The 114367-nt window shown below is 48.0% G+C and overlaps 5 protein-coding genes across 8 annotated transcripts in view; 4 read left to right on the top strand and 1 right to left on the bottom strand.

Annotated features, from left to right (window-relative positions):
- The first annotated feature begins 4040 nt into the window (after positions 1-4040).
- On the top strand, positions 4041-9925 carry arf2b (ARF GTPase 2b). Its single transcript, XM_030098054.1, has 5 exons — positions 4041-4135; positions 6988-7142; positions 7536-7646; positions 8550-8674; positions 9019-9925. Exons 2-5 carry the CDS (start codon positions 6995-6997, stop codon positions 9178-9180), a joined length of 546 nt encoding a protein of 181 aa, XP_029953914.1. The 5' UTR covers positions 4041-4135; positions 6988-6994; the 3' UTR covers positions 9181-9925.
- A 1786-nt stretch (positions 9926-11711) lies between these two features.
- grb7 (growth factor receptor bound protein 7) lies at positions 11712-24551 on the top strand. Of its 2 annotated transcripts, XM_030098831.1 has the most exons (15): positions 11712-11911; positions 16179-16454; positions 17317-17443; positions 18677-18833; positions 18908-19029; positions 19809-19883; positions 20423-20560; positions 20656-20766; positions 20874-20972; positions 21495-21578; positions 21691-21807; positions 22176-22233; positions 22355-22442; positions 22688-22781; positions 23568-24551. In XM_030098831.1, the coding sequence occupies exons 2-15, from the start codon at positions 16285-16287 to the stop codon at positions 23712-23714; spliced, it is 1587 nt and encodes a 528-aa protein (XP_029954691.1). In that variant the 5' UTR covers positions 11712-11911; positions 16179-16284; the 3' UTR covers positions 23715-24551. The 2 variants fall into 2 exon arrangements, with proteins under 2 accessions (XP_029954691.1, XP_029954692.1); XM_030098832.1 differs by lacking the exon at positions 11712-11911 and having other exon boundaries at positions 14649-16454.
- A 5045-nt stretch (positions 24552-29596) lies between these two features.
- On the top strand, positions 29597-90850 carry srcin1b (SRC kinase signaling inhibitor 1b). 2 transcript variants are annotated; one of them, XM_030097793.1, is made up of 19 exons: positions 29597-29883; positions 53500-53804; positions 60626-60649; positions 70103-70304; positions 72591-72720; positions 73225-73402; positions 76616-77547; positions 77644-77733; positions 79144-79184; positions 81320-81480; positions 82659-82834; positions 82953-83083; positions 84465-84612; positions 84696-84975; positions 86095-86425; positions 86523-86665; positions 87465-87614; positions 87697-87783; positions 90021-90850. In XM_030097793.1, exons 1-19 carry the CDS (start codon positions 29862-29864, stop codon positions 90171-90173), a joined length of 3684 nt encoding a protein of 1227 aa, XP_029953653.1. In that variant the 5' UTR covers positions 29597-29861; the 3' UTR covers positions 90174-90850. The 2 variants fall into 2 exon arrangements, with proteins under 2 accessions (XP_029953653.1, XP_029953654.1); XM_030097794.1 differs by lacking the exon at positions 87697-87783 and having other exon boundaries at positions 90021-90173.
- Positions 90851-96047: 5197 nt separating this feature from the next.
- Positions 96048-99178, top strand: LOC115393034 (keratin, type II cytoskeletal 1-like). The gene is made up of 3 exons (XM_030097795.1): positions 96048-96078; positions 96826-96893; positions 97510-99178. The coding sequence occupies exon 3, from the start codon at positions 97557-97559 to the stop codon at positions 98472-98474; it is 918 nt and encodes a 305-aa protein (XP_029953655.1). The 5' UTR covers positions 96048-96078; positions 96826-96893; positions 97510-97556; the 3' UTR covers positions 98475-99178.
- Positions 99179-105499: 6321 nt separating this feature from the next.
- The window catches only part of fmnl1b (formin-like 1b), a 17896-nt gene continuing 9028 nt past the window's right edge, over positions 105500-114367 (bottom strand). Inside the window, exons 5-27 of one of the 2 annotated variants that reach the window (XM_030098458.1) lie at positions 114344-114367; positions 114101-114244; positions 113288-113375; positions 113104-113180; positions 112933-113026; positions 111079-111153; positions 110642-110752; positions 110402-110551; positions 110209-110310; positions 109882-110107; positions 109615-109806; positions 109254-109378; positions 108888-109090; positions 108585-108819; positions 108416-108484; positions 108252-108332; positions 108044-108173; positions 107602-107765; positions 107416-107517; positions 107242-107337; positions 107028-107142; positions 106582-106661; positions 105500-106474 (exon numbers count right to left, since the gene is read on the bottom strand). The exon at positions 114344-114367 is cut by the window's right edge and continues 60 nt beyond it. In XM_030098458.1, the coding sequence (XP_029954318.1) occupies positions 106469-106474; positions 106582-106661; positions 107028-107142; positions 107242-107337; positions 107416-107517; positions 107602-107765; positions 108044-108173; positions 108252-108332; positions 108416-108484; positions 108585-108819; positions 108888-109090; positions 109254-109378; positions 109615-109806; positions 109882-110107; positions 110209-110310; positions 110402-110551; positions 110642-110752; positions 111079-111153; positions 112933-113026; positions 113104-113180; positions 113288-113375; positions 114101-114244; positions 114344-114367 (2689 nt within the window). In that variant the 3' untranslated portion in view covers positions 105500-106468. The remainder of the gene's footprint in view (positions 106475-106581; positions 106662-107027; positions 107143-107241; positions 107338-107415; positions 107518-107601; positions 107766-108043; positions 108174-108251; positions 108333-108415; positions 108485-108584; positions 108820-108887; positions 109091-109253; positions 109379-109614; positions 109807-109881; positions 110108-110208; positions 110311-110401; positions 110552-110641; positions 110753-111078; positions 111154-112932; positions 113027-113103; positions 113181-113287; positions 113376-114100; positions 114245-114343) is intronic. The other variant, XM_030098457.1, reaches the window with a different exon arrangement.

Below are 114367 nucleotides of genomic sequence, written 5' to 3'. Positions count from 1 at the left end.
AAGAGCTTTCACACAGTCGGCTCTCCAGTCATCTTCACACCAGTAATTATGCAGTAGATTCCACACTTCTTTGGTGTCTACTGTACGACAGGTGCTAGCAGCTTCACTTTAAAGATAGAAGTTATTATATGTCTGGAAAACTGACAAATCTCAGACCTTTATGATGCTGTTGATTTAGAATTGCTTTCTGTTTAACACATTAATTGTTTTGAAAGAAATTATAAAGTTTAGTGTTTTATTCAAATCCATATCATTTAAAATTTAAACTTCAGTGCCAGGGTCTCAGACTCTAGAAAACGTTACAGATATTAAGAAACTGCATACGTCAGGTGCAGATCTTGACTAAATCTGTATTTGCTGCTTGTTCTTTACTTTTTTTTTTAACCTTCAGGGATGATTGGAGCTCAGCCAGTAAAGCAGCTTGTTTGAATTTGGTTGTTCATGTAACATTATAGTTTTATTCCCATTTTGAATGGCCCCCCAATTTTAAGAAGAGCAGCACAGCTGATTAATTAAAAAAGAAAGTCTCCTCATACTGTAAAAAGTAGGGATGTGCGATACCACTTTTTTTCAGACCGATACCAAGTACGAGTACTTCATCTTCAGTACTCACCGATACCGATACTTGCATACCGATACTTTATATACATAAAATGTAAAATAATGCAATGAGATTATTTTTGAAAATGAATTTTATTTCCAATAAAAAGGCAGCCCAGCCACTACGTTTAAGTCCAAAATAATAGTCTGAAAAATAAAACAAGCAACTCTGAGTTTGCACTTATTTAAATGAAATTAAGTGCAAGATAAAACAATTTCTCTGAGTTTTACACTTTACATAAACTAAGGTTTTTAAATGTACTAATTTTAATGATTTTTTTATGAACTAAAGTCAAAGATAGAAAAACCCCTGAGTTTAAAGAGTTGCTCGTGTTATTTGTGCTGCTCTCGGATCTCTGCTCTTCAGTTTCTCGGTCTTCTGCAGAGTTTGCCGTCGAGTTGCTGCCGGAGTTTTCTTTTTTCCAGCACAACAGCGTCAGACTCTCGTCCACAAGCTTCGCCCTGAGGTGTTTAAACAAATTACTAGTGGTAAATGAACAACATCGCGCACCTCCTTTAGCAATTTTAGCATTGCAGAGTTAGCATTCTGCAAAGCTCGGCTCGTTTTCACTTATATAAAAGAATTTCCACACCGGCGGAGTTTTGGTGAGACGAGCAGCCGTTCTGGATTCATCCTGTCGTCTCTGCTCTGGATGAGACTCATGGAGAAGTCAGCCCGCTGCAGTGTAGCCCTGCGCCTGTCAGCGCTCCAGAGAGGAGCTTCTTCCTCTTTCATGTTTGTCGGCAGCTTGCATCCCATCTGGTTGCACTACCGCCAACTGCTGGTGAGGAGGGCTTACTACGCGTGGGGTTTTCTTGCCGTGAGTATCGGCGGCTGGCATCGGTAGCCTTCACGAGTACCCGATACCTTGAAATAAGGCCAGTATCGGCCCGATACCGATACCTGGTATCGGTACTCGCACATCCCTAGTAAAAAGGCTCATGTTAGTGATTTTTTAACACAGGTGAATTTAAAGTATTGAAGTGAACGTAATGCTACATGAAAATCCGTGAGAATCTGGTCGATAGTTTGGATGCAGGCACTCATTTTGTTCCTTCGAATATATGTTTGTTTGTTTTTTTTATATTTTGCCATTCAATTGGCTCATTTAATTTAAATTGGTAGAAAAATAAATTAAAATGAGTGAGGGTGTCAGGAACTTTTTCCAAGACAAATTCTTCTTTTAATATGTGAAATCAATATCACAGTGTGTTTTTGACCTTATCGGAGATCAGACTGGCTCGTTAAGAGGTTAAAATGAGCTGCACTGTTGATGAAAATGTTAAGAATCCCTTAATTTTAAAAAAGAAACCTGCTCTTAAACAGTCAGTTCTCTGTGTGTGCAAATTCAATATCCAATTATGTCACTGGTTAACTGTTTAATGTTGAGAATGCTTGAATTTATTTTCATTTCACATCTGTGGAATTGTCAAAAAAAGTACGAGTGAGAGCTTTGGCTTCTTTTACCAAAATAAAGTCAACTTCCAACATCTGCCGTTTAGTTAATCTGAGTACTTTTTAAGAATCTCGTGTTGGAAATGTGTGACAGGCTGCTGATTTGCTTTATAATGTCAAAATGTGTCCGGCACCCTGCTGTGTTCCTGTTCGGCACTGTTCATACTTGGTTAAGAGCCGAGCTGAGAGGTTCACCGTCTGACCTCCTCGGTTGCCGTTGGTCAGTCATTGTGTGACTTCCGCACAGCAGCAGGCTGGACTTGCGGCTCGTTGTAAAAATTTACTGCGCGGCTGATAAAGCCGAGCTGCACGTGAAGCCCTGCCGTACATGTGATGGCTGCACTGGTCCTGGACGCACATGGCACACCCCACAGATTCTCCTCCTGTTTGAATCATGTGAAACAAAACAACCTGCATAGAGTGGATCACGGTGTGACCTCTAACCTCACCTGGTTCTTATGACCAAGTGTCCAACAGACTCTGAACCCAGAGTTGTGTGAACATCTTGTATGGAAATAGAGAGACAACAGCTCTGCGGCTCTTCAGTTGGCTTTATTCATGGAAAAAGTTCACTGTAAAACTCAGTAACTTTCTTGATCATCTTCGGCCACACAGCAGTGCACACTACTCATTCTTAACACTGCTCCTTTTATTAGAAAGCAATTTGAAATGTTATCCTCATTATGCTGTGGTGAAAAAAATCTCACAACAATAGATATCGCTCCACCCACGATGTGAAACTGGTAATTTAGCTGCAGGAGTGTCTCCCAAAAATAGATTACACAGGGTGTTGACAGTTATTGAGAAATAAACCCTCAGGGGAGCATTTTAATGAATGGGTGTAACATGAAATATTAAAGGCGTTCACAGGAACAAAAGAAAAACAGATTGAAAATGTTAAATGTCCGAGTGGAGTCCTTTTGTCTTGAGATGGAGACGACAGCTTTTCTAACCTCGCCGCTGACACCCTGCTCGTGGAGCTGTGCCGTGTGAGGAATGTGACGCTCACAACTCCTCCTATTGTCAACACAATAATGCTTGAATAAACACATCAGCTCAGCGGCTCAGAAAACCACCGAGCGACTCCTGAAAACTGCTAATAAGGCCATTTATCATCCATGAACTTTCAGCAGGAAAACAGGATCCCATCCAAGGCAGGATGCACAGTCAGTTCCCTAATCAAATAAAACTTAATAAGACACTTTCAAGAAGCTCGAGCAGAGCTGAAAACTGCTTGCCGCTTCTATTTCTAATGCACCTGCTGTGTTGGAGAACGTGTGTCAGCTTTTGGCTTCTTGGTCAGTTTTTGGCTCTGAATTAAAGATCAGATCTGTCTGGTAATTTGAGGAGGAAACCGGGTTGCTGAGCTGCTGGCTACGTCCCTGTATGTTTATGTTTCACTGAAATGTTCACTGAACTGTGCTGAACAGAGTTATTGTGTCCATGCCATGGACTGGTGACCCCTCCTCAGTCTACTCTGGCCTTCGTTCAATGTAAGCTAGTATAAAACAGGTCGGCTTGAACTGAATGTGAGGTGGTATTTGTCCCTGTCCTTTTGATATTGCTGTCTTTGTATGTGTGTTTTAAGCAGTTTTTGTCCTTTAAATGCACTCTGTGACTTTCTAGGTTCAAACAATGAGGCCATCTTGTCCTTTGGGGCCCCTGAGAGCTGGACAGGCCCCTGAGGAAACGCCCAGGACTTTTGTGGGCAATAAGAAAAGAGATGTGGTAGAAATAGGATCAGAAAAATTGTTCTTATTGATCCTCTGAAGGAGAAACTGGAACAAACTTTTCTCTCTTCGCTTCCTCGACATTTTGTGCCTGGTGCACAGGGACCTGCAGCGGCGGCGCTGATTGGACTACGGGCTTCGAGAGGCGGGCTCTCAGTCACACCATGCGTATTGTGATTGGACGACAGGCACAGGAAGGCGGGCTCTCTGTCACACCATGCGTAATGTGATTGGCCGCGGGGCGGTAGTGGAAGCGTTCCGTACACCGGTGTCTCCCTGGTTGCGCAAGACGCCATTTTGGAGCGGCAGTGAGAGATAACGGAAAGATCGAGAAGCCGTCTTAAAAGAGGTAAAACACGGCGTGAATCCGCCTTGAACCGCCGCTTTGCGCCGGGTAATGTTAGCAGGTTCCCGGGGTCCGTCCCGCGGTGAGAATCTTCCGGTTTATTCGGTGTTTAACGTGACGTCACGGTGCTCTCCCGTTACTGTGACGCGGCATTTAGCTAACGGTTCAGAGCGTCGGCTAGCGGTCCACTCCCGGTTCGGAACGTAGACGAACCGGGCCCAACAGGTCTGAACAGCTCAGCGACAGGTGGCTCGGCCATGCGCCGTCGTGTGTGGTGGAAGACGGGGCCCGCAGGCGAGAAGCGGTCCCGCAGTGTGGGAGAACAGCCCGCTAGCCGGCTAACCAGCTAGCCGCCCTTAGAGCGGCTAATCTGAAGCCTCCAAACTTCACTCTGCACCGGGAACATGGGGCGAAAACTGGGGCTTAGATTCCGGGAACCCGGGGTTAAATCAGGGGTCACACCGACACGGGCCCGGCTCTCACTGCCCGGGATTTGTCCGGGCCCAGGAGGCTTGTGGCGACTCGCCCTGGAGCTTTAACCCTCCGTTGAGCGCAGTCTTCCAGCCGGATCAGGCCTGTCTTATCGGCTGATCGGTTAACTCCTCACTTCATCCGGTTAACCGGGGCCTCCTTCTACACCGTTTATGACCACTCTGTGATTTTCCTCTTAAACGACATGAATTGAACGCGTTTATCGTGTAGGTGAGATCCTGGTTAATACAGACGGTCCAGAGCACCTGGTGCAGGTGTATCCATTACCTGAAGCCTTAATGTTTAACCTGCAGCAAAGTAAACATCCCGCCTGGTTCCTCCTACAGACAAGTGTTTATTCAATCTACATTCATTTAACAGAGATCTGTTTATTCAGCTCTCACTAATTAGATTTCACAATCTTCTCAGCATTTGCATACCTGGAAATACAACATTTCTCAAATGTTTCCTACCTCAGCCATATGTAAATCGCGTTTGGACGATATGGGCGATTTACACTAACCTTAAGCCAATATGTGCACTAATTAATGATCCATTATTTCCACAGCTACGTAGACTACAAGTAAAATAAATAGTCTATTACAAGTGGAGCTAATTGATATTAACCACAGCCACTTGAGTTAATGACAGCAATTTAAAAGGACAGCCTGTCATTTGGCCTGTATTTTTTTTCCTCCTTTATCTTGTTTGTAATCCTGTTTTTTAGTGTTGCTGTGGCACTGGAGTTCACATTTGTGTTGTGGAAAGCTCCCTCTTTGAATTGTTTTTTAAGGGGTCATCTTTGTGCTGCAACAGGAATCGAACCATATTCCTAACGCTCAGGATGAAGTCAGAAGACTGTTTAAGTGAATGCAGCCTGATAAAGTGGAGGAGGCTGGAGGTTTTGTCCCTTTCCCCTGTTTCTTACTGTAGTTTAATCACAGTCTCGAGACATCACTGTCATGTTGGTGAGAGCTGAAGTAATCTCAGGTGATGTTTAGATATGTTTTCTCACTCAGAGGACAGGTGATCTGACCAGGATGTAACCTGCCCTTTGTCCTGTGTCGGCTGGGTTAAACCTCAGATGGCGTGGAGAGGGAGACGTTGGGTTGAACATGCTTGTGCTGCTCTGCTTTAACAGTCCTGTTAACATGTCTCATCTTCGCCTTCATTCCCCAAATGTGGAATTTAAACACTTTGGTGTGTTGTGAGAAAATCACATAAAGTGAACTTTTGTTATCTACATCACAACATCCTTTTTGAATTTAGTCTTTCACTTTACATCGGCACATTTTCTTTAATCTGGCTGTGAACTTTGCACTTTGGTTTCCGTGTTGATTCCTGTAACCTGAGACCTGGCTCTGACATGGACCTGCTGTCCTGGACCTGTTTATGTGGTTTACGGGTTTCCTGTTGGCCTTCTGCACCTGTTCTCTCCTGCAGCCTCTCTTCAGCCTCCATCCACAGTGAACATTTAGTTTCCTGTTAGTTTCTATCATCAGAGACTGCTCAGCCTGATTTTATGTTCTCAACACAAAAGATTGAATTCTTAAACAGTGAAGATATCCTGATGATTTCTGTAAATTCTGTCTCAGCAGGTTGTTTGGAAAAAAGGAAGCATTAATTTTGTTCCCTCAAAAGAACAATAGCGTGTCTGTTTCTCATATGGGACCCTAACAGCTCCATAAACATACAGTAAAATATCTAGATTCTCAATTAAGATGTTTCTAAACTAACTCCTAAAACAAACAGTTTCAAAAAGTTGTCTGGAGTTATACAGATTCATTTTTACAAAGCTGGTTTTAATAGGAACTAAACTCAGTGAAGAATTATTCACATTATCTCTCTGTGAGTCCTTCAGTTGTTTACTCTTTTAAATATCGGAAATGTCAACAGTTCCTCCTAAGAACAAAGCTTCCCATCTAAAAACCAAATAAACAAACGAAGATATTAATAAATGCAAAGTACTGACTGATACAGCTTTTTCTGTTTATTGAGGAAATAGTCCAGCTGTGAGCTTCATCTATGATTGAAATGCTGGAAAAGTCCAGTATGGATCATGTGGATCATTTTCATTTCAAGATGTGTCCTTAATTTAATTAACAACTAAAACCAAACACCGGAGCTCCATTAATAATCAATCACTTTATTGTTCTGATGGGAAAATTCAGTCGTCGTTTGAAAATGTTTGTCTGAAACTTCCCCTTAGTTCTGCTAAACTAAGGTCTGTCCTAAACTAAGAAGTTTTCAGGTTTTATCAGTTACAGTTGTTAATAATCAGATGTCATTTGTTTCTTGTTTTTTTTCCAGTTGCTGCTGCTGCTGTCTCCAGTTCTTCTCCTGCTCTGACGAACTAACCTCCGTCTCCTTCTCTGCTCCCACAGCTTCACCATGGGGAATGTCTTCGCAAACCTATTCAAAGGCCTGTTCGGCAAAAAAGAGATGAGGATTCTCATGGTCGGGCTGGACGCCGCTGGAAAAACAACCATCCTATATAAACTGAAGCTCGGAGAGATAGTCACCACCATTCCCACCATCGGTATGGGTCCACTGCGCACACTCCTCCACTGCAGCGCCTCTTCAGGCTTTAAACACCACAACATCAGCACATCCAGTTTCAAAGAAACAGGATTGAAACTCAGTCAAACCTGAGTGTTTCAGCATGTTGGTTCATTAGAGTGAAACCTGGATTAATTCTGTCTCCTCCAAGATAAAACACAGGAACCAGTTTCCCTTTACTCTGGACTAAGTGTGTTAATCTGGGTTTCTTCTTCATTTAGACATCTGTTGGTAAAAGCAGCGTAATGAGTCTGTTCAGTGTTTCCAGTGAAGAAACAGAACCGTCCCTTTCCTGCTGTCAGTCTTCTGTCAGAACTTGAATTGCACAGCCTTTTTTTTGTCAGTGACTCATCTCTGCTCCTCTTCTGTGCAGGTTTTAACGTTGAAACTGTAGAATACAAGAACATCAGCTTCACAGTGTGGGACGTGGGCGGTCAGGACAAAATCAGGCCGCTGTGGCGCCACTACTTCCAGAACACTCAAGGTGAGACTTTTTATTTTTTATATGTTATCTGTGCCGAGTGTGTGTTCTGAGCTGCAGGCCGTCCTCAGTACAGCTCAACTCACCGCTCTGCCTCTCGGATGGATCTTTAGACGTCCTGGTTAAAACTGGTGCTGCTTTATTCAGGTGTGAAGGTTTATAGCAGCAGCAACTGAAACACATTGCGAAATGGATGCACTTAGTGAAGATGTGAATTCTGTATTATTTATCTGTTTGTCAGATGCCAGAATCACAGCATCCAGTTCACAGTTTGAGATATTTCAGCCACTCTTCCGTCCTTATTTGTGGAACTGAGCACTTTAATTTTGCCAGATATTCTCAGGTGTTTATTTAAATCACATCACAGGAGCCGTCTGCTCGCCTCCTCTCAGTTCTGTTTCCTCCTGAGCGAAGCTCCGCGATCATGTGACCTCCGTGTCCGTAGATACTCTGATATCCTATTGGCTCCTTCAGCGAGCTGCAGGTCACCTGCCCGCAGACTGCCCTCACCTGTCGGTGTGAAGGTTCACTTCGGTTTGCACCAGATGGGAGTTTGGAGCCGTCTCCACGTGCGCTTCCTTTATAATTGATGCTGCTTTAGGTTACAGTGATGTGAGCTGCAGCCACACAGCCATCAGTCACGGATCGCTGTTCAGCCACAGCTCGGCCTTTAGCGCCACACACAGGTCATCTGGCTCGGGGGGCGTCCACATGGACTGTAGGTCAATACTGGAACTGTTCTCAGAATGTATTTGAAGCAGAGTTATTTGTTTATGTTACTTCGATGTTTTTATGTCAGCGAGCTGTGATCAGAGAGACTCTCCTGATTTAAAGGATGAAGCAAGACTCACCGAGTTAATGGCGGGACGCTTGTTCTCACTTGTGTGTTTGTGTGTGTGCGTGCAGGGCTCATCTTCGTGGTGGACAGTAACGACAGAGAGCGAGTGAACGAGGCGAGGGAGGAGCTGGCCAGAATGCTCTCAGAGGACGAGCTCAGAGACGCCGTGCTGCTCGTTTTTGCAAATAAACAGGTGAGAGAAAAACTTCAACTTCAATGGAAACAGAATAAAAATAGAATCTTCTGCAGAGTGAAGAAGAAGAACAAAGAACTTCCAGCTTCTGATGACAGCAGAAGGGAATGGACCGGACTGTCAGAGGACATGTCCAGAAGGTCTTCTGGAAGAAGTTTGACAGAAATATAAAAACATATTTCAGATCTGAAGGAATGAGCTGTGGTCGTGTTTGATGTTCTGTATAAGCACCTCTTACTATGTTATGGATAAGTTTTTTTGGAGAACGTTTTTCGAGTGTTCTCCGCTGATATTCCAGTAGTGACTGCAGACTTGCTGACCGGAGTGTGTGTTGTTGCCGACAGGATCTCCCGAACGCCATGAACGCCGCAGAGATCACAGACAAGCTGGGGCTGCACGCCCTGCGCCAGCGCAGCTGGTACATCCAGGCCACCTGCGCCACCAGCGGGGACGGCTTGTACGAAGGCCTCGACTGGCTCTCCAACCAGCTCAAGAACCAGAAATGATCCATTCCACCACTTTTCTTTATTTTTTTGTTTTGTTTGTTGGTTTGTTTTTGTTTTCTTTTTTTTTTCTTTCTGTTTCAACACAGCAGCAGCAGCACCGGACCCAGCAGGCCCCTGCGCTCCATCTCACCCCTTCCTTCATTCCTCCTGCCCCCCTCCCCCTCCTCAGTACTCTTGGGGGCTCTCGCCTGTGCTGCTTGTGTGTGTGTGTGACTGACTGACTGTGTGTGTGTGTGAGTGTGTGTGGGTGTGAAGGCGTCTGTGTGTGCTGGCTGGGATTGGGAGTGACCCTGGCGTGCCTTTTACACACCTCCTGTGGAATCAGCAGTCTGGTTTTCAAGCCCCAACCTCAGCCCCCCCACTCCCACCCCCACACTCTGTCCTGCACGCCCCCCCCCCCCACCCCCCGCCCCCCTTAACCCTTAACCCCCACCCCACCCCAGAGGAAGCATGGTTTTCATACGGCGAAGAAAGAGCCAGGGTGCCCCCCCACTCCCCCCACCCCTCCTGTAGTACACAGTAACTAGGAACAGACCCCCGACCCCCCCCCCCCCCACCTGCTGTAGAATAGACGCTCGTTTTAACCTCCGTTTTTCATCTCCAAACCTCAAACCCACCAGTAAGAGATTCAGTAAATTGCATCTTAACCTGTATCAGGTCGAAGCAACGCAAAAAAAAAAAAAGATAGAAGAAGAAAAGAACAAAAAGAGAAACCAGGAGAAATAAAATCCCCAGAAGAAAATTCGCCCATCCTCGGTCATTCTGGTGTCATCTGAAAATCATGCTGTTTGTTTTATTATTATTATTATTATTGGAATATAACAGATTCTTCTTAGCGATGGTGAACACTACCTTATTCCTCCTCCTCCTCCTCCTCCTCCTCTTCCTCTTCCTCCACCAAGCCAGACCGTGAAGCACAACAATCTGAGAACCAATCAAATTCCTCCTCCGGTCAGAGTGTGTGCAGCTCTGCTCCTCCCACAGCTTTCTGTAAATTGGACAGTGGAGGCGACCCTCTCTCGCAGTGTGTCCCCCCCCTCCCTCGGTGTCCCCCCCACCCCCCCGAGCTTCACGTGTTCATTCCTTCAGACGCTCCCACTTTGTTTTCTGTAACTAGTTTTTAGCATTTCTCTTTGTACTGTGACTGCTGAACCAAATGCATCCGAGCAGTAAGACAAATCCTCGACTGAACATAGTTTTTTTTTTTTTTTTTTTTGTTGTTTTGTTTTATTTTCTCCTCACCAACGGTTGACAGTCTGACTCGTGAAAGCATCCGCCTGTCTCATTCTTTCTGGTTGCAATGAAGGATTGGCACCAAAAAAAAGAAGAAAACTGAGAGGAAAGAGAGAGAACCCTGAAGGCTCTTGGACTGTGAGCGGTCCAGAAAAACAACCAACCTCTGGCTGTTCGCAGCTCCTTCCTCTCACTGGTAGACCTGTTGGAGGGCAGTGGGCGGTCACATTATTCAGCAGGCGTCCTCGGTGGGCGACCACGGGGCTTCAAGCTGGCACTTCTGTCAAGGATGATTGTAAATCTGTACGTTCCCCTGTAAACTGTTTCTGTGGGGAGTTCCTCAACACATTAATAAACATGATTTGATCCAACGGCGGCTCGTCTGTGGCTTCAGCGCGTCACTTCTCTTCACGGGTTTGAAACCACACTTCCTTTACAACTCATCGCCTCACTTTGTCTCAGTGGGAGAATTTCTTAGGGTTTGTGTCGAACGTTACAATTTCAGCAAACAAAGTTTCAGTTAACAGAACAAGAGTTATGGTTAATTTTTTGAAGTTTTCATATCAAATTGATCAGTTCAGCATCAACAAACCTTTTTTTTTTTCATTTTAATCAAAAGTATGTTAGAAGAGGAGCTTTACACAAAAAAAATTATTCATCACAAAGTTTAGCTAAAGTTAGTTGGAGAAGTGAAGAGTTTAAAGGTTCACAGAAAGCGTTAATCTGGACTTGGTAGAGCAACGGGAAGCAGGTTTAACTGACCTGTGAAGAATAGTTAGACAAGTCTGTTTGTTTCGGCTGCTTTCGTGAGGTTCCTGCTTCAGTGATTCAGACTGTAAATATGTAACCGAGCTGATGATCGCATTACACGCACACACACACACACACGCGAGAAAGCAAGCGTTTGTCTTGTCATAAGTTTTCACCGCCAGATGGAGACAAATCAAATCCTCCAGAACTCCGTGTTTACTGCGTTTAGCTGCTTCATTTGTTTCAGTCTCAGAAAAACAAAGGTATAACTTTGAATGTGCAGAAACCAAAAATGTTTGTGTATTTTAATCTGGATAAATTTTCAAATCAAAACAAAACAAACGAAAAAAGCCCTTCGGTGTTTTGAAGTACAAACAGGAAGTTCCTTAAAAGGATCGAACAAGGTCACGTGAACATGAAGATGACGTAGTTGTACTCGAATCCAGAAGAGGAGCTTGACTGATGTTGTTCCAGAGGAGGGGCGTGGCCTTGTTTCCGGGAGGCGGGGCCACAGAGCGCACCTGTCGCTCAGACTCCGCCCGGCCCGCCCTCCTCCCTCTCCCCGCTATCCCTCTTCCCTCTCCCCGCTGGCACTCTTCCCTGGCTCGGCTCAGGTTTGGTTTGATACGCAGCGGAGAGGTAAAGAGGGAGAGAGACAGAGCGGTCCCCCGGAGAAAAGCCATCATCATTCAGGAAGCCTCCGTGATGCCAGAGAGCTGAAACCCGCCGGGACGACTCCAGCTCGCAGGTCGGTTCACATGCTAACAGGCTAACAGCGAACAGGTGCAGCTTGCGTTCAGTAGACAAGTAAAGTTGAAAATACAGACAGAAAGTCAGCCGGACTTAGCCGAATATATGTCTATGCCATTTTATATCCACTCCAAGTTTTCTGGTATATCAGATGGTTATTAAACAAAGAAAATAGATATTTTTGAAATTTTGGTATGAAGTTCTGCGCGGTAACTTGAACTCACCTTTTTTGAATCTGGATTGAGCATTTTTTTTGGGATTATGAAGAGAAGAAGTCAACCGAAATTAGCCGATAACAATGTCTTAGTTTAGTCATTAGAGTGTTTTTTTTGTGTGTGTGAATTATGACGACTGTTATAGCTACAGCGCTGATTTTAGACATTTTTAATACGGAGTTCTGCAAGGTAAACTGATTTGTTGTGCTTCTCTCTTCTATCCGTTCACGAATCAACGTTAGTATAAAGGAAAGAAATAGCCAAATATATGAACGACCCGATTTAAGTTCACTAAGCTCTTTTTGTGTATTTTAAAAATGCGGAAGTCTTATTTTTTATTTGCTATATTTTCATGATGAAGTTCTGCATGTTGTCGTAAAGTCACGCGTTTCAGCTCTGATTCAGGCTTTATTGAGTCTATAAAGAAAAATGAGTAAATCTGTTTGCGGGAAAAATGACTTCAGTTTACATTTGAAGCATTCATTGGGTACAAAAGTTAAATTGTAATACTTTACACATCTTTTTAAAACTCTATAAGCAAAGTCAGTATAAAGAGATGAAACCATTTGAAGTTAGCTGACCAGAAGATGACTGTTACTGTTTATTTCACGTTTAAAATTCTATTCGCATTATTATTTTTCTTTTTTTTTTTTTTTTTTTTTTTTTTTTTTTTTTTTTTTTTTACATGAGGCGAGTCTTTGTGCATCAGTTTCGCTTTGAATATATGCAGCGGACTTTACGCTTCATGGTCATAAAAGTAATGTTGTTGTGACCTGAACTTCCAAACCAGCATAGATGAGTTGATGACTATGTGTTTTGTTTTATTTTTCTTTCTTTCTTTCTTTCTTTCTTTCTTTCTTTCTTTCCCCAACACCATGAACACAACCTTGGGGGCGGAGTTAATTATAATTATAAAACAACATAATTCTGTAATCATCATCAGACAGAAGCAACCAACAGGTTACAGTGAACCACTGAATCCCAAGTCTCCCAGAATTCCACTTCCAATTGAAGTGTAAAAGTCAGAATCCCCATTCCTGGGAAAGATCCATCATGTTTTTAAGCAGTTTCATGGTGGGTGTTTCCTGCTGCAGCCAACTTTTGGTTATTGTCTTCTTTACTTGCAATGATTTACATGAAAGAAACTCCAGAACAGTAGGCCAGGTTTCTGATGGTTATTCTTCCTCATCCTTCCAGAATTTCTTAATTCATATAAATGTTAAATTTCCAAATGATATTAGAATTATGCTTTAATTTTCATTAAGGAATCTGGAAGGTAGAACCTTTTTATTCCTGTAAGTTATTCCCTTGTACAGACGTTTGTGCTCATTATATTGATCTGATGACGGATATTAAACTTTGCTTCTTTGTGAGAGTGTTTAGTTTGGAGTTGAACATGAGGCAGATGGGAGATCTGAAATGTGCGTAATAAATAAACAGAAAAAAATGATTAAAACTTGACGTCGAAGGGTTAAACCGTTAAACTTCTATCTTGTTTTTAGTAAAATTATACCTTTAATTATCTTTAATTGAACATAACAGCAGGTTTATTGACATGTTTTTTTCTTCTTCTTGCTTGCAGATATCGAAGGTAAAGTTAGTTGAAGAACATTTTGTTTTTTTGATCTCCTTTCTAGCTCTTATTTATGTGTCCTTGTGACATTAGGTTAAACCAAACAACTGCAAATTTACAAGTAAAAGTTGTAAAAAAAAAATCCTAAAATGAGTTTGAAGTGGTTCAACTCGTTTTCTTCAGGTTGAGGATGAAGATCTTTGTTACTAGTAAATCTATTTATTAAATATTAAACCTAATCTCAACTTTTTTTGACATTTCTAAAATTGTATAAACTTAAACTTCAACCTTATTATATGAAATGTTCTCATGGAAAGATGAAGCCAACTAAAATTAACCAGATTTAGCAGTAAATCAGTGTCTCTCTGAGCTTTAACCCAGTTTTTTTTTAAATTACAGGCTGAAGAAGATTAGCGGAGATGATCTGAGGATCAGATGAGTCTTTTTTTTCTTGACTTTTTGTCTTGTCTTTTGACTTTAAGTCTTCACCTTTAAAAATGTGATGGAAGAATAAAGTTATTAATGTGCATGTTTAGTCCTAAAGCTCTCTCGTACTTCCTTTCCTTGGTCGCTTGTTTTCAGCCTTTTAAAAGTCAGTTTCTGGTATTTGTTTCTCTTCTATTCTCTCCATATTAATTAAACCTCATATGGAGTGGATCAGAAAACTGAAGGCTCAGCCCAAACCATGAGTTCTTTTCTTCATTTCACTGTGATTTTTGAGTAACTCCTCGGAGAACCGGAGCCTGGCAGCTGTTCTCTGATTCCTGCTGTCAGACTTCACTGACTCAGGAAAGAAAAATGCGTCAGAAAGCCAAATTTTCCTTCTCGATGCTGCGTTTCTTCTGGTTTCCTGAAAGTTGTTGAGTCATATTTTATTAAAATCTGATCCGTTTTTTTTTTTGTTTTGTTTTGTTTTTTTTTTTTTTTGTCTTTTAAAAGCAGCCTGGTGGAAATAGAGAGGCTGGGACTGAATCCCTGTGATTTACTGTGACCGTCTGGCGGTCTTTGGTCCCCGAAGCCGAGCCTGCAGGAGGATCCGTGTCCTCTGGATTCTGCTGGATGTGACAGCAGCTCTGGTCGAGCAGGTTTCCTTCTGTCCTGAAGCCAAACTGAACCCTGGTGAACCTGCCGATGTGCCGCCGCCGTTCAGACTCCAGTGGGACTGAAAGCTCACCGGCTTGACGCGCCTGATGATTATAGAGACGCTTCAGTTCTCCGTGAACTCCTGCAGACGAAACCAGACTCTTTCAGTCCAGGTCCAGCTCTTCTGGTCCAGGTCTGGTGGTCCTGTGCGACCTGTAGCCTGAGTCTCCTGCCTTGACTCCCAGTTTGGTCTCCATTAGCTGCTCCCAGATGTGGGCGTTCCAGAGGGAAGGCTTTCCAGGCGACAAGACAGGAATGCAAATACGAATCAAGTCCGTCCTGCATCTGTCTTCTTGGGTGTTGGACTCGAGGCTTTGGGGGTCCAGAGGTCGGTCCACGACCTGCTGGATTAAACCTCTCCTGAAGTATCGGGTCCAGAACAGCAGGGATCGGGGATTTCTGAGGTTCTTTGAGTTTTCTACCAGTTTATGAAGGAAGTAGCTCCTCAGTTTGACTAAAATATCCAGAAATTTATCTCAGTTCTATTGTTTTTCTTTTTAATCTGCTGTGAGAAACTGAACAATTTTAACAGTTGTGATACTTTTAAAATATTCATATGGCGTTGAACGTCTGGGGTCCTGGATAGAAGATGTGGGTTAGGGTTTGTTTTCTTCCATTCTCACACGCTCAATGGAGTTTTTAATGACCGGAGTTTAATTTGAGGTTGTTTGGATCGTACCTGTGCTCCCAGACTTTCACCTTTTAGATCGAACAGTTTGGTATATTTAATTTCTTAATTTTCTCGGCTAGTTAACTTTAGCTTCCAGGATGAATTTGGCTGAATAAGCGTTTCATTAATCTTTCTGGCGACACTGGAAACTGTCACAAACCAACCAATGGTGGTTTGATGGGACGCTGGTTTCCAGAAACACGCCGGTCTTCAGACGTGATTTAATTGTTTCCTCCGGCGGGCCGGTGCCAGGTGACACAACCGCCGGCGGCACGTCACAGTGCTCGTAACGCGCCGTGCACGCCTCGCGCTCGCCGCTCATTGTTTTTAAAAATGTCGTGTGACGGGTGAAGCTCTTCTGCCCGGATGACGCTCGGCAGGCGTCGCCTGGAAATTCAGGTTCAGGTTAAACTCTGGCCGTCTGCCACCGCCGCTCTATTTTCAGGAACCACGGTGTGTTGTTGTTGTTGTTGTCGTAGGGTTGTGCGTGAGTGCCGAGTGTCATGTGCTTCCTTTGTTTTCACAGAAAACAGGCGTGTGTTAGTGAAGCCGGGATGTTTTTGAGGTTTTGTTTTCTCGGCTGCTCACCCCGCTGATGCTTGACTCCTCCACATGTGGAACAAACAGGCTTCATTTATGGACTTTTTCATTTTCTTTTTTCCAGATTGTTGGTTTTCTCAGTTCCTCGGGTGGAGTCGCTCTAGCAGTCGGCTGTGATAGAGGTGGAGTCCTGACCCCCCCCCCTCGCTGCTCCGCCGCCCTCGGGTATCATGATGGAGGTGGCCGGTCCGTGGACCGAAGTGTTCGAGACGTCGGAGAGGCCGGAGTCGCCCGGGGCGGACGAGGCGCTGCTGGGCAGCTCCACCCTGACCCTGGCTCCTCTGGTCAGCAAGTCTCCGTCAGTCCGACGCTCCCAGCCCATCCTCATCACCCCCAACAGGTACGACCAGCACACACACACACACACACACACACACACACAAACCGAAACACCTTCCTCATGGCGCTGATTCATGGCTGGAGCAGCACAAACACAGCGGGCTGAGTCACGAGGAGGTGACGGAGGTGACGGAGGCGTGGGGCGGATGTTGACTCAGTGAGTGAGTCAGACTCGTCCTCCAGTCAGCCGATGTTTGAGGAGCTGGCGGCTTCCTGTTGGCGGCCGTGGTGATTGCAGAGCGGGCCGGGAGCCGCCGCCCGGCAGATTAGCGGTCTGGATGGACCGCCCTCTTCCATGTCACCCATTTGTTCTGCGAATTGATGGATGAAACTCCTTCCCCTCTCGGTCTCGTGACAAAAACAAAGCGCTTTGTTCCGTTTGATCAATGGGTTTGAAGGTTAACAGTTGTGATTTTCCTCTTCTGCTCGAACACACCGTACAAAGACTCATTCCACATGTTTAAGAAATAATATGATTGTAAACTCTTCTTGTTAAAATCACAACACGATAGAGCTCATCGAGAGTCCACAGATTTATATTCACCTGATTACATTTTGAAGGCAACAGGAATATTTGTTTTTTTTAGTTTTCACAGCTTTTCCAGAGATATCTGGACCATAATAGACCGAGGAACTACAATAAATTGGCTCTTGTGCGAATTGAAGCACAGAGTCAATGAGTAGCTTCAGTATCAGAATCAGCACTGAAAGCTAGCATTAGCAGCTAGCATTAGCCTGTGTGCAGGAGAATTGTTGATCAGGACTTTGACCTCGGAGCAGGAAACCAGCAGAATCGGTTTCGCAGCGTTTCAGAGCACTTCCTGGAGGAGATCTTAGAGGAGATTGAGTTTGTTTGTTTTCAGGGTGAAGGACTCGTCCTCGTCGTCGTCCTCCGTCCCGTCCATCCCGAACCCGTTCCCCGAGCTGTGCAGCCCCTCCAAGTCTCCCGTGCTGAACAGCTCCTACCCTCCACAGCTGGGAGACAAACATGTGAGTCCTGTTCCTGTTTCCTCATCCTGTCCTGGAGATCTGAGACCACCACACCTCCGGGTTGCACCAAATACTGATAATTAGAAACAATCACTGTCAACACACTCCTTCAGTTTCCCGTTTAACATCTTTACGTCACAGAGGCCAATTATAGACTGTTTTTTTATTTCCTGCTTTAACTTTGGTTTGCTTCATTTTTTTTTTTCTCCTTTTTTTAAATAAAAAATGAAGTTTGCGGCGCGTCACATGACAGCAGCTGTAAACCCGAGTGGTTCAGGATCTGACAGGCGACACCAGCCTGCGGATCCTTCTTTCAGGGCGTGTTTGATGGAGGCTGTGAGTGACTGACAGCCAGAGTAAACATGTGTGTGATTATTTCGGTGTCGTGCCACGCTCGCCCCGGGACCAGTTGTGTAAAAACAAGGCCGTTGTGTTGTTGTTGTGCACACCCACGTCAGCTGAACTCAGGCCTTCGGCTGTTAACCTGCAGCGCTGCCATCATTTACCCAGAGAATCTGTAATCCCGTCCCGTCGTTAAACACGTCCCTCCTTCATATAAAACCTCCGTTATCTGGAAGCATAACGATTATCTCCACAGCAGAGTCATGAGGTTCAAAACATCCTCTCAGATTTTTGGCTCTGCATCAACACTGTCGCGAGATGAAGCCAAGAATCTGTCAATGATTCACCGACGCCGACTCCCGGACAGGAAGCGCCGCGCGGCGTGAATCATGTTTACCTCCTCAGTCCCGCCTGAGCGTGAACTTTGTGTGTTTACGGCTCAAAGAAACCCACAGGTTGGACTTTAACCGTCCGTCTCCCCACGTGCCGTCACCGCGCATGTGCACTGCTGCACCGCGCCGACCCCTGACCCCGACCCGGCCGCAGGTCGCTCTGCGGTCAAGACGCCTCCCGGCCGGCTGAGGTCTCACGCGGCGTCCGACTCCTGCGGCCCCAAACCAGGACGAGCGAAGCGAACCTGCCCGACCGGAAAGCCGCGGCCGTCGGCGTCGGCGCCTGCGACTGGTTGGACGAGTGTCTGCCTCAGTCGGGATGAAGAAAGGCTCCGGTTGGAGGAGTCCTTCAGACTCGGCACCTCACATCGTGACGTGTTCTGTCGGGTCCAGCAGTGAGCGGCCGGGATCTCTCAGACCGCCGCGTGTCGAGCAGCTTCGTGGAGTTTTCACAGGACGAGCGTCTCCTCATCACCCGCTCCCTGTGTTTTGTGTGCAGCTGATCAAGGTGTACGGGGAGGACAACCACAGCCGCTCGCTGTGGGTCTCTTCTGGAGCGTCGGCCCGGGAGGTGTGCCACATGCTGGTCCAGACGGCCCACTGCAGCGACCAGGAGAACTGGGCCCTGCTGGAGCTCTACCCGTCGCTGGGCCTGGGTAAGGCGGAAAGCTGCCACCGCAGCCAGGTGAGAAGGTTCCCGACCCGCCTAACCAGCCCTGGGTCTCCTCAGAGCGCTGCCTGGAGGACCACGAGGTGGTGCTGGAGGTCAAGGGGACCTGGTCTGTGAAGGGCGACACCAGGTTCATGTTCTGCAAGAACTACGCCAAGTACGAGTTCTTCAGGAAGCCCACGGTACGAAGTCTGCACGGCACTGAAGACGCCGTCTCTCTGATTGACTCCAGAGTCCAGCGGCTCTGTGTGGTCCCGACTCCACAGAGTCCAGCGGCTCTGTGTGGTCCCGACTCCACAGAGTCCAGCGGCTCTGTGTGGTCCCGACTCCACAGAGTCCAGCGGCTCTGTGTGGTCCCGACTCCACAGAGTCCAGCGGCTCTGTGTGGTCCTGACAGGTCTCTGTTCCTCTACACTCCAGCTGCTCTTTCTACCTGATCCAGGTTTTCTTTTCACACGTTTAACGTCGTTATGTAATGAGTGTTGAATGCTTGAGCGGCAGAAACGTCATAAATGTGACAAACGTCCTCGCTTTCACCTTTCGAACCTTCCAGTTGACGATTATGTGTGACGCAGATGGTAGTTTGAAACCATCTGAAACATCTGGCGCTCGGCGGGAGATCAGTCAGTCATGTTTTCCCTCAAAGCTTCTTCTGAACGACGCCTTCAGTTCATTTGAAATACTTTACCTCTATGGAAATAGCTTCAGTCCTTTATATGAAGGTGAAACTGCAGGAAACAAAGGCATGCTGGGTAAGGGCACCCCCTCCTGGTTAGCTGATGAATTGCAATCATAACCAAGCTGAATGACAAACATTGTTTCCTGGTTGAGTTGCTTCTTTTACCTCCTCCACCTTTTCATGTTGTGAACTTCTGTTTTTCTCACCGAGTTGTTGTGCATCAGGAGCAGCTCTGAGTCTAATAAGGCCCCTCCCCCTCCTCCTCCTCCTGTCCAATCACAGCTCTTCTTCCCGGAGTCCATGATCTCCGACAGCGCCGACGTCAGTAAGGGGCTGATGTCCTCCGAGCTCATCCAGGTAATCCCAGCAGACCAACAGCTTCAGCTACAAAACCTTTTTAACAAACCGTGTGAACTGGAAAATGTCTCCGTTGCTGAAGAAGTGACACTGATATGATGCTTCACTGACTGAGACTGACGATAGCTGTTAAAATGAGAGTTAATCCTTCATACAAGAGAATTTTAAGACAGTTTGGTCTCCGGTCATTTGGAAAAACTGGCTCTTAAAGCCAGAAATAAAGAAGAAACTGGAACTGGAGTGACACTCTGCCTGTCTTTTATCTTAGTATATAATTTTTTTTAAAGAACTTGGTTTTCCTGATAAATTCCTTCTTCATGGTGCAAATAAACTGGTTCCTTATAAGTTTAATGAATAATGTAAGTTGGATTTATTGAGGAAATTGTAAAATAAAAATGTAGTGATGAGAGGAATCTTCCATTTGTTTACCGAGTATGATCGTCTCTTTTAAACTTCATGCTGTATTTTCTAGTTTGATCTTTCAGTTATTTTTATCTGACAATTAGTTCCTGTTGTTAAATCATGAACCCGGTTTCCAGAACCTGCTGAAGTCCGGAACGTGTCCGGAGATCCAAGGCTTCCTCCACATCAAGGAGTCCAGCCGGAAGGCCTGGAAGAAGGTTTACTTCTTCCTGCGACGCTCCGGGCTCTACAGCTCCACCAAGGGCTCGTCCAAGGTCAGGCGGGGGCTCCGGGGGGTCCAGGGAACCATCAGAGGAACGGAGCACCGGCCCTCACTAACCGGTGTCTGCGTCATGTGTTCTTCCACCAGGAGCCTCGTCATCTGCAGTACGTGGCCGACCTGGACGATCTGAACGTCTACTCGGTGGTGAACAGTCGGAAACTGTACGGAGCGCCGACGGACTTCACCTTCTGCATCAAGGTCAGGCTCAGATCCTCCGGAGTTCCTCCAGCTGTGCTCAGCGCTGATGAGAGAAAACCCCTCCTTGCTTTCCTGCATCGAGTGTGTGTGATTGTGTGTGATTGCAGCCTTCCAAAAACCCCATCCGGGTCCAGGACCTGAAGATCCTCTGTGCTGAGAACGAGCAGACCCGGACCTGCTGGACGTCGGCCTTCAGACTCTTTAAGGTGACCTGAACTCATCGGCTTCTCTTAGTGTCAAATATCACGCACTGTACCGTCAACTGTTCCATCTGAGCCCCGATTTCTCCAGTTATCTGACACAACTCCCAAAGTCTCCAACCAGCTAGTCTCCAATCCAACCAGCTAGCCACCATTACAATCCAACCAGCTAGCCTCCAATCCAACCAGCTAGCCACCATTACAATCCAACCAGCTAGCCACCATTACAATCCAACCAGCTAGCCTCCAATCCAACCAGCTAGCCGCCAAGCACGCCAGCTAGCCACTACCCGAAGTCACGTAATGCCACTTTTTACCACCAAGTGGTGCAGTGAGTCAGTATATCTCAGTTCAAGAAGCAGCAGCTGAAGAGCGGTGACTCACTGCTGCCACCCTGTGCACAGAAGTGGCATTACAAGAAACTAACTGTGTGATTGTGTGATTGTGTGTCTGTGTGTCTGTGTGTCTGTGTGTCTGTGTGTGCGTGTGTGTGTGTGTGTGTGTGTGTGCGTGTGCATGTGTGTTCAGTATGGGAAGCAGCTCCAGTGTAACTATCAGCTGTCCAAGTCGGCTCCTCGGAGTCTGGAAGGAAGTAACCTCACCGATGGAAAAGTGAGTCGGTCACACATGAAGACACTGAGGATGCTTATCAGCTGATGTTCACTCTGTTGAACTTGTGTGTTTGTGTGTGTGTGTGTGTGTGTGTGTGTATGTGTGTTTACAGTCAAAGTCTGAGGCCAGCCTGGTGGCCATGGACTTCTCAGGGAAGGCTGGAGGACGGGTCATCCAGAATCCAATGGAGGCCGAGAGCGCAGGGAGGGAGGAGGGCCAGGCCTGGAGGGTGAGGAGGGAGGGAGGGTGAGGAGGGGCCGGGAGGAGGGTGGCCTTCACATCGAGAAGCAGGGCAGCAGTTTTCTGACTGAAAGTGTTGCAGTTTTTTTTTTCATGTCAGGGTTTTGATGAGATTTAATGAGAAAGTCAAATCCAGTCAAACTAAAACTTGGTTTAGTTCCAGCCTTCACTTCAGGAAGTTAAATGAAGGCAGAAAAGATATAAACATGACGGAGGAAGTAAAGAATATTTCTTCTGTAACATCGAGTCTGAAGACCGTCAGGTTTTTATGAAGCTTCTCTCCGTGGGTTTATTATTGCGCCAGTTTGCTGTGCTGAAGATGACGTTGACCTTTGACCTTTTCCTGTTTCTCCTCAGAGACGAGAAGCTCTGCGCTGCAGCCTGCCCAACCTCACCTCTGCTGCCAGGCCGTCCTGTGAGTCCTGCTGAGGAGACGCTCCTGGAGGAACCGCCTCCTCCCTCATGCTCCATCCTCCTCCTCCTTCTCCTCTTCCTCCTCCTCCTCCTCCTCCTGACGCTCCTCCTTTTCTCTGCAGCCATCCACAAGACTCAGCCGTGGTTCCATGGAGGAGTTTCCAGAAAAGAAGCTCAGAGGCTGATTGAGAAGCAGGGCCTTGTGGACGGGTGAGTGCTGGACCTGGAGTTCCTGCTCCACCTAGATGTTTTTTCATCTTTAAAACCTCAAGATGAGTGTTTTGGTTTCACTAAAGTTAATCAATAGAAGCAGGTTCACTTTATTTATTTTTATAAGTCCTCTAATGTCAAATGAAATTGGCTCCTTTTGTCTGATTCCAGTGGTTGTTTCCTCTGTGTGTGGTGTGTGTGGCACGTGTTTTGTGTGGTGTGTGTGTGCTGTGTGTGGCGTGCAGCATGTTCCTGATCCGGGAGAGCCAGCAGCACGCCCAGTGCTTCGTCCTGTCGCTGTGTTACAAGCTGAAGACCAAACACTACCTGGTGATCCCGGTCCGTTCACTTCATCCTGCTGTGTGAAGTAATCTGATTACAGTCCGATCCACTTCCAAACCAGCCGTGCAAACACCTGAGATCAGAGGAGATTCAGGATCTGATCAGAGGTTAACAAACTGATCCTATAAACCTGCAGATCAATCCGATTACTTCATTCAGTCTGCATGTAAACAGGGAATCTGATTTCTCAGGCATAATTTACATGAATAGAAAAATGAGGAATTTATCTAGAACCTGGTATAAATTTAAAAATCTAACAAAAAAAGTTTATGTGCTTTTAGTTTTTAATATCACATTGTCTGTTTTGTTGACCCACGTCCTTGAAATCAGGAAAGAAAATCATTTAAATTACTGGAAAAAATGAGTCAAACTAGTTTAGCTGTTGGAAAGCATCAGTCGGGTTAAAAGCCAGAAAACATGAATCATTCCCAACAAGAAACCAATTATTAAAGCAGTCAGAGAGACTCTGTGACTTCAGAGAAGAGATTAAAGATTAAAAACGAAGAATTAAAAGATAAAAAGATCCCAAACAGATCGAGGTTGTCATCATTTACAATTTTATTCTTCACATGTAAACGATATAGATATGGTGTACGTCTTACAGCTCATATTTACTCAGTGGCCTCTAGAAACCGATGGTTAGAGTATTTAAACAAGTAATTGAGATTTAAAAGAATATCTATGAATTAATATTATTTCACAATAAATCAGCAGTTGGACTAACGGGTCTGACTGTCCTCTGGCTGAGATGGAGATTACAACCCGTGTGTCTGTGGTCCGCAGTGTGAAGACGGCGGCAGGAAGTACTTCACCATGGACGACGGGCTGACGCTCTTCATCGACCTGCTGCAGCTGGTGGAGTTTCACCAGATCAATAAAGGCATCCTGCCGGTCTGCCTCAAGCACCCGTGCGTGTGCGTGGCGCTCTGAGGACGTCCGGGCAGACCGCCGACCCCCGCCCCTCGGGATTTTAACCACTCCCACAACACGTGCGGCTCCAGACGGGTTGTTCTTTTAATGTGTTCTTAAAGAGCCGCGTCAGAAAAACACTCCTGCACTTTCATGGGAATCGAACCTGCTGCCACGACAGGAGGAGACCACCAGAGGGTGCTCTGAGGCCACGCTCAGACGAGAAGGGGACGGATGATGGATTTCTGATACTGTTGTCGTGGAAACGGCCCAGGTTGCAATCATGTAGCAAAAAAAACCCCTTTTTTGTGTGTGTGTCTTTTGAAGAGGAAACGCTTGTTTTGCACAGCGACGGTGACGGAAGATCCACTCCGATGACGGACATCAGACGGAAACGGAGTTCAGGAGAACTGCAACGCCGGTACGTACCAGCAGGTGGTGCAGTTTCCACAGGTCAGACGGCGTTGTAGCCAGCAGGTTAGCTCGCTCACCTCCTTGGATTTACAATGAGTTTGCACGCCTGAATGTGGAGTCGATCAGGACGTCCGACTTCTCCTGCTTTAACTCCTAATTCCACACTGAAAAAAAAAAAAAAAAACTTGTAAATAAACTGGGACTTTCTGCATCTTGAAGGAAAAAAAACAACCCTCTTCAGTTCTTGGTTTGGTGGCTGTGTGAATGTTTGTGACTTTTGCACTTCCGCTTCGTGTTTTTATCATGAAGGTTTGTCGTTGAAATGTCTCCTCAGCTCTCAGTCGTTTTGTTTTGTCCGGCAGTCTTTTGTTAGTTTTATTTGCATCATGTGTCTTCATCAGGCCTGTTTTTTATATATTGTGAATTAATAATTTTCATATTAAAGAATATTTCTTACAGTTAAATAATTTCTGTGTATTATTCTACTGGAGACAGGGGCGTACATGTTGCTGTTAACCAGATGATCTTTAGTTCGGAATCATTGCAGAGCTGTTTTTTTTTTTTTTTTTTGTCCAAACTGACTGAAGACAAGCAGAGCAGTGTGAAGCAACATAAAAGACTGGCTGCAGGTTATTGATCCGAGATCACAGATCCTCAGCTGGAAGGCTGCAGGAGCTGAAGATGCTCATTTCGCCACTGAGAACCAAACCAGCACACATACACCACCCCGACCACCACCTCCTCCATCCATTCCCCACCACCACCTCGCCTCCTCTTCACCACCACGTACGTCTGAGGAGGAGGTTTCTGTAGAAACAGATGTCAGGTAAATCAAAAGGTGAAGGAGATGGAGGAGTGCCGGATCAGAACGTCTTCAAAGAAACTGTGCTGCTTCATTAGAGACATGATTTAATGTTTTTTCTTTTAAACTTGAACTCAGTTTTTTAAAATGTAATTCAAGTTTGCCGGTAGAAAAAGCTCAATACCTCACGCTCAAAGCTTCAGTTAATCAGTTCTTATATTGATACAATTTATTATTTGAAATGTATACATTATCCAAAGCTTGGTAAGAGTGGAAGACTCAAAAGGAAAAGGCAGGAGGGAGGGGGTGGTTTCTTCACGACTGAGATTGCGTCACACGGGGTTGAGGAAAACTTTGTATTTAGTAGGTAAAGTGGATTCGGATCAGTGCGACTTGTGTAATGTTCAAGAACACGTGGAACATGTACTGATGGCATGCAAGAAGTATGAATCTCAGAGAAGAGTTTTAAAGGACAGGCTGTACGAATTAGAAAGGGGATGGAGTTTACAAGGTGTGTTAGCTTGGGGCACTGGGTTTTTAAAAGGAACAGGTCTGTTCCACAAGATATAAGGTTCTGGTATTTATTTGCGAATACAGTGATTAGAATGTAACGGTAAACTTAAGTACATTCACCAAGAGATACAGTAGGTGGCAGTAGGCACCAAAGTTGTTGGTCGAAGAAGAAGAAGAAGAAGAAGAAGAAGAAGAAGAAGAAGAAGAAGAAGAAGAAGAAGAAGAAGAAGAAGAAGAAGAAGAAGAAGAAGAAGAAGAAGAAGAAGAAGAAGAAGAAGAAGAAGAAGAAGAAGAAGAAGAAGAAGAAGAAGAAGAAGAAGAAGAAGAAGAAGAAGAAGAAGAAGAAGAAGAAGAAGAAGAAGAAGAAGAAGAAATTTCCGTACACCTGTTCAAGGAACTGTGAAGAAATCTGAGTTAAAAGTTTTATGTAGACACTTTTCAACCACGAAAAGCGTCGTAGTGCTCTTTCGTGTTTGTATTCGCGCTCAAACCACACGAGCGCGCGAAAAAGCCGGAAACCGGAAGTGTCTCCTCGTTCTAGACTGGCGACATAAATCTGTTAAAACTGGAACACGTGTCGTGAAGACGGTGAAGACTGTCCTCATCTGGTCCAGGGACCGGATGGGACCAGGACGGACCGGGCTGGACTCTCCTGGCTCCAGTGTGCAGATCCGGAGGACAGCAGGAGACTCAAGTCCTGCAGGAGGAGGACCTGGTGAGAAAACATCTTCTCATGTTTAATGTTGTTTATGTTGAATGCAGATAAAAATACCGAGACACTTCTCAAAGTGTGTTTCAGAAATACACATTAATCTTTTCTGACACAATTTATCACGAAATCCAATTTATATTTTTTTAAATTCATTTTTAAAGTTCCACTGAGTTATCTGAGATATTAAAGCATCTTTTTTTCATATGTCAGGAGTCTGAACAGAATTCAAATAAATTATATCCTTTGATATAATTCTATTATGAGAAATTTGCATTTCTTAGTTGTTATGAAATTAAACCACATTTCTGTTGGTTGCAGATAAATATAACAAATAGATAAAGTAATATCTGCATGTTTTAGTATGCTTACTGATGGAGATATTTCTGAAGATTTGATTTAAAATGAAGTTTTTTTTTTCTGTTTCTCAGCAAACACCAGAACTGAAAAACTCATCGAAACACCCTGGTGCTGCCGGTCCGTGGATGCTGCTGTTTTTGTGTTGGTGTTGTGGATTTTTGTCGTTTTTCTTCCACACATTATTTCATGTCACAGTTTCATGCCTGATGAAGGTATTCCAGCAGCCGGTTCGTGGGGACTTTTGGAGACTCGTGTTGGGAGTGTTTCAGCCTCCTGCCTCCTCCTGCTGAGACCTTTCCTCCCTGATCGATAATTGATCTGCTTTGAGCTCCTCTGTGTGTCTTTGTTTTAGGGGACGTCCTGCGGAGCCTCCTCCAGTCCGTCCAGTCGGGCTGAGCGCCGTGTGGAGGGTGTTTACCTGACCCACTTCCTCCCCGGTTAGACCCACGCCAGGCAGATCAAAGCGTCTGTCTGCCGATTGTTGTGAGCTCTATAAATAGATCGGCTCAATTAAAACAAACAGCAGCGTGAAGCCGCTGGTTTGAAGGAAGGTTTCTGTCACTGAAGAGGATGAGGCTTCTCTCTCACGACCTGCAGCAGATCAAGCCTTTCGATTGTGGTGAAACCTATCAGACTGAATTTAACCGGCTTGAAAGCTGCTTTTCTCTTCCTTTAACAGATTCTCGATCAGTCTGCCATCCTTATTTATCTCCGGTGTCGGTTCAACATGAGGCTTCTGGTCTCAAACGACGAGCGAGATTCAAACTCAATCATGCGCTTCAACATATCTTCAACACCGTAGATCCAGTTATAGATCAACCAGATTCATTTTACTTTTGTCTGAAATGAATCCAGTGACACGTGGCGGTCATGAATCCATCTCAGTGTTTCCAGATGAATTCTTTTGTGTCCTCCAGCCTGTCTGAATGTCTGCTCTTATCTTGAAGCAGAAGATGTTTCTCCCTGGTTCTCAGAGGTGGATGAAGCTCTCTGTCCTGTATTCCAGACAGCCACCAGGGGGCGATCTGATTGCGGGTTCTCTTTTCTCTGAGCTGAAGCTGATAATCTGACTCTCTCTCTGCGCCTGTGAGTTTCTGTCAAACAGCTTTAATATTTCAGCTGTGATGTGATTGAAGATTCGTTTTATTGATTTAAACATGCGAGATGGAAAATGCAGCAGATTTGACAGCCTGAGTTCATGTGCTGGCTGTTCCGGGCCGTTCCAGTCCCCCAGGCTGTTCCAGACTGTTCCAGGCTGTTCCAGGCTGTTCCAGACTGTTCCAGGCTGTTCCAGTCCCCCAGGCTGTTCCAGGCTGTTCCAGGCTGTTCCAGTCCTCCAGGCTGCTGGTTGATTCGCTCACGGTGCTGAAAGATGGGAGCAGAGCATCGATTTGACTGACAAAATGAGGTCTGACCCAGCAGGGGGCTTTCCATTGGAATCTCTCTCTCTCTCTGTGTGTGTGTGTGTGTGTGTGTGTGTGTGTGTGTGTGTGTGTGTGTGTGTGTGTGTGTGTGTGTGTGTGTGTGTGTGTGTGTGTGTGTGTGTGTGTGTGTGTGTGTGTGTGTGTGTGTGTGTGTGTGTGTGTGTGATGACACCGTTTCAGAAACAGCTGGAATGGAAAGCTGATCAGTAAAAACATATTAATGCCACTGCAGCTCACAAAGTAAAGTACCAGCCTGAGACTAAAGACAAAACTGCAATGAGTCTGGATGTCAGTGGATTAAGATGCTCTATAATTACTGTTAATTAAAATATTAGGACAGACCCCCAGCCGTGTGAGCAGTGTCGGCCTCCGGCAGCCTCCGCTCTGTTTCTCCAGTCAGGTAAACTGAAGCTCGAACCTGTGAACGTCTCCGCGGGATGGAAGCGATGCAGACAAACGGATTGGAAACGTCCCATCAGGTTCGATTTCCTTCACTCGTCGCGTGAGCCTCGTCTCTGTCTCCACACTGCGCTTTGACCCTGGATGAGCTGTCAGTCACTGTGTTAATTACTCTCCTATAGGAGGACCCGGGCGGGGCGGAGTCCCGGACGTCGCAGACCAGATTAATGGAGAGAGAAACCAGGAAGTGAAAGCTGGGAAGCATCATTCTGAGGTCTCACTCTCTCTCTCTCTCTCTCTCTCTCTCTCCGGGGAGAGCGCCCCCTCCAGACTGTCCAGACGAGCCTCTCAAGGCCCTCTGAGTGCCATCTTTAATTTATGGCCATGTTTTATTTACGCTGCGTCCGTTCTGGCCGCTCGCCTCCACACAGCCTCGCGCCCGCTGACCTCCTCTGTCAGCTTCTGCACCCGTATTTTCCTGATTCTTCTTATTTATGACCCTGGAAGTTCAGAGCTGTCCCCGTGGTGCGTTCATGAACCGCCCGGCCGGTGGGACGCCTCACGGAGACGCAGGTTGGACATCACTGTGGTTGTTAATGCACCTGCAGCTCAGGTGAAACAGCCTCAGGTCCTCTGAAAGCTTTGGAGCGTTTCCTGTGAGGTGCTACTTTCCCCTTTGACCTCAGGCTGCGGAGGTCACGCCTGGTTATTTAGTGTTTGTGTCTCCAGCGCTGCGTCCCGTTGCCCGGCGGCTCCTCGCTCCCCAGATCCTATTATCAGGTGTCATAACGTCCGTGACATACAGCCCTGCTGACCCTGAACGCATCGCGCGCGCGCGCACACACACACACACACACACACACACACACACACACACCGTCTCATTAATTCATGGCCTTCAACTTGGGATTGAATTACAGCCGGAGCCGAGGAACGATTCCCTTTGACAATATCCCTTTGTAGTGATGTGTGTGTGTGTGTGTGTGTGTGTGTGTGTGTGTGTGTGTTTATCATATCAGTCATAATTGATCTTCACCATCGGTTTTCCCACTCCGCCTTTTCTTTTCTCTCTTGTGATCAGTGTGTGAGTGATGCTGGATCTCAGATACACACTCCGGTGTTTTCCTCACTCGATTCAGCCTCGGTGCGACGGACGGCGGCGCCGAGATCAAAGGCAGCGCGCCGGCCCTTTAAGAGGAGCCGGGGCGGGGGGGTGTGGGGGGGTGTGCATCCATAAAAGATGAGTTTACTCAGTCTCCATGCTAGAACATGGTTAGGAGCGGCTGCGCACTCCCCGGCGCGCTCCTCCACCGTCCTGCCGACGCGCCGCTCACATGCTGACACAGCGCCGCCGCCGCCGCTGCCGAGGCATGGACGCTCCGACGGCACGGGCGTGAAAGTGTAGCAGCGGGGGGGGGAGAAACGGCAGAAGAGGAAGAGAAAGAAAAAGAAGTGAATGGAGAAGAAGAGACGGCCGCAGGAAGAGAAGAAGATCAGAAAGTGACGGCGCGCTAGAGGAAGCGGACTCGGGCGCATCGCGGCGGAGAATGGGCAATTCCTCCTTCCCAGGCATGTCCCCTCTCTCTCCGTCCGTTCTGTAGTTGCAGGTATTTCTAACTTGAGTGCCTTTCTCTGACGCGCCGGGAAACTGCTGCTGTTTACCTGCTCGCAGTGTGCGTGCGTGCGTGTGTGTGTGTGTGTGTGTGTGTGTCTGCATGTTTCACACTGATAACATCAGTTAAAGTACGTGCACTTTTTGAAAAAAGCGGCTTGCTCAGCTGCACTGCAGTATTTATGTCTGGCAGGAGGAATCTGAGGCTCTGTTGCTGCAGTTTCTGCTTGTTTCGTCTCACTTCTTGGGGTAATTGCTCTTAAGTGCTGCGATCCATCTGAAATACAGCGCAAGTGTGTTTGGGATGCAGATATCGATGGAGCGTCTGGGGGGACTGGGGGGGGGGGGGCGTCTGCTGGTGTTGGTTTGCGTCTGGCAGCTTGTTTACTGCCTGTGCGGATGGAGACTGTTGATGCTCTGACATCTGGGGCGGCCTGAATGAGAGTATTGATGGATGCACAGAGGACGCTTTGGCTCGGAGGGGAAGAGATGGAAACTGTGATGCAGATTTCAGATCCAAAGCAGTGGATGTGCAGCGCGCACGCCAGCTGCAGAGACAAAAACAGGTCTGCAACGGTAAACATTTCCACGTCCTCGCCGTCTCTGTCGCACCTGCAGCGGAGTCCCGCAGGTGCAGGAAGGTTTGCGAAAAACAAAAGTGAAAGAAAGACTGAACTTATCTCGCCTCTGCAGATTTTGAGATTGGATTTTGCCCAAACGCAGATGCTGTTCAGAAGGCGCGACGGTCCTGTAAACTCTGCGGGGCGCAGGAGCAGCAGGCTTTTCCAGAGGCGGCGTGTAAGACTGCTTAGCATCAGAAAATACACCAGACGCCGTGTGCTAACTGCAGAAAATGGCAGAAAATCCACCCGACACCATGTAGCTTCTGCAGACAACTGCAGGAAATCCACAAGACTCCATGTACCAACTGCAGAAAACTGTAAGAAATCCACACACCATGTATCAACTGTAGAAAATTGCAGGAAATCCACAAGAAACCATATACCGACTGCAGGTCTCAGCTGAGCGAAGCAGAGGTGGACTGGAGGTCCTGGACGACCTGGTTCACTGGATTCAGACATTAGAACCCTGAGGACCAGACTGACCCTTCAGGTGGAGAAGCATTCGCCTCTGCTGCTGAGAGATGGTCAGTCTTCTCAGACAGGATGGAGTCTTGTAGTCGCTGCTGTGTTTGTTGGAATTCTCTTCTCCTTCGTGAATTGGTGAGAATCTTTCTTGTTTGCTGCGTCCGTCTGATTTCAATCAGATTTCAGGAGTTTCCGCTCTGCGATGACCTGAGCCGTTAAACGACTTTCCAAGTGATTCAGAGACGACCCCGATAATCTCCGAGAAGCCCGGCGGCCTCGCTCAGTGATTTAAATTTAATGATAATGCACGGCTGGACGGAGCTGCTGCAGAGTGCAGATGGAGGTCTTCACTATCTCCTAACCGTTATTGATTGACACGATGCCCTCGTCTCCGGGCGTCCGCCGGGCTCTGTCTGTCCCGTGCTGTGGAGACAGTGGGGAGATGTTGATCCACGGCAGAGCGTCGGACTCGTCTCACTTTCGCCTCGGTTGTATTGGAATTGGACTGGAGCTTTAGCAGCTTCATAACCTACAAATATAAAAGACTTTGAATCCATTTACTCTCAGATTTACTGCAATTTTCTTTCGCAAAAGGCGAATTTGTCTGAACTGAAGCGAAACAATGTTTTTAACCACACAGATTTGACACTGTAAGAAATATTTAGACGTTTTTAACACGAGAGCAACGATGTGGAGAACACGTTTTGCAGGGAAAGTCCAAGAAAAAGTCACATTTAGGATTAGAATTGGGGACAAAGATGGATGACATCAGCGAGACTTTTGGACAGTTTCTCAGGAAATGCGACGAGCCTCTAAAATCTTTCTGTTCCCTATAACGACGTCAGGAACCCTGGGTCCCGTGACTGCAAAGCTTCGTTACACCAAGAAACTGTGAAAATAGTTTTATTATGTAAGATGTATTCCAGGTCGTCTTCTTACGTTGTTCTTGTGTGAAATGGGTAGAAAACCTTCAGCTTCGAGGCGGTCGGTGGAATTTTCAGATGAAATCAGTTTCCTGTTTCCATCCCTACGACTTGTTGAGTTTTAGGTTTTTGCTCATTAACTGAACTAAAATCTGTGGTCTGAGGAGCTGGATTCTTCCTGTGCTGAGTTTGCATGTTCTCCCTGCGTGACCCGGTGTGTTGAGAGTCGACTCGGATCGTTCCACTGCACCACAGTCTTACTTTGAATAAGAAAACTGAACTAATGATGTCTTTAGACTTTGGCAAATCCTCAACTGGATGTTTTTTTTTTTGTTTTTTTTTTACACATAAAAATATCAAGAGTTTCAAGGTTTTATTCCAATAAATGAACAAAAACGCAAGGTTCTTTGATGAAGCAGGAAAACAGTTTAAAGGAAGAACACAAGTGGACCTTGGCGTCCGGAGGGTCAGATCTTTGGTTTAGACGGCAGAAGAAAAAGGAAAAAAAAAAAAAAAACGAAAAATGCCGTCGATGAATTTTCATCGACCATTCGCAGTTGCTTCCATTTTTTTCTGCTTTGTACATGAAGTTTGAGGACAGAATATTCGCCTCCTGCCAGACATCTTCTCTCTCTCTCTCTCTCTCTCTCTCTCTCTCTCTCTCTCTCTCTCTCTCTCTCTCTCGCTCGCTGGTGCATCGACACAGAGATTAATCAGTGTTATTCACTCGGCTGATCGCTGCAGACGTCGTTAAAATTCAGCGGTTTGATTCCCGTCACATTCACAAATCGCTGGGAGGATTAAATCTGAAGTCAGCCTTTTTTTTTTTTTGAAAACTTTCCGGTTGCCCTTGAACAGCCGAAACTCGTCTCTTTGTGAGTCTCGTCAGCGAGGTGACACGCCGGCGCTCCCCGGGAGACTCGGAGGTGGGAGCAGATCAAGCGTGCGGGAATGGAAAGCGACTCTGGAGAAGAGGAGCCCTTTTCCCACGCCGGCCCGATCAAACCTGTTGACATGTGGAAGCAGATGAGGCGCGGAGGCAGACTGAGGCCTGGCGTTTCCCCGGAGCCGGCAGGTGACGCTCGGCCCACTGTAGTGTTGACTCAGCGTCTGATCTCTCCGACTCGGCTGCCTCTGCCGCGCTCCTGTTCCCTCCGTTCGCTTCTTTTGAGCATCAAGTCATTTTTTTTTTTTTAAAGATCTGGTTCCAAACACCTCAGAAGGCTGCAGCTTTCTCCTTTCAGTTGAAACGCCTGAAGAAATCTGCTCCAATCTGTTGCAAACACCTGATGCATGAAGGCTTTTGACCTGTTTACAGTGACGCTCCGAAAACTAAAAAGCTTTGAAACTGTTAGTTTGGTTTCTTTTCACTTCCTCAGGTAAATCTGAAGTCTTCACCTGCATCTCTTACCTGTGGAGCTAGCCAGGCGTTAGCTTTCGTCCCCTTCAAGGACGCGGCGGCTCGTCTCTCCGTCTCCCCTCCTGCAGCCGGTTGTCCAAACACTGCTTCAAAGTGACGACGAGACGAGCGGTTTCACTGATGTAGAACGGGCCGTGTGGATGTAATTACTGCTGGACCGGGCCGTCATTGTGGAGGACGTTTAGGGGCACTTTGTGGCTGCCGCCTGGCTCGAGAGCCGTCGGATGAAGAGAAGCACAAACAGAGGCTGACGAGGATTTTCAGGCAGCGAGAGTGTATAATTAAACAACCTTGGCCTTCCCTTTCAGATGAAACTTTTATGACGCATCGCAGCGGAGAGTTATTAACAATAAATCTCCGTTAATTTGGCCCTGCCGGCTCTGTAAAGCTGACCCAGGATAATCTTGGCAGACTGTCTGCGTTTCCTGTGATTTATTCATGGAAGCCTCCAGAACTGAACAAAGCTTTAGAACGCTGATCAAAACCCCATCTGCCAGGTCGGAGGTGTGTGAGCGGAACGTCATACCCGGGGAGCCGCGACACCCGTTGAGCACCGCGCCCGGCCCCGGCCCGGCTCGAGCCTCCACATCTGTTTCCCGGACGCGTCCCGACACTTAAGATTTGACTGGATCTGCTTCGCCCTGCGGCGGCGTCTGCCTCCTGCGTCCTGCGAGCCGCAGTCAAACCTCCAGAGTGTCAAACAGAACCCATCCCATAATACCTGCTGGATGAATATGAAGGATGGTGTGAGTGGATATTTCAGCAGAGGGAGGAAATACGACCAACCTGCAGAAACATCTGCACACAGCAGGGGATAACTTTGAATTAACGTCGCGTTTTCCATCCGACCTGGAGTAACTCACACTGCCTATCATGCTCGCGTCATTTACCGAATTATAAAATCCACTATTAAATCTTTTAACGTTAAATAAAGGCCTCCTCATAGGAGAATCGACAAAGCGCAGAATCGTTAAGCAGAATCGAAAATGGAATCGGAATCATGCTCAGAGTGTCTGCAGCTCCTGCAGATCGGCGATCAATAGCAGATACTGTCGATGTTCAGGCTGTTTTTCCTCGTTGGTGGTGCAGCCGTTTGCGTCCGTCGGAGTCGGTCTCATCAGGATTTTCATCTCCCGAAGCCGTGAAGAAGAAATACGGCGCCTGGTGTTTTCCTCCCTGATATAAATCAGTTTAATTGCAGAGCGCCGCCGCTCCCGCTCCCCCTCTCCGGGTGACGGCTGCTGGACACAAAGTGCTGATAATGACCGCGGCGGCGTGGGCGCCCGTCTCCACCGGCGACGGGTCGGAGGACAGAACACCTGATCTGTCTCCGCATTTAATCAGCATCGTTCACCGAGGTGACCGTCTGAGACGCCGCCGCCGCCGCCGCTGATGACTGGGAGTTTATTCGAGCGTCTGAGTGGAAGTCGTTGATTTCCAGGTGTTCAGAGCGACTCGTCGCCTCACGCCGGGTGTGATTCCTCTCATAGTTCCACCGACGCAGTGACTGAAGCACGTTCAGACTCCCGCTCTCCCTCCGAATGATCTCCGGGAGCAGATTGAGCCGTTATGATTAGATGGTGAACGACTGACCAGCAGGAGGTCAACAAGAAACGGCTCAAATTAAATTAGCGCAGAAATGGGAGTGCGGAGCGCGAAATGCCGCTTGGCTTTCATGTTAAAAGTGACTGCTTCGTTTTCTTTTTTTTCTTTTCCATTTGCCCTTCGTTAGATGTGTTTTAATTCGCCTCCACTGCGATAACCAGCAGAAATGACTGCTGGGAGAGATTTATGCTGATACTAAATGCTCATTCAAGCAAACAAAGGAAAGTGAATGAAACAGAGTTTTATAGTAAAATGATGGGAAATACAAGCAGAGAAACTTCAGGAAAGCGTGTTTCTGCTATTAAAGCTCCAAATTGATTCTGGTAGAATCAACATTAGCAACAAAGCGGCGTGCAGAGAAAAGCAGGAACTGGACGGAAACAGAGTGAAGATAAGGTTTAACGTCGGTCCGTTCAGGAGACGCACAGCTCTCGTCACGCGGCTCGCCACATTACCTCGGCGACACGACACGCTCCACAACCCTCCCCTCGGAGTCGTTACGGCCGTTCTCTCTCCGATTAGCGCACACCGCGACGCGGAAATGGACTTTGGCGTCTCGCAATCAGCCGCTCCGCCTCGTGAACTGCCGGTGGAGGCCGGAGGCGAGCGGCTCGCCGCCGGTCAGTGCAGGTTGAGGACGGCGCGGCGCGGCGCCTGCTCGCCCCGGCCCGCCGTTCCCGCTGGTTTCTCTCTGTAATGGAGCCGTTAATGTTATTAGTTACACTGCTGCTCTCTGCTGCTTCATAAGGTCAAAATGTCTGCTGTGAAGAGAGGCTGTTAACGTCCACAACGCCGCAGGAACAGAGGACGGAATATTAACAACGCAAACCTCAAACGCTAAGAATATTCAGTTTGTTCTAAAAGGATGAGGAATCTAAGATTATGAACAATAAAATGAAGAAAATCCAAATATTAACAACATAAAAATAACATGGATTTTAATTTGGATATGAAAGATAGGACCAGAAATAGTACTGCAAATATATGAAAAATATGATTAGGATATTCCAGATAAAGAGAGAAGTAGATATGAGCACCATGCACACAAACAATGCAAAAATACAAAACCGTGGATTTAAATAGAAATACTACACAAATAGAGCAGGGATAATGAGCGAACTACTGTACAGAACAGAAATATAAATACTATTAAAAACACAGAATATGGTCTGATGAATATGAATGAGGGTAAATTAATGTAAATACTGCAAAACAACAAACGTTCTATGGAAAAAATAGATGAATATGAATACTTTGGATATAAGAAAAGAAACAAATTCAGTCCAACACAGCATTCTGTGGAGAGTAAGATATTAAGAATTTGAAGAACATTGATACTATGGACCTTAAAAATACTATCCACCATCCAGAATATTGAATTCTAACAACAAAACTATCGTTAGAATAGAATATCTCGAAATTTTCCGATAAAATGTAAAAATCCATGAATCAGAATGAAGTGGGCCGATACTAAAGCAGCGACGGTCTGACTCGAACAGCCTGTTTTAACTGGTTCACATACAAACTGTCACAGTTAAAAAGCTCCTCTGAAGCCGGTTCGTAGTTTGATTCCCTGCAGCTTGCCCTCCTTCATTTATGCCTCGAGTCCTGCGTCACTCCGTCACCTTGTTGTTTTAAAAAGAGCCTCTGGGTGTTTGTGGGGCTTCATGAGAGCTCTTGGAGCTCCTGCGTTACGGCGTTCACACTCGTCATGGCGCGCGCGTGTGTGTGTGTGTGTGTGTGAGGAGGTTACTTCAAGGTCTTCCTGCTCCCGTCACGTATCCCGAACCCGTTTTGTCACAGAGGAAGAAAAAATAAAAACCAGAGCACAATCTGACAAGCGTCCCTGAACGACTGAATCTCGGATTCTCATCTCCAGTTTCTCCTCTTCTTTTCTTCCAGCTGTAACACTCTGTCCTTGATAAGGGATTGTTATTTCTGTGACATGTCTGGTAGAGAGGAGCCTATCAGATGGCATTACTGTCACACACCAGGGCGCGACCGGCAGAGAGCAGCCTGCCTTCTGCAGACACACAGGTAAACGTCACGAGGAACGTCCTGCTCTCTGCAGTCAATCATTGAATCGATTTGTAGTGATTACATCTTAAATAATTTATCATCCATCATTTTTCTGCTGCAGATATTTTGCAGGTCTTTCACCGTCTTTTTAAAGTTTTGCAAGTTGTACACTTCTGTAAACAGATTGATCCACTTAGTGGGAAACTTGTTAAGAAAAACACCGTGAGTGACACTGAGCACAAACAGGAGCATTCAGATGAGGGCTTTCTTTTTTTTTTTTTCTTAGTTTTATTTAGAGCATAAATACAAATCAACAATGAGTACAATGAGAGCTTAACATGCTTGAAAAGGAGTAGGAGGAAGCTTAAGCTGATTAAATCCTCCTCTTCTCCACTCTGTTTTCATCCTGTCAGGGGTTTTTTTTTTTTCCTATCGCATCCTCACAAGCAACAGACAAGTAAATGAGCAGTTCGATAAACAGAATGGGAAGCGCCTGTTAGCCCCTGTTCGTCTCTTCATCTGGAGAAAACCACGTTTGTACCTGGAGAAGTCCATCCATAGAACGTAGAGAACATTTGCAGCCTTTGCGTCTCCCTCCGGTCTTCGGTTCTCTCTCCTCAGAGAATATAGAGAAAGTGTGTTTCCAGTCTTTATCCACGTATTTTACAACACTGAATGAAATAATTAGCGGTTGAACTGTTGGTTTCAGGCGGTCCTGGTTCACTTGTCTCTCTGAGGACTCCATCCAGGTCACTCCAGGTGTTTCGTGTCTCTCTGGGACTCGTCTCTGCTCGGCTTGCCTTCGTCCTCTGCCTCTCTGTCCCCGCTGTGTTTCTCTGGACCCTGTTTGGTGGATTTCCTGCTGCTGCAGTAGAAAGCGGGGCTCTGTGCGGCACACTGGAGGGTTTTGGACTCGGCGCCGGGCTCCGAGGAGCATGAAGAAGAGCATTTGGCAGATGCTCTTCAGCGGCAATGAATCGGCCTCCATCTTGCAGCTCCGCTCGCTTCCTCCCATGTCACGGACCGCTCCCATTTTAACTTTAATCTAAATATATTCCCCCCGTCGCGCGGGCCTGTGATGCAGCATATATTTCAGAGCGCCGCGCTGCTTGTTGGGGAATCTGCTGGCGTTTTGTGATGTCCAGTAAACCAACAGATCGAAGCTTCTGCAAACAGCAAGCGAGAGAGGAGATCTGCCTGCGAGCCGCCGCCGCCGCCGCCGTCCAATCAGCGCGGGGAATCAAACCAGCCCGAAAAAATACAGGAGAGAAACCAGGAAGAGACATTTTCCGTACGACTCCGCTGATTTATCCCCGAGGGGCAGATAGGTGGGCAAGAGCGGCACGTTAAAGAAGAGGAAGAGGACAGGTGGGTGGGCAGAAGCAGCAGATTATGTACAGATTATATGCAGAATGTATGGAGTGTCGGGCCTGCTGCCAGCAGCAGGATGAGTGGCTGAGGGGGTAGTAAAGACCGCCCGTATGAAACAGCAGGTATATTAATGCAGCAGTTGGTGTGGAGTGGCGATGCTGCAGACTGGAAAGTGAAGGGAGAAGTAGGCGTCAAAACTGCTCTCATTAATGTCAGTATTACACCTTTTCAAGGGAAAACAGGAAACTTCTGTTTCAGTAAAATAGGAAAATTCAACTCTCGGCTTCTTCAGAGAGAGGATTTTATGTTTCTTCGTCGTCACATGAAGTAAAACCCCTTTTCTGCACTTTTTTTTTTTTTTTTTTAAAGAACGGTTTTGACCTGAAACTGAAGCTAACCTACATTTCCTCTCCCGTTCCTTCGGCGTTGAAGATCGTCTGTAAACACTGAGCCGAGCGCAGGGGAGGAAATCTTCCTCTAAGCCACCGACATCTAATCAGCAAACACTTTTCTCTCGGTGGAGACACAGTTGCAGCCATCTTCCTCTCCCCACACACACACACACACACACACACACGGTTGCGGGATCTCATCTCCTCTGCTGCTCCTTCCTCGGCAGCCTTGCGGAGTGATTTCATTGCCATGACAGAGCTCCTCGCCCTCCATATTTCTGCCAGCCGGGCCCCGAGCCGGCATCCCAAGGCCGCCCGCAATAACGTAAAAAAACCTGCAGTTTTCTTTTCTTTTTTTCTCCTTCCGTCTATCTCCGTCCACGCAATCTGATTGTGGCTGTGCTGAAAGTAGCATTTCCCTCCCATCACAACATCACCAGTGCAGACTTTCCCTCCTCCTCCTCCTCCTCTTCATCCCTCTCCGTTCCTCTCTGTCCACTGAGCAGAAAATGGGTCTAGGCGCTATTATCTGTTTCAGCTATCCGTCCCGGTAATTGACCGGCGAGGCTAAATGTGACGGTGATCGGCGTGATGCTAATCCATTCCGCCAATCCGACGCGCCGGTAATCGCCGGCGGGCTCCGGGTTCCCGCCCCGGAGACGAGCGGCCGCGGCACCGCGGGGGCGGGCGCGGGAACACGGGCTAAAATAAGAGCGGGGAGCGTTTGGAGAGCGCGCGCGTTTACAAAGACGGAAAGACGGAGACGGATGAAGCCGTCACCGCCCAGCTGGAGGAAATAAACACATCCTCACATCGCCGCCAATTTCCTCTGTATGCTGCTGATTGCCTCTCGCTGCAGTGAATGGGAGGCAGTGAATGACTTGAATGGGAGCCGCAGGAGACGGAGGCTCGAAGCGGGCCCACCTGGACCCTCATCCGGGTACCTGAGGACCCGCCGAGTCCTCAGCAAGTTCCTCACACGTGAAGCTCTTCTATCACCACAGTGGAGAAGACGTTTTAATCGGCATCGCAGAGACGCACAGAATTACACCTGCACTGACACGGCACGCTTTTCGAGTCTTCTTCGTTGGTTTTTGGTGTCCGTTTACACAACAAAACCAAGCGTTTTCACTTGAAACGTCGCCGTGTAAACGAGGCCCGAGAGTCACCGGTCAACTGAACTCATGCACGCTCAGGGAGAATGTGCAAACTCTTGCAGGAATCAGTGCAGACTGAAATGTGTTCCAGGAAATGAAGGCCGATCGTAAACATTTCAGCTTCAGTTACTTCCAAAAAAAGACCTGCAGGATGCAGATCTGCATCTGAATCAGGCCGTAGGAGTTAAAACTTAGGCGTTAAAATGGCTTTGAGTGTGTATTGATAATATGAGGTGTGAAGAGAGTACGGTTTTCCACTCTGATTGTTTCCGGTGCGATCGTAGCTTTATTGAAGACGTCTGGAGCAGAAATCTGAGTGTTTGAACACACAGTTCTGTTTCCTGATTGGTGCATTAGGAGGGTAAAGGTGTTAACTTCAGATCCGGAGAGGAGAGTAAGTCGAGGTTGGACTTCTCTCTCCTTTTTTTTTTCTCTTGCTTTCGAGGATGAGGAGGCGACGCCGAGCTGTTCCTGGCTGAGATCCTCAGTCAGATGGAAACGGGTTGAGAGGTTAAACACTCACAGCTGTTCCTTCTCCAGCAGGAAGGAGTGTTACTGGAATAACTCGGCTCCTGTATTGTGATCATTTGTTTAACATGAGAGATTCGGCGAGGAAGCAGCCGGAGGTCGGGGCAGGCTGGAGTGTGCTGCTCGTCAAACACTGATAAATGCTCCTTTTCTGAGAGCCGATACCAGCGAGCACTGAATGCAGTGAAGAAATATCATGATGGTTGAAAAGAGAGAAAAGCTTCCAGGCTGCTGAGTGGGGGATCTGCAGGAGTTAGCCTTGATGCTAACATCAGCCTCGCTCCTGGAGGGGCAGATTAAGTCTCCACTTAACAGATTAAATGTTTCAGGAGTGCTGTGAGGACAGTCGGCCTTCTTCAAGTGCTTCAAGTGCTTGTTTCCACCCTCTGCTTTAGTTTACTATGTGATGAGAGTGTCTCAGAAGGTCAGAAATACTGAAACAGACATTAAATAGACATTAATTTACCACAGAAACCCAGAGAAACCATGACATTTTGTCGGCCGGTAACTTAATAGACTCCATTCAGAGGATTTCTGGTGATCTAGAATAATCAAACCTCAGTGTTGTTAAAGTCGCATTGGAATAAATCAAGTCTGTTAAACTGGAGTAAAGGTCCGTGGATCCAGTTGAGCAAGTTTTTGTCTGTTTTTTTTATCTTGATTTCTTCAGAAACTTAACATGAAAGAGAGCATGCTGGGAAAACTGCCCATCACAGAGCGTTTATTAGTTTCTGAGTTAGCAGCAGTGACAGTAATTCCTTTTTCTCAGGAACAAAGACGTCCTGGGTGTCATTAATAATCCACACTGTTGACAGATTATCACAGAATTAAATATATAATGTTGTCAGATACATTATTTAGCTCCTGCTACATCTCCCCTCCTCCGAGCTGGATGATTTCAAACCGTCGTCCTCTGGATGTTTTCTCCCATCGATCTGAAGTCTCCAGTGATCGCCGGGGTTTTCCTCTTCAAGGGGATTTGAAAGGACCGTTATTATTGATTTTATTCCCAAAATCTGTACAACCTGTTGGCAGTGAACGTCTTTTCACACTGTTGGAGGGATCTAAGACAGAAACAGGCTGTTGATGCCTCCAAACCTGTGTTTACAGACACTCTGACTCCGTTTCCACCATGAAGAACCTTCAGGGTTTGGTCTGCAGAGCTGAACTCATCTGTCTGGCTGTGACTTATCTGATCTGCTAAACTCAATAAAACTCTGAGCCGACTGTTTTCCTTCATCTATCTCCGTAGGACTTTAATCAAATTAAGTAAAGCTCCATTAAAAAGCTCCTCAGTTTTCATGTTCCATGAATCCCGGACGCCGTCCTCTCCATCGATTAAGCGGCGTTGTTGTTGTTTGACTTTAATCTTATTGCCTCTCCTGGACTGGAGGAGTACTGCTTCTATATTTAGTGCTTTTTCCTCCGTCGTCGGCCTGATTTACATACTGCTTATAACCAGGAAGCGATCCGACGGGTCAGGCACTTTCTACGGACGCACCCAGCGAAACACCGGAATGAACGTAAAGTCGGGAGTGAGTGCAGCAAGCCGCTACACAGATAGAAGATCAGTTACATAATGTGGACAACATGAGGCAGTCCTCAAGCACGCAGCAACGCGCTGCCTGCTTTGATATCCTGCCAGACTCTTCCAGATGGGATAAAGGATAGTCTGAGTCACTAACAACATTTGCATAGAGCCTCATAAAGAGCTGCCAGAAAGCCAGTACACACACACACACACACACACACACGCACACCAAACTTCAAATGCTGCCGGAGCGTAATGACGGCGAGGCTTCATCGAGTCCCGGGCGCTCGTAAAAACAATACTCGCGTGTTGAGACGGACTCTTAATGACTGCGAGGAGTCAGTGCGACAGCGGCCATCGCAGCGGCGTCCTAAAGACCCGGGCGCCGCGGGAAGAGGCGCGATGGAGTCGCAGCGCTCATTAAGGGCAAGACTGCTCTCTGCAATTGTGGCTTATCTACTGCAAGGTGGAAGGCGAGGGGAGGGTAATTCTGCTCGGGGCTCATGTGCAGAGCCGAGATACTGAACAAGCCGGGAAGTGGAGGGCGAGCGAGCGAGGGAGAGAGAGAGGGAGAGATAGAGCTGGTTCATTTGCAGCTCGTCCCCGTAGACAGAGGAAAGGATTATACTCACAGAGAGAGAGAGAGAGAGAGAGAGAGAGAGAGGAGCGAGAGCAGAGCGATGCTCAGCCTCTGTCTTAGTACACTCTCAGTACTCTGCCTCCAATCTTCTACTGTGCACTCTCTCCTTCCTCCAGCTCACACACACACACACACACATGTCCAAACACACCACTACTGCCATGTAGACCCTCGGGCCAAAGGGAGAGGAGGGGGGACTCCAATCTGCACAGGACCATAAGCCAGGTACGCCCCATCCATCCATCCATCCACCCATCCATCCATCCTTCCTCCCTGATTCCTGATCCTTCCACTCACTCTCTGCAGAGCACTCTTTGCAGGCTGCATGCACCAAGATTATCCAGCTTTTCTTTCTTTCTTTTTTTTTTTTGCATAGCCCCAAGAGAACCGAAAAAAGAGGAGCGAAAAAGAGGATAGGAGGGGTAGAAGGGGGGGGGGGGGGGGGGGGGGGGGAGGGTGAGCAGTGCTTGTCATGTAGGGCAGAGGGAAGCTCGTGGCCGATGGGCAGCCGACCCGGCCCGACCTTCACCTGGGAGAGAGCAGAGCGCTGCAGAACACGGGGCGGCTCTCAAACCCTCTTCAGTAATCCCCCTTCACCTCGGCAGCGCCTCAGCCTCACGAGGGAGTGCTGAAGGTGCAGTGTGGGGGATTTCAGGTCCGGGCTGCTGTGCTGCAGTGGTTCGCCCTCCTGCCTTACTCCGAACGCCAGTCCGAGTCTGAGCAGGTCGGCTCTCGCGTGTGGAGTTTGCATGTTCTTCCATTTCGGTCGGTCACTAATGGTTGGCGGGTGTTAAATAAAGATCTCAGTCCATTAATCAGCGCAAACTAAAGTTCAATATCTTGTTCAAGGACACATCTGGACGAGGGAGATGGGCGATTGAACCTACAACCTTCCTATTATAATCTAGCGTATCTATAAATCTACATGACTGAATACTTTCTGGATTACCATGTTAAATCAAACTGGATTAGCATGTTAATCTGAATAAAACTAGATTACCACATTTAACTCATTTCGGATTAACATGTTAGCTTGAATCAGACTGGATTAACGTGTTAGTTTGAGTACATTTTTACTTTTAAAGTGCACACAGACATGTTAGCCTGATTTAAATTAAAGTTTTTGAAGCCACTCTATTACACCTGAATAATCTGATTGGGAGTGAGTGTGCATGTATTAATCAGACTGGACCAGGGTCCTTATCAGGTTCTGCACATTGATCATCTGTCAAATCCTGACCTGGAAGTCAAATATTACGTAAAAAGTTAAATATGAACCCAAACAGGAGCCGGCTGAATGCTCACTGTGTTTATGAATCACAAGTGTTTTATGAACAGAAACAGACTTTATAACACAACATGCAAACCAGAGCAGAGACTGAAGCAGAGAAATGATCAAAGTGTTTCTATCGCGTGACTTTTCTCACATATTTATGATACGACTTTCCTGCTGAAGCTGTTTTGGAAGCAGTGCCTGAACTTTCCGAATTCCTCAAAAGCTAACTTCTGCCCCCCATCCCCCCCCCCCCCCCCCCCCCCCCGGAAAAAAAACAAAAACAAAAACAAAGTTAATAATTTTAGTCGTTTGAGTTTGACCACTTTTTACTTCTACGATTTTAAGTATTTTGTCAGTTTTCAGCAGTTCCATTATTCGGGACGTTTCAGCAGTTTTCTCAGGAGTAGCTGTTTCTAGTCTGGATGTTAGATGTTCTTTTATGGGGTTGTTTTGGAACATTTCATGTCGCTACGCCACATTTTCTAACATTAATATTCACACACAGTGAACAGGATTTGATTATTGTCACTTTTGGCCGCTAGGCTAATGAGTCGCTTTAGCATCTCGTCTGTCTTCAGCTCAGTTTGGACAGTTTGTGTTGGTTGCCAGACACTCCAACCATTTGCTGAATTTACTTTTCTATTGACCAGCGTCGGTGCTGTAACTTCTACTTCTCTGTTTTAGTGGCTCACTGAAGCCCCGTGTGGTGCAAAATGGTATTACAGGTCTGCTGATTCTTCTTCTTCACATTTTTTTGAAATAATTTTTCAAATATTTGATGCAGTAATGCTCACAGTCTGTTGAAGTGGAGCGGTCGAAGGATTCTAAAATCAGCTTCACCTCTTTGGTGGTTTTGGTTAAAATTTGTTTAAAAAAAAAAAAAAAACTGAACCTGGTCCAAGCGGCAGTCAGGTTTTTGAGGTGGGTGCGTGTGTGTTTCTTTCTGGAGGATGTGGTGACTCAGAGCGAGCGGCTTCAGAATTCACTTTGATGGCGGCTGATACGTGCTGGGGTTCCTGGTCTATTTTCTCTGATGGCCCGGAGAGGAAGAGCAGAGCGAATGAAGTTTTAATCTGAGTCACTGCTGACGCTCTCCTCCTGCTTTCTTTGATCTGGAGCTCGCCAAAAGAGTCGGAGCTGTCTGACAAATAGCTGCAAGATCTGAGACAAATCCTACTGTTCTGATGGAGCCGTTAACACAGCTGCAGTGTGTGTGTGTGTGTGTATGTGTGTGTGTGTGTGTGTGTGTGTGTGCTCACTGCCTCTTATTGTTACATAACTCTTTGCATTATGATTAAATCACTCAGACTGCCAATAATCTGGTGTGGAAATTGAAGAAACCTGCCAATGGCGCCGACACCGGTGTGGAATAGCGCACTGAAAAACAGCCACTGCTCTCCGTTGGTTCATTCGTGATTCAGTTAGTTACTGACGCTTTGAGGTTCTGTTGATGAGCTGCAGTGCTGCTGTCTCTCTCTCTCTCTCGCACAGTTAGCTTCAGTTTTCTTAAAGGTTTCACTAAACATTTATTTTTGAAGCGTAAATCAACTATTTTCACACCGAAAGTGCATTCATTTTCATACATCTAAATGATAATATGGTGTAAAAATGTGACGTGTGAGAATTACAAGCTGTTTATATGAAAACATGTTAGCAAAAAATGCTTCTAACGACACATCAACGTGTACTTCTGCTCATCTGTGGATCTTATAAGACCTTCTTATAGCATCTTTTAATTTCAAATATCACAGGAAGTCCAATAATTAAATACGTTTTCAGTTCTCTGCTAACTTTATCTGGAGCCAAAACAGTTACTATTCCACTAAACTTTCACGTCATTTCAGACTACAATCTGCAATTTTAGCATTTAAAGTGGATGAAGTAGCATTATTTAGTTGATTAAAGTACGTTAACATGTTAAGCAGTAAAGATGTCTCTCAATGAAGTGTGTACTTATCTTCCATGTTGGAAGAGAGAGACAGCAGCTCTGCAGCTCTTCATCATGACAGTAACAAAAACTCAACCTGCTGATTCAAAAGTGACGAGAAAGAGGAGCAAAGCTTTGTTCATATTGTTGATAGTTTCTGTCAGAAACAGTCATTGAAGCAAACAGTGAGCGTGTTTTAAATAAGACATTCAGACAGTCGTGCCGCGGTGCGACCCACTGAGCCACCGGTTCACGACCTCCTGTTAGACACATTGTGATGGTGTGTTTTCCCGACGGCCCCAAAGGGAGTCTGACCTACAACAGGCTCCGGTTTCACTCTGGCTCCGAGCCCAGCGAGCTGTCGGCTTCACACGCTGAGACGTCCCCCCGGGACGGGGGACAGTGGGGGGACGGAGAGGAGATGGGGGGACGGGGACACGTTGAAGGGACTCCTCGGAGTCCCAGGAAAAGACTTTTCATGTGTTAGAAGGAGGATCTGGACTTCGGAGCTCCTGGTTATTTGTGGATCCTGTTTTCTTTGTATGAGTCACTGACAGAGGATTCCATCTGGAACACGAGGCGGAGGAGAGAAAGTCAGCCGGACTCAAACGACCCCACCCCGGCCCCCCTCCGGCCCCCCCGGCCCGGCGGATTCCCTCCCGCTTCACTTTCCCTCCCGGAGCGTCGCTCATGCTAATTGCTCTGCCCGCTCTGCTGCGAGGCTCGCTGCGGTCAGGACGCCGTGGCGTGCCGAGCACGCTCGCTCCTCAGCTGCTTTTTGGGCCGGGGAAAGAAAAGAGACCATATCATAGACAAATACTGCTTTTCATTTTTCCTCATTTCAGAAATTCTGAGATTGCAAAGCTGTAAATTCCCATTTCATTGTTGGCAAACTCCCACTTTGACGAGTTTCAGATGTATTTTTCACAGTTATTTTTCACAGTTTCACAGACCTTTTATTTAAGCACTCTACTCTTCAGACATCATTCGAGTTCAATTTTGTCAGATGAGACTGTTAGGTGTATTTCTGTCAACGAGATGATTTAACGGAGCACTCTGCCGATTCCAGTTGGCGTTGATGTTTGCAGTAATTCGGCTCCATCACTGACATTTCCACACAAAGCTGTTGATTTTATAAAAGAGTCATGCTCGACACATTTCAGTCTCAGGATCTCCCCACTTATTTTAATACCAAAGTTTCCTTTTCAAGTCAGATTTCAGCGGAGTGTGATGAGACTGCAGAGGTCTGAAACACCCGACACCAATCGGCAGCAACACGGACTGTAACGTAGAGAAGCGGCCGGCCGGTCGGTCGTTTCCTGTGACGCGGTACTCGGCGAGCCCGCCATCCTTCAGCTGGCGTCCTGACAGAGCTCAGTGAAAGACTCTGATCAGAGGCCGCGAATAGATCTCCATCCTGACTCATCCCGTCCCACTGTTCACTCAATGAGACCGATTACTCACCTTCAGGATCCGTCCTGCTCAGGCCGGCCAAAAATATCACTTTCTAATTACCAGCACTTCCTCTCCGGGCCGGAGTCGACGCCTGGCGTCAGACCAGCTCTTCCTGCGGCGGCTGGTTGTGAAAACGGAGTGTTTCGTGTGTTTCTGCTGGGATCAGGAAACAAGAGCATGTGTTTGGATCCAGTTCAACATGTGTGGTGTAAATGAAGCGGTGCTAATCTGAGCTGTGCGCTGTGTTGGGAGTACCGCGGACACGAGGATTATCATGGAAGCAGCAGCGCACTTACAGTCACTGAAGTTTGGGAGGCTTTTACTTGAGTGGTTGGAAAACGGTTAAAGAGCTGCAGAGCTGCTGTCTCACTGTCACTTCTGCTTTCAACCGGGGGAGGGGCTTGATCAGAGATTATATTTATGTGGACGTGAACTAAATAGAAAAGAAAGCTTCAAACATCCAGACCCACCTCCCTCCCACTAACATCCAGATCATAGAGCATCTTCCTCCTCTAACAGATGTCGTCCAGTTAGAAAGAACTTGCACACATTGTGAAAATAGCTCCTTTCCCAGCTACTAGTTAGTTTTTAAAGTTACTTGGTTAGTTCCTTTATTGTGTAAATCTCTGCCTGCTGCTCTCTTTAACCTGCCCATCCTGCAGGGAAGCATCCGGTCCTGCCTGTTGGTAAATTGATGCTGTGAGTCTCCTCAGACTGACGAGCCGCTCACTTTTTCCTTTTTTAGTTCAGTTTTTTTTTTTTTTTTTTAAGTCGCTGGCTCATAGTCACTGCACATGCAATATAGATCCAGCAGGAGACATTTGTAGGATCAGAGAGGATGAGGAAGCGATAGATGATTGAACCTCCTCCTGCAGACTGCCCTGAATTATTATTCACTTTGAAGACGGATCATCAAATTTAGGATCTGCTGGGAGTGATGTTGGGAATCTGTAGCCGCTGACCTGGTTGGCTCGGATTTACGGCGACGACGCCCAGAAAAAAAAAGAAAGGCCCGTGCGCCAGGCGAATGTTGATACAGTGATAAATGTCAATGTTTACTGGCCGTGCTGCTGCATGGCGCCGGATAAATGTCACACGGATCAGTCACGTGGGATTTATCGGCGCTATAAATGCACCTGCTTTCATTCCGCGTTTAGACTCATGCAGAAATGAAACCCTTCACGTTTCCTCCCTCTGCTTCCCGGAATCCTCCAGCTGAAGGATTTGAGAGCGGCGGCGAGGCGTGTCGGTGCGGCGAGCAGCACGCCCCCTGCTGGAGAGGCCGACGGGTTGGAAAGCCAGCGAGGCCGGTGGTGCCTTGGCAGCCCATCAGAGCCTCCGTCTGACCCGCAGCCATGTGGAAAAGGACAAAAATGAAAGTTTCCCGGGCAGACGCGTCCCCAAAATAGAGCCAGCATGCGAGGATCTGTGCAGCCGGCCGGGGAAATGGAGCAAAGCCTCCGCAGCAGAGATGTGGCGGCTTGATTTCTGGTATTCTTCTGTAAATAATAAAAGTTCATCTGAAAAACATGAGTGTAGGAGCTGGTCTGGTCTGGTTGTGGGGTTACGTGTGATGGAGGATGGAGGCCGACTCGCTGCCGGCTGCAGGCTCTCAAGATGTTGTGGAAGCAGACCTCGTTCCAAAAATATATCAGCGCTCGGCGTTTGCATTCAGATCTTGTTTGGGTTTTATTTTAATTTTCGTGCCCCCGAGAGCTGGATATTCTAATTTGTGGATGGAGGAGCGGCGCAGCTCCTTTTTCTTTTTTCTATCCCTCCTCACTCCTCTGTAGTTCCTGATCTGTGGATGGAGAGGTGGGCTGATGGCAGCTGGTGGCGTCGTTCCCACAAACCCATGCTTCAATTCAGCTCAGATTTTAAATATAGGCATAAACATGATGAGCCTGAGTGGGATGTGAACAGAGGAAACAACGGATCAAAGTGGGACAGATGAGAGAAAACCTTGAAGAAGAAAACTGGACTAATGAGTGGAATGGAGGCTCCAGCTGCAGCTCTGTGTGGAGGAGTGATGAGCCTCTAAACCTGATCACCGGTAGATCCACCTTCAGCGGAAACAGCTGCTGTCAAGCCTTTACGAGAAGCTGGAATGACTCCGTTTGGATTGATTTCCTGCCTTTATGATAGAAACCCTCATTTCTAAATGTAATTGAGTGTTTACTGGTCTTTGTCTAATATTTGAATTTATTTGATGATCTGAAACATTTAGCTGTGACAAAAAAAAAAAAAATCTGAATGCAGGAACGAGACCAATAGCTGCACACACACACACACACACACTCCTGTACGTTCTCCTGTTCGTTCTCGCAGTTAAACCTCGCTTCCAAAGCAAACACTCAGTAATTTGAATCAAATCCTAGAGAAGCTCCGATTAAACCTGAGCTCATAAAAGAAAACATAAAACTAACAAATGGCCTCTGTCACACAGCAGCCAAGGACACACACAAACACACACACACACACACAGTCACTCGGAGGTGTGTAATAAGAAGTGTTTGGACGTGGCCTTGAGCAGCCGTTTGGAAAGAGTCCCGGACTCATGAAATGTGGCTCCGGCGGCTCGGCGGCCATCAGTCACTCACCTCTTAGTCTCCCTGCACTGTAATGAAGACAGACCAATGAATCATGTGGCCAGACGTGTGTGTGTGTGTGTGTGTGTGTGTGTGTGTGTGTGTGTGTGTATACGTACTCTGTTTCCGGAGCAGGTGTCCCTCGCCGGACGGGGGTTTCTGGGAGTCTTTACATTACGATTATCTTCGCCCTGCAGTAATGGAACGTGAAAAGCATCATGGCTGCCGTCTTGTCGTCGTTTCTCGTCGGTGTGAATACCTCACACGTTCATGGACATATGGGAAAATGTTGTCTTGCACCGCACCGTGTTAATGCGGCGCCCTGCTTCCGGGACGCGTTAGCATGTGTTTTATGTCGCCGCCGACGACAGCGATGCTGAAATACGACACCAGGCCCGGCGGCGACAGCATCAAATTAAAAGAGACAGAAAAAATAAAAGCATCGCAACAATGTGAGCAGCGTCAGACAATTAGGAGGCGATTCATCATCTGGACTGTGAGCAAGCGGCGCCGTAATAACCGAGGAGGAGCCAGGAGGGAGCGGAGAGGAGGTGGCAGCCCATTAACCACCACCGGGAGCAAGAATCACAAAAAAAAAAACACCACCAGAACGCAGCTTTTCCTCATGGCTGGAAGTGATCCGTCAGCCGGCCACATGTTCCCCAGCCTGACACAGTTATTAGCCGTTACGGGAGATCGCATCGCGAGGCAGCGACTTGTAAACAGCCGCTTAATCATCTTTTCCTCTGAAGTTTATCAGATTATTTAAAGTGGCTGATCTCAGAGTTCTCAGGCTCTCCTTCACAATAAGAGCATTTCTGCTCAGTGTGAATCTGACTGAAGGACGTTAAATTAACTGGTTTTTTTTCTGTTTTCTGTCTTATAGAAAATAATATAAACAAATTAACTTATGAAATGTGTTGAGGAACTAGTTTAATGACGTTAAAATAACTCTTTAATAGAAACATGGTTATTTGACCTGCTAATCTGACTTTTTTGGTCAGATCTTCTGTTTTTGCAGTTTAGATAATGCTGACGTAGCACATTTCGAATTCATATAATGTAGAAAATACCAACAGTGTGACCCTGAGCTGCTTTCATTATCATTTTTAGCCATTAAGCATTGATTTAGCAGTGAAACCTTCAGTGATCACAGCTTTTCTGATTGTTCTCTTTCAGGAAGCTGAGAGCGAAATGAAGCTTTTCTTCTTCTAAACTCTGAATAATCACTTTCCACTCATGCTGTTTTTACGGTTTTATCTTTCCAGAACACACAGCCTTTTTCAGATGTTTCCTTTTAAAGTGAAGCATGTTTTGACGCATCATTTATCAAACGTTTTATTTTAAACAGGTGCGTGTTTTATAAAGCTCCTTCACTGTCTCTGAGTGTGTTTGAGTGTGTTCTCATAGTCCAGACGGGGTTTCCTGAAAATCGTCAGGCTGGTTTAATGGATTGAGGATGGACTGGATGTGAGGGTTGAACAGTCAGATCTCCGAGCTTCGTTTCCTCCTGGCTGAAGTTCAACATTTTAGTCTTTTGATACTTTCGACTAACAAAGTAACTGGTTACATTTCCGGCATGCTTCTTAATGAGGATTGATCTCGTTGCTCCTCAGCTCACAGTGTTTTCTGTTTCCATCTGGAGTTTGACCTACGTCTGTTTACCAGAGGAGGAGGAAGAGGAGGACCAGAGCTTCATCCCTGCATGAGGCTGAAAGTCTAATATGACCTTTAAAACACCGACGCGTGGTTTGAATGTTAATCCATCAGGAACAAAGTGGGCTCATTTTCTTTAACTCCGTTAATTAAGAGTCAATCTCGTGTTAATCTGTGAAAGTCAGATGAGGGGATGCAACAGGTGTGTGTGTCTGTGTGTGTCCTGTGCAGCAGTGTGAGGTGGGAAGTGTGTTGCCTGGTGGTGAAATGAAGGCCCCCCCCCCCCCCCCCCCCCCGGTCTCCCCGCACACTGTTCTCAGCCTCCTGCTTTCTACCGTCACCTGGGTGACGCTCCGGCTCGCCGCGGCTTCACGGCTCATTACCGAGTGGAGACAGTCATGGAGGCGTAGAAGAAGGCTTTATATCAGGGTCAGTCAGGAGGATAAAGAAGGTACTGATGGAGTGAAAATGAAACCGTGATAAATCTTCCTGCTTTTAAAGTGAAATCCACCAACTTCCACACATCGCTGATAAAATATCAGAAATATTTCTGTTACTGTTAACTGACAATTACAACTCAAACACGCTGCAGCAGGTTTATTAAATGACAAAATCAGGTCACATTTTCATGGATTTACGATTTTTTTTTTCAAAAGTTTAGACTGATACTTAAAGACCCACAGAATGCTGAGTTCTCTGAGAATGTGAACAGAGAACCTACTAAAATAAAGAATAGACTCTTCTCTTTCATCAAGGAAAAGCGGTTTGATTCTACCTCATTCCGTTCTTTTGTAATTGGCAGGAGAAGGTAGGCTGGTTTCGCCAAAAACACCTCCCTGACCAGGAAATGGAGAAAATGAGCTTTTTGTAAATGAAATTAAATAAATAATTCAAAAGACTTCGCTGTTGATATTTTTAGCTTTCGGGAACTCAAACATCTGAACAGTGGTTTCCTTCTATAAAACTAGAAAAACACCACTGAGAAAGGGATAGCGACAGAAAAATAATCATTCATTTAGATAAATACTTACAGACATGGACGTCTTTAGATGTCATAGAGTCGGGCCTCATTTGCTTACCGTGAAATCTTTGTTTCTAGTTTCATGTTTTATTTCTTTTGCTAATTTTTAGACACATTGTGGACATTTTTGTTTATTTATTTATTACATATTTGAGCTGTTTTTTTTTTTTTTTTTTAAGGAGGACTTGATGTGTGCAGATTTATCACCTACTTGAAGTCAGTTTTAGACGTGTTTGATTTTTGAACATCCAGGATCCTGGTCTCAGTGTGTTGCTGGTCGGGGATGTTGAGCGGTTGCAGATCTCTGCCTCTGAGCTCCCAGACGGCCTCCGTCGCCTCCAGGAGGCTCTGCTTTATGCCGGGGCGACCACCAGAGGACAGTAAACCTCTCCTCCTCTCGCCGGCTCCTCTCGGCTCAGGAGATCCAGCCAGGCAACAGCTTAGTGTGCCTGGCCCGGAGGCTCCGGGGCGCTGCAGATGTTGCTGCAGTTTCCAGCTGGAGGTGTGTTTGTGTTTCAGTTCTGTGTGTGTGTGTGTGTGTGTCAGATTGAGAGTATGCTGTTGGTACAGTGTGCCGGTTGCTCAAGGACACAGTGGGTGCATGGATGCCGGCGCTTCTCACATTAACGCTGCTGCTGCTGCTGCTCACTTGACACGCCTGAAGGTCTAACCTATTAACCGCTGTGTGTTTACACAGCGCAGTGTGCGCTCTGAGGTGTGCAGCGATATTAGCATCATCCCTGCCTCTCACTCCCGCTGCAGTGAGCGCATGTGGAGATCCCGTCCTCCGGCTGCTGACAAACGCTCTGTGCCTCATTTAGAAGGATTTTCCTCGGTTTAAGCGTCATTGTTCGTATTCACTGGTTTATTTTGAGAATTGAAGTCAAAGCCAAGTCGTAATCCACTTCCTGTCCCCCCCCCCCCCCCCCCCCCCCCCCCCCCCCCCCCCCGTCCCGACACCCCGACCCGGCTGCAGGTCGAGAGAAGCGAAAGGGCTCCATGATCTCCGCCGGCGATGCCGAGTACCCGCGGGATTACCACACCCTGGCGGCGGGCGGCCGCGGGGCGCGCCGCTTCCCCGACAGCGCCAACGGCGGCTTCGCCTCGTCCTCGCTGGACCGCCGCCACAACTCGGTGGCCGCCAAGAGCCTGGAGGCCCTGAACAGCATCCACAAGGCGGACATCGAGCGGCAGCGGGACGCCCTGATGGACCTGCAGAAGAACAAGTACTCCAACAGCCCGGGCGGCGTGTCGCAGGGCTCTGCCGGCGCCGGGCGGCAGGTAAAGCCGACTCCGGCACAGTTTCACATTCTCTGTGTTGGGTTTCGTACTACAGACCTAATTTGTCCAGTTTTCTCACATTTCTGCTGTAAAATGAAGATAAATCTAGACCAGTTTTATGAATCTATATATGTTTAAAAATGACCAACACATCATGGATCCCGAATTTGAAACGTACACATGAGGTCGAATACTCAGGAAGTGGAAACTAATGTGTTAAAACCGTGACACATTGGCCCTCATTTATCAAACGGTCGTACGGCGGTATACGGGCGCACGCCCGTCGTACGTCTATATGAAAGACGGGTTCGTTATTTATCAATTTGATGGTGATCGTTCGGAAAGATGAAATCTCACGACAGGTCTGACATCGTGTACGCAAGTTTCAGTCAGTCACTTGCGGTGCAGTGCAGAAAAACCTGGCGGAGCGTGAAAATAATTATAAAGCACATCTCAAACACGCCATAAAGCACAAGCAGCATTCAGGACAGATTAATAAATAAATAAAATGATGCCTTTACGGAATATCTAATACAATTCTTCCTTGTGGGATTAATAAAGGATTTTTAACATTCAATAAGTCCGCTGGTCGATCCTGCCACGGAGAGGAGGCAGTTTTAACAGTGCGCAAAGACGCTCACGCTGCTGCTGCGGAGCAGCTTCAGACGCTCAGATCCAGCGAGAAAAACACTGCTGTTCCTGTTCATCCCCGAAAATGTGTGTGACTTAGGCAGTTTTACACAATATTGCACTGGCCGATAGAGTTATTTTTGATGTGCTTGCACCACAAGAGGATGTGGGATCCAGCAGAGCCTCCACTGGGTCTGGACGGAGGAGACAGGACCTGAAGAACCGCCACTGAATGTAAATACACTCTAAAGTTTAGCAAATGATTTATTTAATCAGTGATGTGATGATAGTAACCTAGAAAGTAACATGAACTAAAGGGAGATTAAATACAGACAGAGGACGTTTAGTCAAACATTTGACTAAGATTTCTATAAATTGTCTTTCCGGCAGCGGGTGGCATGCGCCGCCCTCGGTGGCCTGAGTCCTGGGTCCCGTTAAGTCCTGTGTCCTGCTCGGCACCGGGTCCGGTGCCGGGGGTGTGTGTCTCGGTGGGACCGGGTCCGCTGTGGGGAGGAGACCGGGCGGCAGTGCCGCTGTCTGACTCTGAGACGTAATTAAGCAAAACAAAACTCTGAGCTGTACAACATGAGTCAGCCTCATTATTTGTAATATCTGGGTTAAATTAAATTAACGGACCTATAATCTGTTCAGACCTCAGCCGGTGTCCGTTCGTTCAGGTGACGCGCTCACCGCTGCCGCGAGCTTCCTCCAGAGAGCGTTTTTCCCTTTAATTTCAGTTTTTGTTCTTCCGAGGAGCTCCTCCTGATTTGCGTCCACCTCAGACCTGACAGGATCCATTTCCAGCTCCCAAAAGTTTCTTTTTTCGCCAAAATCGCTCCTTTTCCGTGTTTGACCTCAGTGGGCGTGGCTTCGGGACTGTGACTATTTCAGGGCGTAACATGTTAATGACGATCAAATTCAGCCGCGGCATTTATCAACACCCGGTCATTCAAACGCTGAGATCGGCGAGGTACGGAAGTTTCTGTAATGCCACGCGAGCCCCGTCGTACGATGAGCTCCCCGCTCAGATATACACCCGTTTGAAAGATCGTTTGATAAATGAGGGCCAATGTGTGTTTTGAGGCATCAAACAGGAAGGATTACAGACGCTCAGAACTGTGGTAACTTAGCCGAATATTTACTTTATACATTTGAACTTCCTGCTGTGGAGCGAAACCAGGAGCCCAGAGAATCTCGTCTTGACGTTTGACAGTTGTTCGTGAAACGACGCTGTAACGTGGCGACCGCCGTCCGTCAGAGCCGGGTGTGTGTTCGGCTGCCGATCCAGACTCGGCCGTACGGCGGGGAGTGGGGAGGAGAGTGCAGCCGGGGGGGGGGGGGGGGGGAGCAGGAGCTCTGAGTGCTTTCTGTTTGCACATTTTGGGCGAGCGGCGGCCTCTTTCTCAACCGCTGTTATCTCAGAGGCCGCGATAGAAGACGGAGGAAAGGTGGTGCGATATGAAACTCTCCGCTCCGCCGCTCGTGGTTCCTCTCCGCCGCTCTGCCCTCTTCATCTTCTCCAGTTTTATTCCGCCCGCCGGTCTCTGCTCTGCTCCGAGTCCCGAACCGAGACAGATGCTGCTCTGATCCGCCTGATCAGATACCAGAAAAAAACACTTCAGAGAGGAACCGGGATAAATCCAGGACCGGCTGCTCCAACACCAGATCCACCTTCAGGACCAGAGGTCCAGGACCAGAAGCTGAATTCAGGGTTAATAATAAAGTCTTTTCCCTACAGGATGAAGATTTGCAGCCTGTTTTTCAGTTTCCTCCTTTTCGAGCAGCAGTGAAGAAAAAACCCTCAAACTGAACATTTTTCAGTTTCACAATCAATCAGTGACTCGAATCGAACGACGTGATGGAGCGACTCCTCCTTCAGGCTCTGCCCCTCCTCCTCCTCCTCCTCCTCCTCCTCCTCTCTTCCTCTCCATGTGCTGTATCTGTTTACCCTCATCACATCATCTCCCTCCTGACAGACTCAGGTGGACGTAGATAGAAAGAGGCAGAGAAAGAGAGGGAGGGAGGGAGGGGGTACAGGTGGAGTCTACTGTCGTCATGGCAACCCCCCGTTCTCCATATAAGGCAATCGAGTGATATCATATGGTTGGCGATGGCTGAGCTGGGGAAGGGAGGCGCAGGCTGTACCGAGTGAGAGGCGAGAGCGGCGGGAGAGCGAGGGAGCGACGGGGAGGGAGCTCTCTGCCGTTCAGGGAGGAGGGAGGACGGGAGGAGGGGGGCAGGACGACACGCCAACTGCCTCTCCGCCGCCACTACGGGTACCAGCGAGGGGCAACTGTGGCAGATCCTCGGCTCGGGGCGCGAGGAGGACGAGACGGAGCCGCAGTGAAGGAGAGAGAGAGAGCGAGAGAGAGCGAGGGATGGAGAGGGGGGAGGAGGAAGGGGGAGGCGTGTGGAGCGGCGGGAGGATGCGGCGTCATTAAGTGGCAGCGACGGTAACTCTCCTCTAACCCCGTCCTTCCATCCACAGCCGAGGCGTTTCTGCATGACGCGGTGCGTGTGTGTGTGTGTGAGTGAGTGTGTGTGCCTGTGTGTGCGTGCATGTGCGTGTGTGTTGAGGGCGATGCAGGTAGACCGGACCGTGTCCTGACTGAGACTGTCATGTTTTTGGGAGGGTGCGCTCGTTTGGCTGACCTGCAGGTGCCGGCCAGGTGTGTCCGGGCCGCCGCCGCCGCTGCGTGTTGTGTGGGAGCGAGTGAACGAGCGAGTGCACGTGCGGCGTTGTGGGGCTGACACGGTGGAGGAGGCGGGTGGAGGGGAAGGTGGGCACAAAGATGGCTACTTGGCATGCGGGTCATTCATGCATTACCCCCCCCCCCCCCACCTCCCCCATCCCCCGTCTGTCTCTGTTCATATGTGCGCCTCGGGATTTCAGCTGGAGTGATTGAGAAGAATCACTGGCAGTAATCACTGAGTCACGGCGCCCTGGAGGGGGGGGTGGTTAATGTCCTGGAGGAGGTGCGCTTGTTGGTGCGGGGAGGGGGGGGTCTCACCGTGAGACGGTGATGCCGTCCTCAGGATCAGCTGTTTGCTTCTCTCTGGCAGGACGCTGATCGCCATCACGCCCATCTCCCGCTTGTCAGCCCGTAATTACGACTCCGCCGCGTGAGACGGCTTCAAAGCGGCAGCTGGAGGTAGCAGAGGTTGTTAGTTTTATATATTTGAGGAGTAATCCCACGAGGGATTTAGATTTCCCGTGGAAGAGCAAAGTGGGAAAGTTGTCTGACGCGAGTTTAATAAGAGGCTCGTTTACCGATCGCAAACTTGCGAGCGGAGTCGCTCGTCTGCGTCTGCAGACGGGTCCTGATCCAGATCCGTCACAAACGAGCTTCCAGACTCCAGCAAACACAAAAAAAAGCCCTTTAAGAGCCGCAGTTAGTGCAGATTCCTGCGAGCGAATAAAAGAGAATCTATTGTCAGTGTTTGACGCCTCGTTGATGCCGGGCTCATAAACAGGAAGCGGCCACAGCTCCATAAACACTGATGTATGTGCCGTGGTCCTCAAACGCCTCGTAAAAAGGAGCCTCCATCATTCTCTGCTAAAAACTTGGTTCCCAGTCTCTGAAAGTGAACGACTCGGTTAATGAAGCACTAAGAAAACGGGTCAGTCGGCGGGAGACGTGCAGTCTGGACCAGACGCCATCAGTTACAGTCCGAACGCTCCGAAAACAGGTGGAACCCGGGTGCCGTTCAGCGATCAATAATTCAAACAGCGTCTGTGGTTACAGTCTTTTGAATCAGTGTTTAACGATCGCACCTGATTTTAAATGCTCCTGAATGAATTCTGGTGAGGCGTCTTGTGTGACGAGTTGGTCGAGTCCTCAGATCACAGCGTAAATGAAGAGCTAGCCGTAGCGCTAGCCGCAGCGCTAGCCACGCCAGCGCTGAGGAGGCCTGAGGAGGGCCAGTTCTGGTGCCAGGAGCCACTTGTTTGACCACCGCTGAGTGTTTAATGGGGTTTATGTCCTAGAAGTTTTGTGAACACAGTGTTTTTACTCATCTCGAGTGTCTGAGCTGCACGGTGTTTTCCTTCCTCCGTTCCATCTGAGCTGTGAACAGCAGGTTTTCCCACTCGCAGCGTGGAGTAACCACCGATCAGCTGCTCCACATTCCACAAGTCTTTGCTTTTTTAACAGGGATGTGAATCTAATTGTTGCTGCTTACTGTCAGTGAACGCAGCGTTTTGAGTCAGCGTCTTCAAAAATGATTCAAATGTTTCTGGTTCAGTAACGAAGACGCAAAGTAGTTTTTTTTTTCATCGTTTTGACTCCAGAAGCTTCTAATTTTAGCAAAACTGTGTTGAAATATGATAAAAATCTGAAAACACAGATTATAGCTCTAAATCTGAGCGTTCTGCTGCATATTTAGAGGCTTTATTCTCAACAGAAAGGGCAGATTTTAGCATGATGTGGATGTTTTCCCGCCTGCGAACTTCCTAATTGATCCTTGAACGTTTGATGGCGTGCAGATCTCCGCCTGTGAACGCCGGCGCGGCGCAGCGCGGCGCCTCTCACTCTCACTCAGCGGCTGCAAATCGTTTGTTGTGACAGACATTTTGCAGATTTGCAGACTTCTGGCGTTCAAACCTCCCGAGATCAGAAAACGTGAGACGGCAGCCTGCGATGGTGAAACACGAGCGGCTGAGGAAGCGTTAGAATCCAGGAAGCGTTGGGAGGGAGCGAGCCAGGCCCGCCCTCTGAATCCACCGAGGTTCAGGGAGGACGGCGTCTGTCAGTCACTGTCAGGCTTTAATATTATGAGGTTTTGAAATGTGTGAGTTTTTAGAATTATAATCCGGCATTTCAGATTTTTGTGCGACTCATTCTTTCTCTGAGAGAGCTGAGCAAATATTTGTGGCAATATCAGACGCAAAGCAGGACGTCGCTGGAAATGAAAAGACCTGCAAACTGTTTCCGAAACTTTTCCAGAAGCTGCTTCAGCCGTTAACGCTATTTTTAGATTTGTGCTAAATAAGAAAATCAAAATAAATAAAGTGAGGAATCAAGGTGAACTCGGCTGAAAGTGTTCCTCGCTCATCCGAACGGCCTCGCCGCCGGCTCACAAGGACGCTCCGGTTCACCGCCGCCGCCGCCATCTTTTGTGTGTCTGCGATACGATTTCCTTCTGTAGAGATGGGAAAAAAAAGGTTTTTCATTCATTCAGCTGGTTCAGTCGGTCGACGAGTGGAAGTCATTCAGATGAAGAGCGGCTTTCTAACCTTCATTCAGGAAGAACTGAGAGGAGCTGAGGAATCAGATTCTCTCCGCTCAAAGCTTCAGATGTTCACGTTAATCCGGCTTTGTTCTCAGCAGGTTTCACAGAGAGTAAACCCCATCAGGCGATTTGGGATGGTAGTAACACTGTAATAACACGGTAATAACACAGTAATAACAGTAATATCAATTAGATTAAAGGGTCAAAGTGGAAAAATTAGAAAATGATAAAAATAAAAGACATCATTCCTCGTCCTTCCAAGACCTGGTGGAACCTCCTGCAGAATTTCAGCTCCTTCACTCATAACAGCGCCACAAATAGTGAATATGAACCCTCCATCGCTCGCTAACTAAATGTTTTCTAAACTCCGCAGCGTCGCGCCGTCTGAGACGATTGTTTGACCTTTTGCAGAACTGGCTGTGTGTGTTTGTAATGAGTCATTAGAGCCATTCGCCTTCATTGTGAATGAACTGAAACAGCCGAGCTCAGAGAGTTTAGGATCTACCTGAGCAGTGACGGGTTCGTAATGCGGCGCCACGTTAATCCTGACGCTCGCCATCCGGCGGCGCCGCGCTCAGGAGCCGCCCGGGTCGCCGCCGCCGCTGTCAGAGCCGGGGAGTCTCTGTAAACATTTGATTAATTGCTGAGAAGCAATTACAAGCAATTAAAGTCCGATTATGATGGCAGCGGAGGACGACGCAGCTCCTCTGGCGGCCGAGGCCGCGACTGGCGGACGGTTTGCTCGCCGGGGTTCACGGCCTCCCGGCGGGTTTGGGCCACTTCTAGGGTCTCGGCTCAGAAAACATGAAACCTGAGAAACGTTGCAGCCGTTTGCCTTTCCTCTCTGACTTCTTTCTTTGTGTTCAGCAACAAACAGTAACTTTCTCTTTCTTTTCTCCCCTCTTCATCCCTCCTCCTCCTCCTCCTCCTCCTCCTCTTCCTCCTCTTCCTCCAAGCAGCAGCCGAACTACTGGAGCTTCAAGGTCAGTGCTGGCAGCATTTGTGTTTGTGTGTTTGTCTGTTTCATTGTTTGTGTGTTTGTCTCTTTGACAGAATCCCTCCATTGTTGCGTCTCTTGCATGGCTGCTTGTGTTTTCCTCTGCTGGGATCCTCGGTTCGAGCTTTAACTCTTATTAACTCTGCGGTTCCGCGAGCCGCCGTGTCTCTGTGATGGGTTCTCCGATGGAAGGAAGTGAACCGCGACGCTCTTTGTTTTAAACAACGGATTGATTGACGAGCGGAAAATTGAAAACATGATTGACGAAGAGTTAATTTTAGACATTTGAGATTCATTTTCTGTTGAGAGAATGTTTATAGTTTTAGATGCGTTTGTGATTGATGTGATTATATTTTTGGAGTTTTACAGAATAGTTTCAGACGTATTTGAAAGTAGTTCTTGAGAAGTTTTGGATTTATTTGAGACTGATTTTGAACATTTTTAGACCAGTTGTTGACATATTTATGGGTAGTTTGTCATAGTTTTCAGGACTGTTTTGAAAACAGTTTTAAATGTATTTGGGACTAGTTTTTGATGAGGTTAGGCCGCACTTGAGCTTGACCTTTGACATTTTGCCATCAGTCTTGGATATCTTTCATTATGAAGCAAATATTTGAGGAACCCAGGAGCCATTTTGGATGGTTTGGTGTAGTGAATTGAAGTCATGTAATCTGCTTTTATTTAATCTAATCTGATAGTTTATTCTGCTTTATATAATATGTTATGTGACTTGACCTGTTGTAATCTGGGCTAATCTAAAGTAATGCAGTCTGATCTGTTGTGATCTCTTTGATGTAATCTGATTATCTGATCTAATGCAATGAAATAAAAGTCATTAATATTAGTTTAGTTTGATGTTATTTAATATAATGTAATGTAATCTAATCCAGTCTGGTCTCATTAATTAGAATTTTTCATAAACTAATCTGACCTGGCATATGGAAACTCCTAACTTCTAACCTTTCGATGTTCCATTTGGTTCTATTTGTCTTTCGTCTGGCAGAATAAATCTAATGTGATGAAAGCTTCAGGTTCAGAGGGCTGATGGAACTTTCAGCTGAAGTGTGTTTGTCCTGTTGACTTCGCTGCAGAGTTCCACATCCAGAGTGTGAGGTGTGTGTGTGAGGCGGATATTTACACACGTCTCACCTCACACACACACACACACATTAAACACATTACACGCACATAAACGATGTTACACACTCACAAATCTAATTACACACACAAAGTTTGACTGACGCAGACAGATCTCAGCAGAGACACAAATAAAGACTGGAACAGACGTTCGCCCAGAACCGTGGGCTCTCTTTACCCTGAGAGACGACTGGCAGGGTCAGTCCAATCAGACTGACGTGCAGGAAGCCGTTGCTCATGAGCAGGTGCAGGGAATCAAAACGTGTCTGAAAAGTGAGTGTGGGTGTTGGATCTGGTGTGGGATTGTGGGAGATGAGGAGCAGCTCTGAAGCATCATTAGTTCCAGCTCAGCCTGTGGAGACCTGCGTGACCCGCGCCTCGGGGAGATTCTCCTGCTCGCCTCAGCACTTACCGCCGCTTACAGCATCTTAACCAGAGGAGCGGCTGATAATCTGAGCGCCTCTTTGCATACCGGCTGCTGATACAGCCCATCCAAAACCCCGCGGCGGGTTTCCTCTCGCCGAACAATGCGGGAGCTTCGGCGTCGAACAGGTTCACCTCATTTCACACGAGGATGAAACCAAAGCTAACGACGCCGCGGAGCCGCGCTGCTGCAGAAACCCTGGGAAGCGAAGCGTCTTGCCGGTCCGCCCGTTCGTCTCACTTCCACCGTTCCTGCCTTGCTCTTCGTTCGACTCTTGACAGTTTAACTGCAGTGAGTAGTGGCTGTTTGTGCGAACCGGAGAAGCTGCACATGAATCGGCCATCGGGGATCAATAAAGTGTGTTGTTGAAGAGGAAAGTGTCGGACTCCGGGAGGCTAACGAGGATCTGCTGGAGGAATGAGCCAGAGGGGAAAGAAAAACAAGTAACTAGTTACTATTACGAACTTTAATCCTTCATGGAAACCTTTGTGTCACGGCTGTGTTCTCGTGAACCGCCTGTTAGCGTTAGCCGTAGCTTTATGTCTTCATGGTCACTATTTCACTGAACTCCTGTTTACTGGAGGAGGAGCCTCGTTAATCTGAACTACGCATTAGTGTTAGCATTAGCCTGTATCCACAGGAGCAGTGCTTAGCTTAAATAGCGTTTAGCTTCAGCATGTAGTAATTCAACTCAGATTTTGTTTTTTGTTTTTTTGTTTTTTTGCTCACTGTCTGTTGGTCATTTCTGTCAAGAAGTGTTAAAATCCAGATTATAGAGCATCTTCCACCACAAGCATCCAGATCATAGAGCATCTTCCTCCCTCTAGTTCGGGGTGAACCCTCCCGGTCCTCGAGGGCCTCGTTCCTGCAGCGTTTCATCGAGCTCCTCACTTGAAGTCAGCTGATCATACCAGTGGATTTGTTCTCCGGCTTTCTGCAGAGCTTCATCTTCATGTGTTCATTAAATTCAGGCGTGTCGAAGCAGGGAACACTGACAACACGCAGCGCTGCTCCCCTCACTGACCATCAACACCCTCCTCTGATGTAGTTGATGTTAATTCCTCTGAAGTTAATGAGCGACCCGCACCGTGCTGACAGCGCAGCTAATAATCCAGCTGTGTGCTTCTTATGAACACTTTATTGAACGGATCCAGATCGTAATAGAGTGAGAACAATACTGAAATGTTTTTTTAACAGCGTTTAAAAAAAGCCTTTGATTTGAAGAGCTTTTGATTGATCCCGGAGACACGGGAACCGTCAATCAACCGTTTGTTGAAAAACAGATGAAATGGCTCAGATCGAGCCATTTTTTGCGGTTCCCGGTTCGTTGGCGGCGGCCCTGCTGTAAATGTGCACATTCTAGAGAGTCCCTGTTAGGAAACAGCCTCCTGATGCTTTACCTTCATGCTCGGCGTGTTTCCATCCCGCCGTGCTCGGCGACAGCTGCTCTCTCGTCACATCGCTCTCGTCTGAGCTGGTGACAACAAACATGCTGCTTTTTTTTTTTTTTTCAGCCGTCTCCTCCCATTTGTTCCCGCTCCGCAGCTCACGCTGGATTGGTTATCGCTCCTCTTCCTCACGGGGAGTCGGAGAGTCTCGCCTCCTCTTCTGATGCAATAGAAACCCCTGCAGCAGCAGTGTGTGTGTGTGTGTGCGTGTGTGTGTGTGCGTGTGTGTGTGTTTAATAGTCCCTCACCACTCCCCTTTGATGTTCCACTGCCTCTCTAAATGCACACACACACACATGGGTGGTACTCTCACTGCAAAAACACCTCGCAGATTAGCAAACAATGATGTCTCACACACACCCAGCAGTGGTCATATGGCGATGCAGGCATTTGAAGCTGCCTCCCGTCACGTGTGCCGGGATTCAAACCGCCGCCTGCCTGTGCTGCTGACGCTGCCAGAGACACAATGGAGCTCAGCGCGCCGCATAATTCCTCCTCCTTTCACGGCTCCCGGCCTCGTCCCCGCAAATATTAATGCCCCGTTTTTCGGCCCAAGTTAATCGCAGCCTTTTGTCTCGGTGTTCAGTTTGGAGGACAGCGGCTCGCCGTGGACTCAGACGGGGACCAAACCGAGGATTTCCACTCGCTCTGCAGCCATCTTGCAGAGGAAACGTCACTCGTCGGTTTGTTTCCTCGCTGCTGCGTCAGCAGCGATTCTCTCTTCACCAGACGTCAGTGTTACTGCCGTATCTTTATTTCCGGTCCCTAAAGGTGGTCTGTCCTCACCTCACAGTTTGGGTTTTCCACTCCTTCTGTCTGTATCTGAACCTGGACTCTCCGTACCCCCTTGTGGTACGAAGCGGTACTACAACACCGCGGAGTCAGAGATGAAATTTGCTTTTGAAGTTGACATATTGTGCCTTTAAATGTGTGAATGAGAGTGTGTGTATGTGTGTGAATGCGGTGCTAATAGCAGAGAGAAGACAATTAGCTGGTTTGAATCTTTGTGGGTTTTTTGGAGCGTCGTTGAAACTGCAGTCGGTCGACGCCGTGACCGAGAACAGTTTCAGTAGAATAAGGAATCATCTGCGAACGTCCACAACACATAAATCTCCCTCATTGTTTTGGACGGATTTGTTTCTTGTGGGAGCTGCTAAGCTCCACGAGTCGCCCGTCTGTGTTTCAGTCCGAACACGTGACTCGGCCCGCTCAGACGGCGGCCCCGCAGCCCCTCATGCTGTTCGCCGGCTGATATGATGCTCGGTGGAAAATCGCTATTCCCCCATCGCGCCGGGAGAACAGTGGCGGTGTTTTCCACTTCTCAAAGGCTTAGGAGACCGACCGCTGCCGGCGTTCCCCCGGCCGGCTTACTGACGCTCCTCTGCCGTCTGCCAAAGGCGGCTGCAGCGAGTCCGTCCAGTGACGGGACGGCGCTCCCCCCAGACTTCATGAAGAACGACTTGATCCTTCAGCTCAGGCTGTGAGGGAAGCGGCGCCGGATGCTGGGTTTACTCTGCACGTTGAGTTCCACACAACGGGACATCTGCAGTGAGGACGCCACGTTTGTGTCTTTGATGGACGTCACGTCAGCATCTTGGCGCTGGTTCGGCAGCCTTCCAGGCAGACTGGTGATCCCTCCCACGTCCCAGTTGCTCTTGAACGCACCACGCCGTTTCCCAGATGACCGGATAAACCGTCACACCGAAGGCTGACTCATGGATTCAGCTGGAGACATCTGAGTGGGGATGTTAAACATACCCCCCCCCCCACCAGCCGTCCTATCCTCCAGTGGAAAACAAGTGCCCTGGAGCAAGGCATTAACCCCCAGCTGCTCTCGTGGATCTTCTCTGCAGGGAACTGAGCGGGTTGCCCACCCCCACCCCACCCCTGCCCTCCGGCTGCTGCCATGAAATTGTGCAGCCTCTCTGCCTCCATCCTCCAGCGGGGGTTCACCCACAGTGCAGTGCATGCTGGGTAAAGGGCTCACTGGAAAGGCATGCCGCGTCGGTGTGGCGCTAACGCCCGTGAAATGTCGGGTCGAGGGCGTGGCAGCTGTGTCGGTGAGGTGGGGGGCACGCCGCAGCTGTGCACAGCTGCTTCATCAATCAACCCCCCCCCCCCAGCCCGAAGTGACTGCTGGGAGATCAGTGTCCGCTCAGAGCTGAAGGGTGGCGTTCTCTGGAGCACTGGAGGAGGAGGGGAGAGGAGCCGCTGTTCTCCTTCTGGATCTTCTTCCACTTTGTGTTTTTCAGCCGATCCGATCGTCCGCTTCTCGAACTCGGTTCCCGCCGCAGGACGGCGATTCTCTTTGAATCGTTTCACCTCTTCCATCCATCCTGCTTCCTCTGCTCTGCCTGGATCCTCCTGGACGACTGTAGAGTTTGTTGTGACATTTAAACTATCAGGAAGCGGTACGGAGTCGACGTCCTGGATTGTTTCCATGGTAACCACCGAGAGGCGTACGGCGGTGTCGGTCGTGTTTGGGACTGAATGTCAGCCTTTCTGTAATCTGGATTAGAGACAGACGGGATCTTCAGGCTGACTCGGTTCAGAGATGGTGTTTTTATTCGTTTTCTCAGAAAAGTGACGAGTTTGAACTTTTGTAAGAAAGTTGGAGTCAAGAGAAGAAACACTGTTTATCTTCAGTCGAATTAATTAGACTGAGAGGAAAACCTCATCTGGTGCTCGTACCACACACACACACACACACACACACACACACACACACACACACACACACACACACACACACACACACACACACAACAACACGTATCTCATGGAAAACGGCGCTTGTGTTTTAGCTAAATGAGTTTTTAACGTCGATATGTTGTGACTTTATCAAAACACTTTCCTTGGTTCTTAACATGGTTTTGTAATCGTAGATTCGAGCTGATTTTTTGAGATTATGTCCTTCTCCTGTCAATTTTAATAATTACTGTCTAGTCTCGTTATCGTTCTAGCTTCATTAATCTCAGAGGGAAAATCTTCCATAGTATTGATTTTCCACTTGAAATGATACACACACACTTGTGTGTGCACCATCCGTCCATTAAGGATTCACAGTGATGATGAGTGTGTTACTCTGCTTCCCCCCATGTGGCACGTTTGGTTAAATCTTGATCTGGACTGTGGTGGATCCGGGTTCGAATCCCAGCCTCGCAGTGAGCGCTGCACTGAAAACTGATCATGTGATCATGATTCTGTCTCTGCGGAGCAGCTTCAGGCTGAAACGGGTCAAACCGTGAAGAGCGAGGAGGTCAAACTGTCGGACCTCTGACGATCGAGCTGCCCTCACACAGGAGCAGCAGGTCTGGCCTGAAGGGGGTTTAAAGACCGCCGCATTCCGGCGGACAGGAGAGGCGGAGGTGGAGGCGTTCTCACCGCTCGCTGTGGAGAATGACGGCCGCAGCTGGCTCCCGAGCTCTCCGGCTTCTGGCTGCTGCTGGAGGGCGACGGGTGAGCGGCTGGTTTTGTTTGTAGCGGCGGGTGGAGGCGGGTGGTGCTGTAATTTCATCCGGCTCGCTCTTCATCTCACACTCAGCAGAGCCGCTGGTGACGTCTGCCAGATGTGGACAGCTGTGAAGCCGCCTGACGCGCAGCGGAGGGAGTTTCCCACCCCGCTGAAGGTGTGTGTGTGTGTGTGCGCGCGTGTGTGTGTGTGTGTGTGTCTGCATCCAGCTGTTTGGTAATTGTCATCGAAAGGAGAGGGGCTAAATGAGCGGAGGAGAGAGAGGCCGGCTGATGTTTGTTCGGCCGTGGAGTGATTTCAGTCTGCAGCCAGACAGTCTTCATCAAATAGTGATGTTTTAAATCACGGCGCCGTCTGGGTGCGCACTGCTCTGTTCGGTGTGACGGGACGCTCTGGTTTCCTCCAGTTTATTAAAATAAACTGCAGGACTCCTCCTGCAGGGACCGGAGCTTCACAGGAGCACAAACACCAAAGCAACATTAATCTGTCAACTTGTTTTTAAAATATAATCAAATTTAATTAAATAGATTCAAATTTTTCTTTCTTTTTTTTTTTTCTTTCTGTACCTTCTGCAAACATTTATAATTTAATTTTATTAAATATAATAAATTGATTTAGGTTAAATAATGAACGCTTTGAGATGAAACATTAACTAAAAAAATGAATAAAATATATAACTTTTATTTTTCTGAAATCATGAGATGGATGTCCTAAATTTTATGAATGTCATTTTTTTCCCTGTTTAATAATATAATAAATAATTTATTTGATCACAAGACAGTATTTGTGAAAACTAACTTCTCTGACTTTAATTCAGAACAGTAAAATCCTGCATTAAGTTTTTTTTTTCTGAATAAACGGGCCGTTTGCTTCTTTGATTGTTAAACTTTCCAGAAGTCTTTTCTCTTTTAGATGATATTTTTGTCTCATCTGCTGTAACTCGGATATCGACTCTGGTTTGCTTCAACTCATTTAGAGCTGCAGGTCCAGAGTGGATCATCTCAGCATGACTGTGAATTACCCCCGCCCCGCCTCCCCCGGCGGAGACGGCGCTCCTGGCTCGGTATTCGGGCTGCAGCTCCTCCTCCAGGGCTTCCATCGTGGTCATTGAGTGTTGACGCGGCGTCAGAAATGATTCCTCATCAGTCCAATAAAGCGCGGAAGATGAAAGCAGTGAGAACATTTGGGCTTTTAATCTCCTGGGTGTGGACGTGCAGAGGAATCCTGATGCTCTGACGCCGCTCGTCATCACTCAAGCACCGCCCAGAGGCTTCTTCATACCAAATATCTGACGCTAATTTTCTATTTACGTATTTGTTGTGGTAATATGAACACTTTGACTCTCCTCCGTGACGGTGCAGATCGAGTTCAGCTGTGAAAAAACTGCTGAGCTCTCATGAAATGAGAGAAATCATCACTGTGTGAAATCTCAAACACATTTCTCAGACAATCGAGTTCCAAGTTTCACTTCCGATAGATTTATTTCTATCAATATACCTAAACATTAACATACATGTGATTGTATTGTTGTACGTTTTGAGCTGTTTTCAGGATGGAAGCTTACCGTTGAAGTTTTGTTTTGCTGAGAATTGAACCAGGTTTCCTCCGTCTGTTGAGCTCCGTTCAGTCTGGAAAGCAGCCCTCTGTTTTTATCTTTGCGGCTTCTGTTCCTCCTCTGATGCGTTTTGTTTATTTCTGCGGTGTTTCCTCCGAGCCTTCGTCTGCTCCTCTTCCTCGTCTTCACGGCCGACTGAACACAAACTTCAGAATTCCCGAGTCCAGGATCCTGGGAGCGCACCAGAGGCTCTCAGATGTTTTCCTCCTCTCTTCAGTCGGAGTGCTGGAGTAGAAGATGGGAGCTTCAGGGAGGAATTAGCTGAGCAGACTGCGGTCTGAACGGCTCTCCGGGTTCTCTCTCGTTGTTCTGATTCGTGTCTCAGCCGAGGGAACTCCAGGCCGCTTCTCTTACGGAGTGTGTTTAGAATACAAAACATGTAAATGCTGAGTGTGCAGGTCTGATCGTGGATCCTGAAGGATCTGGTGGAGACGGTGATGCAGTGGACTGTTTGGGGAATAAATTTCGTGTATCTGGTCCTGATTTGTTCTTGTGTGGCTGTGAGGTGGGCCGGTTTGGTCCTGAAATAGGCGGGTTGTGGTGTTGATAAGACGCCATCTGGCTGTTTACTGACGGTGATGTTTTTTATGTTTGATGTTGAAACAGGCATTTTTTTGGTCTTTCTGATGTGTTCTAACAGCTCATGAGCTCGCTCTGCACATTTAGACCCTCAAATTCCGACTCCAGCTTCTGAAATATGAATGTTCTTTGACATGGTTGTAACAGTTTCCCACGCCGGCGTGAATGATGCACGTGAGCCTGTTGAGGCCCGCAGAAATCGCGAGCGCCGCACTCCGAGCACAGACGCGTGACGCCGCCGGCCCCACGGCACTCTGGGAGCTCATTACCGCAGGCTCCGGACTGGAAAGCGTCTGTCTTTACTTCTCGGTACCTTAAAGATAAACTCGTTGTTCCGTCCGTTTACTCATTATTTGTTCTTTAATATTCTCAGAATATTGAGTGATTGTAAAACGCCTCCCCGCGATCCTGGACTCAGGTTTTCCCCTCCTCTCTGAACGTGTGCTTTAAAATGTTTGGAGGTGTTTTGTGGATCTTCCCGGACTGCAGCCGGGGCGTTTCCAGGTCAGAGCTGACCCTGCTTCAGGATTCAGCTGCAGCGCCGGGCCTCTGCTGGGAGATGAAGATGTAAACGCTGCGCCGTCGGAGCCCAACTGTTTGTTTTGTCGGTACCTTTGTGCTGAAAGCTGTTTCTTGATTTCCTGAGGCCATTTACTCTCCGTGTTCTGCATCTTGAGCTCCTCGGCGTGCAGTGTTGTCTTGTCTCTGCTTCTCATCTCCTTTCTGTCTCTTTATCTCCTGACCGCTTGTCTCGTTTCCCGCAGTCTCGAACGCCCCGTGTGACGCGCCTGAGCCCCACGCAGCCGGCGCTCGCCGACCAGGCCAGCAGGGTTTCCTTCGCGTCGGCCGAGAATCTGGAGACCATGTCCGAGTCCGACGTCCCCATCGGCTTCAACCGGATGAACCGGCTGCGCCAGAGCCTCCCGCTGGCCCGCTCGTCCAGCCAGGCCAAGCTCCGGGCGCCAGGTCAGATCACAGTCTGCGAACAAAACAAGCCAGTGCCGTGGTCGCAGCTCCACCGCTGAGGGCCTGGAGGCGGCCTGAGCCCAGCCTCCTCCGGCTCCTTCAGAGAGTCTGCCTCCTGCAGTCAGACACGGCGCCCAGCTCTGCTGCCATGTTTGGAGCGTTGGCTGAACCAAATGGATCAGGCTCCAACTGGGAGTCCCGCTGGATCTGAAAACTGAGTCCGGTCAGCTTGAACTTCATCGTAGCGACGAGAAAGGATCCAAATCTGCTGAGTGAGGGGAAGAAAAGAGCGATGGTCGTGTTTGAACAGGCTGAAAAAACACTTACAGTAACTTATTACTATTTGCTGTAATGCAGTAAGGCTGAAACATGTTGGGGATATTGTGCCAGTTACAATATAAGTTACATGTAATGATGAAACATAAGAAGTTGTCCGAAGTTCAGTGAAGGCATCAGATACAAGAACAGTTGAGATCGGTTTAGGAACTGCTGATCTCCATCGTCACAGCCATCCTGCCCTCCACCCTCCTTCATTTGGCTTCTTGTGAGTTTTCTCGATGAAGTTCAGCTGAAGTGGCACCGTTTTGACACCGGTGCAGAAATCTGCAGTGAATCACAGCTGGAGCTTCATGGCAGCAGAGCTGGAAGCTAAAAACTGGTTGTTTTCTGATGTTTTAGCCCTAAAATTGATAATACATGCAAACCTGTCCCATGGCCATGTGTCGTTGGATGAGTGCGTCTGGTCCTGAGGTGATCATCACGCCAGATGTCCAGAAATGAAACCTCTGAAGGCAAAGGGGGCGTGGTCAGGATGTCAATAGCCAATCGTACGGTCGCTGCCGGTGTGGAGAAAACAGCCAGAACATTATGACCACCTGTGTGAATTCTTTCTGATCCACTGAGGAGCGCTTCATTCTGGACTTCTGAAGGTCGGATGTGATTTATGAGTCCAGCATGTTTGCAGAAGGTCTTTTAAGAACTGGAATTTTCCCTCAGGACCTTTTGACCTACGAAGTTTACTCACAGATAGGCGATTAGTAAAACTGAGGAATCGAAGCTTTTAGTTGTTAAGTAAAAGTGTCTGAAGTCAGACGTCTCCTGGTCTCATGTGGATTTGGACCCGTCCCCCTTTGATTGACGCGTCTGGAGCCGATCACTCACCAGACGAGGCTGTCAGGGTGTTTTCTGACAGGCGCCGGGAAACAAGACGCATTAGCCGTCAACCGTTAATCTGGCGAGCCCGAGCGAACGTCAGACTGCCGAGTATAAAGAGAGCTGTCTGATGCCTCCAATGATCCCACCTGTCGCCCGTGATTAATGAGCGCCAAGCACGCGGCGGCGCCTCGTCCGGGAAGTGTGTGTGGAGCACGTGCAGAGCAGGAGAGGAACAGAAAATTCTAATGACTCGGTGTTCAGAATGAAGGCAGTGCTCATACTTTAGCCTAAAAACGATGACATCCAGACACATTGGTCTGTCTCACTGCTGGTGGATCACTGATCTTCTCCTTGTTTTCATTGGTTCATAAATCTGCGTTTCCTACTTTTATAGGAAAACATTTGATCTTATTAGCGGCGCTCAGTCGGTTTGGAGACTTCATGCATTTACAGCCCAAAAGAGAAGAATCGCAGAATTAATCACAGTTTGCGACGTGATGAATAATGTGACGGCAGCGGCTCCCGTCCATAAATCCATCCGGTGGAAAAGCAGCGGCGAACCGGACTTTGTTTTATCAAACTTTAAAGGTCTCAGCAAGTCTGATTAATGGTTCACGGCAGAAACATTTACAGTCCAACCCTGACATTTAGATCAGTGCTCCTCCCTCTGCTGTTTCAGTGAGGCAGCACACACACACACACACACACACACACACACACACACACACACACACACACACACACACACACACACTTTAATGAGACACGAACTGAATTCTAATCCCCATTTTAAACATTTATAGTGACTTTTTAGTTTGATTTGTTGATTCTGATCTCGATCGTTGGATTCTACTGAGTTTTTAATGCAAATAATCGACTTTCCAAAACATTTGAAACATAAAATCTTTTTTTTAAGGTGTGTCTTAGATTTGATTGACATTTTGAATCGCCAATCAGAGTAAGTATACACTCCGCACCGCTGTGGTGTTGGAAGGTGATTGTCCATGTTGCTGTTTGAACCTGAAACTGTGAACTGATTTCCTATACTGAGGTGAAAGTATTTGTTCCTGTGCTTTCTGCTCCCCGTTCATCCATCCGTCCGTCCGTCCGTCCGTCCGTCCGTCCCTGCAGGGATCTTGTTCCTGCAGCTCGGGGAGGAGACCCGCCGGGTCCACCTGACCCATGAGCTGACCAGCCTGGACACCCTGAGGGCGCTCATCGTGCACATGTTCCCCCAGAGGCTCACCATGGCCATGCTCAGGTAGGACAACAGGAAGTGATGTCACGGATTCAGCTAGGACAACAGGAAGTGATGTCACGTATTCCGGGTACGACAGTGATGACATTTGAAATTTCTGCTGGTTTAGAAAAATCAAAACATAAATGAAAGAAACTATAAAGGAAAGCTGTCTAAATTAAAAAATCAGATTAAAGACTGGCTGAACGAGAGGCTAATGAGCAGAAACCTCAGCAGCTGCTTTCAGGAGCAAAATGTTCCAAAAAAATCAATGGTTATTTTCAGAAGGCTGTTAATTATAGATTGTGTGAACGATGCAGCTCTGTTATTATCAGCAGGAGCTCTGAACTCCGCTAACAGCAGCGTTACATCTGTGATGAGTTCCAGATCAGACTCTTTCTGTTTCATTTTCTCATTACGGGCGGCCCCGCTCCCCTCCGCCCCCCCTCTGCCCCCTCCCCCCGCCCCCCGTCCTCAGCGTCGGTCTCTTTCTGCTCTCCTCACGGCCGTTGCGTTCTGGACTCCCAGGTCTCCCAGCACGGCTCTGCTCATCAAAGACGAGACGCGGAACGTGTTCTACGAGCTGGAGGACCCCCGGGACGTCCAGGACCGCTGCGTCATCAAGATCTACTGCAAGGAGCCGGTGTACGGCACGTACCCCGGGCACCACAACCCCCACCTGGCCAACGGGGACCTGCGAGTGAGCGTACGTCCGTCTCCGTGTCCTCTCACACCCATCGATTCTCCACCGCACCTGCGAGTACCCACTCCGTCACGAACACTTTCACATCTCAGAGTCAAGAAAAACCTTCCAAAGAACCAATCAATGATTCTAAGACTCAATACTATAAGCAGTAATTAAGTAAATATTAACTAAGTAAATATTAAAAATACATCAATACACTGAATTTGATCAGTAATATTATTAACATACAGGAAATAATGAATACAAATAAAAACAGTCAATAAAAAAAACTGCATAAATATTAATGGAATAAAAGTGAATTGATAAATAGAAGAAATAAAAGTAACATCGATAAAAAAAAACGTTTAAATGATAATTAAGAACAAAAAATATTCAAATATAATGAGCAATAAAGGAGTGTTTAGTCAGATTATCCAAAGCACTGGAGGACACACACACTCATCAACACCCAGAATCAGCCTCCAGGCTCACACTGGACCCCTGAGTCCACCTGTTCACTGGTCTTAATGTTCTGGCTCAGCAGTGGGATCACAAACCCTCGTTTACATCAGAAAATGAGTCCGAGCAGGAAATACTGAGATCCGCTGAGCGGATGAGTCATGATGGTCCTGGTGCAGAGCCAGAGGTTCACGTCAGGGCTGTAGACACACACACACACACACGCCCCTCTGAAGCGTCTCCATGTGAGCAGACAGTGAATTCGGGGGAGGACTTCTTGGATAATTGATGAACTCCTCTGACATTGACCTGCTTGTTATTGTCAACGCTCCACTTCAGGTTTTCGCTCCCTGAACTCACCCTGCTCGTCTGAAAAACCTTTAATCCTGCCGGACGGCGGCCACAACGCCAGCGCTCGCTTCTCTCCCCTGGATGATGTTCACTGCGATAGAAATTTAACACGGATCCACTTTATCGTCCTGAAGCCGGACTCTGCCTTGCTGGAGGAGATTTATCTGGATCAGGCTGAGAGAGAAAAACATCCGTTTCCGTGAAGAAGGGCTTCACACTCTTGTTAAATGATAACGATCAGCTCGTGTTAAATGGCTGAAAGCGACGGTCAGCGCTCCCTAAATGAGTCTAATCGTCGGAGTGAGTCAGATTCCCTCCCGTCTCCGTGCGTCGCTCCTCCGCCGGCGAAATAAACGTGGCGTCGGAGAGATTACCCGTCCTGTGTGCGTTTGGAGTGTTTTCGCCACGAAACCTGCGTTTCGTCGCAGCCTGATTACGGCGCGATTATGGAGATGAGCCGGCGGTAATCGAACGTGTTAGAGAACGCTGCCTTTCGGGGATGAAATAAATCAGAACGTGGATAACTGACGTGGCGGGGGGAGCCGGCGGACGCCGCCGTACGGCGAGAAACGCTCGTCTTGAATGTTAAACAGTTTCGCACGCGCCCGGCGTTTTTGTCAAACGGTTTGTTTACGCGGCTGGACGTGCGCCCGCCGTCCCGCCCGTGTGATTTGTCGCCGCCCGCCGGTGTTTTGGAGGTCGTCCGCTCCCGAGAGATCGACCGCCGCCGCCGGCCGTGAAACCCTCCGAGCGTTTTACGGCCTCATCGAGCCGGCGGCTCGCTGCGGCTTTTATGTGTGTGAGAGGAACGCCGGCTGCTGCCGCCACCGCCAAGGTGAGGACGAGGACGAGGGCTTTACCCTCTCTGTGAGGACACGGCGCTCTGTGGAGCCCAGTCCTCCTCCTGGACCCTCAGCACCAGTTTCCATGGGAGTGAAGGTTACTGTGGCATTGTGGGTCGGTTAAGGCAGCTACTTGTCGAGGTTAACGGGCTACAAAATGCATTATGTCCAAGAGATCCAGTGTGTGTGTTGGTGCATGTGTGTATGAGTGCGTGCGTGAGTGTGTGTCGGTGAGCTCCTGGAGCTCGTGCCACCTCAGCTCAGATTATTCCCTGATTGCGGCCCGCAGGAGCCTGACTGGGATTTGTGCGGCGGCGAGCGGCCAGGGGAAGACGCCCGGTGACTTTCAGGGTCTCGGAGGAGGAATGAAGCCCCCGACGGTCGGGGATTTACGGGGCGGCGCAGACTGGAGCCTGTTGCTAAGATACCGGATGTGAGACGGCGGCGGTGCGGCCGTCCGCCGGGTGTCGTTACGTGAGGCTCAAGCCTCGCCGCGTGGAAATACGGGCTCTCGATTTGCACGGCCTCCTGAACGAAGCCGTCTGCGTCAGAGGCGGCCATGTTGTCGTCCTCTTCTGCGCTTCCTGATGCGTCCCGTTACCCCGCGATGCTGTTTCAACTCCCAGCTGCCCTCTGCTCCTCTTCCTCCTCCTCCTCCTCCTCTTCCTCCTCGTCTCGCTTTGTTTCTCCGTCGTCTCTGACGTTTGGGATTGATGCCAGAAGATTATCCCTTCATCCCCGGCCCGTCAATACGCAATCAAGTGCAACTTAAACGGCACTTAAGGGCCCAATTTGGAGTCTTTCCTGTCAATCACGAAGCGCCATCTCTGAACTGGGGGATGTTACAGTAAACTGCGCTCATTTACTGCGGCGGGGAGACGCTTTGAAGACGGACGCAGTTAAAACGCTTCCCGAAGGAGCGAAACCAGCAGGGCTGCGTTCTGAGTGACGTCGGGTCTGGAGTGAGTTTACTCCTTTCACTTCTTTTCTTCCCGTTGCTGTTTGTGGAGTTCATTCTTTTTCTGTTTTGCACCGAAGAATTGACTCCATCAGATGCTGGAACAACTAAGTAAAGTGTGCTCAGATCATTCAGCCCGTCCTTCCCGTCACATTTTTTCCAGCCATTCTCCCAGCCTGCTGCTGCTCCCAGTAAAAAAAAAAAAAAAAAAATGAAAAAAACAGTTTCTGTCAAATGTGACGCGGCGCTTTGCGATTCTCCACCGTCCGTCATTTCAGCCTAATGCCGGGTGTAAATATGCACAGAGAGATTTATGATCAGCCTGCAGTTCTATCAGCGGAGGGTTTAAAACGCCGCCTTTCTGTCCGGATTCCAGCAGAAGAGAAGCGGAATGCGAGTGAGAGTGAAAACCGTCTGCAGGTTATGAGAGCTCTAAAAAAAAACCCATCTCTGACGCTGTTTTTGACATGAGTCAGTTTTTCTAAATATTCCTGCAGGTTCCTCAGACGTGTCTGCTGGTAAATGTCTCGACTGATGAAGTGAAATATAGAAACATCTTGATTCAGTCGGAGATGTGGTGGAAACGTGTTCTGATCATTCAGGTTTTCTTCTGGTTGTTTTCAGAGGGAGATGGTGTACGCTCCTCAGGACTCTCCTCCAAACCGCCGCCTGAGCAACCCCCCCATGTCTTCCCAGCACTCGTCCTCCTCCGCCTCGCCTCCTCAGGGCTCTCCGTCCCGGGTGCGGCTGCTGTACGGCGGCGGGCGGCCGTCGTCCTACGCCGGGCCGCCCCACCACACCCACTCCCTGCCCCACCCGCACTCGCAGTCCCACCACTCGTCCCCCCACCAGCAGCCGCCGCTCCACCCGCCGCACCACGCCCAGCAGGCCTTCTGCGCCTCGTCCAGCGCCATCCTGGAGCGCCGCGACGTGAAGCCGGACGACGAGGTGGGCGGGTCCAGGAGCATGGTGCTGCTGCGGGGGGACGACCGCGGCGGAGGGGGCATCTACGCCGACCCCTACTCCCTGGGCCCCGACCCCAGCCGGCTCAGCCTGGCGGGGGGGCCCCACTCCCCCCTGCCGGCCCGGGCCGACCCCTACGGCTCCCTGTACCGGCGCGGGGGAGGCGGGGGCGGCGGCGGCGGCGCCGGGTCGGTGCGCTCGCTCACCTCCTACTCCGCGGCCGCGTTGCAAGGAGAGCTGATGGAGAGCGGCGCCCTCTACAGGCCCGGAGGCCCGCTGTACAACGACGCCTACGCCGCGTCGGTGCTGGCCATGGGGCTGCGGGTGGCCCCGCCCTCCTCCCCGCAGAAGATCCCCGACATGAGGGATTCCTACGGGGGCACCATGCCCGGCCGGGGCTCTCCGGGGAGGCAGAGCCTGCGGCGGGACTCCGTGTCCTCCTCCGTGTTCGGCGACAGTCCCAAAGCCCGCGGCCCGGGTCCCGGGCTGGGCCTCACCTCCGAGCAGCTCTGCCTGATGGCCGGACCGGGCGGGGAAGGGGGCGGGCCCGGGGGGTTCGGATCGCCTCTGCTGGGGAACGAGACGGAGACCAGGTAGGAGCAGTGGAGTGTGCCGACGGCCGATCGGTGTTGTGGGGTGTGTGTGAGGCCGGCCGGTTCCACTGTTCCGACTGTCCGCTGTGGATCCAGGGAGCGCATGGAGGCCATGGAGAAGCAGATCGCCAGCCTGACCGGGTTACTGCAGAGAGTGCTGAGCCGGGCGCCGGAGGCCGAGAGCCCGTGAGACGCACGCACGCACACGCACACACACACACACACACACACACACACACACACACACACACACATATGCTGTCTTTTCATTCATTTTTAGTTGTTTAAAAAGATTGTCACTCGCCCCCGTCGGGCCTGCAGCTCCATGAATGACCTGTTGCTCCCTCTGTCTGCTCTGGCTCCGCCCCCTCGCCGTACTTCTCCCTCTTATTGCAACACGGAGCGCCGGGTTCTGCCGAACAGACGATATAAATGTAAATGCGGAGCGTCTGCGGATTCATTTATGCAGATTTATGGCTGTAATTGTCTTTAAAGAAATGAGTGCGAATCCTCGGAGGTCTCCAGAATGACGCCGTTTTGTTTACCGGTGTTTTGAGGAATTGGAGTGAGTGTGTGTGCTAGAGTGTGTGTGTGTGTGTGTGTGTGTGTGTGTGTGTGTGTGTGTGTGTGTGTGCTAGAGTGTGTGTGTGTGTGTGTGTGTGTGTGTGTGTGTGTGTGTGTTTCCAGGCGAGCTTCTCTCTTCTGCTGCAGACTGGAGTGAGTGAAACTTCCTTGGAGAATTCATGGATTTAACAATTCCAGACTCAGCTCCGGCCATCAATATTGATTCTTTTCATTAATGATCATGAACTACATCATTTAATGCTTTTAAATTTCAAACAAGAAACTGATTTAATAACTAATTTCCACCATTTACAGACAGAAGCGTCTTGAATATTTAAACATCTGCAATCGTTTTTTAACTTGTGAGTTATTTCTACTCTCAGAACAAACTAGAAAAAAATAAATGTATTTAAAATGACTTTTTTCCTTCAATGAAGATACGATTTGAGTATTTAAATATTTTCAAAAACTGTTTTTATGACATAAATTGAAATGATAAAGAATTAAAAAAAGAAGCCTTTAATAATTTTAGTTTAGACTGATGAAATCTACAAGATAAGGACCTTTCCGCCTTGATCCATCTGAGTTTGAAGAATATTAATGTATTTATTTCACACACGATATGTTGCCATGAATTATTTTACATATCTTTACTTTAGATTATTGAATTTTCACGCGTGCCTTCATCAAAATCATGACAATAATCTGCTGTGGTGCCTGAAAGTCTTTGGTTTGGTTTAGTTTGGTTAAGTTTACTTTTAGTGTGAGGGCTTCACATACACACCAAATCACGACCATGTGATCATTTTCTGAGCGAATCAGAGATTTCTTCCACCTGCGGCCGGTCATGGTCCTACAAGAGCACCAGGACAGTCATCCTGGCTGAAAAAGAAGATAATTTTATTCACACTACCAATTAATTCACTCCCAACACACACACACACACACACACACACACACACACACACACACCCTGACGCTTTGTGCCATGTATAGCTGTCTTCTCAGTCGCTGCACTCCGACCTCTTGCAGGGAGAAGATGGAGTCGGCCAGCGACTGCTCAGGAACTGACAGTAAGTCTTCACACCTCCGTCAAACCAGAGCCAGTCTTCTCCTCTGGCTGACCCCCCACCCCCCACCTCCGACCCCGCTGCTCGCCCCACAGCTCTCCTCGCTCTCATTGAGCGGCTGCCCTTTCACCTCCTCTGCATAATTCCGAGCGTGTGCTGGTGTTGCTGGTAGTGATGGTGGTGGTGGTGGTGGTGGTGGTGGTGATGTGTTGCTGTTGCTGCTGCTGCTGCCTCCTCGTACTGCTGCTGTTGCTTCTGCTCTCTGCTGCTCTGTAACTGCTGCCGTGCTTCTTGTTTTAGCTGGACGACCTAAAAAAAAGACAGGTAGCTACAGCTCTGTGTGTGTCTGATAACCCCTGTAGCCCCGCCCCCAACCCGTCAGCCCCCGTCTGTCCTGGGCCCCCCAAACCCCCCCCCCCCCCCCCTCCCTCCCCTGAACCCGTCAGCACCCCCCCCCCCCCCCCCCCCCCCCCCCCCCCCCCCCCCCCCCCCCCCCCCCACACCCCTGGTCCGGTGTAAATCTCCATCTGCCTCCTCAAACTGTCTCCATGTGTGGGTTTGAAGAACAGATGAGCTGGAAGCTGAGTTGCATTAAATCAGAAGCAAGTTTTCTTTTTCAAAGGGTTTCTCTTATTTTTTTTGACTCCTGTGTGAAAATTAAACCAGAAAGATTCTCAAAATATAACCAGAGCTAAATTTGTAGATTCGTTTTAGTAAAAAATGTTCAACTTAAAGTCTGATTTTGAGGAAATTTCATCAGTCGTTTGGCTTTAAAAGTGTCATAAACAACGTTTGACTCTTCATCCTTGAGGACGCCACGGCGTCGGGTTCGGCACCGGGACTCTTCTCAGGACAGTGAATCACTTTAATTAAAAACCTGGAGCCGAGCTCCACTTTTAAATCTCCGTAATGGAGGAACAGCGACTGTTTGCTGAACTTCTCCCAGGTTTCCTGGTGACCGACGCTCCAGAGAGGCCGGCTGCTTTCCATACCGATTCCAAACATGGAAATGTCCCTAATTTATCCAAGCAGTGCAGTAATAAAGTGTTTAATGGCCTAAATTCCGATTTGGGAGCCGCAGACGTGATTTAAGGAAACGTTTTCTGTCCTCTGGGAACGAATTTCAGTAAAACTTCACGAATTCTCCTCCTCGCCGTCGAGACCCGTCCGCCTGAGTGAAGACAGTCCGTCAGCCGCGGTTAGCTTCACTCCAGATGTGACCGCCGGCTGTTTCTGCGGCTTCGCTTCAGATCGTCTGACAGCTGGACGTTTTCCTCGACGTCCCTCTGAAGCCGTTCTGGATTGTCCCGGTTTCCAGGACCCCCCCCCTGCAGCCGGCCGCAGATCCAGACCCAGTCTGATCAGATTAAGGTGTTTACATGAGTCCGTTTGGATCAGATCCGTGTTCTGATAATTTAATTGGCTAGAAATGGATCTTCAGATGCAACTCCCCCCACCCTGTGTGAACAGACCCCCCCCCCCCTTGTGTCTGGTTCTGCATGGTGTGTGTGACCCCTCTGTCCCTCCACGTCCCTCGGAGGGCCGCCTGATGTGGAGACCCTCCCACATGTCGCCAGCAGCAGGATCGACTCCTAACGAGACACATGGACTCAGTGGACTTGCTGTTTGCCCCCCCCCCCCCCCCCCCCCCCCCCCCCCCCATGCTGTTTATCGTTGTCGGTCTGCTGTCACTGTTTTCTCCCCCTGAGCTGCAGCACAGATAGAAACTGTCCTGGAAGAATTACTGCTGCTGAAAGGTGGAAGCACCAAACGCTACACACACAAACACACACACACACACACACACACACACACACACACACACACACTCACACACTGATCTGAATCAAATTTAACTGCTGGACCTTCTTAAACACGTTTCACTCATTGTGTGTGTTTCCCGGTCTGATTGGACATGAATAAATCTCACTGTTCACACACTTCTTCATACTCGCAGCCTCAGACCGCAGCCTTTGTGTTTTCCCCTCATGTTTAATTTAAAACCTTTAATTTGCTGATTTGGGACGGTTTCTATCGGCTGTTTGCTGTCTCCTCAGATCAGAGCTGAGTTGAAGCTCCCTCTCTCTCTCTCTCTCTCTCTCTCTCTCTCTCTCTCTCTCTCTCTCTCACCCCCCCAGCTCTGACCCCCTCCGCCCCCCTCGCCCTCATGCCGCCGCCGCCCTCAGGACCCCACCAGCCCGTGACGGTGTCCCGCCTGCAGATGCAGCTCCACCTGCAGGGTCTGCAGCAGAACACCAACGCTCTGCGCAAGCAGCTGTCGCAACTGCGCAACATGCAGGTACACACACACACACACACACACACACACACACACACACACACACACACTGAAGAAACAAACTGTTTGGCCTCAAAATCTGCTAAATGCTTGAGGAAAATGAAATTTTAACGGTTGGAAGATGGATTTCTGTGTCTTCAGACTTTAACGAGCTCGGCCGTCGCTGCTCACTAAAACTCTGTGCTGAGAAACAACAGGTGAAATTCAGACGGCCTGGCTGGACCACGACGCATTAAAACGGCTCCACAAAACACGGCGGCGTCTGCGGCAGCAGCAGCTCATCTCCATCTCCTGTTTGGAGTTTACAGGGCTTTAAACGAGCCACAGCGAGCCGCGGCTGCGGTGTTTCACTCACAAACAGGCCTTTATTACCGCCGCTTGAAATTACCTTCTGTGAGGAGCTCTGGTTTAACTTTATGCTGATGATCATATTAAACACAATAATCCAACGTCGTTCATGAAACTTGTCTCAGATCAAAACTATTCTGAGTCGTTTTCTGCCTGAAATATTCGACTAAAACCTGTCAAACTATTCTTAGATTTAATCTAAAACATTTAGAAATGATTGGAAAGACCAAATCGAAATCGAATCTTAAATTTGTCTCAAACTTTTTACAAATAAACCCCCAAAGTAAAACTGAGCAGTCCTTAACCAGCCTCATACTGGTTTAAAAGCTTTATAAATCAAGTCTTAAACTAGCCTAAAACTACTTTTAAACAGGGAAAAGAATGAGCTGAAAATGAGTCTGAAATTGATCAGATAACTAATTAAACCACATTCTAAATTAAGTTCACAACCTGTCTGAATTTATTCAAATCTACTCCTAAATGAGACTAAACCAGCCTTTTAATAGATCCTGATTGCTCTTAAAAATAGTCTAAAATAGCTTCTAATCCTTAAAAGTTTAAAAGACTGTTCAAGATTAGAGTGAAATATACATAAAACTCCCAAATCCAGACATCTGAAACTGGTTTTAAAGACTGTGACTCTGGTAAAAGGAGGTGTAACCCGTCTGGAATTTTAAAAAGATTAAACAAAAAGTCCAAAAACAGCTGAAGCCAAGTCTGAAACGTCCTGGAAAGAGAAGAATCAAACTCAGCTCTGCTCCGATGACTCTCAGACTCAAACCGTGTTCCTGCTAACCTGCTAACCGGTCGCTCCGCTGCGGCGTCCCCAGCTGGAGAACCAGGACGCCGTCCTGTCCCTGCTCCGGCAGACCGAGTCCGAGCTCAGCCTCATGATGCTGGACGCCATGCGGACCCAGGAGGACCCGCTCCAGAGACAGCGCCTCCTGGTGGAGGAGGAGAGACTCAAGTACCTGAACCAGGAGGAGCTGCTCATCCAGCAACTGCAGTGAGTCCACAGAGAGTCCGGGTCCGGGTCCTGGTCCAGGTCCAGGTCCAGGTCCCGGTCCAGGGAAAACATGTCTGCCACTGCCGCTCAGCTGTTCAGATGTCGGTGTCGTCCGCAGCGACCTGGAGAAATCGGTGGAGGAGCTGCAGAGGAATTCGTCCATCAACCACGGCCTGGTGACCGAGCAGGACGTGGAGCAGAAGGCGAAAGAGCTGAGGATGCTGGGAGAGACGCTCACCGAGCTCAAGAGTAAGTCCGCCGCGCTGTTTTGCTTTGAGTTCAGATTCTCACCGAAGAACACAGGATGAACATCTGACGTTACGAGACGAGAGAAAATTAAAAAAAGATCGAAAGTCTTTAAAAGATGAGCAGAAAGCCATCAAAGAAAAATCTACATTAATGATCTGAAATGTTCTGATGAAACGGCCTCAAACAACCAACCGACAACTACCTGAACGTAAAATCCCACAGAAGATCCAAAACTGTCCTAAAATCTTTCAAAAACAAACAAAAAAAAAAAAATAATAATAATCTGGAACAAATAAGAAAAATGTCTTGAAAGCAAGTTCATAAAAGTTCCTGATTTACTCCGAAACAGACACACAAGTTTAAAACTTGTCCAATATTGATCAAAACCAACCCTATAACTAGTCGAAGTTAGCTTCAGTAACTTGTTCTGAAATGGTCTGAATTTAGTTTAAAACAGATTCATATTTTAATAAATTTATTCAAAGATAAATAAGTAAACAAAAGCCCCAAAGGCAGACTGGTTGTTTCAGTAAATAGATCAGAAATCAGTCAAAAAATAGTCCACAAAACCAGACTGGAGTCTGAGTTAAAACCAGCTGCAAACCAATGTAGAGTTATTTTAACAAAATCTTCCAAAACTGCCTCAGTTAAAGGTGCAGTCAGTTGGAAATTTACTGTAAAAATAAAGAAAGTCATTCTCATTAGTCGCCTGTCATTAAAGAACCACGAAATGTTCCCTTTAAACAATCAGTCGTCTCAAAAATCATTCTAGTTTTATTAATTTTAGACATTTCGGACAAAATTAGACACTAAAAGACTAAAATCTCTGTTGATGAGATGTTAAAGAAACAGACTTAAAGCCTTTTGATGTGAAGTTTGAACCACTTTAAAACATCTTTCAGGACAGTTCTCTTCGTGTGACTGAAGGTTTGAATCTATTCATTTATTGATACTTGACCTTTTATGTATTTCCAGGTTTTATTGAGACCAGGCAGGTTTTCAGAACGTTTCAGAAGGAAAAAATGAAAGATATTTAATTAGCTTTAAAGTGTAAAAAGAAATGAGCCGAGGACAGAACCCTGAGGAACCTCGGGGACTTTGGCTCACATTTAAATTAAAAAAAAATAATAATAAAATAAAATAAAGAAAGTTTTGTAGAAAACAAGCCTCTCTAAAGCAAATATCAATCTGCTGAAAACTTTATGCATTTTCAAGTGTGCTTCTGTCTAACTGTCGTCTGATTACCCACAATGCACCCGGTGTCCGGTGTGCTGACGGTCAGCTGGCTCATGGACAGAGACAAGATAAACTCTTTTTGAAGTGTGACGGGGCGATGGAGACGGCCTGCCCTCATGCCTGCTTTCCCATCATGCCCCTGCAGACCAGTTCCCCAGCCTGCAGAGCAAGATGCGGGTGGTGCTGAGGGTGGAGGTGGAGGCCGTCAAGTTCCTGAAGGAGGAGCCGCACCGGCTGGACGCGCTGCTGAAGCGCTGCAACACCATGACGGACGCCCTCAGCACGCTGCGCAGGTACAGGAAGTGGGAAGTGGGAATTCCCAGCTGACACGGCGTGCCGATCAGTGACTTTTCATTTCCCCGTCCGGCGGTCTCAGGCAGGTGACGGAGGGCGTGTGGCAGAGCCCCGAGGACCTGTCCAGCCAGTCCCAGAAGAGGTCGGAGGACCTGGACATCCTGAACAGCCCCCCCCTCAGCCTCTCCGACCTGGGCTCCGGCGCCGGCCTGGCCAACTGGATGCCCGTCGGCGCCGCCGAGCCCGACGGCTCCGGGCCCGAGCAGGACCTCCAGCCCTCCGCGGGCTTCAGGAACCGAGTCCTGGACGAGCTGCCGAGCCGGCGGCCCGCCGACAAGTCGGTGTCGGCCGAAGTCAGACTGGTAAAAGCTGAAGTTTGTGTTTGATTTCCCCACGAAGAGATTATCATCTTGCTTTTCATTTATGGAGTTCGGTAAAGTCAAAAACGATCAATGCATTGCGGCTAACTGGAAAAACATAGTTCCTTTGGTTAACCATCTCTTTGTTCCACTTATCGCTCCTGATTGTTGCTTCTGTTCATCAGTCCTTTAAATCTGGGCTGTCAAACACATTTCAGTTCAGTCCAGTTTCACCATGGTGCCATAATCACCTTTAAAGTTTAAACTTGAAAGGCTTTCTGTGTACGTGTAGAAAATGTCTATATTTTCATAAAAAAAAAACAAAATTCTGCCACAAAATGACATAAAGCCAGATTTACTGAAACCTTCTGGAGCAAAATACACTGAGATGTCCTCCAGCTGTCCCTTCATGCTTGTTTTTTTATTAACTCTGAGGCTAATGCTAGTTTGGGTTTCATAACGAGGCCGCTGGCTTCCACCGCATCGTCATCGTCATTGTGGTGGTGTTGAGTTGTGTCTGCGACTCCTCAGAAAACTAAAAAAAGAAAAAAGAAATCATTGTTTGCTCTGACTTTTTTTTTTTAATATATATGTTTTCTTGGTAGTTTTTCAGGCCGAATCGGAGCCCCTTCGGTCCAGTTTTGGCCCGCGGGCCTTGTATTTGACACCACTGCTCTAAATGTGTTTATCCAGCTGAAAGCTGCCACAGAATCTGATGTTTACAGTCTGTTAGATTTATTTGCACGACACTCTTTCCATCAGCTTCAGTTTATTGAGTTTGGCTGCGTGATGCCGTGAAACACCAGACCTGTGTTTTGCTGTTTTTAACCGTTTCGTCACTTCCTGCTTTAACGTGGAAATGAAGACAAGTGTCAGATCAGGAAACCAACTTGACCTGAAACGTCCTCTAATCTCACTGAACACGCCGTGTCTGCGGTGGCAGCAGACAGACCGCCGCCGCCGCTTCACATCATTTACAGGCGGCGCTGAACGTGTGAAGGTTTATTTGTCTCCATTTCGCAGCTGTAAACAGCCTTCGTGCTTTCTGCTCCGTGAAGTGTCAGGAGCGTTCCAGATGGCTGAGAGCATGTGTGTGTGTGTGTGTGTGTGTGTGTGTGGCAGGCGGCTGAGCGGGACTGGGAGGAGAAGCGGGCCAGTCTGACCCAGTTCAGCGCTCAGGACATCAACCGGCTGCTGGAGGAGACGCAGGCCGAGCTGATGAAGGCCATCCCGGACCTCGACTTCGCCGCCAAGCACATCAACAAGCCGGCCGTGCCCCCCAAGCCCCAGATCACCCTCCCCATCACCTCCACCACCGCCGCGTCGCCCGCCTCCGCCGGGTCCGCCGGCCCGGCCAACGCCGCGCCCGGCGGCGAGCAGCAGCCCGGCAAAGTGCAGCTGGCGGCACAGAAGCTGAACAGCATGGAGGGCGGGGGGTCGCACCGGGGCTCCGGTGAGTGGGGGGGGGGGGGTATTTTGAAACAGAAGCTCCTGCTGTGCCGTCACTTCCTGGAGGTCGGACTTCCTGTTCTCCCTCTGTCGCCCCCCAGTGGACCTCAGCGTGGCTCGGTACCGAACAGAGAAACCCTCCAAGTCCCCGCCCCCTCCTCCACCCCGCCGGAGCTTCCCCTCCGCCCACGGACTCACCACCAACCGCACCGGGGAGGTCGTCGTCACCACCAAGAACCTGAAGGTCAGCCTCGGGAGGCAGGAGGAGGTGTGGGGGGGGGGGGGGGGGGTTCCAAGCTTCAGTGATTCCAGAGGTTTCAGCTGCTGCATACTGACATGAGCCCAGATGGTGGTGACCGTGCTCGGTCCTCAGGCCTCAGGTTGGGCTCACAGAGCAGAGCAGAGGGAAATCTTCAAGGCGCCGATTCGACGCGGCGCTGAAAGCTTCGCCAGGGCCGTCCGATAGCAATCGGACGGCCCTGCCGAGGCTTTCAGCAGCTCCTCTCACAGGTTCAGTTTTTAGGTCTGTGAAATGAGCTCAGTCGCTGCCGTCGAGAGGTGTTGCATTGTGGGAGATTGATGGGGCCTGCCATCACTTGAAGGTTATTTAACAGCGACGGACAAAAGACATTTCAAAGCTCCTCTTTTTACAGCCGAGTGCTCGACTGCATTCAGATGTGTTAAAGTCAGCTTCTAACATTCAGTGGATAGTCTGTGTGCCGTCACTTCACGCTCTATAAACTGGATGTTAGAGGAGGAAGCTGCTCTATAATCTGGATGTTAGAGGAGGAAGCTGCTCTATAATCTGGATGTTAGAGGAGGAAGCTGCTCTATAATCTGGATGTTAGAGGAGGAAGCTGCTCTATAATCTGGATGTTAGAGGAGGAAGCTGCTCTATAATCTGGATGTTTGTGCTGCTTTTAACACAGGAACAGACAGACTGAGTTTTGGTGAAACAGCCAGACGATCTGTCACCTGATTGGTCGCCTGGTGTGAGCTGCAGCTGAAATGTTCCTGCGTTTAAACGCTCGTCTGTGTTTCAGATGGAGGACGACGGCGACGTGCCCAAAACTCTGGTCAAGCTGCGGCGGACCCCCTCCGACACCCCCCGGCCGGCCTCCACCCCGCCGGTGATCGCCGCCTCCGCCATCCAGGACGAGGACGACGAGGAGAAGATCATCGCCGAGCTGGAGGTAGGAGGGTCGGGACGCGCCCCGCGCCTCGGACTGTCTCTCCGGTGTCTGTTGGTTAACGTGTCTCCGCTGCACCGCTAAGATCTTTCAGCCGTCGCCTGCAAAAGGTTGTAGTCAGCCGCAGGACAGCCCCGCCTGCTCCACCCTCTTTGGCTCCTTGGGCAGAAAGGTAAACGTGAAGCCGTCCGCCTTCACCTCCTCCGTCCTCTGCTGTCCTGCCGTCCTCCTCCTGAGGCTGCTAACCTCTTCTGAAACAGCTGCTTCTCACATCAACTCTTTTACTTTTCCTAAACCAAAAAACAAAAATAGCCTGAAGCTTGTTTTTGGTTTTCTCTTACAAAACAACCCAGAATTTTAGTAATGAAAGAAAATCGATTTACTATAAATTCTTCTTAATCGTTCCACGTGTCGATCATTTTACGTTGTAATTCAAACAGCGGAATGGATCAATCAGTGATCCAGTCTGAATCAAATGGAAATACATGGAAGTGGAACTCACTTCAACACAATAGAACCAAGTGGATCCAAGTTCTATTTATGGCCCGTTTCCATGACAACGGAGCTCAGAGTCACTGAAAACGCAACTTTTTGACCTTGCTGAGACTCCATCTCAGTGAAGATGCTGGAAATGCTGGTCCTCGTCTGGCTCCTGGTCCTGGTCCTGGTCCTGGTCCTGGTCCTGGTCTTGGTCCTGGTCCTGGTCCTGGTCTTGACCTCCACGGCCGTAGTAAACGGTTGTTCTGCACACGCTCAATAGGACTGTAAGAACAATGTTTTCCTCCAGAGTGTCATGACTCGCGGTACAGAGTCTCCTGGTTCTGGTCCTGGTCCTGGTCTAAGTCCAGGTTGTCCTGGTCCTGTTCCTGGTCCCAGTCCAGAGTCTCCTGGACTTGGAAGTTTCAATAATAACACTCCACCTCGGTGGTCTGTCAACTCGAGGTCCAACACGAAAACTGCATCGTTGTCTGTGTTTCTGCTGTTTCCATGGAGACGGACATTATTTTCGGGGTCTGGATCTCATCGATTGGCAAAAATCAATACAGAGCTTCCTCATGTTGGAGTTTCTGATTTCCATCGCAACACATCTCTGTAAGACGGAGATTCATTCAGGGATTCATTGATCGTTCTGAAGCGGTCGGTGGTCTGGAGGTGACAGAGGCAGAGCGGGGTTCTGCAGGTCGCTGGCTGATGTGCCACCACCGCGGCTCCCTCAGCATGACCTTTGACCCCCGTCAGCTCACTGGAGTAATATAGCTGCACCTTGTTTGTGTGTGTGTGTGTGTTATGTGTGCGCGTGCGGTGAGTCAGCACTCCTCGGCAGTGATGTATTTAGCATTATTTTCTGACGTGTTTCTGACTGAGCAGGTTTTGTTTCTGTTGGAATTATCGCTGTGCAGCACAGAGCAGGTAGCTGTCAACATAAAGACACAGACAGAGTGTGTGTGTGTGTGTGTGTGTGTGTGCGTGTGTGGATATTTCAGGTTCAGAAACCTGAAAGAATCTATTTTCTCTTTGCAGGTGTTTTAAATCCAGGCGTCTTGCTCCTGATTATTCGCCGCTGCAGACGTTCTGAGCGGCGGCTTTTAAGTTGTTGCCAGCAGTGATTAACGTCAGCCGAAATAAACCGTCTCCCTCAAACACTGGGCGTAAAACTCTGTTTCCCGCCGTGAGGCGGGCTTCATTCTGGGCGCTCATGCAGCTAAAAACCGTTTGCTGTTTTATTTACACAATAAAGAAAAGCGTCGAGCAGTCAAATGAATACAGGTGAAAGACGCAGAACGACTGCAGCGGCGACACGTCGTTATGCCACACTTGAATGGATGTAAACTCACTCGGTGTCACTTTATGGAGATTTTAGAATTTAAGAGTAAAACATGAATATTTTCAGAGTCTCTAAATGCAGCCTCGCCCTCTATTCTCCTCTTCAAACCTCCTGAAAAGCTGCGGACACTGAAACTGCTGAGCCTTTCTGAAATGTTTGCATGTTTCTGCTGTGTTCTGCTTTGAGTTTTCACTCTTCTGTTCCCTTTGAACTGTGACCTGAGAGACGTTCCCTTCTGAATTTCTTCACCTGAACATCCTTTATTTAGGATGAGAAACGCTAGAGATGCACCGATACCGCTTTATTAAAGCACGAGTGGTTCTGCGTACCGATACCTACTTATTAAATACAATAAAGTGTAATTCCTGCTCCGTGTGCAAACGGTATGCAGAGGTGATGCGTTGCTACGACCTTCCTCCCCCCAGCCTCTGCATCGACGCTACGTCACCTCCAGCAGTGGTATCAGAGCCGGTGCTGGTATCGGTATCGGTATCGGTATCGGTGCATCGCTAATGAGAACAGAGCAGCTCCTACAGATTGCTGCTTCTGTTGAAGTGACTCTCTTCCTCTCTCGGCTCCCACAGAACAGCACCCACTCCCCGGGGCCGACCAAGGGCCCCACCGTGGCCGCCCGCCTCAAACACCTCCAGCAGGGCAGCCTGGAGCGGCCCAAGACCCGCAAGCAGAAGGAGGATTTCCCCAAAGTCCAGGGCCAGCAGCAGGTATTCCACTTCTGAACCCTCCGACTGGCCTGACCCGACTCTGACCGCTCTTCAGAGGACACTCCCCCCCCCCCCCCCAATCCTCCGAGGACGCTCTCCCCCCCTTGATATCTGAGTTCCCGGATGGAACCCTCGCTTGCTTAGAGACCTCAGTTCTTGTCGTTTCGAGTGTGCCGGCGTTTGCCCCCCCCCCCTCCCCAGGACGGCCTTGGTGGTGCTTGTGACTGACGGATCTAGCTTTATCTGAACAGTCAGACCTACTCGGACGCCTCTTCGCCTCCACGGTGCGGCACAATCGCCAATAACGCCACGGATTGATCCCATACCTCCAGTGTGACGCCACCGCCCCCCCATACCCTGCCCCCCCCCTTCTCTTTTCGTCTCACTCATGGTGAAAACCTCGAGGTTAGCACGAGCTGCGACCGTGCTGCCAGTCTTTATGCAAGAGGAGCCGAGCGAAGCACCGAGCGTGAGCGTCGAGTCCGGCTGAGTCCGGACGTCGGGCCGGTTGAGTAAAAACTGGCCTCAGGTCTGAAGAGGTGGCGAAGCAGCGTCCCACACCGGAACGAGCCGGATGTGATCCAGAGGAAGGTGAAATGAGCTGCAGTGTCTCCACTTACAGATAGTTTAAGAAGTCATAAACATAGAAAAATAATAGAAGAAAGAATATTCTGTTTGTCTCGCTCCACGACAAAAAAAAAAGAAAAAAAAGATGTGAATCCTGTCCGTATGTGTGTGTCCACACTCACCCGTTCAAACAGCCAATCACACGCCAGCAGCTCGGGACGCGATCAGGATCTAAAAAGTCTCCTGGGCTCTGAGGAGCAGCTGGCGTCCAGCCCGACGCCGAGGCTCTTACTTTGAAAAGCACAGGAAGTCTTCTGCGTCGCAGAATGATTCTTCATTCCTTCCGAAACATTAATAGTCACTAAACACTTTTAGTTTTCTTCTTTAATCTCACTTAAACTAACATGGCCGACCTCCGGCGGACGCGCGGCGCCATCTGGACGCTCGCGGCTCCTCGGAGACATCCACAGGTTCAGCATTCAGGGCCTCAATCCGAACCACTTCTTCTTTTTTTTTTTTTTTAAATCTCATTTCTGGTATTGCCTTTTAAAAATTCATGGCTCTATTTCCAATGTGCAAACAGTCAGACGGCGTTCCTGAGATAACACCAGCCGAGCGCTGTTAATGTGGGATTCAGACGCTCGTGAAACACCGATTACGACGCCGTCGTCTCAGAGCGCTTCCAGGAGAACACAGCCCAGCTGGAGGCTGCTCCATCAGGACTGCTGTTAGCAAGCTAATGCTAATGGGAAGCAAACGCTAAAGGCTCAGAGGAGGAGACTTCCTGCAGGACCAGAGTCAGAGGAAGGAAACCTGAACCTGGTTTAAGAACAAGTTGAGGACTGAAGTCCGTCTCCTCAGTCACGTCCAACTTGGATCAAATCTGATTCTTGAGACTGAGGTGACAGAAAACCATGTGAGGGAGGTCTGGATCTGGATCTGGATCTGGTCTGGATCTGGATCTGGATCTGGTCTGGATCTGGATCTGGATCTGGTCTGGATCTGGTCTGGATCTGGATCTGGATCTGGATCTGGTCTAAAGAGTCCTGAACTGATCCTGATGTGGGTCACATCTGTCTGCAGTGTCCACATCACATCTCAGTCTGCTTCAAACTCTGAAGCAAGTCGATCAAACAACCTCCTCCTCCTCCTCCTCTTCCTCTCTCACCTCCTCCTCTTCCTCCCTCTCTTCTCTCCTAACCTCATCTCTTTCTGTCTTCCATTCTCTTCCATCTCCTTCCTCTCCTCCCCCCTTCACCTCCTCAGTTTCTCCTCTCCCTTATTTTCATCCCCCGTTCCTCCTGTCTCCTTTTCTCCTCCTCTCCTCTCCTTCACATCTGTTCTCTCCTTTCATTCTGTCACCTCCTCTCCTCTCGGTCTTCTCTCGTCTTCTTCTCTCCTCTCACCTTCATCTCTGTCCATCATTTCCCCTCACCTCATTTTCATCCTTCTTCTATTTCCTCTCCTCCCTGTCCTTGTCCTCCTCCTCCTCCTCCTCCTCTTCCTCTTCCTCTTCCTCTCCTTGCATTTCCCTCCTGGCACTGCGTCACTCAGCAGCAGGACGGAGGAAGAGGAGGAGGAGGAGGAGGAGGAGGAGGAGGAGGAAGAGAGTGATTCAGGGCAGATTTTCTGTCCCACAGCTCTGATGGCAGCATCATTTCTTTCTGTTTATAGCTGAACGACAGTCTCTCTCTCTCTCTCTCTCTCTCTCAGCCTTCCTCTGTGCTGATATGAGGATTAATTCTGGGAATATAGTGGAGAATTAAAGGGAATCTTGAAGATTACATTTGTGTGTTTGTGAGTTTTGATTTGTGTCTTTTTCTTTTCCTCCCTCCCTCCTTCCTTCCCTCCCTCGCTCATTTATTTGTTGTTTTTTCCTTCTTTTGCTCTGAAACCTCCTCCTCCTCCGCTCCTCCTCCTCTTCCTCCTCTCAGCGCTGAGCTTTGCAGACCCGCCACTCATTGATCCGACCGATCATCATCACCACAAACATCCTCATCCTCATCTCCATCTTCATCAGTTCGGCTGACGTTTCCCCTGCAGCTGTGAGCCAGGCTTCCCTCCCTCTCTCTCTCTCGCTCTCTCTCTCTCTCTCTCTCTGCTTCTTCCTCCTTCATCCTGTCTGCCTCCCAGGTGTCAGCGTGACGACTCAGTATCAGGACTCAGTTTAAGGACTCAGTTTGAGGGGTGAGGACTCGGACCTTCCTCGGACTCCTTTCTGAGTTCAGGCCTCGAAGGTGTGGCGGTTTTGGAATTTTTATCGTTGGCCTCGTTTCCGCGACGACGTGTCGAGTGAATATCAGTATTGATCTCGACAGGCGTCTGTCTCTCTAATCCCAGATAATCTCACCTCCGACTCCATCACCACCAACACTAACAGATCAACTAGATTAATTAACGAGTACTAGCGCATGTGCTTGAGTCAAAACTCTTCAAAGTAAAAGTACTGGTTTGATTTCTGTCTCAAAGTAAAAGAAGAAGACGGCACAAAGGATTTGAGACATTGTCTTGGTGGTTGGAGGGAATGATCCACCTGGATTCGATCGTAAAGCTTTCAAAGTAAAAGCCCTCCGTTATCAACTTGCCTCGAATGAGATTATTCCACCCAATGTCTTTTATTTTGAAACACAGGAAGTTCCTCCATGCTGCTGCTGGTGTCTCTCAGAGTGTTTGTAATCTGTTACTTCTGTCTGAGCTTCACAGGCTGTTCAGAAAGTTGGAGTTTGATTTAAAACAGTCTGATCAAGCCAGTCGATCGATCGATCGATCGATCACCACGAAGTCACGAAAACATGAAAACGGGATGTTTGGATTATTAAACGACTCAAATATCAGGATCAATGAAAAAAAAAAATCAAATTCAGATTTACACTTCATCTGTATCACTTCAGAGTGGGGGGGTGTGTTTCAGCATTGATTGACATCCTACATGCTCATATTTAAACCTGCAGGAGGGGGCGGGGCCTACCGATCCACGCCTTTCTACTGGCTGCAGGCTCCGGCCACGCCCCCTCCAGCCGGGCGAGTCGTCAGAGGTTTTCAGCTTTTTGAAGGAAATAAATATTCTAAGTAGTTCAGATAGAAATGAATGATTAGCCAATTAGCAGAACTATTAAAACCCGGGGAAATGTATTTTTAATTTCTGGAGTCTTTAAGGTGTAAAAAATATTTTAAAATGTCTGGAATGTTCAAAGAATTCTATTTGACTGACGTTTGTTTGTTGATTTTAACCTGAGTGTCAAACGTTTGTTTGGATAGTTTAACAAACTGGATCACATGTTGATGTGATCAATTCTAAATCTCCGAGCCGGGAAATGTGTTTCATCGACAGGAAGTGATCAGTATAGAACAGGAAGTGACCGAATGTGAAGCTCTGTATGAACGGTTTCTAATCACAGTATTGGGAGAAATGTTAATATTCAAACTACAGAATTAAAAAAGAAAGAAGTCTGCGGTGTGAATCTGATCTAAAATGAGGATCCGATGGAAATCCACACCGAGCAGGAGGTGAAGGACAGCCGACGTGTTTCTGTCTCATGAATACATTTCTGGAAATGTATTCGACTTGTTATAGCTGTGAACGTATAGCCACAGAGTATACTGTATGTATATTATATGACCATTGAGTTTGTTTCTTTCAAGGAGAACATGTAAAAAAGAAAAAAAGTCTCATCTATGTTTTATATAATCAAGCTTTTTTTGTATTTTTATACTTGAAGAAGAGGACTCATCTGACACATTCTGTAAATTTTTATTTTTCTGGGTTGAAGATTTTTTTATTTTTTCTGAAAACCATCAAAAACAATCCATGATCAGAGTTTAAGAGACCAGGAGGCCACATCGAAAAAAAGGAAGAAAAAGCACATGAACACAGATCCAAGTCCCATTTTGTAGCTGTTTTTCCTCTATTATAACCGACCAGTGTGCGTACGCGACTCAGATTATTCAGTCTCAGCTGTTTCTCAATGGTTTCTCGCTGAATGTGTGATTGTTCAAACCATTTGTGGATGTTGGAATCATGTATATAAACCCAAATAATATATTACAGAATCGATTTTATGTGAGATTTTTATAGAAGGAGAAAAAAAAAGTAATACTCCAGAATGGCATGCATACTGTATACATTCCTGAAATCTGCACGCAGGATCCACGAGGTCTCTTCTGTCAATAATTCTGTGTATACCTGTGAGTGTACCATAGAGTCAACAGAAACTGTACAGTAAACCTAGATTTTTGTATGACGTCGGGGACGAGTGGGTGAAGTTCCAAAAGAAAAGAAAAAAACCCCATGTTGTGAACACCTTCTAAACGCTGTGAGAGTGATGCCTGCTGTGTGCGGTCAGTGTCGTTTGTGAATCGTGAAGAAGAATGACGAAAATCTACAGAGTCAGTATAATAAAGACCAACTAAACCGTGCAAAGAGCAACTTCCGCGACTGGAAGGCGGAAACGTTGCTGCCTGGTGGGAGGAGATCCGGCCCGACCAGGAAGTTGCTGCTTTTTGTACATTCCTGTTGTGTTTTTGTGGAAATAAAGGTGAAGCTCTTATACGAGTCGGCTGCCGCTGCGTCATTTAGCCTTTCTAAAGACCGAAGGCGTTCCGGATGTGGCGAGACCCGGTGACTGCTCCGTGAAGACGCCAGGTACCTCAGACGCCACTCAAACACAGTTCTCTGGTAAATTCTGTTCGTCAACATAAATGATGAGTCCTGCAAATTCTCTCCGTTACACTCGGACTGACTGTAGAACCCGTTACCGACTGTTTGAGTCTGAATGCAGAGGAATGTTCACAGTGACCCCTGCAGGTTGTACTGAGTATGACAGCAGCAACATAGACAAAAAAAGGATTTAAAAAAAAGTTCAAGTTTTTAAAAATGGATTTAAATGTTTCAAATGGTTTTCTTGTATTTATTTGAAACCATTTTATTGATAATTTTTCATGACGTTTTTTCTGTCTAATCTTTTGTTAGATTAAAAAAAGATTCCATTTTTAATCTATATTTATGGGTTGTTTTTATTCACATGTATTTATGAATAAGCTCCATTTTGAACTCTTTATGTTGCGGGTTAAAGATGAATTTTTCTGTGTTACCAGTTTCGAGGAATCTGAACTCCTCAGAGTTTTAACCTGATCTTCACCTGATCGCCTCGTGTTTCCAGAACTCTGATCTTTCACCGCCAGACTCCATCGCCGGCTCCCCCGAGGCCTCGGCTGGATGTCAGCTTCTCTCTAATGAACTCGCACTAATCAATGTTTACCTTCAGAGGAGACGAGCCGGGGGTTAAAGGTCAACCTGGACTGCTCACAGAGTCACTGGGGAGTCATTATGCAGCCTGACCTTCAGCTTTTCTCAGTACGTAACCCGACTATCCTCAGTCTCCAGAGGCATTCTGCCTCCTTCATCACGACTTTCTACATCCGAGAGAAATCTTTAAAGATTCAAAACGTACTCTTTATCTCCTGTATTAAAATAAGATGCTGTAGAAGAATCTGCTTTGACCTGTGAGCGTTCAGATCGCAGTGTGAAAACCATCCAGGATGTTTTGAAATGTTGAATTCAACAGGAATCAATGCGACGGGAAAGAAAACACACATCTCACCTGTTGGTGGAATTATCGACCCAAAGGCCAGACTTTACACTCCTGCAGCTGGAATCACTTTTCCTTCTGAAAATTTTCAACCAGAACTTCAGATAAGTTGATTTTCTACAACAGAAATGTCGAATTAAGAATTTTTATAGAGGTTAAAGATGATAGAAATGAAGATAAAATGTTAATTTTGCAGGTTCTGGAAGCAGCGGATGGCACAGTTTTGGCTTCCTGGTTATTTTCGCTGAAGGAGGTTTAGTTGCTGAACACGTTGAAGCGTAGTTGGACGGTTTTATTTCCGTGTTTTACACACAAACTGAAGGGGAAAGTCGGACTCTGCTCTAACAGCTCCAGGTTTTACAGTCAGACTGCCTCCAGTCCCGTCTCAGTGTTACATGTGCACACATACACACACACCCACACACACACACCCACACACACTGTCACTCCTCGTCTTCCCTCTCCACTTCCTCCTCGCGTTGAGCAACTTTCTGTTTTTTTTCTTCCTGCAGCCCAACAGAGGACCTGAGTGAAGACACCCTGAGGTGGGGGGCGCAGCCGGCTGGAAGGAATACAGACGGTGGGTCCAAACACAGGAAATCCGTTTGTGGTGTGTGTGAGACGATCGACGGATTCCTGAAAGTGACTCAGAGTGTGAAGCGACAGACTCGCCCGGTTCGAACCCTGCAGATCATTGCTTTCACTTTCTGATCGGCTCGTTTTTACGGTGGCTCTCCAAAGTATTGATCCTCCTTAAACGTTTCCACGTTCAGTGTCGTTGCAGAAGCAGGTGGATTTGATTGGATTTCATGTGACAAACCAACACAATGTGGACTGGAAGGAAAATAATTCATGGTTCAGAAAACTCTTCAAATGTTGGATCTAAATGGTGTTTTCTCATTTTTGAGTTTAAATTAAATGAGAAGAGGTGATTAAATAGTGTTTATCTGCCCTAAAGGACATATCTGTGTCTTTTAAAGCCAAGACGGCGTAGAGGGCCCCCTGCTGGTGGTGGTGGATATGACAGGAGCAAGGTGGAAATCAGGCTAGCTAACAGCTAGTTAGCTCATTTCAGCTCATGTTCAGTCTTTTATTAGAAATTTTCTACACTTCAAAAACCTGATGTTTTATTTCTCACCAGGGTTCAAAGGTCAGCTGAAGGATCGATCTGAACTCTTGTGTTTCTGATGTCTCAGGTGGAGAATCAGGACGAATAAAACCAGTCTTCAGTCGGAACGCAAACATGGAAACCTACCCGTGGGCTTTAAACTCTGCGGAGCTGAACGAGGAGCTGCTGGCCAGCCTGCGGCGTTTCCTGACGCTTTATGACCAGCGCCGCAACGTTTTCCGGGAGGCGGCGGAGTGTCTGAGGCGAGGCGGGGGAAGCGAGCGGCGAGCTGCCACTGACAGTCTGGCCGTGGCCCTGCTGGGTCTGCTGCGAGGGCCCCTCGGCGCCACCGTCGGGGGCGTCTCCGGAGGACTGTGGGGGGTTACCGGAGCGGTCGGAGCGGCGGCTTACAGCAGGATGTACGGGCACGTCAACGTGATGGAGGCGTCGATCGGCTTCCTGGGCGGGGCGTTCGGGGGGCTGGTCGGCGGAGCGCTGTCCGGCTCCGTCGCAGGCGAGGCGGAAGTTACTTTCGTGGCATCGGGCAGGAGGTTTGGTGGCGTGGCGAGCACTGTGCTGTGGATTTCTCTTGGCTCCGTCAGCGGCGGCACCATCGGGAGTATCTACGGTGGATCGATCGGCGCGGCGGGCGGAGCGCTCGGCGGAGGACTCGGCGCCCTGCACGCCAGGGCCCTTGTGATTTACATGATGAGTAATTCCATCAATCGCCCTTCTGAGGGAAAAGGCTCGAGTGACACGGTGGAGACGTTGCAGACCAGCGTCAAACCGCTGGTGGAGGAGCTGCTGGCCATCCAGAAGGTCCTCGCTCAGATGAAGTTCAGCTACATGACAGTCGACATCACTGAACAAACCGCCAAGACTCTGGCTGCTCTCCGCTCGCTGGAGGAGGCTCTCAGCGGCTGTCAGGAGGCTGCAGATCCGCCCAGGAGCGCCCCCTGCTGGCAGGACGGAGCCAAACTCTGCAGTGAAGCCCTGGAAGAGCTGAAGAAGATGAAGGCGGAGGTGGACAAAATACTGGAGATGTTTCAGTGAAGGAGAAGCTGAAGGTGGAGAAGTTACGCCAGTGGAAGTTATTGGAATTAGAATAACGTGTCGCTTTAAAATGTCTGATTTACATCAATCAGCATTCATCAAGCGGTGAAAAGTTGCTAAATTGACTCGTTTCTGTCTGTCTTGTCAGTGATTTCAGGCTCCTTGACTCCTCGTCTCCTGCCTGCTTGGTTCGTCTTCTCTTTCCGTCGCTCGGCCTTTTAGTGTTTTTCTGGATTTGGGTCATTTGGATGTTGTGGTTTTTCGATTCTTGCTGTTCTTTCGTTGAGTATCAATCGCCTCAGCAGCTGTGTTTTGTGAATCGAATCCTCCTTTCAGTGAACCGTCTCATATATTCTGAATTTTCCGAACTGTGGAAAATTTAGAATATTTCACTTCTTTATCTTGAAACTCGTTTGACTCTCAAGAAACATGAAAACACGGAGTTCACCAGTCGTTATCTGATCAGGATAATTGAGTTCATTTCAAACTGATCAATGATCTGCAGAGTGCAAAGGTCACAAACACACACACACACACACACAGCCTGTTCCTGAATCTGTTCAGTGTTATTTTTGCTCTTAATCATTCAAAAATGTCAATCTGCTGCAGTTCCTGACACCTCTTTATTCTTTATTCTGTAACTTTATGTAATTTAATGTGTTTTAATGAGATCGACTGTTGGAATAAATCTGTCTGTCCTGGAACTGGAGCTTTGCAGTTTATCTTTACTGTGATTGTGTAGGCCTACAGAAGGTTTAAGAATCTGTGTGAACGGATGAAATGCTTCACACTGATCTGGTTCTTCCTGATGTTTATATTTCAGACTAAAAAAGCTAATTTAACCTCAGTATTTTAAAAAAGCAGAAGAAGCTGAAGAAAGCAGAATGAATTGAAATCTTTGAAGAAACAGCAGCTCACAGATGAAAACGCAAGACATTTTATTGACATTTTTGGTTAAAATCAGACCTTTTAAATGAAGTTAAATTGACGGTTTGTCAGATTTGTGAAGCTTCTGCGGCGACGGCGTTCATCCTCTGCAGCTCCTTCAGGGTGTTCCTGCAGAGCTTGGCTCCGTCCGCCCAGGAGGGGGCGCTCTCCTCTCCAGCAGCGAACGCACCCAGGGTCTTCTCCATCACGCCCAGCGCCACCAGCGTTCTCACCGTCTGCCGGCTGACCTTTGACCCCAGCTGTGTGGGGTCCCGGTCCAGACAGACGGCCTCCATGTTCCTCAGCTCCGCCTTCAGGGGGCGGATCTTCCGAAGCAGGTTTTCCACCTCGCTCCGTCCCAGCTTCTCCTTCCGCCGCCGCCTGGAAACAAACCTCACACACAGAGCGGCGAACCCCCCGATGAGCAGCGCCCCCACCGCGGCGCCCGGCCCGCCGAGGGCAGAGCCGGCGAGAACCCCCGCTGCGAGAACGGCCAGCAGAAGACCTGCAGAGACCGCCATGGCCCCCGAACCCTGCGCCCCCCCGGGGGGGCCTCCGCCGCTCGCCACCCGCTCCAGCGCCTCTGCGGCTCGGAGGAAAGCGTCCTCGTATTGGCCGCTGTGGCGGACGAAGGCCGTCAAGCTTCTCCTGAGAGAGTCTTCCGGAGACGACGCCCCGGAGCGTCGCCGGATCGACTCCAGCATCGCCGCCTGGAGGACAGATGTTGTCACTGCAGCTCCTGGAAGTTCCCAAACGGCACATTTAATGCTAGCTTCTGATTTAACGTCTCATTTCTTCATTTTCCTTTAGGCTGAGTTTAAATCTGCTGCTTAAGATGCTGAAATGTGAAAGAACGCTTTCAGTTCTGTGGAAGAGGAGCAGAACTTCAGACTTTGCGCAGTATTACAGATGTTTGCTTTTTCTTTTAATTTGTAGTAATACGAACTTTTAAATCAACTCTTAAAGGAGTGATCAATTTACAGCACGAATGATTGAATGTCAAAATTTTGTTTCTATTAAAAGGAAAAGGAAAAAGCTTAATTTCACTTTTATTTAAATACAAATAAAAATAAAAATCCTACTGTAAATTTAACAGTTTAGTTTCTTACATAATGAATAAAAATGAAAGAATAAAAACTTTCAGCCCCAGTTTAACTCTTGAGCTTCATAACAGTCTGAACAAACAAGTGTTTGATTGTTGGTGATTCCAGGAAATACCAAGTTTTTCAGAAATGTTGTGAATTCAGACGATCCAATCCTGGAGAAGCAGAAAAGATGAGTCTCACCTCTGACCTCTGACCTCCACAGCAGCTTTAACGGATCCTTTACCCTCCTCCTGCCGTCGCAGAACAGCAGCCTCTCTGACTCCCAGACTCTGATCTGACTGTGTGGATCGGATGGGGAAGACCTCCGCCTCTCCGATCTGATCCAAACGACAGATGTGTCGTTCACGGGCGAGTCGGGCCGTTTGAACGATGGGAACCGGTTCCCGGCTCTCACCGAGCTGTTCGTATGTTCCAGTCGCCCACGAGTTTCAGCAGGCTCCAGTCACCTGAACACAGCAGAGGAGTCAGTGGAGACGGAGGCGGCATTTCGGACTAACTGGTCACTGGAAAATAACGGACTGACGCTAATGAGGAAGTCTCCTGGAGATCAGTGACGCTCACCAAGCAGCTGAGTCTTTTGAAAGCAACGGATCCTCACGATCCGGCTCCCATTGAAGATCCACAGATCCCAGCTCAGCTGACGGAGAACTGACAGGATGAGGGAGGAGCAGGAGGAGGGCAGGTCTGATCTGCCACAGATTCCCCCGGAGGTGGGGGCGCGGCTCTACGCTGGGGCAAGAGGGGGCAGGATGCCTGTTTTAGGGTACAATCAAGTTTTTAGGAGTTGAGAAAAAATAATAGATTACCCTCAAACTGAATAAAGACCAGACCTTCTTCAGAAAAGACAAAAGGATTTGTTTGGTCTCTCCTTCGCTCCCTCTCTCTCTCTCTCTCTCTCTCTCTCTCTCTCTCTCTCTCTCTCTCTCTCTCTCTCTCTCTCTCTCTCTCTCTCTCTCTCTCTCTCTCTCTCTCTCTCAGAGTTTCCAGATCTGACTCACTGTTTCCACAACAAACAACAATGTAAAACAGCCCAACTCAGTAAAAACCTGGCCAACTCTCAACCTCTTGTCAAACTCATGTTAAAATCTTATTTGCATAATAGAACATGTCATGAACACGCATCTCCACTGAATAAAGAAAGACCAAAGGCAACAGAATCCAAGGATCCCAACTTCCAATCCAATCCGATCAATCCAGTTTATTTATAAAGCACTACTAAAAACAACAGTGTTGACTAAAGTGCTGTACAAACACAAAGTAAAAACAAGAGAAATAGACATGAAAATATTAATAAGACAACACTGACATCCGACAGGCGCCCACATGTCTTAATCCAGTCATCAGAGGAGAATTTGGCTCTTTTCTCTGTGGAGAGTTACTTGTAGACATCACTTCTTTTTTTCTGAGTCCTCAACACTAAATCTGAAATGAAACAATGGCCGTCCGCGCATGAAGTATGCACGGACCATTATACTTCATGCACGGACCATCAGTGTTAACATTATTATTAGTTCAAAATTCCTCCAAACCAAAAGTCCCTGTTAAAATGACATTTAAACTTAACATTTATTTTATTTGTGATTAATGTCCTTATTTTTCCAGGATTATCAAAGCTGCAGCTGAATCTGTTGATGGGAACTAAATGAGATTTATATTCATTTGTTCCGTGCGTTTACATGGGACTTTGTATTCCTGTGTAAATCCAAATAAAGCCCAATCCCGCTCTAAAGTGACCACGTAAACGGCTGAAAACTTTATTCAGAATTTAGTTTAAATCCAAACAGAGCGGCCTGTTTATTTTCCTTTGGAAGCGGAATTTCAGGTAAACTGGGCGCGACTTCACTCCGGTCACTCTGCGCATGCTCCGCTGTGATGACGCAATATTCCAAGATGGCGGCCCGCGGTTCGAGTCGCAGTGAGAAGAGGATTTTTAGAGATTTTTAGAGAAAAGAGGCAGTTTTAGAGGAAATGGAAACAGCGAAACGAGCGGATGGACGTACGGAGCCCCGGACATGACATGGTAAAAAAAAAAAATTTAATTGTGGCCACGAATTACTAATTCGTTCCTTCGAATTAATAAATCGTGCGCACGAATTACTAATTCGTTCCCTCGAATTAATAAATCGTGCGCACGAATTACTAATTCGTTCCCTCGAAATAATTAAATCGTGCGCACGAATTACTAATTCGTTCCCTCGAAATAATTAAATCGTTCATATACTGAACAGTTCAGTAAAGTTGGCAGCATATTGACAGATACGGACTTTCATTCTCAATAACTCTTTAACAAAACGTCAGTAACATACAAAGGGCACTGCATCCCATCGTTGTGAGGTGGACGATATGCTATAAGCTCATTTTTATTAAAAATATCTGTCTATCAAGCAGCAGAAACAATATTGATTTCAATCAGCACCCGGTAGTGCTGCGGGCTTCAGGGACCGTCTACAATTTACAAGACGCTGCAACAGTGAAGACAAATACCATATCCAATAAATTTGATAGGAGACAAATGAAGGTTGTAGCGGTTATGGTGACACTGTAGTAAATCCCAGTGGTGGTATTACGTTTTTTTTGTTGTTGTTATTTTAGTTGTTGTTTTTTTTGTTTGTTTTTTTTAGCTATTTGTCTTCACTGTTGCTGCGTCTTGTAAATTGTAGACGGTCCCTGAAGCCCGCAGCACTACCGGGTGCTGATTGAAATCAATATTGTTTCTGCTGCTTGATAGACAGATATTTTTAATAAAAATGAACTTGTAGCATATCGTCCACCTCACAACGATGGGATGCAGGCGCCCTTTGTATGTTACTGATATTTTGTTAAAGACTTATTGAGACTGAAATTCCGTATCTGTCAATATGCTGCCAACTTCACTGAACTGTTCAGTATATGAATGATATAACTAATTCGTGGGAACGAATTAGTAATTCGTGCGCACGATTTAATTATTTCGAGGGAACGAATTAGTAATTCGTGCGCACGATTTAATTATTTCGAGGGAACGAATTAGTAATTCGTGCGCACGATTTAATTATTTCGAGGGAACGAATTAGTAATTCGTGGGAACGAATTAGTAATTCGTGCGCACGATTTATTAATTCGTGGGAACGAATTAGTAATTCGTGGCCACAATTTAATTTTTTTTTTACCATGTCATGTCCGGGGCTCCGTATGGACGAGCAGGACAATGAGGACATTTTCAAAGCTGCAGCATCAAAAGTTAATCTAGAAACAAAGAGGAGAAAAACGCTGTTTATTTCCGTTAGAGGTAAGTACGCCACGGCTGCCCTCTGTCCAATCAGAACGCTCCGCAGACCCTCTACGTTTGTAAAATAGAAAAAAAACTTTAATTTGTTTTGATGCAATGTACTTCTTTACCTAAATAAGATGAACTCTAATCTACTTTCTTTGTTAATTTTATCACTCTCTTGGCAAAATTCTATGTTGATAAATGTAAATTCATATAGAAAAGCTTCCTTTATTCCTGTTCACAGTGAGGTCAAACAGTTCATTGAATCGACTAAATTTTCTCTTAATCTAAAGACAATAGAAACTGTGAACATTTGTACACATTTTTGCAAACCCCTATAACTCTTGGCAAGTTAAGCTTCTTCAGTTTTATGTTACAAACTCAGAATTTTGAATAAAGGTTTGGAGAAAAAAAATGCTTTGCAGCATTACAGAGGATTTAATCTTTCATTTTTCCCATGTAGACACCAAGCTCGGAAATGTAATTCTGAACTGCGTAGTCCAGAATAAACCAATTCCGAATTGAAAACACCTTGGAACCACACTGTTCCACTGATGGGAGTTAATCAATTTCATTAGTATTTACAGTAACAGTAACATATTTATAGTTTACAGTACATTTTAGTAATAGGTTTCTTGATTTTTTTTTTTTTTTTTTTTTAGGACAGTATTACATGAAACAAAGATTTCTCTTAGAAATCGTTTACACACACGCACGCACGCACAGTCTTGTATTTCTATCCTTGTGGGGACCGTCCATTGACTCCCATTCATGTCTAGCCCCTAACCCTGACCCTTACCCTAACCCTAACCCACACCACAACAAAGCCTAACCCTAAAGAAATGTTTTTGCACTTTTACTTTTTTCAGTAACAACAACATGGTCAAGAAAACACTGTTTCTCCTACTTAGGACCGGAAAAAGGTCCCCACAAGGCACGTCGTTCCACGTTTTGCTATCCTTGTGGGGACATTTGGCCCCAACAAGGATAGAAATACAAGAACGCTCACACACACACACACACACACACACACACACACACACACACACAGTTTTGGCCGTTTGATCGGATTGGTAGCCATGAACAGGAACAACTTGATTCCAATAATTTCTTTTGGAACTCTGTTTGGGATATTCTTAGTTTCAGTCATCAGCCTTTCTGTCTCTTATCCCATCATGTTGTCGCCTCATCACTTGATTGTATTGATGCCAAACTTTAATAAGAACTGGAAATGTCCAATAAAACAGTAGAAATAGGAAAATATATCATATCATAAGTGAGGGATTTGTTGTTTGCAAAGTACTTAATAGATTACTGGAGTTTATTAATATACAGAGAAATGTAAACATTTTAGGGTTATTTTATTTATGTCTAGGAAAAATGATGTTTTTGTGTTTTTAATTTTCCAGAATGCATTCACAGTGTTTCTGCTCATCTGATTGATTCCAGCCTCATTTCATTCACTGTGCGATCTGCTGCCCTGGACTCCTCCACTCTTCTCTTCTCACATTTTGTTCAAGTTCACGTTAATTTCTTCACTTTGTGAAGTTTTTGTTTCTGTGTGGAAAGATTTGAATAGAATAAAATAATCAGTCATCACCATGACAGCTTCATACGATTAAATGTGAGACAAACAAAATGAGTTAAAAGAATCATAACGTGTCATATAGGTTAAAGTTAATGAGGAAAGATGAAAACATATAGGAAGTCTGTTCAATCACTGAAAATCAAAGGAAAGCAGGTGCAGTATAAAATACTTTATTAGTTGAAATGCAGAAGCAAAGTAGAAGTTCATCATTCATAAGCTTTAGTAATAAAAATACTTTAAATATTTTACAAATCTTCAGTCCTGCAGAGGAGAGAAGCTGCTCGTTGTTTTAAAGATCTTTTTAAATTTAAACAGATCGATGTAAATGATCAGAGGCTTCCTCTTCAAAATCATTGATCCGTCCCTCGAACCTGAACATCTCCTTCATCTGTGTCATCGTCTTCATCATCTTCATCAGGTTGACGCTCGTTAGTGTGCAGTGGCTTGTAATTAGCTTCATCACTCAAACCATAGATTTCTACTTTCTGTTTTCTCTGCAAATAATGTAGACAGTGCGTGTGTGCGTGTGTGTGTGTGAGACAAACTCTTCGTGGTTTTAGCTGGTTGTACTGCAGTTGTGATGTTGTTGCATGCATTTTCACCTGAGCATGCATGCGGCATCACAGTGTGGCCACGGCGATGTGTTGTGCTTGTGAAGCTTCAGTGTTGCCATGGCGATGTCAAGCTTCAGCGTTGCCATGGCGATGTGTTGTGCTTGTAAATTTGTAGTGTTGCCATAACAATGTGTTGTGAAGCTGCAGCGTTGCCATGACGATGTGTTTTGCTTGTGAAGCTGTGCCGTTGCCATGGCGGTGTCTTGTCAAGCTGCACCGTTGCCATGGTGATGTGTTGTGAAGCTGCACCGTTGCCATGGTGATGTGTTGTGAAGCTGCACCGTTGCCATGGTGATGTGTTGTGGAGCTGCACCGTTGCCATGGCGATGTGTTGTGGACCTGCGCCGTTGCCATGGTGATGCGTTGAGCTTGTGAAGCTGCAGCGCCGTTCGCCCTGCAGGATGTTTCGCTCTCTCAGAGGGAGATGTCCGAGGAGACGTGCAGCTGCTGCCCCGCCTTCCACTTGGCGCTGCGGCGGCCGGCGTCCGCCCGTCTGTACGGCTGATTCCTCAAATCTGAGGAAGACGAAGGGCAGAGCGTGAAAGAGCAGAAGGCCGTCGATGGATCCCGAAGGTCACGGCCTGCTGACGACGGTCAGTCTGTGTGGATTAAGAGACGTCACCTCGTCGCTGAAGACGGAGTCACAGAAGAGGCGAGAGGAGCGTTTGGCAGAGCGAGCCGTGAAGGGCACGGACTTAAGAGCTGAAGGCGGGAAGAGAGGAGGAGGAAGAAAAGAGAGAACATGAAGTTTCAAAGGAAGAGCTGCAGCAGAGAAAAGTTGAAAGAGGAAAGTTTAGAAGCACAAATATGAGATTTTTAATTAAAGCTAAAGGTTTGAAGTGACAAATTAAAAAAGATTAAAGTATTCAAAGCTGCCATCCCGAGTCCCGTCAGCTCAGCAGCACCGAGGCGTCGTTTACACGACAGTGTTTTGAATTGAAAACGGAAAATCTTCTTTTGGGAGTCCGTTTCCATGACAGCGGCTCTCAGAGCAACTGAAAATAAAATTTTCAGCATTTCCGTGACGACGTCTTGACGTTGTTGTGTTTCTGTGGCGGTGTGGCGTACCCGTGATGATGTCCTCGATGGCGCCGTCCTTGCCCTCCCTCACCAGAGGAGACACCTGCCTCTTCTTCAGCTCGGCGATCAGATCCATCTGGGGGAGTTTGGGCGTCACAGGAAGCTGCAACGAACAAATCCAGCTGCTGAAACGGTCCACTGTTGGCTGCAGGTGGGTGTTGGTGTTGTGTCTTTGATCCACTGAGAGGGAGGGAGAGGTCACCTTGTTGTCCGCCGCCTCTGGTCTCGGGGGCGTCGTCGGGGCGTCACAGTTCAGGACCTGCTGCTTCCTGCGGTGCTGGTTTTCCTGCTCGGCTTGCTGTCGGGGCGGAACGGGCCGGCGTTAGTATTCAGATTGAGGGGTTCCTCTCGCGGCTCTCACCTGCCGGCTCCTCACCTTGTAGGCTTTGATGAACCTGACGAAAACTGGGAAAAACATGGAGGGCGGCGTCGTTTTGGAGTTCTCTCCAAAGTACTCCACGGCCGAGTCGTACACGTCCTGAAAAACAGAGTTTACAAGGAGACTGAAGAGCAGGACGAGGAGGCTGCAGTGGGCGGAGGACGCTGCGTCGCCTGAGCCGACCTGCGCCGTCTTCCCGTCGCTCGTCACGGAGTCCAGCAGCTCGGCGCTGCCGCTGAGGAACTTCTGCAGCACCGGGTTGTCTTGGTCCACCGAGAACTCCCTCCTGGTCACCTCCATGCCTCGCTCCAGAGCCCGGACGTCCTGCAGGATGCTGTCCAGGGAAACTGAGGGGGAGGTCAAGAGGTCACCCGGGTTAACGTTCCAGTGAAAGGAGAGGCAGCTTTGTTTTTGACGTTTTGGAAAATGAAATGACTCTTTCAGATTCAGTGTTCACATATCTGCATTCTTTTCATAGTCCTCATTTATTCTCCGGTTTGGTGTTGAAGTTGGTTTCCCATTGGGAAGTTTGTCCCTCTCTGGCCTGACTCTGCAGCCTGCCTTGAAGCAGACTTCATTGCGTCGCATTCACTGAGGACTCTGGATTCCAGCCGCGGCGTCTCACCCAGCGCCGCCTTGTCCAGGAAGTGCAGCTCGGTGTGGAAGCTCTGCAGCTCCGGGTATTTCTCCTCGATGACGTCGGCGATGAAGTGCAGCAGCGTCTGCCGTCGGTCCGTGGATTTGGTGTCCAGCAGCTTGAAGGAGGCGGCGGGAAAAAGATTAAAATTCACGCCTGATTGTGTTTGGAGAGAGAGAGCGGTCGGTGTCCTCACCAGGTCCAAGCTCTGCAGGCGGAAGCCGTACGCCGCCCCACGCTTACTGCTGTTCATGTAGTTTCCAAACGCCAGGATGATCTTTAAGGCCGCAGACAGAGGCAGGATGAGAGCTGCTGCACGAGGACTTCAGGAGAGAACCGGCGATGAAGAGGAAGACTCACCTCCAGGATTCTCTTCAGCTTGCTGGAAGACTTGATTGACATGGAGGCTGCGATGATGGCGTTCAGTTGCTGGAAGGAACAGTGTCAGTGATCTGCACGTTTGGAATTTAACTCGGCATCTTCTCTGTCCTCGGTTCCTCGGTTCTGGCTCTGGCTCTGTGGGACTCACCGGCTGGATCAGCTGCACGCTCTCGGGGAAGTTCCCCATGAAGGTGAGCGTGCTGATGCGCTGCTGGAGGCGCGGGATCTTGCTGAAGCGCACCATGAAGCGGTCCTCCTCGCTGAGCTCGTCCAGGGGCCGGCCCTCGCACTCGTAGGTGTGGATGAGCTTCATTTCGTACTCGCTGGGGATGAAGCGCTCCAGCAGCTCCAGGAAGTCCAGGCTCAGAGCCCTCTGGTTGTACCTGCAGGAGGGAGCGGAAGTTAAGCCTGGCGGCGTCCGAGCGCCGTGGCGACGCCGGTCAAAGCGTACGTCTCGATGGCGCAGCAGATGTCGGATGCCGCCATCCCTTCCTTGCGCAGAGTGATGGCCAGGTTCTTGGCTCGGTTGGGCTCCATCAGGGACACTTTGCTGGGGGTCTTGTGAGCCATCTTCATCTTCAGGGTGCCCGGGTCGACCGAGGCAGACTGGGCTTTGGTCTTGAACTGCTCCTCAAAGGTGGACATGTTCAGCTCCTGATCAGAGAGGCCAAACACACCAACCAGCAGATTATTGATCGTGGGGAACTCGGGGAACCGTTTGCTTCGTGGTCAATTGAGAGAGAGTTAATGGAGAACAGAGTTCTCAAATGGAACGAGAGAGTTTATCGATGGATCAATTCCAGCCGATGGATCAAACCTCTAAGACGCGCTCGTCGTCCAGCTCGTTGAAGATGGTTCCCGCCACCTGGCTGGACTTCAGCGCCTGCCAGTTGAAGAGCGGCATGCGGTATTTGGTCTGAATCGGCTTCTTCTTCTTACAACCTGAGAGACGGCGGGAGTTCTGAACAAAGAGAGACTCTGCTTCCCCTTCCCTCTGAAATCTCCTCCATCACATCAGTCTGATCACTTCATTGACCAACGGAAACTTTCACAATCTGCATCATGAAATAGTAGCTCCATTCAGCTGGAATTAAGCTGAAACAAAAGATAAATCATTCAGGAACTAACTGTTGACACTCTTTATCGAAGACGCATTAAATGAAACCTGCTCGACTCACCTGGAGGTAGAAGAGGAGGTGGAGCTGCTGGCGGTGGAGGCGGTGGAGGAGGAGCTACAGCTGGAGGAGGAGGAGGAGGAGGAGGGGGAGGGGGAGGAGCTACAGCTGCAGGTGGAGGAGCTTGTAACGTCTCGGACTCCGAGGAGGTGGGAGCAGCTTCGGGGTCGTGACCTGAATCAGGTTCGTCTTCAGCTGTCGGAGGAACAACAGCAGCTTTAAGGCGTGTCGTCCTGGATTTACAGGAGCGCAGTCCGGTGAGGTCCTGACCTCTCTGTGGCACCAGCTGGACGTCCAGGTGACCCGAGGGCGAGCGCTCCAGCCGGACCAGGCCGCGCTCCACCAGGGCCTGAACCTTGACCTCCAGCTCCCGGAGAGCCTGGTGGGAGCGGTCCAGGTCTCGCTCTCGCTGGCTCCGCCTCTCGTCCTGCAGCTCTCGCTCCCGCTCTCGCTGCTGCAGCAGCGCCGCTTGGCAGCAGGACTCCCGGAGACTCTCCTGAAACGCCGGCAGCACCGCGTGCATTTGTGGGATGAGCAGCAGAGCGGTGAACTCCTCCCCTCCCCCCTCCCCCCCCCTCCACCGCGGCCGAGGCGTACCTTCAGCAGCTCCACCTCCTTGGTGCTTTGAATGAGCTTCTTCTCCAGCTCGGACACCTTGTCGACGGCGTCGCGCTCGCTCTCCTGCAGCCTGGAGCTCAGCTGGACACACACCAGGACAGACAAGTCATCCTCCACTCCACACAAACCGCTGCAGCCGCGGGTAAGCAGGCCCGAGCGCTCCCGGCTCCACCTGGGCGTTGTGCTCCTGCAGCTCCTCCATGTGCTCCAGCAGGGCGTTCTTGGTCTCGGCGTCCTCCAGCAGCGCCCCCACGTCGAACACGTTGTCCAGGTAGGCCTGGATCTGCACCAGCAGCCTGTCGCTCTCCGTGAACTTTAACCTCTGCTGACACGAGAAAAAGGGAGGATCAATAACGATCTGAAACATTTTCTCTCTGCTGCCGCACGGCCCGGGATCAAAGGTCATACTGGCCTCCAGGTAGTCGTCCAGGCCGTGCTGAGTGAACTCGAACTGCAGGTGGACCCTGAAGTTCATGTTCTCCACCGAGTGAACCACGATGTTGATGAACTGCATGCACGCCACCTGGTGGACACAGGCAGCCACAGCAGATCAGTCTGAAACTGCTTAAAACTGAGGGAAATCACAAATCGTTTGGAATGAGAAGGGCAAAAATGACAAAATATGTCCTGTTGTGACTTTATGAAGCACCAAAGACATCAGAGTAATTGGTATAATAAGATTTTTTAAGAGAAAATGTAATTAGCCCTCTATCACAGTGCAGCACAAACATCTGGAATTCAGGGGCGTAGTTATTAAATTTGAATGAGGAAGTTATCTTGCTCGAGGACGTTTGATGAGTGATTTTAAAAACCTAGAAGTGTTTGTCGTGTCGTGAATTCCAGCTTCACCATGAAGTCGATGTTGCTGTCTTCAAGACGGAAATACTCCATGAGCTTCTCGAACCGGCTCTTCTCTCCACACACCTGAAAAACACACCCGGACATAGAAATACACGTAAATCAAGAGTAGCGGAAGAGGAGGAAGGATTAAATAGGATTAAAAAGGTTTTACTCCAGACTACATTCTATTGAATTAGATATGTGATTTCTGAATGTATATAAGGATGTATAGGTTTGGATGTGCATATATACATTCAGATAATGTAAGTTTAATAATTATTTATCTAGAATCTTGAATGTTTTGAACACCAGGGGGCAGTGTTCTCTCACTCAGCGGCTCATTGCAGTCTGACTGACAGAAATCTCACAGCTCGTTTCACATCAGCCTCTCGGCAGACAAGTAATCTGATTACAGAGACGGGTGAAGAGCATCAGGCTGCAGATTGAGCAGAATCAGCGACAAATAGTCCGTAGTAATGAAGGAAGAGCGGAGTGTGTGTGTGTGTGTGTGTGTGTGTGTGTGTGTGTGTGTGTGTGTGTGTGTGTGTGTGTGTGTGTGTGTGTGTGTGTGTGTGTGTGTGTGTGTGTGTGTGTGTGAGTGAATTGGAGCTGCTGTGTGATCATGGCTGCCTCCTAATACTTTCCTCTGACTCTTTTTACTCACTCATGTCTCCTAAATAATGCAGCAGGCCGACCTGATGGCCCGAAGAGCCACAACACAAAGCGCACACACACACACACACACAGACAGCTGTGCTCTGCAGCAGGTGAGGTGGAATAGCAGCTCCCGGTTCTTCGTTTCGAGGCCTCCACTTGCTGCTCTTATCGGTTATATTTTAATCCGAAATGAGAAACGAGGTCTGATTCAGAGGAAACGGCTGCTTTCTTTTCATGATGCGTTCGAGGACTGAAGGATAAACTGGTTAACAGAAATGTTCCTCAGCCTGCAGTGAAATTCAGCAGAGATAATCTGTCTTTAATGTCTGACCTTCAGCCGTTTCCCTGACGGACCGAGCCGTTCCTGCTTCTCTGAATATTTTGATGATCATTTAAAACGATTTTCTTCTTTCCTGAAATTGTTTTTTTTTTTCTTTTCTTTCAAGCCTCCCTAAATCCTTCAATATGAAGACTTTGCTGTTCTTTTTCTGTAGCCGTTATGTCACTGACGTGCTGAGAATCATTCTAGTTTGCTCCTGCACCTAAACTTCTATGTAACTTTTCTGAACTTGTGAAAAAGTCTTTTCCTGCCTTTATTTCAATTCTTCCCACGTCTGCTTCCTCCTGGTGAAGCTCCGCTGTTAAATCTGATGAAATCCTCCGTTTGCTCTCATTAGACTTGGTTCCTTGACGGCAGCTCGGCGTGGCGAGCTGGAAAAGCTCGAGCAGAGCGAGTCTTTTCGCGGCGTTCGGCTTGTTGCTTGGCAGCTTTCCCCCCACCCCGGGGTATTAATAGCCCCTCTGAGTTCAGGTTCACGCCGCCGTCTGTCTTGTCGTTGTCGCCACGGGAGGCGACAGGTGCTGCTTCCTGCTTTCAAAGACCAGAGGAGGCCGAGGAGAGGTCAGAGGTCGCTCCGCGAGTGCTTCGCATATTTTCCTGCTCTTCGGTGGTGAACAGCCGCACGGAGCAGCTGATGGAGGAGGAGACCCCCGACCTGGTCCAGCACCGTGGAGGAGCTGGAGCATGAACACAACCCGTCTCTCAACTAATCCGCCTCTGGACTTGAGAAAAAGTGAAATTATATTTTCTGGGCGGATCAAGAGAGAACTGTAGAAATAGAGCTGAATGAGTGGAGCTGAATGGATGTTGTTGCTGCTGCTGTTGTTGTTGTTGTTGCTGAGAGGCTGTTAGTTGCCGTTTCTCACCTCTTTGAAGTTGTCGAACGCGGACAGGATGATGTCATGACCTCCTCGGACCAAACACACGGCCGCCAGCAGCTCCAGAACCAGAGCTTTGGTCCTGAGGGGCAGAGCAGCACATGTCGGTGTGTGCATGCATGAATGCATGCGTGTGTGTGGTGTGTGTGTGTGTGTTACCTGGGGTTTCTGTTGTTCAGGCTCAGTGTGATCTCGTTGACGCAGCACGGATGTTTCATCACCTCGTTGAAGCCCGACTGCAGAAACCAAGAGAACAAACTGAATTCTGACCTGGCTGGAAAAGTTCTTAAAACTTTCTGGGAGGATGGAGGCAGCAGGCTGACATGAATCGTTGTAGAAGTACCTGGTAGTTCATGATGGCTCGCAGACACATGATGCAGAGATGGACGTCGTCTTTCTGGCTCACGCCTCGAGAGTTCCTCATGACTTTCCTGTTAGGAGAATACACAGTAAAAATACGGCCAAAGCCAAGTGACGGATGATTCCTGCTGATCTGATGGAGCCAGCGATGAAGGTGAACTTCATCCTGGTGGGTGAAAACATGACGGCGCTCCACATGAAAAAAAAACTTCACTGCCGTTTGATTAGCAATAATTGATAAAAACACGTACGATTCAGATCAATGCCAGTAAAAGGAGAAGAAACAATCCTGTTTTGAAAAATTCACTGATTCATCAGGCTGTTGAAGAGCCGTGATATCAGTCCGCTGGCTGCCCCGCCCACATTCCTGTCATTCTCAGTCCGTCTCAACAGAAGCCGCGAGCCAAAAGCCGGTCGGACGGATTAGACGTCCGTTTTTATAGGCGGGACATGTTCCAGGGGAAGGTTAGTGGAGCCTTCTAGTGGCTGTGGTGATTATGACAGGAGCAATGTAGAGAGTCAGAGGACGGATGACCTTGAAGATGGACGACCTTGAATGCGGCGTCCCCAAAAGAGTTTTGGCTGAATATTACAAGATATTAAAGACACATGGACTCAAACCACTGCTGTTAGCATCTTTAAATACAGTTAGAGACGTGGACTCGGAGTAAATGTACTGAACTTCTCCCATGTTTCCTGGTTTCATATCCAGTTTATCTGATTCGGTTCAGTCGAGCGTCTTCCTCACTGCAATCAAACACTTTGAGTTGCAGTGTTTTGAATGAACTCGTCCTACCTGACTGTGAAGGCCTTGCTAGCCTTGGCGGCGCCGTGAGTCGGGGAGTTGCTGGCACTTCTGCTCAGATCTTCCACGGACTTGTCCACGGTTTTGCCTCGGTCGGCGGGCAGCGAGCCGTTGTCCAGCGCTTCCGCGTCAAACCTGCGAGTCGCGGGCAGCGTGAGCGACCATCCTCACCTCCGCCGGGTGGATCAGCGAGAGATGTGCGGTCCGGCCTCGGAGGAAGGAGGCGGTACCTACGTGACGGCGCTGTGGGCCACGGAG

The sequence above is a fragment of the Salarias fasciatus genome, chromosome 8 (assembly GCF_902148845.1).
Source record: "Salarias fasciatus chromosome 8, fSalaFa1.1, whole genome shotgun sequence".
Taxonomy (NCBI): domain Eukaryota; kingdom Metazoa; phylum Chordata; class Actinopteri; order Blenniiformes; family Blenniidae; genus Salarias; species Salarias fasciatus.
The sequence above is the reverse complement of the archived record's forward strand: the minus strand, read 5'-3'. Positions and strand labels throughout refer to the sequence as shown.

What these genes read in the sequence shown, in the direction of transcription:
- srcin1b (XM_030097793.1), top strand. Translation starts at nt 29,862, where the DNA reads ATGGGCAATTCCTCCTTCCCAG. An exon ending in CTGCTCATCCAGCAACTGCA is followed by an intron (nt 82,835 to 82,952) that starts GTGAGTCCACAG and finishes TGTCGTCCGCAG; the next exon opens with CGACCTGGAGAAATCGGTGG. An exon ending in TCACCACCAAGAACCTGAAG is followed by an intron (nt 86,666 to 87,464) that starts GTCAGCCTCGGG and finishes TCTGTGTTTCAG; the next exon opens with ATGGAGGACGACGGCGACGT.
- LOC115393034 (XM_030097795.1), top strand. Translation starts at nt 97,557, where the DNA reads ATGGAAACCTACCCGTGGGCTTTAAACTCTGCGGAGCTGAACGAGGAG.
- grb7 (XM_030098831.1), top strand. Translation starts at nt 16,285, where the DNA reads ATGATGGAGGTGGCCGGTCCGTGGACCGAAGTGTTCGAGACGTCGGAG. An exon ending in TGTCCTCCGAGCTCATCCAG is followed by an intron (nt 19,884 to 20,422) that starts GTAATCCCAGCA and finishes CCCGGTTTCCAG; the next exon opens with AACCTGCTGAAGTCCGGAAC. An exon ending in CCACCAAGGGCTCGTCCAAG is followed by an intron (nt 20,561 to 20,655) that starts GTCAGGCGGGGG and finishes TTCTTCCACCAG; the next exon opens with GAGCCTCGTCATCTGCAGTA.
- arf2b (XM_030098054.1), top strand. Translation starts at nt 6,995, where the DNA reads ATGGGGAATGTCTTCGCAAACCTATTCAAAGGCCTGTTCGGCAAAAAA. An exon ending in CTACTTCCAGAACACTCAAG is followed by an intron (nt 7,647 to 8,549) that starts GTGAGACTTTTT and finishes GTGTGCGTGCAG; the next exon opens with GGCTCATCTTCGTGGTGGAC. An exon ending in TCGTTTTTGCAAATAAACAG is followed by an intron (nt 8,675 to 9,018) that starts GTGAGAGAAAAA and finishes TGTTGCCGACAG; the next exon opens with GATCTCCCGAACGCCATGAA.